The 144,179-nt window shown below is 39.2% G+C and overlaps 6 protein-coding genes and 1 non-coding gene across 9 annotated transcripts in view; 4 read left to right on the top strand and 3 right to left on the bottom strand.

The window, feature by feature from the left end:
• LOC144061645 (uncharacterized) overlaps positions 1–3,257 on the bottom strand; it is a 6,840-nt gene extending 3,583 nt beyond the window's left edge. The window contains exons 1-5 of the mRNA XM_077582261.1: positions 3,120–3,257; positions 1,913–2,091; positions 974–1,166; positions 772–891; positions 579–698 (exon numbers count right to left, since the gene is read on the bottom strand). Coding sequence (XP_077438387.1) covers positions 579–698; positions 772–891; positions 974–1,166; positions 1,913–2,071 — 592 coding nt within the window. The 5' untranslated portion in view covers positions 2,072–2,091; positions 3,120–3,257. The remainder of the gene's footprint in view (positions 1–578; positions 699–771; positions 892–973; positions 1,167–1,912; positions 2,092–3,119) is intronic.
• Positions 3,258–3,340: 83 nt separating this feature from the next.
• On the bottom strand, positions 3,341–7,783 carry LOC144061729 (mucin-4-like). The gene is made up of 9 exons (XM_077582456.1): positions 7,747–7,783; positions 7,422–7,589; positions 7,167–7,346; positions 6,174–6,765; positions 5,786–5,935; positions 5,372–5,589; positions 4,097–4,172; positions 3,706–3,996; positions 3,341–3,606 (listed from the first exon to the last, which is right to left on the bottom strand). The coding sequence occupies exons 1-9, from the start codon at positions 7,771–7,773 to the stop codon at positions 3,341–3,343; spliced, it is 1,968 nt and encodes a 655-aa protein (XP_077438582.1). The 5' UTR covers positions 7,774–7,783.
• A 10,866-nt stretch (positions 7,784–18,649) lies between these two features.
• On the top strand, positions 18,650–21,368 carry epcam (epithelial cell adhesion molecule). The gene is made up of 9 exons (XM_077582901.1): positions 18,650–18,974; positions 19,596–19,697; positions 19,783–20,041; positions 20,130–20,195; positions 20,303–20,369; positions 20,453–20,551; positions 20,622–20,819; positions 20,905–20,949; positions 21,037–21,368. Exons 1-9 carry the CDS (start codon positions 18,920–18,922, stop codon positions 21,058–21,060), a joined length of 915 nt encoding a protein of 304 aa, XP_077439027.1. The 5' UTR covers positions 18,650–18,919; the 3' UTR covers positions 21,061–21,368.
• Positions 21,369–24,988: 3,620 nt separating this feature from the next.
• Positions 24,989–53,739, bottom strand: plekhh2 (pleckstrin homology domain containing, family H (with MyTH4 domain) member 2). The gene is made up of 30 exons (XM_077581801.1): positions 53,595–53,739; positions 52,207–52,341; positions 43,710–43,772; positions 43,488–43,637; positions 43,284–43,367; positions 43,074–43,155; positions 42,812–42,997; positions 41,096–41,967; positions 39,596–39,671; positions 39,425–39,519; positions 39,179–39,338; positions 38,762–38,898; positions 38,107–38,220; positions 36,990–37,076; positions 36,677–36,835; positions 36,432–36,512; positions 35,663–35,842; positions 35,475–35,583; positions 34,725–34,837; positions 34,398–34,577; positions 32,540–32,637; positions 31,639–31,816; positions 30,885–31,043; positions 30,711–30,808; positions 29,601–29,742; positions 29,386–29,522; positions 28,771–28,900; positions 27,860–27,946; positions 27,452–27,601; positions 24,989–26,066 (listed from the first exon to the last, which is right to left on the bottom strand). The coding sequence occupies exons 2-30, from the start codon at positions 52,327–52,329 to the stop codon at positions 25,881–25,883; spliced, it is 4,416 nt and encodes a 1,471-aa protein (XP_077437927.1). The 5' UTR covers positions 52,330–52,341; positions 53,595–53,739; the 3' UTR covers positions 24,989–25,880.
• On the top strand, positions 32,806–32,899 carry trnai-uau (transfer RNA isoleucine (anticodon UAU)). Its single transcript has 2 exons — positions 32,806–32,843; positions 32,864–32,899. It is a non-coding gene; the product is annotated as a tRNA-Ile (tRNA).
• A 699-nt stretch (positions 53,740–54,438) lies between the features above and the next one.
• Positions 54,439–124,584, top strand: thada (THADA armadillo repeat containing). Of its 2 annotated transcripts, XM_077582212.1 has the most exons (38): positions 54,439–54,496; positions 54,620–54,784; positions 54,902–55,011; positions 55,105–55,232; positions 55,627–55,775; positions 55,875–55,907; positions 55,983–56,031; positions 56,133–56,317; positions 56,580–56,674; positions 56,960–57,183; positions 58,006–58,727; positions 59,141–59,295; positions 59,404–59,559; positions 59,689–59,796; positions 59,887–60,010; positions 60,547–60,692; positions 60,951–61,173; positions 61,265–61,400; positions 61,506–61,642; positions 62,080–62,232; positions 63,562–63,722; positions 69,188–69,297; positions 71,276–71,408; positions 73,194–73,316; positions 73,527–73,649; positions 73,856–73,947; positions 78,319–78,408; positions 80,256–80,387; positions 88,399–88,567; positions 92,776–92,879; positions 95,765–95,847; positions 104,794–105,167; positions 107,448–107,572; positions 109,510–109,582; positions 110,991–111,141; positions 111,244–111,366; positions 122,008–122,177; positions 122,441–124,584. In XM_077582212.1, the coding sequence occupies exons 2-38, from the start codon at positions 54,712–54,714 to the stop codon at positions 122,768–122,770; spliced, it is 5,772 nt and encodes a 1,923-aa protein (XP_077438338.1). In that variant the 5' UTR covers positions 54,439–54,496; positions 54,620–54,711; the 3' UTR covers positions 122,771–124,584. The 2 variants fall into 2 exon arrangements, with proteins under 2 accessions (XP_077438338.1, XP_077438337.1); XM_077582211.1 differs by having other exon boundaries at positions 54,456–54,784.
• Positions 124,585–126,017: 1,433 nt separating this feature from the next.
• On the top strand, positions 126,018–128,868 carry zfp36l2 (zinc finger protein 36, C3H type-like 2). Of its 2 annotated transcripts, none has more exons than XM_077581896.1 (2): positions 126,018–126,403; positions 126,511–128,868. In XM_077581896.1, exons 1-2 carry the CDS (start codon positions 126,311–126,313, stop codon positions 127,681–127,683), a joined length of 1,266 nt encoding a protein of 421 aa, XP_077438022.1. In that variant the 5' UTR covers positions 126,018–126,310; the 3' UTR covers positions 127,684–128,868. The 2 variants fall into 2 exon arrangements, with proteins under 2 accessions (XP_077438022.1, XP_077438021.1); XM_077581895.1 differs by having other exon boundaries at positions 126,020–126,403; positions 126,508–128,868.
• The last annotated feature ends 15,311 nt before the right edge of the window (positions 128,869–144,179 follow it).

Below are 144,179 nucleotides of genomic sequence, written 5' to 3'. Positions count from 1 at the left end.
TCCTCCCTCCCTTCCTTGCTCCCTCTCTCACCTCCCATTTTCCCTTCCTTCCACCCTTCCTTCCTGCCTCCCTCCCTATCTTCTTTCCTTCCTTCCTCCCTATCTTCCTCCCTCCCTTCCTTCCTTGCTCCCTCTCTCACCTCCCATTTTCCCTTCCTTTCCTTCCTTCCTCCCTCCCTATCTTCCTCCCTCCCTTCCTTTATTCCTTCCTTCCTTCCTTCCTTCCTTCCTTCCTTCCTTCCTTCCTCCCTCCCTCCCTATCTTCCTCCCTCCCTTCCTTCCTTCTTTCCTCCCGATCTTCCTCCCTCCCTCCCTTCCTTCCTTTCTCCCTCTCTCACCTCCCATTTTCTCTTCCTTTCCTTCCTTCCTTCCTTCCTTCCAAAACAGATTTTCTTCAGACATTATACATAATTTAATTAGCATTGCTTCTCTTAAATGTCAACAGTATACCAGTAGGGTGAGAGGATTTATTTGGAACATTAAAAAAGGGATTAAAATAACAACTCTAAAAAAATACATTTATAAGATGACAGTATTGTGATAATCACGGTAATATATTGTTTTGTATGATGACATACCGCATCCGTCAGAGTCCTCAGCATTCTTGTATCTGCAGAAGCAGGCGACAGATCCTGGTTCGTTCTTACACTCAAACTTGGCATTGGGGCACGTTGACATCTCAGCACACTCGTCAATATCTTCAATACATACATAAGACAGTGGATTCGTTTTCGTGAAGGCGTGATTATTTCTCTCCGAGGCGTACCATACCTGTACAATTGAACCCATTTCCGAAAAAGCCAGGTTTACATGCGCAGGTGTAGTTGTGTTTAGTGCTGGTGCAAGTCGCATCTTCGTGGCAAGGGAAGGTGAAAGGAGGCATGCACATGTCTGCGAAAGCATGCCATGAAACAAGATGGATGAGTGAAAGTGCTTGTTAGAAACTCAAGAGAAGCATTTATTTGTGACTGACCATGCTCAAAGCACTTGTATCCCTGTTTTCCATTGGACACGGTACTATTAGGACACTGTCCACAGTTGAAGTTGCCGCTCTGTAAATCCGATTGACAACGTAGTCCTCGGAAACATGGCTTACCTTTACATGGATCTGCAATAGTTCCACAAAACTTCCCACTAAATCCTTTTGGGCATAGGCACCCTAAAGCCTGGGATATACGAGATAAAGTACATATTAAGAACTGGTTGTTAGAAGTTTATAATAGACATGAGGACAGGACACTAGGTTTTCCTAGACCGTTGGTCAGCAACCTTTCCTGTCAAAAGAGCCATTTTAGGCCAAATAAATAACAAAATAAATATGGAAATCAAAAAGTCTGGATATGCAAAACATTTGAAGATTGTGATGAAGGAAACGGTGTGTTCGTGTTTAAGAGATAATTACAGCTGCACCACAACACAAAAATACACAGCATCCAATACTTTGTTTGACTATTTTCTTCTACCTTTCAGTTTTTGGAATTTTTTGGGGTAATTTTCTATACTTTGTTTTTCATACATTTTTAGACCTTTTTGTAAAATTTCTGACATTTGCGGCAATTTTATGGACATATCATGGTTATTTTCTGTCTCTCTACTGTCTTTTTTGGACATTTAATGGCTATTTCTTGACATTTTTTTTTCAGCTTTTTTACCAGCAAATTTTTTACATTTTTTGGCAATTTTGTGGATATTTCATGGTAATTTTTGTGATTTCTTCTTTTTTTTTTCGCTTTTTTCTTTTTTCTTTTATTATTACTTTTTAAATGTTTTTTTTTTCTGGCTTTTTTCTTTTTTTTTCTGGCAATTCCAAAAATATTTAATGATGATTGTCTGCCTTTCTTTAGTTTTTGGACATTTTAGGTTACTTTTTGAACATTTTCTTTACTTTTCTTAGCTTCTCTCAAAAGTTTACCTGGAACTTTCCGTGTAGGTGGTTTTCAATGATGCTGTCAGACACACAGGTCCCTCCATTAAGGCAGTTGCAGACACGCAGAACAGGGGTAAACAAGGAGCTGGAGAGCTTGTCTGTGACCTTAATAGTAAGCTTGATGGGTTTGATGCTCAGGGGCATCCAGGTTAAGAAACCATCACCTGGATTGGAGAAAGAAGACCTTAATTTATATACTAACTGGACAGTGACACATCATACTACAATGAATAAGGCGTGTAGGTGACAAAGAGCCTCTGACTCAACAACTACTCTGCTTAAAGGCTGAATGCATTTGATGCAAATTTTCTCACAGGTTCAAAGTGCTGAGTTAGTCAGTATAGTGCTCAGAAGTGATTTGTAAACATACATCCACACAAGTCAATAATGTTTTACTTAGGGGTGTCAAAATTTTTGTGTTAATTTTGAGTTAATTTAAAGTTAATTGAGTTGAGTTTTAGGTGAGTTAAATTAAAACGCCACAAAAAAATTTAATGTGCGATTAATGACCGCCCCTTACTTGGAAAGCATGTACTGGGGAAATTCCAATAATTTATTTTTCATTTATTAATAATGCATATATTTGTGGAGACTGGGGTCAAGTTGTAGTTTACAATTTAAAAAAATGTGCAGAATTTCACAATAAAGATTAGATAGCTCTTAATATGAAAAGAACAATGCACTGAACTGTCACCAAAGTCTTACAAAATGCAATTATGCCATCTAGTGGCAGAAAAATGACCTCAACACAAATCAATATGACACTCGTTTTTTTGCAGTACAGTACATCTTTTTAATTTTAACTTAATTTTATGAATAATTATGAAATTACTGTATCAATGACTAAAAGATGAAGCCATAGTTCTATTAGTTCAACATTTTTCCCACTTTTATGTTAACAAGACTACGAAAACTTTTATTGTACATTTCATTGTACATTTGGGACAGATATAAAATTTGTGATTAATCGTGATTTAACCATTGAAGTCATGCGATTAATTACATTAAAAAAAAATTTCCCCCGACATCCCTAGTTTTACTACTTCAATGTGTTTGTTCTTAAAAAACAAACTGTCATTAACCCAGCCACCAGCTGTAACTAGATCCGCAACCATCTTCCGGCCATTTGGGGTTATCCCTCATCAAGGGTATGAAACATCTGTATGTGTGTGTATTTGTGTGTCTCACTCACTGCCAATGGAGGCCTGTGGGGGTCTTGGGAAGAGTATTGAATAAATGATAGGATCCCCATTAGGATCCTGGGCAATAATCTGTATGTTGACAGTAGAGTTGACCTGAGCATGGATTAGTGTAGGTTCTGTCACTATGGGTGGTGTATTACCTACCACAACAGACAGACACAGCCCATCAAATATAGTCAAAAGGTACACCTCACGAGGTAGAATAAAATTCTCAAAATATGATATTAACAGATGTCTTGCCATATATTTGCGCCAAATGTTGGTATTGTTTCTCTGCATTCAGGGTTTGAAGCCCCAGCTCTGAACTGCTGGATGCAAGACCGTCATGGACACACTGCATGCTGCCTTGGCAGGTTCTCCTCAGATCCTCCACCACGTCAGGACTGAAACCCCCCAGCAATTGGTTGAGTGAGACTGGTTGAAATGGATCCAGTGGAGGGGGAGATAACAGCAGGCTCTCTGGTTGTGGGACTGCCCCTACACACACAGTTTGTACCATGATTAGTATGTGCAGTTTGAAATACAAAATGCTCCGAGGACAAGTAAATAATATAAATGTGTCCTCAATTCACTCACAGGACAACCCAAAAAGATGCAGCCTGTCTTCTGAGGGCGGGTTATGGTCTACTGAGGACAGCAGCCGGCCATCAGACATGACAAAGTCATCTGAGCGGTTAGTACTCCAGAGGCCCATGAGACCTAATGTTCGGTTGTAAAAGGTCTGGGGAACTTCCACCATGGCGGCCAGCTGCTTGTGGCCTTCCACACGCCACACCAGCACATGCAGACCACCAGCGTACAAAGCCGCACAGCGAGCCACGGAAATGCAGCGCACGGCAAAGTCTCTCTCGCCCATGTGCAATACACCTGGTAAACATGATTGATCACACAAAAAAGGTTCTCAGCTTCAATTTGGTACAGCAGAATAGTGTTTAATGAGGTGTCTTGTGTGTTCAGTAGCTGTTACCAACAGTGACAAAAATCTCTGCATTATCTATGAACAACTGCAGTCCTTCGCCTTTCTCTGCACATCTCCATTCAATCTGTAAGAACCAAACAAACATTACATTTTTCTTTGTCATCATATTGTTATTTTGAGAAAGCAACTTAAATTGATCAGGATTATTTTCAACCCTATAAGGCCAAATGTACCATATTAAATACAAGAGCCCTCTATTTCACGAGTATCACATTTCCCCCCTATTAAAACCCTGATGTATACGATCTGACACATGCATTGCACGGATAATCCATTAGAGGGCAGTATCACCCAGCTGATGGCTTTTCCAGCGATCCTGCAAGATCACCCCAATTGAGAAAGGAGAGACATCTATACTTATTAATAGCTGGAAATGTTCTTTCTGATTTTTAGAAATACTAACATGTTTGATATGTCTGTTTATTATGATATTTTTGACAGTTATAAATGTAAAAATTTGAAGCATTGCGACCGGATGTATCAAATTTGACACACACCAAAAGTCATATGTGGAAGATGATTTTCTTTTTTTTTCTTTTTTTTGTTCAAACGAATCAATAAATACTCTATGTATAAAGAATCTGAATTTTTATTTTTTTTTCTTCTAATTCTGGTTACTTAATTCTGTCTGTTAGCGAGAGCCACTACATCGTGATAACTTACATTGATGTTTCTGCATTTGGCAATTTATTATTATATTATATTATTAGTATGGGATTTTTTTTAATGGGCTTTAGGTGAACTGATGAATACACACACGCTCGTACGCACGCACGCACACACACACGCACATACACACACTCACCCACATACAAAAAAAAAAAATATATATATATATATATACTGTATATATATGTGTGTATATGTATATATATGTATATATGTATATATATGTATATATATTTAAAAAAAAAACATTTATTAATTTTTTTTAATTTATTTGTTTTTTAAAAAAAAGGAGAGCAATGATGATGTCAAATCGAATGAACAATACTGAGCTCTCCTGAAAAAAGAAGAAGAAGTCAGAAATCAGAATTTTCTCTCTCATATATTTCATGGTTCAGGCTTTATTATTTTCTTTGCATACTATACTATATTAGTGACCCTGTCAAATGCAGATCAATAGTATTGAAAATCTTAAAACAAAAATCTTCATAAGAAAGAAGAAACTCAAAAGTTCTTCCACTAAACTCATGAGTACACAGTCTGACAGTCACACTCACTTTTGGTGTCATTTTTCCACACACATACAAGGACGCTGACCTTGCCGATGCCCTGGTGGAAAGCAGCCATGCGTACCACCGCTGGGAAGTTAATGCTCCCTTTTTCGAGTGTGTGCAGTCTCTCAGTCTGTCCTTGCAAGGTGAAGATATTAGATCCAGTGTTGGAAGACAGCCGCACGATCACAAACTCTCCTAACGCCTTAAAAGAGTACTTTGTGCCATCAAAGGTGATGAAATGAAGGCTGCCATACACTAATGCTGTGTTGGGAAAATACAGAAGATTATTTAAAGATATTTAATATTTAAATTTTATTATAACAAAGTTATATGTGTGATGTGGCTGCTGATTCAGTTGCTTGTGCATGAATATTATTCATAAAAATAATTTTTACCGCGTGAGGCGTTGACAGTTTTCTTTTTTATTGTTTTACTTACAACGACGAGAGGCCCTTACCGACACCCCGTGTTGCACTGTCTCCTAGTTTGGAACCATCCAGACTGGCCCAACTATAGCCTTTGCAGCGATCAATTGGCCGCTTTTTCAGGTACAGGTGGCAAAGAGGAGATTTAATGCAACACCACTGGAAAGGCAGGAGATCTTCATCTGGAGAGATTAAAAAAATAGAAGGTGCCAGAAAATTACAGGTTAGATTATAAGAGAGTCTGGTGTCATATACAGTAGCAAAATATTATATAATGTGCCTATTTACATAATTACATTTGATGGTCAATTTTGGATTGGGAGCCAATCAATGCTTTCTTATATAAAAATAAAATAAATACATAAAAAATATAAAAATCTAGCGCTGAATGTAGTCATTGGCTGAAATGTAAGGATTTACCAATATGTTTCTGGATACTTTGTCCTGAGAAGTAGCGCTCGTTGTAACCTGCCAGCAGAGGCCCCTGGAGATCATATACACATCTTTTTCCTGACCCATACTTGTTGGCCAAAACTGACCGGAAAGTTTGGCCCTCATCACCACCCCACCTCTGACCTCTCAAAGTCTTCAACTGTGATCCTTGGTCAGTATTATCTTGCAAAAATGACAAATCTTCCAGAGCTTGTGTGCGTGTACAGTGACACGAGGGTAAGCCACCGGTCCAGTCAGCAGGATCAGGCTCCTTCATTGCCCATGCCTGACACATCAGTCCTGGGTTGGCCTCAGCCTCATTAGGTCCACTTAAATCATACACAATATGGCCCATCTTCCCTGAGGACCCTTTCACTTGTTGTGGCCTGTATCTGCCCTCTGGGCCAAAAATGTTTTCTGGGGGAGTAGTGGGCTCCTCGTGGGCGCCTTTCCCATCCATATAGCCGATAAGGGCATCGTGATGTACTCTCTGGCCCGGACCCCATTTCATCTCCCCATATTGCAGGAGGGCAAAGGACTGTACTCCATCCGTGGTAAGAACACACTGGAAAGTGTTTGTCTGTAATGAACACACATGGTGTAAGTTAAGGACCCTCTTTCATTAGTTTATACATTGATCTATGATTAATTTCCCATTATTAATATTTTCTCAATAAATATCATATGATTATTATATATTTATTAATGATTTTTATTTTAGGGGTAGAGTTGAATTGACATTATCGATTGTATGTATGGAACCAGAAAATAAGTTGCAGGGCTTTTGTTGAAGCTGCCACAAGGGGGCGCTTAAGTTCAACTTATTGAAGCAGACATTAAAAGTGAACGGCTAACTAAAGCTTGTGATATTACTTTTAGTATGTATGTTAGTTATATGTCCACTTTCAAGCAAACCTGAAAATCTTTCTATTTTCATACAGAAGTTATCTTTCTGGTTTGGAGTGTGATTAATCATGTTACCTCCGACTGATTGATCTTCTGGTAAGACACAGCCATGACATGGTCCCAAGTGATTTTGAGTATCCAAAAGGGAGTGAATGCAGGCTTCCCTCTCTGCCCCTCAAATTTTGAAACGTCACTGGCTGTACGATTGAACACGATGTGGGAATACACATCTGTCAAATCAGACTCATGGTATTCCTGAAATGAGAAATGAATGAAAAAGGAGGGGGAAAAAAATGACACGATCTTTTTCAACCTCTTATGACGTCTAACCTTATAGAACAAACGTCCATCGCCCTCGGTGAGGTCAGCATCATCCCAGAACACAGCCAAAAGAGACACGTTCATATCAGTAGGAAACCCAGCGGCTAACGGAGCTGGGAACAGATACTGCTCATTCTCAGCAGCAGACTGAAACTGGACAAGGCCATTATCAGAGAACTGTAACAGAAAAGAAAAACATACATCAATCTCGGAAACTCAAACTATACTGACTGTTTAATAAATAGTGAGAAGACATTTCATCATCTTTATTTTTAACTATACAGTATTCTGAAAGCTTATAGTTCTTCAGATCAGCAAACTGAGACATACTTACATAAATTCTGTCATATAATTTCCCCATGAATGGGAAACCAATTGGTGGTTTGATGTATGGAGAATTTCCATCTTGCGTGTCCATGCGAATTCTTCTATCGCCAACTTCTGCTCCAAATGGGTACAGGTTGCTCTCTGTTGGGGCAGTTGAAAGTGTTGATCAGTGCAACATACTTGTCTTAACTTTATATTAGGCCATGCTTTTGAAATAAAATCAGAACCTGTCCTACCTGAAACCTCATCACTAACAGTTCATATTAACATGTACTGAATATACAGTATTGCAGGTCAGGAGAAAATGCTTAATTTGCCCTGAATACCATGTCATACTTTTCACTGAGATTAAAGAATAAATGCAAATGACGCACTAGCTTACATATTGTATTGTTTCTTGCCTTGCATGCATTGAATTCATCCCCCTCTTCTCTTGAAAATGGACAGACACTTAAAAGGGGGGTAATGTGAGCAATAAGAAATAAAAAATAATCTCAAAAGAAACTTGCTCAGACATACAAATCAACGCATAAAGTTATGTGGACGCATACAGGAGATTAACTCATTCAGTGCCATTGACGGCTATAGACATCAAAAATCCATTTTAACCGGGGCTGGCCGTGAATAAATAAGTAAATAAATAAATGTATAGCTAACCATTTTGAATCATGTTGCAGACTATATCTTCTGGACAGGAACAGGTGTAAGAACCTGGCAGATTTGTACAAGAAGTTTTCCAGGGACATGTCACGGGTGACACACATTCATCAAAGTCTACACATCCTCCTCCTCCATGTCCACTATCTTTGGTTGCATTCCAGCCCTGACTGCAGGTACATTTAAAACCTCCGACATGATTGGAGCAGGTGGCAGCAGAGTGACACTGCCCATTGGCCTGTTGGCATTCATCGAAGTCTACGCACATCGGCCCGATACTCACAAAGCCACGCATGCATAAACAAGCAAATGACCCTGGGGTGTTGTGGCAGCGAGCTACAGGATGGCACGGATTGGCGAATGCCACACACTCGTCCACATCTTCGCACCATGAACCATTTCCTGCGAAGCCCAAAGGGCAATGGCATGAAAAGGAACCCGGGCTATTCCAGCACCGTGCCACGGAATGGCAAGGTAAATCCTCACATTCGTTGGTGTCGACACACGTGCTCCCATCCTCATGGAAACCCAAAGGACAAGTGCAGTTGTGTGTTCCTGGAAGATTAGTGCACACCTGATCAAGGCGGCAGGAGGTGTTGTCTTTGCATTCATTTATATCTTCACAACCCAACAGAAAGGAAGCGAACCCAGGATCGCACTCGCAAATGAAGGATCCTGCTGTGTTATTACAGAATGAGTGCTTGGGGCACAGGTTAACACTTGGGTGTTGACATTCGTCTATATCCTGACACTTGGTGCCATTGAGAATAAAACCCTGATTGCAAGGACAACGGTACGAACCAGGCGTGTTGACACATGTCGACTGAAGCGGACACACTGTTGAGTTGCGAGAGTCTGAGCATTCATTTACATCCACACACTTGGTTCCATTACTCCAAAATCCACCAATACATTCACAATAATATGATCCAAGTGTATTAATGCATGTCCCGTTGCTGCAAATGTTCTCAAGATCAGTTGCATTGCACTCATTGACGTCTATGCATATGTCCTCGACATGGGAAAATCCAGCATCACATATACAATGGAAGCTGCCATTGGTGTTGATGCATGTGCTATATTCAGGGCAGGTGGAGTTGTCCTGGCACTCATTAATATCCTCACAGTTACTACCGCTGTTTTGGTAACCTTCCCAACACTCGCAGAAGAAAGATCCCACTGAATTCAGGCAGCTGGAGGAATTAGGGCACTGAATTAAGCCGAGCGAGCATTCATCTACATCCAAACAAATGGATCCATTGCCAGAGAAGCCGGAGTCACAAATACACGTGTAGCCGCCGTTGACGTTGCTACAAGTGCTGTTGTGTGGGCAGGTGACGTTCCCCGTTGCGCATTCGTCAATGTCCTCACAGTGTGTCCCATTGTCCAGAAAACCGTCCCAACATTCACAGATAAAGGAGCCATTAGTGTTGAAACATGAGGAGAAGGTAGGGCATATTGGAACTTGGAATTGGTCGCATTCATCCACATCGGAGCATTCAGAGCCATTGCCTTGATAGCCATCTTTGCATTGACAGTAGAAGGAACCCTGATATTGGTGGCACTCGGCGAGGGGGTGGCAGATGGAACCGGCGTCCCGGCAGGTGTCTTCATTCACACATGTCCCCTTGTCATACACCAGGCCAACAATGCACAGACAGGCGTAGGAACCAATGGTGTTGCTGCACGTCATACTTGTGCTACAAGTTTTGTTCTTCTGGCATTCATCAATATCCTCACAATCAAAGCCATCCCCCTGGTATCCATCCTGGCACTGGCAGTTGTAGGCGCCGTATGTGTTGTGGCACAAAGCCTGGGCACTGCAGTTGTGTGGCAGGGTGGAATTCTGCTCGCATTCGTTTACATCAAGGCACTGAAAGCCGTTGCCCTCCATGCCGACGGGGCAGTCACAGGTGAAAGATCCGGGTGTGTTTATGCAGCTGGCAACGTTATGGCATCCTCCGTTTTGGACTTGGCATTCATCAAAGTCTATAATTCATCCAAAATGGGACATTGTCAGGGAAGCAGCCCCAAATGGAGATGAAGAAATCTCTCAAGAGAGTTACTTTAATGGAGCAAAATATCAATATTGTGAATATGTATACTGTATATGGGGAGTTGATACTTACCAGAGCAATTCTTCCCATCACCGGTGAAGCCACTGAGACAGAAGCAGACGTGACTTCCCACTGTATTGACACACTGTGAAAAGTCACTGCACTCATGTTGTCCCGTTTCACACTCATTTACATCTGACAGAAAAGAGGCAGCAAGAGGGAGAAGGACAGAATGAAAAAGGTTAGTTACATATGAAAACTGTAGGGGAATAAGACAACACAAATGTTATTAAAATAAATGTTATGCAAGTCTGGATGTTTAAATCATACTAAATGATCTGACTGAAATGTGAAGTTTGCAGGTTTTGTAACTCAGAAGATGGAAGCTTTCCTGCTATTTAAAATGTACATCGCAGATTTAAGGGCCATCTAAGATGATGATGACCATTCACAACAAAAACAAACATTTTTGGGTATGAAGCGAGCTCCATCCAGGCAGCTGCCAAGACTTACCAATACAGTAAGTGAATACATACCGCCATGTCAGCTATGTGTTTTGACAAAACCAGTCTCATTTCTCAAAAAAAGAAAAAAAACCTGATATCTCTATATTCTGTTTCTTCCTTCAAAATCATAAATGGAAGTACAGACGCTCCCCTACTTACGAACATTCGAGTTACGAACAACGGTACATACGAACATGTCTGCGCGCATGCGCGCATGTCAAAAAATGTTCGGAAAGAGATGCTGTAAGTTAGATTTTTTATTGCGCACCTTTTTCCGAGTACTGTAGTGCTTCTTTCCGCCGCTAATAGCGACGCTTGGCGCTGTGAGAGCTCACCCAGCATTGGAGGCTCAGCAACGTGTCGAGGAGGAGGAAGAAGAAGAAACGCCTGTCGCTCATAGATAAAGCCATCGCACTCTTCGAGCAGCAAGACCCAAATATTGAACGTTGCACAAAGGTTGCAAATCAATTGAATGATGCCATACAGTGCTACCGCATCATTTATGATGAAAAAAGAAGAAAACTGTGCAATCGTAGTTAGATCGCTTCTTTCGGACAGTTTCTAGTAAATCCTCCAAGGAAGATACTCATCAACCCTCATCTTCTTCTCCGCGACCCTCAACTTCTTCCTACATTGAAGTTACGGAGGAGGAAGTAACTTTTGAAGCCCATTCCAGCGACGATGAAGAACCTCTCATGATATAAAATCCTCCTCCTCCTCCTCCATCAAATCCTTAAGCATCGAGTACATCTTCCAAAAGTAAGTTAAACTTCATTTTATTTATCTTATTACGTACATGTACATACTGTGTGTGTCTCTCGCTCTCTCTCTCTAACATACGTAGTACAGTACTGTACGTATTCTCTTTAAACATAAATTATAATACAAAATATAGCACTGAAGCAACTTACGAACAAATTCACCTTACGAACGATCGCTCGGAACGTAACTCGTTCGTAAGTTGGGGAGCGTCTGTAACTCAAATTGTCAATTGTAATTTTTTTTGTTGGGGGGGGGGGGGTGATTGGCCATTTCAGTTGTACGGTCACACCATTCTGTATGAGTATTGTTCTGTCCATTGAATTTGTGTTCTATCTTTAAAAGGCTTGAGAAAAATAAAATACAACAAAACAAGAAGAAATAGAAAATATTTCAAATATTGTCTTACCAGTGCACTGAGTTCCACTGAGAATGTAGCCTTGCTTGCAAACACAGGAATATGAACCAGGTACATTTACACATTCTGTGTCATTTTCAGGACAAATGTTTTCCCTTTGGCACTCATCTATATCAAAGCAAGCCAGCCCATCGCCAATGTAACCCATGTCACACACACATTGGTATCCGGCAGGTGAGTGGTGGCACAGGGCATTAATATGGCACCCTGGGTCGCAGAGTGGACTGGGTGGCACACAAGTGTCATTCAGGGCGACAGTACCATTCAAACATGAGCAAACATGTGCTCCAGGGGAGTTGATGCATTTTGAGAAACCTGGACAAATAGTATCCAAGAGGATGCACTCGTCCACATCCTGGCAGGAGAAGCCATCGCCTTTGAACCCCCGTTGACAGGAGCAGAAGAAGTCCCCAATGTAGTTGGTGCAGAGTGCCCGTGGGTGGCACGTGTCCACTACAGAGCACTCATCAATGTCATCACACTGTGTGCCATTGACGGCAAAGCCTCGCTTACAAGTGCAGCTGTGGGAGCCCATTGTGTTGAGGCACGTCGCATTGACGTGGCAAGGATTCTCTTTACACTCGTCAACGTCAACGCAGTCCATTCTGGCGGCAGGGCGGTAATATCCAGTCAGGCAGGGGCATTCAAACGAGCCATCAATGTTCTTGCATTCTTCATTAACGCCGCATGGAGTTTCCTCTTTCTCACACTCGTTTATATCCTGGCAAAGAGTCTGGTTAACCAGGACAAATCCCTGCAGGCACAGGCAGGTGAAAGAGCCGAGGTTGTTCACACATGTGGCCTTATTTCTACAGCCTCCGTTATCCACCAAACACTCGTTCACATCACCGCACTGGGTCACACCATCTCCAGAGTAACCCACTTGGCAGGTGCAGTTATAGATACCAGGCAGGTTAGTGCAAAGGGCTTTGGAGTGGCATTGAGTAGAAATGGAACATTCGTCTACATCCGCACATGTGAAGCCGTCTCCTCTGTAACCTGCTGCACACCGGCATGTGAAGGAACCGGGTGAATTAGTGCAGACAGAGTAAGGGCTGCAACGGCCCGCTGCGCATTCGTCCAGGTCAGCGCACGCAGAGTTATTAAAGATGAAGCCACTGCCACAGTCACAGAAATATGAGCCATCGGTGTTGACGCAGGTAGTGGTAGGCGGGCAGATGTTTGGTGCCGCACACTCATTGATGTCATCACAAAATCTGCCGTCTCCTTCAAACCCCCCCAGACAGGAGCATTCGTAACTTCCGAGTCTGTTGATGCACACAGAATTGGGATCGCAGTCGTTGTCCTCGTTGCATTCGTTGATATCAACACATGTCACGCCGTTTCCGACAAAACCGCTGTTGCAGTTGCATTGGTACGTCCCGATTGTGTTCAAGCAGTCTGCATAGAGACTACAGATGTTGCTTGCGCATTCATCGATGTCCACGCAGCTCTGGCCGTTACTTTGAAAGCCGTTGTGGCATGTGCAACGATATGTACCCGGCAGATTTTTACAGCCTTTGTAACCAAATAATGACGAGCACACCTGCGGCGTCTCTGAACATTCGTCGATATCGAGACACAGGTAGTTTCCGTTGCCCTTATAGCCAGGGTTACACGTGCACACATAAGATCCAGGGTTATTGGTGCATGTCGCATTCCAGTGGCAAATTTTTGGGTTGGAGCATTCATTTTGATCCTCGCACTCGAAGCCGTTTCCCTCAAAACCGACTTGACATCGGCAACGTCGTCCACCCTCAAAGTTGCTGCAAAGTGCGTTGGCGTCACAGCCCCCGTTTTCTTTCTGACACTCGTCAATATCCTGGCAGTTTGTACCATCTCCGATGAATCCGCTGAGACAAAAGCAACTGTAGCTGCCAAGCGTGTTGTTGCAGCGGGCTTTCGGATGACAACTGTGCAGGCCGCTAAGGCATTCATCAATGTCTGTGCACAGAAGACCGTCACCCTGGAAGCCCATGCCGCACACGCAGGTGAAATTGTTTTGGACTTTTAGACACTCTCCCCTTTGATGGCACTTGATGCCTGCTGCCTCACAATCCCTCAGGTCAGCAACTGGTAGGAAAAAGATAAAGAGAGAAGGTGAAATTATTATTTTGGAAAATATTGTGTTAGTATGACTAGTATGAGGTGATTGAGTTTGTTCACCTGTAGAGGAGAACTTTAGCATTGCCGAGAGGCTGATCAGCCACAAGAGTGAGAACCTGTAAGGGAAAAGAAAAGATTTAGTAATAAATACCAAAATATTAAAATGCCATTTTGTTCCGCTTAACCGGGGTCGGGTCGCAAGATCTGCTATTCTAAGCGGTCAATCACAGGAGTTATATGAATAATAGTGGTTCTGATTGAGTTACCATCTATTTGACATGGTTCCCTTTAGGGCACGTCAGACAATTGTCTGTGTTGGAGTACTAGGCCATGGTTGGAGAACGATAGTACTGTAGCAAACTCCCATTACATAAATGCACTCAACTCAAGATTCACATAGGACTTTACAGCTAAATTAAACATTACGCTTTCTTTTTTTTTTTTTTATTCACATCAAACAAAAACAAATGATGAGTGTTTATTATATACATTTGACCTACAAGTGTGGAAGGTCATACTCATACTCAAGTTACTGTACACATTTTGAAAGATGATTGCATTTTCAATACATAAAAAAAAGCATGTTTTCCTACTCTTATCTCTTGGTATCGATTTAGCAAATATGATTACAGCACAGATGTCAGGTGAACATTAACACCATATGTACAGTTTTACAGTCATACTAGCCCATTACTAGGTTACCTGTACTTTATTGTTACTATGTTACTAACCTCTATCTATACCGTGTTCATATATATATATATATAGACAAAAAATGCCATTTTAACTCAGAAACATTCAATTTTTTGGGTTTGCTAGTGAAAAGTGGTGGTTGGAAATGCAAGAATTCTGTCCGACACCAGCGATATGTAAAATGAATAGCCGACAATCACTTTAAAATAAGCAGCCGAAATGAGAACTGATTTCCACTCACCCCATTCCCCCTTCTTCTTGGGGTCTTGCTCGTGAATTCCCCTCGTTTGGATCACACTCCGTCAACCCGTACTCCTCAAAAACTTGACTTTAGTCTTCAAGTGGCTCCTTCCGTTTTCTCCTCCTCCTTCTCCTTTGTCTTGATTCATCCACCCACAGGGAATCAGGACAATGCCCTGACATCTTAAACCTCTGGGAAGGGGAACACCCATATTCCCCTGGTTGTGCGTAAAGCTTTCACACAATACGTGCAACAGTTTTCTCTTGGGCCTTTGTTTGTCCTCTTCATTACAGTTAAGCATGCATTCAGTTGCTCATCACGGGGGACTTGTATGGCCTTTAAATAGACAACCTATTGTTAGATTCTACTGTTTGAAGCACTGCTTTACCTATTTGATCACGTGATTAAAACATGTTGAGTAAACCTAAGTAAAAGTAAAAGTAGCAGAAAGTGTTTTCGTGCCATGCCAGAACATTGTTTCAGTCCCTTGTGCTTTGTCATCTGTTATTTCTTCTGGCCTGTGTGTGTTTTCAAAATCATGTCTAATTATTTTTGGGGTGGATTCCAATAAATTTGCACAAACATCTAAATTTTTTAAATTGGGTGCTGTTTAGAACATCAGATGCACTGACGAGTCAATAATTAGCAATTGAGGTCTGTGACATAATAGGGATAGGATAAATTCAATCTTATGTACAGTACAGTAAAGCCCCCTCCATCACAGGCTCATGTTTTGCAGTCCTGCTATTTCGCAGATTTTTTGTTACACTTAGTAACTCTATTCTAATCTAATTTGATGTGTAACTACACTACTGACCACGAGAATAAGGCACACATATTAATTTGAGATGTAAATGAGGAAGAAGAATAGAAACATTATTAGCACAGTCTAGTTTCTGTTGAAAAGTATTTACTGTAATGTCATCCACTGTAATCCTGCTTTTTAAAGCTAAGGAAGTGACGACTGAAGATTTATTTTAAAACGTACATCTTTGGGCATGATTATAGACCGAGGGCTGTGGAGTAAAAAGAGCTTCTGTTTTTAAGTTTTGTCTTTTGTGACCACCATTAGAACCTTCTAAAGAACTAACTTTTTGTTTCATATCCGCAAATGTTGCACAGAGCAGGCTACCGGTCCGCTAAAGAATCCAGACTGCACCTAAATGTTGGCATTTTGACTTTAAAATTTAAGACACTGCAACTAAGTCTTTTTTTTTTTTTTTTTTTTTTAAATATAATGGTACATGTGTGACCTGCAGTATTATTATTTTTTTAATTGTAGAATATTTTTTGATGGTCCTAAATACTGAACACAGGTTCTTAAGAATTCTCATTTCTTTGTATAAAAAAAAAAGAAGAAAAAAAACATATCATGGAATTAGGGGTAAATAAGGTATTATAAAAACTAAGTATTGTTACATATTTACATACTTAACACTTTGCAGTGCAGACTATACAGTATGTCCCTAACAGGATATAACCATCTTACAGTCCATGTCTGATATCCACCCACCCATAATTAAAATTACATAAATGCTTAAGCTCACCAGCTTGAGGTTGCTTTTGTGATACGGAAAACACAACTATCGTTTTTCCTTTTTCCCAATACTACATAGAATACCTGTACTTAGTAGTATTGCAAATCCAGCTGCCTCTTAAGGATATTGTCCAGAATAGTGAATACAATGGTATTTTATACTGCATATAAAATATACACAAACAGTATAGTGCAACATAATCTTTAAAACAAAACAACAATATGTACTGTTGGTATGTCAAGTGAAGAGGAAAAAGAGAATTTTGTCCTCTTTGCGTGTTCCAAGAAATGAAGATAGATTTAATGTAAGAAAAATACACCTTTGCAAAAATGATTTTTAATCAATCAGAGATCTCTGGACAGATAAATGCCTCTATCATCACTTAAACATCGAACGGCTTTTATAATTTTAGGACCTCCTCTCTTTTATTTGTAGACAAAACATATTTCTGAGTACTTTTCCAGAGCAGATGGCATAAACAAGGTCAGATTTGGGTGTGTGTTCGGGACTGAATATGTTATATAGTTGAAGGTTCTATTTTTCCCCATAACAAAATCTCACAAACAAGTTGAACCAAATTTACGGTGGCCGTGACTGATGAAGAAAGTAAAGAGTGTGTGTGTGTGTGTTATTTCAAAGCAAATTTTGTTTTCAAGTCCGAAATGTGCGTGTACAAAATAAAACAAGGAATTTTGGACCAATCAATGTGTACCCGCCTAAGGTCAGACCATACGAGATCAACATCATCTGCTCTGCTCAGGACACAAAACATTTCGACAAGGTTAATATGAAGAATTAAAATGTTCATAATGTGTAACAATAGTTGATATATGAAATTAGGTATTAAAAATGTTATAATATCTTTCACAAGTCCTTTTGCTCCATCATTACATCTTCAATATCATTTGATGAAGTTTAACTAATGTTATTTTGTTGATGTGGTAGAAGCCGATTGCTCTCATAATTACCATAACAACTGGCAGATTATGATTTTTGTGGAAATGTTTAATTTGTACGTGATGTTTACCATCCATCCATTTATTATAGAGTTTGTTCTCATTAAGATCATGTGTGAGTTGGAGCGTATACCAGCAGGATATACCCTTGGACTGGTCATCATATCACTGTGTCACTGAAAAGGCAAGTGAACAAGATAGATAGATACTATTTACCGTCAATGGCTATGCTATAATTTGAATGGCACTCATCATGGAGACAATGAGTGCATGTTGTGAAGAATATTTCTAAGGTAAATAATCATTGAAACTTAGGTGTGACTCATCTGCGGCTGTCCATGATTCACAACAGAAATGGTTTCTTAAAACTGGTATCAGTCTTAAAACATACGGTCTTAGGTCATCTATTACGTCATCGTGTGACAGTGTTGAATTTCAAAGGCTTTTAAATGTGTTTAATATTCAACATAAATTAGTCAATTAGCCTTTGTATCTTAGATATTAACAACATATGTGAAGTTAAGTGTTTGTATACTGATACAATAGTCTCCTATTAAGAGAAGCTCTACTAAAACAAGATCTGTAGGACTCAAAATGAAACTTCAGAAAAGTATGATTATTTCACTTTTATTCCCAATTCAAATATTGACATTTAAGTATTCAAGTTAAAATGCTGTGAAAAATTATATTCTCCACATATAAGTACATACCCTCTTTGCCTATAGTGTAGCATCCATTTAGAAGAACATTACATGAAAACAGAATATTAAAAACATTTTAAGAACTGTTTTAAACCAAAAGTCACACACGAAAAAGAAGAAGCTTTCAAATAGCTGAGAACCACATTACCAAATATGGCCATACCGGAAAAGGTGCGCGTGAATTCCCTCAAACTCCGCCTCTTTCACCCCCCCATGCAAATTAACGTGACGTATTGCGACTACCTGTGTTATAAATTCTCTTAATGCCTGCTTGACTTATCAGTTAGTAGACTAGACAACTACAGGTGATTGAGTCAACTCGCCTCAGTTCACTTGAGAGACACGCCTGCTGCTTTGAGTGAGCCTTTACCTTATTTTGCTCGCGCCCTTCTGTTCAAACAGGTTTGACGAGGACACACCTGTAGGAAGAACAGGAAGCTTTTTGTCTCGACTCCATTTTTGACCTCTGTGGACGACGGACGGATCGAAAGAAAGAGAAGGAGGACTTTCAATTATCTTGTTTTTCCGCCATTAATTCAACTATAAAGATGTGGATTGTTCTTGTGCTTGCCGCCCTCGCGGTAGGAGCCTCAGCCCAAAGCTGTAAGTAATTAATTAATTCAACGTTTGTTGTGCTTTCAGCGGACGTTCGTTTTGACAAAAATAATACTGTTTCAAGTTGCTCAAACACTTTAAAAACACGAATATTCGACGTTTAAATTACTTTGAAGTGGTTGGTACCATGTTTAAAATATATCGCCTACCTGTTTGTATTTAAATAAGCATGACTCGTGTTGGTCATTTGAAGGTATGTTACATTCTTATATGCTGGGAAAGTCAGTCATTTTTAAAACTTAATGCGGAAATCAAGCGCATTCAGTTTCGTTGCTGAGTGGGGGGTGGGGAATTTGCTAGTCCCGCTCCTCCGGGACTTCTCTGTTTGGAGAAACCAACGCCCATGACTTAATTAGGGTTTGCAGCACGGCGTCTTGTTTGCTTTTGTTGCACTGGCGTCATATAAATAAAATACGGTAAAGCGCAACCTTCCTGACCTTCGCCCTTTTAATTAATAATGTCAAATCATGAACAATTTCATTTATAAATGTTTGAGCTCTCTATTTAGAAGTAACCGTATTAATAATTGATCACACAATTGGAATGCATGTTGTAGCACTAATCCTCTTGTTTCCATCATGATGTTAATTCTGTTGTTTTGCTCTCCAGGTTCATGTAACTCTATGAAATGGGCCACCTGTGATGGAAATCCTTGTGAGTGTTACCTCATGATTGGTGATCAGATGAAACAGACGCTGAATTGCGACGATTGTAAGTAAATAATCCAACTTTTGCTGAAGGAACATGGGTTGAGTGGTCAACTTAACACATGCTTTTCACCACCATGTATCTCCAGTGATCCCCAAGTGCTTCTTGATGAAGGCTGAGATGTACAGAGCCAAAAAAGGCTTGGACACTCGTACAGGAGGAAAGCCCGTGGAGAGCGCTTTTGTGGACAACGACGGCATCTACGACCCAGAGTGCGAGAATGATGGCAAATTCAAGGCCAAGCAGTGCAACAACACAGAGGAGTGCTGGTGCGTCAACAGCGCCGGTGTTCGTCGAACAGACAAGGGGGACAAGAGCCTGAAGTGTGAGACGCTGGTGGAGACCTAGTAAGTTGTTTCATCCTCAGCTTGTGTTGCGGAGCAGAAGGGAAACTTATAATTTGTTCGTACAACCCTAAAATATTTTGTCTTGTAGCTGGGTCCGTCTTCAGCTGAAGCACAAACCGATGACGGGTAATGTTGATGCTGATAAACTGAAAGTGTAAGTACATGCAATGGTGTTACTTTTGGACAGCTCATACTAGAGTGAGAATTATTAAGCATTGTATATGAGTGTTTGCAGTAAAAAAAGTGTTCTTTCCCTAACAGGGCTATTGCTGATGCTATCCATAAGCGTTATGACAACTTTAACAAAGACATGGTCGACGAGATTCAGGTAAGTGGACTCTTGAGCGTTTGTTTACCGTGAATTTACACCTGATGTAACACTTGGAAAACTTTTTTTTCTTTTTCGGGCAGTATGACCCTGATGCCCGCTTGATTGTGGTGGATGTAAAGAAGCCCAAGGGAGAGCGCAAGAGCGATCTGACCAAATTGGCCTACTACATGGAGAAAGATGTAATGTACCACTATATAACGCCGGTTTTGTTTTTGTAATTGACATACTGACCGTCTCCTCCTCTTTCAGGTGAAAGTGCTGCCACTGTTCAAGGACCAGGAAAAATTTGAGCCCGTTGTCGGGTCCCAGAGAATGGAAATGGAGGACATCGTGGTGTACTATGTGGATGAGGTTCCACCAACATTCACCATGAAGAATCTTACCGGTGGAATCATTGCTGTCATCGTGGTGGTCGTGCTGGCTGTGGTGGCCGGCCTGATACTCCTGGTGAGTTGATGAAAATCCAAATCTATGTAGATCATCTTGAGCATTAGTTACTAACAATTTTTTTTTGTTTTCTGTCCGTGTGTAGTTCTACCTGAGACGGCGTCAAAGTCAGAAGTACAACAAGGCTCAGGTGAGAAGAACACAATGTTTCTGAGATTTTTCATATTAGAACCTTCTCATATTTCATATTAATGATGACCTTTTTATTTTTGTGCAGCAAAGAGAGATGGATCCCATGTAAATTCTTCATCGCTGCCGGAGGCCAGAGTCATCGTTGGACGCACTTACTTGCAGTGTGCCATACACAGTTCTACAAGGAAGACAAATTTTTGTAAAGGAACAATCAACATGCTCATTTTTATTGGCACTATTCATACTGCCTTCTATTTATAAGTTGTGTAAAGTTTTTGGCACTCCTCCACTTCTATTCCATGCTTAAAATGTGGCTTTTAAATTTTAGACACTGAATGGTTTAAATTGTGTTAGATTGTACAGTTTCATACAAGTGTGTGTTTTGTTGGATTGTTTTTAATAAAATCATTTAAAGACTGTGGTTGAAGCTTATTGATGTTTGTTTAAAGGTGCGTTATAGTGCAATGACTCATGCTGGGCTAATAAGCCACTTGTGCCTCCATTCTTTACAGTGCATATGTTAGTTTATGCCAAATGTATTTGACTTCTTTTGTAGTTTCCATTAATGGATTATTACAAGTGTTTGCATAAATAATGCCTTAACTTATTTCTCTAGAATTTAGATTCTCTACGTTCATGTTGACATGAAGGTAAAGTATACTAAATGGACTGCATTACACTTATGAATTGTGTTTAAAATGGTGTTGGAGCTTCACGTGCAAACCTTTGAGATGATGTATACCTGCCCCATGATTAATTTTTTTCTTGAATTAATGGCCACTGATTACAAAAGTGAAGCTGCCCCTCAAAAAGGGTTCAAGGTTGACTCAAGGTGACCTTGTGCCTATTTCACTGTCTAGGGTTTAATGGTGATAGAAACCGAACTGTCACTTCAATGTTAGTGACATCTCAACATATTACTCCGGATTTGTTGTTCTGTTCTAGCTGAGAGTGTGCAGTATGAGTACGCTATATGTACTGGCAATACTGTTTTGACTATAAAACCAGTTGGGTGACACCACTGTGTCGGGAGGTGTGTTCGATGCATGTGTTGTCTCTGAAGCCGTTCAGGATTGCGCTCAACCTGCCAGTCAGGTTTTGCCTTGTTTGTAGAAATCTACCTTATTCATGCAACCAGTGACACAACAAGAAAAGCTCTTGCTTAAAAGGATTTCACACTGCGGGTGAAATGTGAAAAGTCAAAATGGCGGAAGTGGCAAAGGAAATAGCCAGTCATTAACTAAAATAGAGACAGGTGTTTTGATGCCCGCCGTAATTTGTTCATAGGGTTGTTTATGAGCAAATTAATCCTTGTGTAATTCTGTCAAGTCATTTACAGTTGCAGACAGAAATTTGACATAATGATAGTAACAAGCAGTAGGAAGCACTGCAGTAGTTACAGGTGTAAACGTGAATCATTGTTTGTCCTTGTGCCCTGTGATTGGCTGATGCCGAGTCAGGTGGACCCCACTCTCACCTGCCTCGGCTCCAGCTCACCCCTTACCCAAATGGGAACAACGGTGAAAGAAAATGGATGGATAATCATAATAATAACACAAGTTTTTAAAATAAAGCATACAAGAAAAAAAAAAGACTTTTTGTAGTATTTCTTTTTCATACTGGGGTTGGTTTCTTATTTTCAGCCCGTCTTATGAAGCCAAATAAACAAAATGAACCTATTTTATATGCAATACAATTCTACAGCAATCAAAACACTGTGTTGTGTGTTTTGAGGCATATGGCAGTAATAGAGGTGATTGGTTTTATTTATTTATTTGTACTAGTCACACGATAAGCAAACAGGGGAATAGTGTCATTATTTGTATTTACTTGTAATTTACCGTTTCATTCCTTGCCTCACCCACTTTTCCACTTCTCTCTTCGCCCTCCCTTCTTTTTTTTTTTTTTTAAGTCACCACAGCAACCTGGAACAAAAGCACATCTCAAAACTAGTTCGGACAGGTCGGGTATCGTATGTCCTCCCCCTGCCTTGTGTGAAAGAGTGCTGGAATGAGGGAGTGTCATTTGCTGTCAGGTGGCGGTTGACGGTATCAACACGTCACACCGAGTCACTCCAATTAGACAGCAGGGGAAATTTTGCGGGGAGGAGCAGGTTGAGGCTGCGTGTTCTGGGAGTGGGAGGTGTCTCTGAACAATGACTAGGGTTTGAGCAGTCATTCTATATTTTGATATCCAGCTGAAGCGTGCTCTTTATCTTCACTAGGACAACTTTGGCATCCTAGTCGAAGAAGATACATCATGTGACTAGTGAGGCAAGATTAGTTGACAACTAACTGTGAGCTACGAGTGTTACTAGTGCCTCTCTCATAGTATTGGTAGCATGCAGTTGTCAACTAGTGCCTCACTATTCACTAGTAATGTTTTTTTTTTCTTCAGGAGAGCTCAGCATTGTTCATTCGATTTGACATCATCATTGCTCTCCTTTTTTTTAAAAAAACAAATAAATTAAAATTTTTTAATAAATGTTTTCTTTTTTAAATATATATACATATATATACATATACACACATATATATATATATATATATATATATATATATATATATTTTTTGTATGTGGGTGAGTATGTGTATGTGCGTGTGTGTGTGTGTGCGTGCGTGCGAGCGTGTGTGTATTCATCAGTTCACCTAAAGCCCATTAAAAAAAATCCCATACTAATAATATAATATAATAATAAATTGTCAAATGCAGAAACATCAATGTAAGTTATCACGATGTAGTGGCTCTCGCTAACAGACAGAATTAAGTAACCAGAATTAGGTTAAAAAATTCTATATACGTAGACCATGTTTCTATAAATTTTGATATTTGGTTTTTATTTGAGGCAGATATTTTTTCCATTAAAATGTGATTTATGAGGAGGTTAGACCATTGGTCGATATTCAGAGTTTGTTTATTTTTCCAGTTAACAAGAATTGTTTTTTTTAGCGATAGTAAGGGATAAAAGTGTAGATTGAAATTGTTTATGTGGTAAGTCAGTTGTTGTTAGGTCACCTAGCAAACACAAGTTTGGAGATAAAGGTATCCTACAGTCCAAAATAGCGGAAAGTTTTTCTAAGACTTTAGTCCAGAAATACATAACCGGAGTACATAACCATAAAGCATGAACATAAGTGTCTGTAGTGTTTATTATTACTATTCACTAGTAATGTGAAGCTGTCCTACTAGTGAAGACAAAGACCATACTAGTACATGGACCTTAACCCATTCACTGCCACAAATTTATTTTAACTATTTCTATTAGATTAGCATTTTTTTCCACTTTTGTTAACAAGAGTATGAGAACCTAGATTTTTTTATTTATTGTACATTTAGAACAGATATAAAATTTGTGATTAATCGGGAGTTAACTAGTGAAGTCATGCGATGAATTACATTTACAAATTTTAATCGTCTTTAACGCCCCAAATTTTTAATAATCTTTATTTAATCATGTCAGGCGATTACAATTTTTAATTGTAATGAATCGCATGACTTCACTAGTTAACTCATAATTAATCACAAATTGTATATCTGTTCTAAATGTACAATAAAAAAATTCTAGGTTTTCATACTCTTGTTAACAAAAGTGGAAAAAATGTTAAACTAATAAAAATAGTTCAAATGAATTTTTGACGTCTATAGCCGTCAATGGCAGTGAATGAGTTAAAGGGGAAGACAAGTCAAATTTTTTTTTCCTGTGTAAACATGGTATTGTGATTAATATTGCACTCGTAGAATGTGAATTAAGTAGCCAAATACAAGTTTTTATCCATCACAGGGGGGGGGGGGGGGACCATTTTGCTATTTGTCGTCGACTGAAAATGACGTTATGTGTTATGATTTTCTGTTACCTGAGCCATGTCATTTTCAGTCGACAGCAAGTGGCAAAATGGCCGCCCCTTGAAATGGATAAAAGCAGGCGAATTTTTGACTTGACTTCCACTTTAAGATGGAATCGAACCCAATACGTGCTCAAAGGGCTTGTCATGCTGAAGGCATGGATTAATGAGATGAACTGAACATGACAGACAAAGTTGGAATTTCACACATTTGTAGTTTTAGTTATCATTGTTTCTTCACTTATGCATGCTAAAAAATGATTTAAATAAAATGCATTCTGACATTAATGGAAGATCATATAAAAGTACCTTTACATTAAATGATTTTTTTCCCCCCAGCAATTATATCATGAAGCGTGTGGTAAATGTCGCACATAACATCCTTCTGCAGCTTGAAGAAAATTTTCACTATTCGTATGGGTGTCACTTTCCTTTCACTTCTGGTTATTCAGTAACCACGAAGCACATTGCTGGCAGGATTGTTACTCTTTTATAACTCGTCCTTCTTCCTCACCAGCTTCACTTCCCTTATTGCACTGCAAATACTTCAGCCAGAATATTAGGTACACCTGCACAAACTATCTGATCATATAAGTTTTAGGAGGGAGGGAAAATACGAGAAGCATGTCTCAGTAGTGTCAACCAAACAGTATTATGATTTTTTTTTTTCAAACACATTTTTTGTCCTTAGATTCTGCGGATGTAGCTATTACTTTCCATCACTTCAAACTTGTCATGACCTTTTATCACTTCTTACATAACATAACCTTCATTACAGAACAGCGTGTGTATATATATATATAAATATATATAATCCTCTTCCTCCAGACCACAGTGTTTATACATAAAGAGAAACCACGCAGCAGAGATGAATGATATTGAGAACGTTAGCTTAGTCAATCAGTAAACAGTGTTGACTCAACAAGAAATGCTTCAGATTGGTTTGCACCTTTGTACCTAGAAAACGAGCGGAATCCTTTTCAAGTGGTACGTCAACTCCCAAATATTGTGTGCGGGGAAATTCTGGCCTCTAAGACTTGACCTTTTTTTTTTTTTTTTTTAATAAACCAAGATCAGAACTGTGCTGTCACAACAATGTAGGGGTCTTACTGGGACGACCCAGCGCTGGCGGAGACTTGCTCCTCAGCTCCTTGCACTTCAGGCTGACTGGCTGGGCCACCATGAGAGCAGGGGCGGAGAGGTGATGCGCTGCGGCCTTCTGCTGATGCGCACTGTTGATGTAGCTGGAGATGAGGAGGGTGATCTCTCTGATCTGTTTGTGAAACACAACAGTCAGTACATCCAACCGCTGAATCACGTTTCTATACAAACGTACACCTGTGGGTAAATCTCTGGGCGAAGTTTAACATAAGGGGAAGTTGAGGTGAAGTGAATCAAGTCTCCCTCAAGCGGTAGTCATTTTAATGAGAAAGGTCCTAAATGCGTTTCTGACATTTTTTTTTTTTTTACTATGTCTGCTTGTCCTTTCTCTGCTGTTGGAGCAACAGAGAAAGAATAATTATTCTACCTAGCAACAAGTGACCATACAAAAGTGTAATGTGCTATTATTCTCTGTTGATCCTTATCAAAGGGGACAAATTATGGGTGTACTGTAACTGTCTTTTTCCTTTGTGCATTTTGACAGAAGAATTTAAAGCTAGTGGTGAACTAATCGAATGCAATACACTCTTTTACTATGGTACCTGTGAACTGTTTTAAATTTTCGGGGAAAAAAATGATGTCTCCTTTAAAATAAATCTCTGTGTAATTATTGACTGTACAATGGTTAGCCCAAGTTCAGTTCAGTTGTATTTAACTTTTTAGTAGTACATTTAATCTTTAATGTTTTGTTTTAAAGGTTTTTATTTAAATACAATTTCTATTTCAATTTAATTTAATTTGATTATTATTTGTGTAGAGTTAAAAATGACAACTTCCAATATTTAAGGACAGTGTTAAAGTTCATAATTGTGCATGTTATGGTGGCTTACTAAAATATTAAACATACAGTACTAAGCTACTGTATTTTAACTTGTTTAATTTGTATTTAAATTCCTGATGGAAAAGAAACCGGAACTTAAATAACAAGAGCACATCAGACAGCAGTGCAGTTTTCAAGTATTTGATGCCAACAATATTTCATTATAAAAACACCACTAGTGATAGAAGTTCTAGGCTGCTGCAAAAATTTTGCAATGCAACTTTTTTTTTTAAATCAGTATCAGATCTTTCTTATTTAACAAAACCTAAAGCCACATTTTATGTTTGTGTTTACGTGCGTGCTTACTTTAAAGTGACGGGACTCAGCGGGGTCTCTACAGCGTGAGGTATGTTAATTTCAAGACTTTTAAATAATTTTCAAACTCCATTTAAAAGAAAATGTAACTTCATAATGTTCCCCTTGTCTCATGTTGTCCAAAGTTGCCACAGTACATAAATGACGTGCATCCGCTCTTAAGAGTCCTGATTAAAACCACATCAATGTTTTGTTGGTTCTGCTATCGTGATTGCGCGATGTGACCATGAGTAATTCAGAAAATATTTTTTTAAGAATGTAAATTTATTTTGAGAATAGATTCATGGATTCTGTGCGTTTTAAAGATCTGTGGGAATCCTGGTCACATTAAAGGAGAATTTGATGCAAATTTTTTCACTAACCTTTGACACGTCCATAGCAAATGTGTGGTTCTCCGAGGGTTTATCTTTGGTCGTGTTGTTACTGCTGTTCTGTACCACCACCAGCATAAAATCCTGTTTGCAGCCCCCAAATGTCATCATATTTTTGTAGGGGTGGGACACCAGCGGTTTCTGAAAAAAAGAAAGGAAAAGAGGTTATGTGCTTTTGTGCTAGCCAAGTGACACTTTTGATGACAACTTCGGTTACACAGTAAATAATTTAACAGCCGGCTCGACAATAACTCAATTACTCTTTGTGACCACTCTCACGTTCTGTCACAAAAACTTTCAAAATTTATTTTTTAAATATATATTTTTTTTACTTTAAATTTGATTAACACAGAAGTTTAGCAGAGTGAGTAATGTGCGGGTGACCAGAATGAAGCTCACAATAGAGTTGTGCTCCAGAACACTGATACCATCTTCGTGAACGGCCAGCCAAACACGTGTTGATGGGTCTGGAGAGGGAGTGATGGACTGAAAACACAAATTAAATTCATTCATCACACATCTTTATCTTTATTTCAATTTCAGTGAATTGTTGTTTAATACACTAACAAAAAAAAATGCTAATATGATATGACCCTATGAATGTACAGATGTAGTGTAAAATGTCAGTAATAATCAACTGTCAGTAGTATTTAGATTTTTCTCCACTGCAATTTGCTTTTCAGTTGAATTGCAACTATTGTTTTAAAAGAATGCAGACAAAGATGTGAAATTCTTTACCCGGTAAATGGTTAAAAAAAAAGTCCTTTGTCTTAAACATATTAACATTTAATAACAACTGTTTATATTGCAGCATTTATGATTTTGACTGATGATCGAACCTAAGATTGCTGCGATCAAATGACATACAGTAATAGCAACACATATTCCATTTTTAACTCTCTACCAGTCCAAATTTGCAACTAAACTTTCCTAAAACTGTCTAGGTGTATTTACCCTTAGTTTGTCATGCGTCCCAATTTAAGGCTCAGAATTAATTAATGAATTAATTAATTAATCAAGGAATTGAATATCCTCAGATCAAAATCAGGCGTCTTCCAAATGTTGATAAAAACCTGATACTTGGATATCTGACGATGCAAGTGAAGTGTAAACAACACAAAATAACAACAACAAAAAAACACCTGTTGTATAACTAAACTTCAACAAAAGCAGAAACCATCAAATATGGTTTAAATCAAGTCATAATCGAGGTCTGTCGATTATAAAATAAATAACTGCAGACCGTGACCTGCTTGAGTAACGCTGAGGTATTTTTTTGAGTACTTTATATTTGAGTTACAAACACTCACCTCGGCTTCAAACAGTTTGGCGCCAAAGAAAGGCCACTTCTTAGCAACAGTCAGGTAAATCCTGACACACTCAGATGAACTTCGACCCCTGAGTGAGGACCAGCGTGCAGAGAGACGCTGGAGTAATTGTCTTGAGAAAAACAAATAGAAGAAAATAAACAAAATGAATAAATAAATTCATAGTCTTCTTGAAGCCTCCCAAAAAGTTGTGTTGCACAACTTAATGTCTAATGAAAACGTAGGGTCCGAGCACCAGGAGGCTCTTTCTGTTCCAGAAATAATCTTCCAACAAATGAGTCGCTTGGCCACGATATCAGTTTCATAGATCAAAACAAAAATCAGTGGTCTATTAAAACGGGACGCACAAAATCATCTTGAAAACTCATGCCCGAAACAGGAACAGGAAGTCGGCCATTTTGGTTTGAAGCAGCCATTTTGGGTTTATTCCTGGACTCCAATTTAGCTGCAAAAATTTTAGCCAATTATTTCAAGGGTTCGGCATTAAAAAAAAAAAAAAGCAGGTGTAAGGGCTCATTAATTGCTGCTTGCAGCTTCAGAATGATTACTATTGTTATATAAAATTAAAATATTACTTTTGTGAGCTTATTCTGCTACCTAAATTGCTCCTCAGATGTGGTCCGACGATAGTGTTTAGGGTAGAATCTCTCCAGGACCTGTTTCAAGGTTTGGTTGGACTTAGCTTGAACTGGTCCGGGACTTGAGAAGGGACGTTCAAAATCCCCAAACTCAACCTGATAGGTAAATAAAAACAGACAATAAAAATACAATTAAAAAAGTAATATATAGATGCGAAACTTGAACTTTCAGACCTGGGCCAGTAAGGCAGCCATTTCCATTGCCAGCTCCTTGTTGATGGGGAAGTGTCCTGCTATAATGGCCTCATTGATCTGATAGGCCAACAACAACCTTTCCCTTTCTGACTCCCCCCTCACCTGGCTGGAGAAGTACAGCCTGCAAAGATGAAGATGATTGTAAATGTATAAATGCATTCTGATTTGACTGGTACTTGTTAAGCTCCACTACATTACAAGGAAAGCATTGGGAGACCGGGACATGACACCTGCAGCCCACCCACTGATTGATTAGATTAAGAGTTTGGCTACAATGTATCCCAAAACTTTTGTCCCAATAGCATACTTGTCTTATAATTTACAGAATGTCTAGCTCAACCAAATTTTTCCACAATGTTTAATCCATGTAATGTTTATACTAGCGGTGTCAAAATTAGTGCATTAATTTCGAGTTAAAGTTCCTTTAACGCCACAAATCCAAGGAAAAAATCCAATTGCAATGCAGCAGATTTATTTAATTTAGCAGTAATACATTTAATAATAATGCATACAATATATTTGTGGAGACTGGGGTCAAGTTGTATTTTACAATTTGAAAAATGTGCAGAATTTCACAAGTTACTTCATGTTAAAGATAAAATAGCTCTTAATATGAAAAGAAAAATACAGAGCTGTCACCAATGTCTTACAAATGCAATCATGCCATCTAGTGGCAGAAAATGACCTAATCACAAATCAATATCACACTCGTTTTTCTACAGTACAGTACATCTTTTTTAATTTTAACTCAATTTTATGAATTATTATGACACTACTGTATCAATGACTAAAAGATGCAGCCATATTTCTATTAGTTTAACATTTTTCGCTCATTTTTATATTAACAGTATGCAAACTTTGTATTGTATATTTAGAACAAATATAAAATTTGTGATTAATCGTGAGTTAACTATTGAAGTCAGGTGATTAATTCCATTAAAAAAATTTAAACCCTTGGCACCCCGAGTTTTTACTGTACGTCAATTGTTACAAAGCATCAAACAACATGTGCCACATGAACAAAATATTAAACACTCATGCAATCATATAATAATGCTTTACCGTGAACACCTTTAGTTGTTGGCATACCTGTTCTTGTAAGTAAGGCGGACTGTTCTGGTGTTTTCGGACTTGCCAGTGTGCTGATCTTTGGATGCTTGTTCCCATTTCGATATAATATCACAAATCTGCCATAGACATGCAATAGACGTGAATTTACAGAATAGTTAAGAAATCAGAAGCTGTAGATGAATAGAAGATCACCTTGATGCTCCCCTGATGCAAGCAATGCTCCAGCTCTCGTCCAGTCGGGTCATCGGTGTACAAACTGAAACCGGACAGCCCTGTTTTCCTCATGCCGGTGTCCTGGTTGAGACGGCACTGGAACTCATCCACTGTGGTCGACGCGTCAAAACTTACCACCTGTGAAAAGGTCATTACTTTTAGCGAGATTAGCAATTATGCTAAGTGATTTGAAAAGTATTTTCCCAAATGTGTCCCTAAATTTTAATCCTCTGATGGTGCATTCATTGCAATTTGCAACACACAAATATCATTCAGGTGGACAAGAATTGATTGATTGATTTTATCCTTGATACGTGAAGGCTATAAATGTTCCAATCTGTTGCTAAGACCCACAAACTAAAACTCAAGTTCATTAAGTTTTAGATGTACCAAAATCTTGTGTGACCCATTAATGTCAGTGAATATATTGTAATCCTATAAATTTGCTAACTTGGTCATTTGAACAAATAAGAACCAGACAACCGCAGGTCAATATGACTACATTGGTTACTTTGAATGTATTTTTTAATGGTACACCCAACTACTGACTACTGAGCTACTAAAATATACCTTAAATCAGAACACACCATTTGAGTTTGATATGTGTCAACTACATGTAACTCGAGGGAATATTGAGAGTGTTTGCATGAATTTACTGCAATCGTTACAGCCACTCACACCATTGTGGTGTTACAACAAGCTTTAGTCCTAATCCCTCTGTCATTACTATTACCTGGTAGGTGTTATTGAGGAAGTGAACAGGCACACTAAATGGCAGGGAGTGGTGATAGGGATTCCTTAACAGAATAGAAAGGATCTCCATGCGGGACGGTCTGGCCTGCCTCTCACCCTTCTGCTGGGTGCGCTCCATTGAACGTTGGCAGTAGATGGCATATTTACCCACCTCAGTCCTGGGGACAGAATTAGAAACATTTATAATTCAAAAGGTAGTCTCAATCCAAATTTTGCATTATTGTCTTTGTAGGCAGTATTTTTATTTATCTATTTATTTGCAGCTCTTGAATTGGATCTCATTACAGTGCCAGCCTATTATAGTGGATGTATTAATATTAAATCCACATTACAAGCAACAGACATTAAGAAATAATATTATAATCATACACTGATGATTAAAAAAAACAACTAACTAATCATTTTGTGAGCAATTGTAGGAACTGGGCTGAAATGATCATCTGTTTAGTACTGGAACAAAAGCAGCGATCAAATTATATTAAAATACATTCAGAGAAACCAGCATGACAAGTACTTCATTTTGAATGATATTTGTATGAGGTCGACACACATTGGAACAAGGTGACATTTAAGCAAATGTTGTTTTTTTCCCCTGAAAAGGCTGCAAAGTGGTACAAACAAGAATAATGTTCATGCAGTACTACAAATGACTGCGTGAAATTTGATTAAATTGGTTTAAGTTACATGGGCAATAATGACCACGACGTCACCAAGTGCACCTGCACTCATCTACCATTAAGCCACGCCTACTGTAACAGTGAATTATTGTTATGACATTTAGACAAAATCAGGAAATGCTTTGTTAGAATATAAATAGGAGATATAATTGCAAATACAGTACAGCCAGGTCAAGCTGAACCATCTCAATGCTGTTCTGTCACCTGGAATCCCCGTGTCTTTTGAGATGAACTTGAAGCAGCCACAAGAAAGGATGCTGAGGCAGAAACAGTCCAACACACAAGGCTAAAAACTGCCAGCCCTGAAGAGTGACAAATTATATTACCAAACACATAATGCATCAGGGTAGCGCCACAAGTTCGCAACGCTCCATTCCATGGTGGCCACCTCTACATTACACATAAAAACATTTAGCATTTACAAAAAAAACTAAAGGCATACTTTGAAAAGTGAGTGCCCATGTTTTCAGGCTCCAGTGGCGCAATCGGTTAGCGCACGGTACTTATATGACAGTACACTGTAGAGCAATGCCGAGGTTGTGAGTTCAAACCTCACCTGGAGCACTATTTTTGCGGCATCTGGTTAAGATCAATTTTGGCTATCAACCAGTTGGTGCCCAAAAACTTCACCTAGACCAGGGGTGCTCAAGCTCGGTCCTCGAGAGCCCCTATCCAGCCTGTTTTCGATGTTTCCCTCCAGCAGCACAGCTGAATTTAATGATCAGCTAATCAGCAAGCTTTGCAGAAGCCTGATAACGATCCTGATCATGAATCAGGTGTGTTAATGGAGGGAAACATGGAAGACAGGCTGGATAGGGGCTCTCGAGGACCGAAATTGAGCACCCCTGACCTAGACCCACAAATGAGCTCCAGTGTATGCACTTGACTGTTTGCGTTTACGGTCTTCACATTGGGTTAAAGGGATATATATATATATATATATTTCAATTTATTTAGCCATTTTCAACAGTAAAAAAGTTAATATTTTATATATAATTAATTTGATATTTTCTAGTCTTTACACCAATCTGATTGATGGATTGGGATCAGATTATTGTTTTGCATTTTGCGCAAAGTTGGTGTTCGGCTCTAGTGTCTTAAATTGCTCGATCGATAAATGACATCATTGATCGGCTCTGCGAAATAAAATATTACATGTTATATTCAATTTTTATCTAGTTATCTGGTTTTTCAAACTCGTTGACCATTTTTTAAAATTATTTTTCATGTACAATTAATACCTTTAACAACATTTTATTAATTTTTTTTTTTTGCACTCACTCACACAAACATGGTATCCCAGGTAGGGAAGCAAACCCATCCCAACCTGCATCATAGGCAAGTGACGGTACCACTCCGCCACCTGGAGCCTCCTTTGACAGCACATTTTGCTACTTGCCGTCGACTGAAAATGACATATGAGCTTGGAGATAACGACCAATCACGGCTCACCTGTTTTCTGGTTTTGGTCATGTGATTTTTGCAAGCTGAGCTGTCATTAGATGACTAGATGTGATGTCATTTCCAGTTGACAGCAAGTGTCAAAATGCATTTTTTTATTGTATTAATTGTACATGAAAATGAATGAATTAATTATAAACAAAATATTAACTTTTTACTTCTGCAATAATAAGTAGAGTATCTCTTTAAAAACAGAGATCACATTTGGTGAATTTGCATAAATGCAGAATCTTCTGCTTCTCTACTATTTAAAAAATGAATTTCTGACAATTTAGGTTCATTGAAAGTTAATGTTAAAGTACCACCGATTGTCGCACCCAAGACTCTATCGATACTGTGTTGTCACTTGTCAAGGTGTGAACGTGAGTGTGAGTGGTTGTTTGCTTATATGTGCCCTGCAATTGCCTAGTGACTCAAGGTCAGGTGGGAGTTACTCCAGTGTACAGGTAGAAATGGATGGATGGTTGCCAACAGTGCTCTCTTGTGGTCACTTGACGTGAAACTCATAGAAGTCTGCAACGCATCATGATCACTTGACTCCAGGCAGCTGAAGAGCTTAATGAACAGGCTACTGTTGCCACCAGGTGGTGAGCATGCGCACCTGCAGGGGTCCCGGGTGCCCGTGCGGCTGCCTCTTCCGGGTTTGCTTGATGAGCTGGCAGAAGAACTCATTTTGAAGCTCAGGGTGGGTGAGGCACACCTGCAGGGCGCTCTGAGCCAGCGAGACGTGATAGTCGATGGCCGGGGCATCGATGGCCACATTGATGAACAGCTGACAAGTCTGAGAAGAAAAGTAATAAGCACTTAAGATAGGAATGGAAAAACAGCGCAAAAGCACTGGATTTTGAGGGTCAGGGGTTCAAAAAGTGCTCAAGATTCTGTAAAAGCGATGCAGTCAAGTAAGGAAAGCGCATGCATACTTGCGCACCTTAAAGAGTTTGACAGCCTCAGTTTGCAGGGCCTGTGAAGGTAGCGTGGTGAGTGGAGACAATAATGCCTCCTTACTGAAACACAATGTTGGGTGTCTCCAGATATGGGAGTCTGTAAATAAAACTGTAGTAAAGCTAAAAGTGCAAGTCAACCTTAAACATTTCTTGACAGTAATATGTCATATGTGACCTCACTAGTCTAAACATGACATTCTGATTAATATTACATTTGTGGAATATGAGTTATGAAGCAAAATCCAGGGGGCGGCCATTTTGCTCCTTGCTGTCAATTAAAGATGACATCAATGTTGCTCAGGTCTCAAGTACCGACCAATCACAGCGCAGCTTCAGAAAACAGGTGAACATATTTGATATTTTTCACTAATGCACAGAATAACATATTTAGACTAGTGGGGCTGCATAGAACATATTACTGTCAAAAAAAAATCTGGGTTGAGTTCCCCTTTGAAGAAAACACGTCAAACAAATATAAGATTATGACATTATGATACTCTGTTGTGCACATACACAGATCTAATCATCAAATTACATCTTCAAGATCCACTATCCACAATGTCAAAATCAACCATGCTAGTGGTTTGGGATCTGATTTGCTTAAATGGGATTTTATGTGATGGTTGTAGTTGAGCCTTCATAAAATCAGAATGGATGTATGGACACACGATGATACCAAAAAAATGACAGATTTCTGTCTGTCTGTCTGTCTGAACAATGCCTCACACACTTACTTGGATCTCCATCCACTTGAAAGAGTTTTCCCACCAGTTTTTCAAACTCAGTGCCAACTTTCCCCACCATGGTTCCAGCTGCGACACACAGGTGGTACAGCCACGAATCCTAAACAACAGCACCATTTTCATAACATATTTGTATTCCAAATGCACAAATTTGTCTCTCTTGGAATAAACAGACTAACCTTCTCGTGGTGAGATTCGATGAGCAGGTAAGTGGGTTCTTGATCCTGTGGATGGATGGCGATGGTATAGGACACTACCTGTAATCCACCCCCACATGCTTTCAAGCCATCGTCCGAGTCCTGAGACTTGTCCACTTCCTCCACCTGGGCGTCCCAAAGCTTTATCTGACCAAGTGGAAACTGAGAACATACACAAAAATGAAACAGTCAAATCAATAAGGGTTCATTTTTTATTTTTCACTCTATCACTCTATGAGCATTTGTGGACGAAATCTGCTTTTAAAGGGGTGGTCAAGTAAAAAAAAGTTCCTTAACATAATGTGTTTTATGCATCTTCACTAATCCAAAGACATTGTGATTAATATTGTGTTTGTGGAATATGAATTGATGAGTGATGAATCTACCCGTTTTTAGCCATTTCAGGAGGTGGTTATTTTGCTTTGTATAGCCATTTGCTTTAGATCGCAAATGACATCACAGTATTTAAGGGATCACGTTATGATTGTCATGGCACACCTGTTTTCTAGGGTTGCTCATGTGATGTTCGCAAGCTGAACCCACAGTCACTGTGATGTCATTTTCAGTCACCAGCATGTGTCAGTACAAGGCAAAATGGCTGCTCTCTGAGATGGAGAGAAACGGGTGGATTTTTCTGCTTAATTGGTGTAAATGACTTTTCTGAATAAACTATGCAACAACATCCATTGTACCCCCCCCCCCCCCCCCAAAAAAAAAGCAAATAAGGAGCAATGCATTTTGTAAGTTGTACCTTGTCTTCTTGGCTGCGAAAGTAGTACAGAGTTTTTCCAATCAGAGCACACCAAACCCGCTTCGAGTAGCCATGCTTTACCTGTCATTAACAAAATGATTTTCATAATTTCAGAAATTGCTGTGACTTCAATGAAAATAAGTAAATGAGAATAGTGCAGTGTGCATAATGAAGCAGCATGGGGGTCAAAATGTAGTCATTGCAAATGTCTTAATATGGTAAAAGTTATACTGTAATGATGTAACCTTGACAAGATGTCCCTTCATGCTGGGCCGAATATCCGGCTGAGTAAAGAGGGGACTTGCAGCTTTGACTCTTAGCACACTCTGCAGCACCATGAGCCATTCCTCTAGCAGATTAGGGGAGTCCGCTTTCAGGAAGTACACTCGCTTCCCCGTCACAATCTACACAAAACAATAATAAAAGTGACGGAAGGGAAAAGGAAGCAAGGGTGTTATAGTTTCCATGGTTTCTGACTGAGCAAAGGTATTTGAAATAAATTTAAATGTAAAATTCCAGATTTGAGTTTTGGAACACAAAGCATGCACGCCTGAATACCTGGAGCACTTGTTTTCCTTCTCCTCGTGTGATGTTGCTGGTGGCGTTGACCTCAATCTGACCTTGAGGTTTTCGGATCACATCGCTCTGTGTGTAAACATGACTTTATGTAAGAGCTCACAGCAGTATTAACTATATTAGCATTTTCCAAAATCAGCTCGTCATTTAAAAAAAAAAAAGCTGAACCAAACTGTAATCGTCAGTCCGTTATTTTATTTTACCGACGCGTCCGTTGTCACTTTGACACCGCTGTTTTAGGACCGACTAACAGAGGTGGGCATTCCGTCAGTATTGCCCGTGAGTCCGTCACTCAACATTGTACAGCAAAACGGGCGTCCGTCAGTGAGGGATTGACGATTACACTGACGGACGAAAAAACACTTCCAACAGTGCTTAGTCCGTCATTTTCTTTTTTTAAAGGTTCTCGTTATTTTCCAGAAAAACGGGTGTTGGAATGCCCACCTTTTCCACCTTGACCATCCAAACAGTATGATATTCATCAATGAATAAGAGTTTGAAAATTTGTTTAGTTCATGAATTTGTGAATCCATTGCAAGCATTGTTTAGGAGTACCTGATATGCAGTTTTATATATGACCTAAACTGTTGGAGAGTGAATCCTGCATTAAGAGGTTCAACACCTGATTTCTGCTCATCAGTGGCTTTTTGACAGCTTCTCTTTTAAAATCATGCATTTTCCTCAGAAACGTTCATTAATCAGATTTTATCGGTTCTTGGAATCCAACACCTTTTTTTAAACAATGCTGCTCTTTTATTAAGGATTACCTTGGAAACTAATCAAAACTATCTGAGATCCATATTAGTGAGCTAAACAGAAATCAATAATAAAATATTCAAACACAACAAAAAGCTCAAATTTTCATTTTGCTTAATTTCTATATGAATTTGGAGCAGAAGAAGTGTTCTTGTGTTCTTTATAAAATCACCATCCCGTGTCTTTGAATAATACAATTTTAGGTTGAGGAGACTGGAACGGCTGTTGATGGAATGAAAAAAAAAAACGACAAACGACAAACAATCCAGAAAGTTATTAAAATACTATTGTTACTAGGACTGCTATTAGCAGACGTGGAACTGAAGTGTTGCGACAAACTCACCGGGGATTTGTAATAAAGAAGCTCTCCATCTTTCAAGACAAACCAGCGTCTCTTCCATGTTTTCTTCCATGTCTTCACCATTTTCAGCAGGTAGCCTGATTTCTCCATCGACTCCTAAAACATGCAATGTTTACAATGAGAATTACACTAAACTTTAGGGCCCAACACCCAATGATTTTGTTTTGGATTTAAAAAAAAAAACTATACATAACAAACTACACATTCTTCATTTTGTTTATAATAGAACTTGGTAGATGTAGAGTCGCTGTACACTGTAAGGTCATCAATAAAATATGACATATTTCCCTTTTTAATGCTGGTCCAGACAACTCTTAACAGAAATAGTTCAGAAAAATAAACAAGTCATACATTCCTAAAAAGCAAATGATCAGCGCTCAAAGATGCTCTCTTATACAGTCACATAAAGAAAAGGGTAAGGAGCAGAGCCACTTCACTTCAGTTGTATTTTGATTCTAAATCATAAACAGACATGACATTATGATCGTCCCAGAAAAGTCAACATTTTGACTTTTGCATGGGAAACCACTCACATGAAGTCAATGTACATAAATATATGCCACATAAGATTCTACATTTGACCGTGGTTTTCAAAATGAATGTTTACTGTTGTTTGTAGTACAAACAAATAACCTACACTTTTGCTGTTGCCACCAGCAGGGGAGCAAGTTTTGGGCAGTTTCTGCTCTGGTTCAGAGCACTCAGTATCGGTGGAATAGGCATCAGGTGGGATGGCGTAGTCGCTCTCTGATGTCATTGAAGACATGGAAACAGCTGCAAGTGAAGCAAAAGTGGTTTAGCTTTACTCTTATCTTCACAATATACACCTAAGACACATTTTTGTAAAACTAAAATAACCACCCCCCAAAAAGACCATTTTTAATCCACCATCCATTTTTTTTATGTGCACAGTTTCTACACTGGATGGCAAAAGGCATGAGAAGAAAAGGAGGAAATAGCATTTTAGGACTGCATTTCCCAATGTTTTAATTTTGATTAGTTTTGTTCAGTTGCTGCTGCCGAGGTAATTTCTTCCAGTCTAAGTGACGTGCACCTCTTTTGAGAGAGCGTGGGCTCCCTGTGTTGCTGTCTTTGTGGGAGCTGGAGGACGTGTGGGAACTGCATAAGGAACCATCTTCCTCTCCAGAACTGGATGACTCCTCAGAACTGGATGACTCATCTAAGTATGGATTGTTACTCAGCAGAGTGGCTTTCTGCACAGACAAGGGGTTTAGTTTTGGTGGTCATAAATCACACACATACTTGCACAAAATGGAGTGTTGCACATGGTTGTACTTACCCCCTTCAGAGTAGTGTAAACCGGTGTGGTCATATTTTTATAAATGAGGGATGTGTATATTACAAAGGCAGGATCGGAGGATTGCAGTGAGGGGTCTACAAAACAGAGTATAGGAGGTAAATATATCAGAACTTCACTTTGTCTTAATGATTGTCAAACTTACTGCCTTACCTTTGCTAGTTGAATCCGTGCATGATGTCTCAGACAGCCTGATTCCTGATTTAGCCACTGCGTAGATGCGACTCTCCTTTTGGAGACATACATAAACACGTTAATATACTAGCCACAACATACTGTAGTTGAGTTTTTTGTCAAATAGAGGGTTGGGGCCTCATGTGTAATTGCACATCTACTACAGTAGGTGGCAGTGGCGCTCTGATTGTCAGTGCGGAAGGAGTATCAGCCCATCTGCATAGGTGTACTTACAACAATTTTATAGATAATATAAGGAATAGACCGATTATTGGCTGGGCCGCTTATTGGTGCCGATATTTGTCATCGGCATAGGCCTTTTTAAGAATCTCAAGACCGAAAAGGCTGGAATCTCACTGAGCGGTAATTACTTGCAAACGTAGCAAATTTTTGGATGTTCACAGGCAGTTTTTACTTGACATTTCGAACATATTCAGACAATTTATCACTGTCCGTGAAGATCTTTTGAAACCTTTTACGAACCTTCACGAAAACCCCAAATTAGCTACATTTGCATGCATTTGTCGCTCAGTGAGATAGAGAGAACTTTTCATTCATGGATTTATTTAAATTTTCATTTTATAAAAAATGATGCCGAGACTGAGAACTCACAACACTTTTTGATTGTAGATATATTTTTTTTGGGGGGGGGGGAAACTGAATTTACAGTAGAATACTTCAGTGAGCTATTTACTTGCTTATTTTTTAAAATTTAGCTTGACACATGCTGATGACCCTGGAAGCTCCCTACAATTTCTGCTACAATTTTTAAACAAAGCTGTCCATTCTTTATATGTTTTTAATGAAAAGAAAAAAATAAATAATAATAATTATTTTTATTTATTTATTTTACAAATGTTGACGCTCATATATATATATTTTTTTTTCTGGAGAGCTCAGTATTGTTCATTCGGTAATTTTACCGATTTGACATGTCATCATCATTGCTCTCCGACATTTAATTTTTTAATTTTTTTTATCATAAAAAAATATATTTTTATATATATTAAAAATAAAAATATATTCAAATATGCTCATATTTTCTTTTACTGCAAATGAGTACCCGCTTGAAATATCAGCCTTCTTGAATACTATAATTGGCCCTGAAAAAAAAACGGTAATCTAAATATATTTATATTATATTACTACAAATGATGAGGTGCGGGGGGGGGGGGGGGGGGGGTTCGTCATGAACACACCTGAACCATCATAGTAAATCCAATAAGAGCTTTATAGTAATCTAATAGTATAATCCCACAACTAACTGTGATTTTCTTTGGGTACCATTGATAATAATGAATAAAATGAGAGTGCACACTGTTCACCTTTTGAGTTGTACCAAGCCTCGATATGGAGACATTTGAATGATATATTAAAATATTATAGAGCAAAAATTCATAAACTACAATGTGACTATATAAATAAATAAAGATACAGTAAATACAGTCTTTTTTGTGTGTGTAGAAATCACACTCTTACCCAAGAGGGGAGTCTGTGTAAGGGGGGTGTAGGAGGTGAGCTGTGACTGTCTGAGTTTATTTCTGGACACCCACCAGTCAGGACGGGTGTGGCCTGTATGGAAAGCATTGTGGGTTTTCCACGAGAGCCTGAGCGGATCTGCGGAGACGAACCCTTGCCTGTTTCCATATCGACCTCCTGCACTTGGTCAAGGTCAGTTTCCTGCGGCCGGGAGGAGCGCAGCATGCTGAGAGCGTTACGTGTTTGTCCGTGTGCTGCCTCAGTGCTGATTGGTGGTTGGCTCAAGTGTTTCTTGGCCATAGCTGTGTGAGTCAACCCCAATCCCGCTGGGGTCCGCAGTCTGGGTTGTTTGGGTGAAGCAGGGGTATCCCTCGGGTCTTGGGGTGGGTTGGGTCGTTTGGGAGTGAGAGCTGGTGTGACGACGGGGCTGGGGGTGTTCAGTTCGCTGGATGAGGATGACGAGTCCAGTCTCTGTGACTGGAATCGCTTGTTGAGGTCCTCAGATGTGCAGTCCTCCTTCATTTTACACTCGCCGGGTACCCCATCAGATGCCCCAAGAATGCTGAAGCTGGGCCGCACCGCTCGCTGCATGTCGTCGTCGAACAGAGAACTGCTGTCATCCGAGGCCGTCAGGTAGGCCTCGCTGCCAGAGCGACCGAACTCCAGACCTCCTTCTCTGACTTCAAACCCGCCTCCAACTTCAGCACTCGAGAGCACTGAGGAAACGCTACAAGACTCAGGTCGGCTCACTCCAAAGTCCAACGAATTCATGTTCTCATGTTCCTCCAGACGAGGACCCAGCAGTCCGGTTTGATCTGGTCTCTGGACTTCAGCACCTGTGGTTGAGGCGGCTGACTGCTTACTTTGATTGTCTGTTGAGAGTAAACAAGAGGATACAGTATGTCTTACTTAGTTTATATACAATCACAGGATACTTTTTCTCATGAGATTTGGTACCTAGTAAAATAAATGATACCAAGTACTAATATCACTAGTACTTTTGACACATATAATTAAAAAAAAAATACTAGGGCAGGGCAATATATCGAAATAAAGTATCAATATCGCAATATTGGCCCATGCAATATGCATATCGCAAAGACATGCAATAAGTTTCATATGGAATTGTTAGCTTTTATCTGAATTTGACCAGTCAGACGCAAACTTAAATGTGCATCAATAGTTGAACATTATCTAGAGTAATTATTGTACAATTAAGAATATAATGAGCTTGCTTATTTTGCCACATGAATTATTTTTTTATTCTTTCACTTGATACTTGATTATAAAAACATTATTTATTAGGTACATGTTAAATATCGCAATAATATCAATATTGCAATATTCAACAGGCCTACAGTATGTATATATATATATATATACACACACACACACACACACACACACACACACACACACGCAACGGTATTGACTTCCATCGCGACTAGTACCGATACCTTGAAATTAAATAAGGCTGGGTATCAGTCCGATACGCACTCGCCCATCCCTAGTGATGACAATCAGCAAATGTTGACCTACCAATCTTGTGGCAACAAAGGATAGTACTGTAATGTCAAAATTCTGGAGAGGGAGGACCACCAAGAATCACAAATATGTAAAAGAAGATTAACCTTGCCAGCAAGCTGAATTCTCGCGGTATTTGTTCACAAATTCCGCCTTATTCATATGCAGTTTCTTTATAGAAAGCATTCTTACCAATGTCGACCCTAACTTCACTTTCTTCCTCTGTGCTGAGACTCCTCTGCGAGGGAAGAGGCCCAGTCAGAACCTGTGCACTCTTCCCTCTCACCTGGAAGCATCCAAATGTCAGGCTGCTAACCCGGTGGGCTTCACCCGGCTTGCACAGAACTGCTCGTCTACCGGAACATTTCTGCTCAAATTCTGGAAAAATGATCAATACATGATGTATGAAACATATTTGAACAGATAAATTGATAGCCTTAGATCTCATACTGACCATCCATTTTCTTCTTGAGCTCACCAATCTGAGCTTCCTGTTGTTTGTTGGTTTCTCTTAGTGCAGCGTTCTCTACCTCAAACTGAGGAAGAAACATTCTTTAGTGGAGGTAGTTGTACTCAAGCAACTCACAACATGATTATGCCGAAAAATGCACATGAATGGTTTTAAATCAATTTTATTTGTGTGTGTGATCCGTTTTTTTGCTACCTCTGACAACTTCAGGGTCACCCATTCCTTGATCTTCGCTGCTTTCTCCTCCACGGTCTTGGCATCTTGAAGCCTTAACTGTTTCTGATATAAAGATACACACACAACACACAGGTCACAGAAGCACACATATATAGTATATAGTGGCTGTATAGACATAGACATTAAATCACACCAACATCTAACTGTGTGTGTGTATTTTACCTGCTCTTCTAACTGCTGCTCCAGCTTGGTGATGATATCGTCCTTCTCCTGCACTAAGGCCTGTAGCTCTTGGCAGCGCTCAAACCAAAGTTTCTCAGAGTTTTCAGGCTGACCGTCTGGCGCTTTCAGCTTCTCCTCCATCCACTGCGCCTGAAGTTATACACAGGTAAACTACCAAGAGAACATTTCATACAGTCAACATTACGCTGCTTGCTGACTTACCTGCTGCTGAGCGGTGAAAGCTCGTTTTTCCGCATCAATCACTTGCGTCTCCAGTTGTTGAATCTGTGAAATAACAGAAAATTGACTGGTGTGACGTGTGCTGTAAAACGCTTTGGTCATGACGAAAAGGTGAATGTATAATGTTTTGTACTACTCTTAACAATAATAATAATAATAATGACATAATAATAATAACGGTACCAGAATGAGATGTAAAGTATGTTTATTACAGTCCAGCAAAAAGCTCCATAGGATAACTATAACCCATCATTTGGTAACGGTATCATTTAAAAAGGACTACAATCAATCAATCAATACATTTTTATTTAAAAAAGATTTAATTTACAAAAATAAACTCCGATTTTACATGTCAAATGTAAAATAACATGACATCACTGTAACTGTAAAAACACACAATATTTCTATTCATTTACACAAAAAAAACTCATTAGAAATACATACTGTATATTGATTGTTAGAATAAGTTCGCAAATGTATTGTAATTTCACAAATATTTGTCTGTTATTTAATGGAATAAAATGTAAAATTCAACTTTAAAACCCTAAAAAAAAAAATGGAAAAAACATTTATATTTACTGAGAAATTAACAGTAAAAATGTGTAGTTTTATTATAATTTCTTTGTGAATTGACAATTTCTTTAAAAGTGAAAATAACAAAAATTTCTGTAATCATTCAATCAATCAACCAATCAACCAATTAATCTTACAGCTCCCTAGCTGACATGGAAAAGCAGATACACAAGTACTTAAATAAATAATGTGGTTTACTTAAAATCGGATAAACACATTGAACAAGATCATATAATTGAACCATTATTTTCCCAAATAGCATACAAGCACAGGGAGAATATGACATCTCCACACAAGAAGCCCCCAGACGAAATTCTAAACCAGAACTCAGAACTCTGAGGAGGACTTGCTAACCATGTTTTGTATGAAACCCAAAGTGAAATTAATTTGGCTGAGATGAAGTTAAAAAAAAAACCCACACACACATGCTCAATTTTGTTACCAGTGTTGCATGCTGCGCCTTCAAGCAGTTAGATAATAACAATAGGTCTAACATCTATAAAGGTGCAAATGGGGCTTTACGTATTTTCAGGACAGAGCATGCAAACCCGCACCGTGTGTAAATGCAACAAACTAAGAAGACATAAAATTCACACAGAATCTACAGCACGGTGTATACTTAAGTGCACACACCCTGCGCAGTGAGAAAAGGGATGACTTTCAGAACTTCACTCTGACATTAAGCCTCTGGGAAAGCTTCTTCAACTCAAACTCTAGGGTTTCAGGGAGGATTAAATGACAATGGAAAATCATAATGTATTCATTGACAATAATCCTCAAACATTTTGCTTCATGTACTCATAAGAAGTACAAAAAAGACAAGAGATTATCTAAATTTCCAGCGCTCCCGATGAAGCCAAAATAATCTTTCTGCAAGCACTCCATTAAAAAAAGAATTTGGACTCTTACTGAAATAAAGGTCAGCATGGTCGCATCATATTGAAAGTAAAATGATCCAAGAGAGACTAGATAAAGAAAATACAGTACGGTTGAGGAAGATATACTTTCGAATTATAAAGTCATTTTTGCATGTTTGCATTAGCGTGAAGAAAGTTCCATTTACTTTTTGGTTGCTCTGAAGTTATTGTTATCAGGTGAATAGGGTGAATTATAACAAATCAGTTACACGCATCACTTATTCAAATGTATGACCCGTGGTCGTGTGCGTTTTCTCCATTTACTCTGACTTCCTCTTACACTCAAATATCATACATGCTAGATTAGTTGAAGGCTCCAGATTTTCCATATTTACTGTGAATGTGTGAATGGTTGTTAGTGTAGCCTTTAAATGATTGGGCATGTGTTCAGGGTATACAGCCTAAGTGGTAGTAAAAGGATAGTTGTTGATTGCATGGATGGATTTTTATGGTTTGTCCCCATTTCCCTGATGTTTTAGGCAATAATGGTGTGCGTTTCCAGTGGAACTTTTATAAAACACAGATTGTCAAAAGGTGTAAATCAGTGGTGTCCAAACTAGGAACTGGGGGACATTTGCGGTCACCCATTCATTTTTAAGTGGCCTGCAGCATACTGGGTATACTAAAAATGATATTGGGTACGACCCACAAGGATAGTTAAAAAAAGAAAAAGGATGGAGGTGGGATGTTGACTAAAGTAACCACACAATTTCTCTTCAAAACACTCATGAATAAATATAGTTCAATTTTCGAATTTTGTTCCACTTTTTCCTGTGTCAAGGTTTGATTTATGAACATATCTATAACATATTTAATCCCCAAATAACTGTTTTAAAAATGTTTGGGCTTGTTTTGGTTCTGAATGTGGAGATGGGATTTGGCTGCTGTTCAATGCAGGGGTGGATCTAGTCTAGAGGGAAACAAGGCTGTTGGCCACCCCAAAACCTTGATAAACTATTTACCTTACCACATATAACAGAAAGCCGCAGTTTTTCCAAAATTAACTACTGTAGAAAATATAAACAATACAATATGGAATTGCTTGCTTAATTGACTTAAGCGTGTTTAATAAGTTCAAGTCCCTTGCATCATTCTATTTCATATTTTCAAACAAAATAGTTTGGACACCCCTGTTCTAAATTCTATAATTACAAGAATATTTCATACAGATACATTTGTACTGCAGAGAGTCACATTCAGATGCATTGCGGACAGGCCATGGCGGTGCTTTCACTTTCAACCTCCTTCTGCTCAGACCAACAAACTGAACTCCCTGTTCTGAAAAGCAGCCACACCCTGCCAAAGCCATTCATAGTTTCCACAAACCAGGCTTTCTCTGGACACATGGCCTTTTCTGCTACTTGACCTCCATTTCGTGCCAGTATATAAAGCTACAGAAACCGTTTCTTACAACACGGATTTATGAGATTATGTCACCGGAAGTGTCCACAAATGGTGTTGGAAGTGGCTGTTAAGAATGTACTTTGAAAATATTCTTATTATTTATTCGGTAGATTAAACATCAAATATAAACCAAATCATTTTGTTAGCTGTGAACAAACGCAACACACACTCTTTCTTTCGTCACCGTACCACAAGCCTCACGCCTCACTCTAAGCAGCAGATATAGCATCTGGCAGAGAAAAGCATGCTAATTACAAGGCATCATTGCTACACACTATAACACATACACACCGAAACACACACCATAAAATATACAACCGCACACAGACACTAGACTAAACATATGCTTTTCATTCTCAAGGCTATATTTGAACATTAAATTAGCTCAAGTGTGCATGTGCCATATCCTAACAGAGAACTTTGGGCTTTTCATGGTGGTTCGATTAAACATTCTAAACAATATCTATTCATATGGTTAGTGTCGTCCACGCGCAAATATGACCCGGCTGTCACGTCACCTCTCCCACAGCCCCATAACCTCTCGTTAGTGCTTTGCCATGCACCTCTGCAGACGACTCCCTGTTCAGATCCAAATGGACTTCCATTCCTGGAATTCCACAACTGGCGCTCTGTGTCCAACCTCTCCTGAACTTCAGCCGTCCCCCCCCCCCCCCGTGCACAGCCAGCTCACAAAGACTCTTTCTATGCCGCTATGACACACATCCCCTGCAATATTATACCTACGGGTGGAGGACTAAAATGATGCAGCACCAGCTGGGAGTTATTGATATTGAATTCTTACAAAACACCATAACATGTACGGTAGTTGGAATATTTTTTACACACATCATATTCAATTACTGGCCACAACAGTAGGTAAATCTGCACAATCAATTATGTTTGTAATCATTCTGGCTGTAATAATTGGAACCTCTAAAAGGTAGAACGGTATGGTGGTTAGCAATTTAGCACACCTGCCTCACAGTTCCTTTGCTTGCCTAGGTTTTTTCTTTTTTCAGTTTGAATGTGGGTGAGAAAGGTTGTTTACCTACATATACTGTGATTATTCCAGTCCATGGTGTAACCATAAATTAGAACAAAAATGGATGGAGGGTGGGAACCTTCAAAGTCAAATGATCCAGACGTTGTACGATTACAATTTCAAAATGGTGTGTGTGTGTGTGTGTTTTTTTTTTTTGCAGCAGCAGTCATTCCAAATGAAGTCCCCGCCTCATTAAGAAAAATATAAGAAGAAAAGAAGACTGTCATTTCTGGTATAGACATTACGTGAAGGTGGAAGACTCAAACTCAAAGCATGAAAACATCAGCATCACCATACAAAACATAATTTACCGTCAGTCAAATTGTATTGTTATTAGATTTTAAGATTTTAAGGGTTTCACTGAGATGAAACCCTTGATGAAAATGTTTTTATAATTAAAATGACCAAAAATGTTTATATGAATGCTATCAGTATTAGCATAGCTTCACACTCACAGACACCGAGAGCATCGGAAGTATACAATTAGCAACCCTAAATATATATTTTATTTGCACATTATAAATTGTAAACTAAATAAATGACATATCATGCATATCTGACTCCATGAAATATATTTAACACAGTGTTTCCCACAGATTTGAAATCTACTTGGGTGGGTGGACTCCAATGGGGGGGGGTTGGGGGGGGTGCAAGATGTTCTCAGTCCTGCTACATGCGTCTCCTCGAACCTCATGATCCACAAGTGAGTGATGGTGAACTAATGTTATATGCGGAATATCTGATATCTACGCGCGACACTTTAAAACAAAACAACAACATATTTTTATTACAATTTCTTTAAATCTACTTGGGTGGTGGCCAATTTACTTGGGTGGCCCGCCCAAGTATTAACATGGTGTGGGAAACAATATGCAGTGTTTATAATTACAATTTCTGGTGGAGGTGATCATGGAAATTAGTCAAAATTTTGACTGTTGCCACTTCCCTTCACGCTGACCTTTTACTTCTTAATTATTTTGAATTAAATTTCCATCTGCAGTCTTAAAAAGAAAAGAAAAAACATTGTTGTGATTAAAAAACAACAACATTTCTATCGTCTGGCTAATACTAACTCTCGGAAATGCAATCAAGGTTTTTGGTAAACTTTTTCCTAAACTCGTCTCATGTGCCAGGTCGTTCCACATGTGTCTCTGCGCTCCAGTTGTTTTCCAGTTTATCGTTTCCATTGTAGTGAGTTTTTTCCCCTTCTGGTGATTTTCTGTTTTTGCTTTTCTTTGTAAAGAGTTATTTTCCTAAAAGGTGAACTTTTGTTTTGTGCTCAATTAAACTTTTATTGATTCTGCAACTGGGTCCTTGCCTCCTGATCACATCCTAACATGTGACACGTCTATCAAAAAGTGAACTGCAACATGAATCATGTTACTGCCACATAAAAGTTGTATTTAGCTTTTTTTCTTTAACATTTTATGATTGACAACAGTTTGACAGATTATGCTTAATTTGTTAGAAATTACAATGAGATTTGGGGAGAAAAAAAACTAAATCTGAACAAATTGGAAACCTGACCAGTGTTCCTGGAAAGACTGAGTTCTCCTTTAGAGGTTCCACACTATTTTTGGTTTTAGGCTGTGTTAGTGCCATCTGAGAATGTTCAAATGCAAACTTACGAAAGCATTTGAAAACTTGAAAGCTTGAATGTCAGTTGTGGTGTAGAAAGAAATTCTATATTTCTGATTAGAGCAGGAAAAGTCAGTTAAACTTTTGCTGCCAGCAGTTATATGGCAGTGGTTATGATGCTAGTTAATTACAAGAGGATGTTGTGTTGCCGCACATATGGAGAAATACTGTACTCTTTTTGGATTTAATGACTCTGCAACTCGCGGCCTATTTCATATAGATCGCGTTTTATATCTTGGCCGGAGTTATATCGAGGTGCTAAACACGTTCTTTGATTAACCTAACATGCAAGATTTTGTCATGTGGGAGCAGATCAAGAAAAATTAAGAGACCACTCAAGAAATAAACATTCAAAGTCCACAAAGGAAGGCCGGAGCATCTACAGGTTTTTGGCAAACATTTTTTTACCGGGAATTCCCCCCTTCCCCAGAGGAAAACAACAAATGTGTTAGGTAGTAGAGAGAAGGTTAGAAGATTCTAAGAAGCAAAAATTGACTGGACCGAAAACACAGACACGTGCAACGAACTTCAAATGACCTTGTTTTTAAACACACACATGAACACACAAACACAGTTAACTAAACTAGCTATTTCCTCCCTTGGGGAGCTCAATCTTTACACCAGGCGCCTCCCCTCCTCTTTCTACTTTATTTTCATGCCCTCATTCTCAATGTATCATTTCTCAGAGGCTTTCTAGGATTTCATTATATTGCCAAGTCTGCTAGGAGACAGTAAACGAGTGTAACTGCCAGTAGAGAATTTGCGCACAAGAGAAAGAAAGTTTCAGAAATGTTTTTCGACTGATGACGACAACATTTTTACAAGCCCGTCACCATAGATACAGATGGGGGTTGCAAAGGTGTTCATGCATCGCCACACCGTTTTAAAATAACAAGCTTTGTTCACAGTGTAGGCAGTTCAGCAGCAGAGACCAAACAAAGCAGGGGACTGGATGTTAAACATGATGACCTCATGGCATCAGCGGTTTGGCCTGGGCAGTGAAGAGACTGACTATGTAAGAATTGAAAAAAAATTCTGAGAAGGCCTTCAGATGGAACATTTTTTACTTGATTTTTTTTATTTCATTTTATTTTAATTTTTTTTTATAAATCCTTGAATTTTCTTACAGAATCAAAGATTTCTATACAAGAAACTTCTCCCACAAATGTGGGGCATCGATTGCGAATTAGATTTATCAACGTGCACACACAGCATGCCATTCTTTTAATTAAAAAAAACAACTTTTTTTGTTTCAGTTTCAATAAAAGGTTTGTCTAAGAATATTAAAAATCCAACTGTTCTTCTCATCGAGAAATGCATGAAAAGTTTTCCAAGGGGATGTACTCATTTTGATTGTAGGCTATGTTAAAAGTGTATCATGTTTACAATGTTAAATCTTCTCCTTATGCTTGATAGTAGATGGTGAGAGGGACGGGGGTTTTAATATTGTGTTACGCATTTCTATAAGTGGTTTGGAAAATTGATTGATGGATGGATGATTGCTAGATCTATTTTGGGTGTGAGACAGCCTGCTTAAGTACACTTAACCTATCCATGTTTAATCCTCAGTGAGTCTTGAATCCCTGACCTTGCAGCCCAAAGTCAAGCCCTTACACGAAAGAACAATTTCAGCCCTAAAGATCGATTAGCCTACATGACAAGAATCTTACGCTGACTAGGGATAGCCGTAAAAATCGATTTAATGACAAATGATCATTAACACTGGTCCAAATAAAACTGAGCCATATTGTACAAAGCAAAAGTCTCTGCACCCTCCTCGGGATACAAGTACTTTACTAAATTTCCAAATACATTGTAGGAGGCTAAAGTTATTCTGTTGAGACAAATATAAATCCTTACCAGTTCCAAATGTTTACCTGCGTCTCACTTTTGCTGTATACAGTTCCTAGTTTGTATGGAGTTTAATCAATCCCATTAATTAAACCATGTGGTGAGACTGCTGTTTATACTAAAGCTCCCTGGAGAACAGCTTCAGATCTAGGCCACTGAGCAGCATGGGCCAGCCCAGTGATGCTGGTCAGTTTGGAGGGGTGGTCGAAACTGCCTTTTTTCCTGTGATTCATGTCACATGACTAAGGCCATTTTTTACAGCCTACATAACTACAGTACATATAATTTACTATCGTACACAGCTATTATACCTTTAAGTCGGCTCATATCATAATTTTTGTTACTTTTCAGCTCATCTATAGCAGCACTTACGTATCAATTCTAAATATTTAACGTTTTCTTCAAAAAAAATTATCAGAAAAATTGAAAACTGTTCAAAATTGGTGCAGAACTGAAGATTTTGTGACATTCGCTTCAATCAAATCACAATCAAAAGCCAATCAACTGAGTAATCCCAATAAATACTGTTCAAATATTAGCATGGCATATGGGGACTGCTATTAATGACGTGCGGTGATGAGCCTCCAACAACCAGCATCCTCAACTCATTTAACTAGCAGTTTACTTTTTATTCTCTATTTCCATTTTGTTGCCCGTTTATTTCAAACAGTGTATTAATATGATATACTTTAACACAGAATAAGCAGCGTGGCAGCAGATAGATATCACAAAATTGATATTTTAATTTTTAAACACTGAGCAGCAGACTATGGAGAGTGTCATATAAAATTGGTAAACACCATTTTCTAACTACAGTGACCAGAACAAAAAAAAATCTTTGTAGATGAACTCATTTGTTCCTGGTTTCTTCTTGTGCTTTTTCATTCGGTTTAAAGGGGGCTATTCATTCATCCTCCTTATGCGAGAAGTGGGCAGTCCTAAACGAACTATATATACAGTACTTGTACAGTACTACTCCCTACCGATAAATAATTATAAACTATACCGACAACTGCAGTATTCATGTACTTAAAAGAAATGTGCTCCAACCAACCTTGTCAGCAGTAAGATCTCGGATTTTGATGATTTGAACCCTGAACTTCATGAGCAGAGCTTCGAGGACCATACACTTGTCCTTCCAGTCCTCCTGACTCATGGTCTCCTCGCCGTCTGCCATACTGCCTACTTTCTGAAACACACACATGCAGTACACACTGATATCACACTGAAAATGAATTGAATGTACAATAGCATTTTTTTATTCAGCATTTAGGCCTATAACAGAGAGAGTTTGGAATGTCAGTACAAACAAAGAGGGTGTGTTGTCGCCTCAATGTTTTGCCACTAACCAGCACCTGAAATATTCCAAAACTGAGCCCAGCTGGAACACTGTGGGCAATGGGCGTATCGCTTTGCTCGGCCAAATAGAAAAACACACATACAACCCAAGTTTTCCAGTACTGTCGTTGGAAAACAGATAAAAGAGAATGACGGATGATAATCTTTAATAGTAGACGAACGCGACAGAAAGCCTGGCTTTATGCTCCATGTAATAACCTCTCATTACCCAGCTGGCGTCTATGCAAAGAAACTGCAAACATGCTGAGGACGACTATAAACTGGCTTCCACAGACTTATTTTTGTTACTTTCGGCTGTGGTAAACACTCGGGATTTCAAAATAAGCAGACAAAGACACATGAATACTCACTCTGTTAAATATAGCTGGTTCCTAAAGTTTGAAAAACATTTTTATATGCAAGCATATACTATTCCATATAGTAGTATAGTATCTTAACCACATCAACATGTACAGTATATTATGAAAGAAGTATTGTAAATTCCCCTCTGCATACTTGCCTCTTTTTCCCCCCAAATAAGTTTTAAAAATATAAAGCTGACATTTGCAAATTATAAGTGGTTGGTGAAAGTGAAGCCTTTGTCACCCCTGTTAAACCCTTCTTTTTTTGTCTGCTTGGTGGCCCTTGTTGAAAAGATCAATCAATAATGATATCAATTGTTTATAATAATTAATTACTTATCATAACAAACACCGAGCATTATGTCTCAAGTTCCTCAATATAAATATTTGAATGAAACTAAACTCAGTTTAATGAAAAATTATTATTGAAACTATACATATTGATATTTAAACATTTTCCTAAGTGGCTTTTCAGGCATGTGAAAGAATACAACACTTGCAGCGTACTAATGGAACAATGACTTATAGTCACTGTACAACACCGGCTGGTACCATCAACCCATTGATGGCAACGGTCTATTACGAAGTCATTGTACACTACAACAGTCACGCGAAAACTAGCGGCCATCAAAACGTGATGTGAATAATTTAAATAAACCTAAATAACAGTTATATTTTGTTCAGACATGGTTTACCTAGTGTTTCTCACTATGAGATTTCATGAGGTTCCCCATGCACTTACCCGTGAAAAGAAGTGATGGAAAACCGCTACACGCGTTATTTTACGCCATGTCCATGCCGACTGCCATATAGTTTACCATTTCCGTGGACGGTTTTGATCAGGTAACCAACAACGACTTTCTGTTTCCCTAAAGAGTTTCAGGGGGGAAAGTTGGGTTTGTCATCAGCTCCAATCACATATTTGGTAGGCGTTTCACTACGTGAGAGAAAAACGACGTCTGTTTGATTGACGTATGAATTCCACCATTCAGAACGTTGAGCGCTAATTCGAAACAGGACGACCCCCCCCCCCCCCCCCCCCACCACCACCACCACCACACACACACTTTTTTTTTTAATGGGTAAGGCTTTTGGTCTCAGGGAAACAATTAAATATCTTTAGAGAAGCCTCTAACGAGCAGATGTTGGAGAAAGTCATAGACTTAATATGGGATCTTAACCGGAAATAGCACGTCCTGATGCATGACATTTTTATTAAGAATCAGCGGGTTGTCACGCCCAGCTACAATATGATTGGCTGCTGCTATGTAGGAAGTGCCCTCCTGCCTCCAGGCAACCTTCTTGAAAAGAAAAAACAGAATGCAACAATGCTAGTTATTGTAAATCCCACTGATCACAACCCTAAACGTGCCCCTAAGCAAATTGATTGTTTTTATTTTGTACAAATGTATATGGAAAAGTCAAAGTCGGCCAATCATTTTGCAGCGGGGCGTGTGCTGTCTTGAACTCAAATTGATTAAAATGCCGCGGGCGACCCCTAACGTGAAAAATAAAAAAAGCATTTTGACTGATGCTCTTGAGTTTAATTCTGAAACGCAAACTACCGGAAGCTGTCGCGTTATGGAAAGTGACGCAGGTCGGAAGCTTGCAATTGAAACCAGTATCACGTCACATGGCACTCCGGTGAGTGCCGATTTCATTTATGCACGTCTTATTTTACAGTATTTTGTATCTTGACTCGATTCAAGCCTTTTTCTTTGTGTCAAAAATTAATAGTTTTTTTGTATCTCTGACTTGTTAATATAGTTCACGGACATTTACCGCTGAATAGATAGCCGAACTTGCTAGCAGCAGCAGCAGCCAGTTTTAAATGCTGCTGAGTTGAATGCTGTTGTGAGATGGTGGTAAAAAAGAAGACACCCAAAGTCGAGGCTTTGGTTTTGGACGAAGAGAAACTGCACATGCTGTTAGGTAAAGTTGTTCAAAACCATACTAACGCATTGGTTGTTAATGACGGACAATATTAATCCCAAAGGTTCTTCACGTTTGTTACATCATTAATACTGAACAGTGTACATTTGCCTCCAGCATCTCTGACAGTAGATGGAGGGCACGATGGAGTCAAGCAGGTCGCCAAGACTTTGCAATCCTGTATAGAGCTCAAAGAGCCCGTGCAACAGATCCAGCTGGTCAAAAAGGTGAATGCGAATAAGGCAATGCAGTACTGTCTTTGTATGATTGTTGACAGAAAATAATTTGAACTCGTCACATTTGTGATAATTCTACATCAGGCTGGTTTGCTGCTGGAGACACTCGAAGAGCCAACTGATGGAGAAATCTTAGGAGCTTGTCTGCAGACATTGGCCTTGGGCTACATTTCCCTGCAGGCTAAGAACCCCCTGCGACGTGCCATTTCCAGGTGCATGATAACATTCATATATTCTTGAATGAGTTTCTTAAAAAAAAAAAAAAAGGAGTTAATATAGGAAGTCACATGCATGGTTATTTCCCACATACTCTTGAGCTCTGTCAATGCTTGCTGATTATTTTATTTTTTTGTACCCACATCCTTTGGCGATCTTATAACCACGTGGCCATTGCTGGCTGTTCATTGATTACATTAATAAACCTGTGAATGTCCGATTTGCTTCCATGTAATTCGATTTTTGTTATATTTCCTTTTGAACTGTTAACTCAAAGAGCTTTAGGATTTATTTCCAACGTACCATCTTGACAGTATTATTTTTTTTCTTTTGCCTTATGTTTTGTTTTGAACCTTTATGTAACATTTTTGTCTGTGTGCACCTGCTTAGTGCCTTGAGTTCCGTACCAACTTGGCTTCAGGAACGAACTACAGCTTGTCTATCCAAGTGCCTGTCAGACTGTTTGTCTGATCCTACTCCAGATCAATATTCACATGTTGTGAACGCCATTGCTGGCTGCATGGATGGATTCCCTCTGGGTAAGTGCACAAGGCCTTTGACTGCCTGTTATTTCAAGTCATATACAATATTTTTTTTTATTATAACTGAAATTTACACTGCAATAACACTATTTTCAGGTGAGGGATGCGTCATTGAACTTCTTCCAGAAGGTTTGTTTTTGTAGTTATGTTGAAAACATTTCTTTTCAGAACAATCCACCGTTGACTCTTTTGTCTTTTATCTAGTTTTGCAGTTTCTTCACAAGGGATTACGCGAATATCTTACACAAAACAGGTATGCATATACAGTACTGTAGTCTGCATGTGCAACTTTCAGTGTGTTACTTTATTATGTATTCAATAAATTGTGTATGTCGCCCTCTGCTGTTTATAAAGGGGTGTTGCAGGCCGTCACATAGCTCAAGCCCAGTTAATGCATTCCTGTCTGGCAGCAGTGAAAACATCAATGCTGGTCATCCAGAGATGCCAAAGTTCTATAAATTCTGCCATGATGAGCCACCAGACACTGAAAGACACACTTCATAATCTGCTGGATTGCTACATAAGTATCATTACTGATGGTAAGCCATACAATATACATTTGCCAGTAATACTCTGTTTGGGAAATTAGAAATGATTCACAGACATTTTTATTACTTTGCTGTATGTGCTGTATATATCCGTGTGGGGGAAGCCATGATACTTAAATGTGATCCTGATATTTTACAAACAAAACCACAACTGAAATTAAAGCATGCACATATGAAACGATAAATGCAGAAATGTTTATCTTTACTGACGTCACACATTTTTCTCTGTCTGTTCGTCCTGTATTGAACCCAGACGATTTCGTGCAAGCGGTTCAGAGTACATCTGGCATGGCCATAGTCTTATTAATTAGGACTGTAATGGGCTCTGGAGATGATGTTGCATCTGTGGTAAGTTTAAATGACTAATTAACAATCTTAACTTATCTGATCATCAAAGTTAACACACACATTCAACTTATTTAAAATTTCCATTGGGCAAACTCTTTGAATTTAAATAAATGAGTGGAACAGCACAAAAATAATACACGATTGAATGTATTTTTTGTTCTTCAGTGATCCTTGTGTATGTAAACGAGCGATATAAGAACTGATTGATTGTGTTGTCGTGTTATGACAATTCTAAATTATTCCTCAGTTAAACACATCGTGCACTTCCGTCCTGTGCCGTTTCAGGTGTGCAATTTGCTCCATAGCTCCGTGAATGGCTTGGACTCTGCGCCTGTGTGGATTAAGCAGCGGTGTGAGAGCTTGTGCACAAGTGCTCGTCCGCCAGGTGTTGCTTTGTATCTCTGTCACGGGGCGCTGGCCATGCTGAGCTGGAAAGGCTCTCCCGCTGGCCCGCACTGGGAAACACTGCTCTTGTTGGTCCCAAACACTCTTCTGGATCTAGATGTCAGGTAGTTTTTTTAAGAATAAAAAAAATCAACACTTTTGTTACTATCACAGAAGAATAAAAGGCTGTGAACAAATGTTTGTGTAGTGTACTTATAGATGGGAGTACATTCTGATTAAAATGTGATATTTTGTCAACAAATCTGAAATATGGTGATCTTACGCATAATACAACAAAATGTTCATGTAGTGAGTGATGGTGAATATTTTTGGGCAAACCCCTACATTAAGCGGGCATTTACATTTGTACAATTCGTATATATATTTTTTTTTTGCAGGGGTGACAATGATTTTACAACACAATCCAAAACAAAGTTAATTCACAGGCATCACTTATGTTGTAACTACATGCAAGTTAATGTTTTGAAACGTTTTAATTTTGCGGCCGTTTCAGAACACAGTCACAGAGGAACATCTGGGGAAACCATTTATGTTTCTATCAGCTTTTAATGACGGATAGGAAAATAAAATTATGTTACACTACTACTACTATGCTTTTGATCTGAAATCATTTACATTTTATGACATGAGTTCAAGTAGCAAACCAGCCAAATGTTAAAAATATGGTTTAAAAAAATCGTATTGTTTTGTTATGATGTTGTTAACATTATATGAAGAAGCATACCAAGATCATATAAAATAATACATATTTAAAACCCAATTGCACATTGGATATTTTGCCGTTAAGTGTCAAAATAATTATCCTGTACAATTTGTCTGATCCCTATTTATATTTTTCCTTTTTATTAACATTTTCTAGATCTGTGCTTAGCTTCCTAGCGGTTACTAATGTTTATGTTTTTTTCCGTGTATTCTTCTATCTGCAGTATAAAAGAGTCTAGTACTGTTTTGCTGGTGGTTCGGGTCCTTATGCTGTGGAGCAGCGCTGCCCTGGACTGCCTGCAGGGAAAGAGGCATCTCTGTTCCCCCAGCCTCCAGCAGTCACTCAGTGGAGGGTCTGATTTACACCGACGCCTCCTGGAGCATATCTACTCCCACTGGGAGCATCCCTTAGATGGAGTCCGCCACCAAACATGCTCCCTGTTTCGCAACCTCCTCCTCCTCCATCAACATTCCAGTTCCTCTACCTATGAGGCAAATCCGGACAGCTATGTCACAGAGCTTACCCAAAAACTCTTCCAGCTCGATTGGCACATGCGGGGAAAATACGGGGCTTTGGGCTGCCTTGTGGATCTTTACGGTGCTGGATACCTGCTTGAGATCCAGCCACAGCTTCCTTCATATCTCCTGGGTCTGATGAGTGACCAGACTTTGGCTCCATATGCCAGCGACCTTCTGGAGAAGCTTTTCATCAGCCATAAAGAAGAACTTTCTGCAGCCACGGCCCAAAAACTGAAAACTGCCGAAGACTGGATGGAGCTTTGGCACCGGATGTGGGTTACGCCCCTACTACAGGTGCTGTGTAGTGCAAAAGTGGACGAGACCACATACATCTTGGATTATTTCCTTCCCAAATTGCTGCGCTGCAGCCCATCCAGTCTGACACACATGGTGCAGGCATTGCAAGACAGACTGCCTTACTGCAAAGGTAAAAACACAAAAACGTAATAAAAATACATTCATTTTCTATACAGCTTGTCTTCATTAGGGTCGTGTGTGGGCTGGAGACTATACCAGTTGACTTTGGGTGAGAGGCGGGGTCCACCCAGGACTAGTCGCCAGTCAATTGCAGGACACATGTATACCATTCATATTTGTATTGGTAACATAGACAATTTAGAATCTTTTTGGCATGTGAAAGGAAGCTAGAGTACCAAAAGAAACCCCATGCAAGCTCAGGGAGATCATTAAAACTCGCAAGAGGGTCTACGTTAACCACTACTTCACCATCCATCCATCCATATAAATAAATTAACTATATATTTGTAATGCTCTGCTACATGTCTCCTTTATGAGTCTTCATGGTCATTTCGGATGTTTTTTTTTTAATATGCTCAATAGATTCAACTAGCTGCAGGGGTGCACTTGGGGCCCTAATGACATGCTTGCGAGCAGCCAGGTCTCAAGGTGTGATGCAGACCCCAGCGGAAGGTCTGTTTGGGCAACTGGTGCCCTTCAGCCTGCTTCGGCAAGCGCTAATACATAAGCATGATCAAGTGAGTACATTTGCTTTGTGTCATTATATCCCTCTTATCCGTTTTACAATTAGTTACCTGTAGTTTTTTCAACATATTATCACTCTATGTATGGGACATATCTTCCAGGTGAGGATGGATGCTTTAGGCTTGGTGTGTGAAAGCCACCGCAGTACTGAGGTTTTGACCTCCCAGGAAATGGACCTCATTCACCACTTCTTGCTTCCCAACCTCAACAGCCAGTCACCAAGTGTCAGACAGCAGGTGGTCAGTCTTTTCAAGAAGGTCAGATATATTGTCATGCTATTTTTTTCCCCCACACTGAGCATACCGCTTATTTTGTCACATTTTGAAATCTTGGCATCGGTAATTGTGCTCAGCCTTTATTGAACTTTGTCAACCTATGTTGCAAAGATGCTTTGCAGATTAAAGGACAGTATGCAGCTGTTGCAAAAGAGACAGAGCCAAGAGAGAGAGCAGGAGCAAAGAGCCAAAGACCAACATACCATATGTCTTTATAAGGTACATGATTACACACAAAACATAGTTAACTCTACATCGTCTAGAGTAAATAATAATATGTGTACGAATGTTTGTGTGTGTGTGTGATAGGAATTCCTGCACAAATTATGTTCGAAGTTGCTTGATGTTTTGCTTCCCGGAGCTTCTTTCTCTAAATGTCTCATGTCCCTCCACTTGCTCGGTTTACTGGCTGAACTCTTCACTTTTGGTGCAGGTATGTGCATACTCCTCAGCAACACCAACAGTGACGTTTTAGATTCTTTAGCTGTGAAATTATGGAGGACCAAAATTGCCCCCCCAAAATATAATAATAATAATAATAATAATAATAATAATATTATTCGCCGTTGCGATGGTGGAGTGTTCTCTCACACTAAGCAGGCGCCATTTAATTATATTGATTTATTTATTTTTGTATTTATTTTCACATTCATTTATATTTATTTTTTAATCATGGTTTTTTTTAAATGTTTTTTTACATTTATATATTTATATTTTTTGTTTTATTTTTATTTATATATTTTTTATTTTTTTTAATTAAAATTTTTGAATTAGATTTTTTCTATCAGTTTTTATTTTGCCTTTTTATTTATGTTTTTTTAATTTATTATAATTTTGGCAATTTTGGTCCTCGATACGAAAAGAAGTAAAACATCATGCTATAAATAAAAAAATAAACTCTTGAAAACTTTGTTGGTATGGAAACAGGATGAGTGTTCTGAAAGTTTTCTGCTGATGTTCTGTCTTTAGGGCCTGATGGGTTTGCCCTTGGTAAAGTTGTGACTCCTACTTATGCTCAGAACGTCCTCTACTGTGTAGCAAGCAACTTTATGGAAGTCAAACTACTGGCTACAACATTGTTATGGAAACTTCCTTTGTCAGCACTGGGACTAGAGGTTGGTATGGGGGTTAATGCCTTGTGTAGTACTGTATTTAATACTTACGCCTATATTATGTTTTCTCTTTCATGTTAGGATATGTAGTGTCTATAACTACAGTATCTACAAGACCGTACAATATGGAGAAATGCATTTAAAAAAAAAAGTGATGATTCAAATGCTTATCGTTACACACATTTGCATTTTTTGTTAGGTAGTAATGCAGTATCTGAAGGAAAACACATTCTGATGTTTCATTGATTTCTGTGGGATTAGGAACCAGACGTGATGCGGGGGCTACTTCAGGCTGCGCTAGATCTGAGCACCAGCACCAAGCCCTTTGATAGTGTAACAGCCGCCCACCTGCTCAACCTGCTACTCCACCAGCCCAATTTGAGCCAGGCACTACTACACTGTGCCCAGCAGCAGGGACTTGACTTCCAGCCTCCCTCCTCATTGCCACAGGCAAATGATGTTCAGGAGCGTAACACTTTATCTGGTAAGATGGTGTTCCAGAGCCCAAGAATATCAAAGTTTAATCTGAAAAAGGCAGTGATCATAATATTATCCATTATGTTGTCTTTCCGCAGTGATTCAGTTCTTGCTGTGCTGTCTGCAGTCAGAGGTCTCCAAAGCGGAGCGTTGCCTTTTGCAGGCGGCTGCTTCCTATCCTCTCTACGGTCGAGCCCATTGCATCACTGCGGTCCTTCGGAATCTCAACACGGAGTGAGAGCAATCGCCTCATTTGCATCCTTAAATCTGTCTTTTTTTTTTTACACATCAAATCATGTATTGACTTTATTGTGCTCACATTTGTGTGCGCGCGTGTAGGTGTTTGTGTCACACAGAGGAGTGGAGGCGACTGGTGTCAGAGCTCATCGCCACATGTTACAGATTGTCGGATGTGGTTTCTCCTATTGTCCAGAGCTCTTCCCCTGAGGGTCTTATACCAATGGATGTTGGCACAGGTATTTTCTCTTTGCATTCTGACCGATTACAACTTAGCTGAAAGATGTACCCATTTTTTCTGACAGTGTGCCCTATGAGACATACATCGGAATGTAATGTCTCCCATTTGCTGCAATGCATTCATTTCTTACTAAGAAAAAAAAAAACAATCACCATAAATTAAAACAGTTGAAAATGTAAAAATGTGGCCTTCATTCAAAAAAGAAGTTCACAATTTTGAAACTGCTAAAAAGATTTTAATGTGGCCTCACTTCATGAATAAAGATTGGGTTGCATGGCACTGTCTTAGTCTACAGTACTTCCGCGTTATTGGCCACTCTTTGACTTTGTAGTAGAAGTATGTGTCGATGAAAGATATCATCATCAGGTTTAGTAATGCCATTTATTTGTAGCGCCATTACTCTCATCGCTGCTTGTGTGTATGTCTATATTACAGTAACAGACACATCAGCAGGACTGCAAAGGATCCTGCATGAAATTCAGCCAAGGGACACCAATGATTTCTTCACCTGCACCAGAGAGCTGGATACACAAGATGAAGAAGATCAGGAGGAAAATCAGACCACACGCATAACGCCACCTGACACCAGTGAGTTTCACGCATCTGGAGAACACCCTCACTTCTTTTAACTCTTTGACTGCCAAAAACGTTAAATAACGTTTAGTAAAATCCTATGGAGGAGTGCCAAAGACGTTAAAAGACGTTTGTTTCAAAACAGAGGTGAAACTAAGCATTTTCTATTGTTGATTACTGAAAAACGGAATAAGGTAGAAACAAACTTTTTTTTTCTGATGAAAGATGAGAGTCCAATCTTTCATTTGGTAGTATGTGTGTTTCCATAGTCCAAACACATCATTTTCTGTGGACCTTGAAAGATCAGTCAAAATGCTTAAATCGGCTGGCACCCACAGCATCCCTTTTCTGAAAACGTCTGGCAGTCAAAGAGTTAACATCACATCAAAATGCACAGTTGTCACCTTAGATCATGGGTCACAAATTCTGGTCCTCGAGGGCATCTATCCAGCATGGTTTGGGTGTTTTCCTCCTCCAATGCACCTGATTCAAATGATCAGGATTGCCGATGAGCTGAAAGCTGCCGCACGCACACAGTATTGCAAAAGAAAAAATATATAAAATAGATTAATTACCTCATAACTCACACAGCCACTGCAAACAGAAATGCATTTTTTTGCCATCCAACTTGAGGATACTGGGAGATGACACAAAAAAAGATGGTGGAAAAAAAACAATGTTGTGTTCTACGGGCTAACTGGTGTATGAAAAGCCCAATTAACTTGTCAGCTATAACTGAACAATATATGCCAATCAGATATGTTGAGGTCCAATACAAGAGCTGTATCAAATTATGCCTTCACTAATACAACATTGTCTTTTACTTCCTACTATCAGAGGTGTTAATGTAAAAACAAAAAACAAAAAACATACAGTATTCATTATTGCAGTTGAAGTGTGTAAAGTGTAGTCATGCACTGCATGACACTGAGAGAAGTTCCTAAAATTTGGACTTATTGTTGGAGCTGGATAAGGTAACCAAAATGTTAGAAATATTGTAGCTAGTTACTACTTGTGTATATATATTCACCTAATATTATGTAAGTTGCTGTTGCTGAGGTAATGTGGGCGTCTATTTGTTCTGTGGCTTTTGCGATGAGGTGGTGCACTTTATGCTCAGTCAAGTTGGCCTGACTAAACTACCACAATTTTATATTTTTGAGCGTCATATGACTCATATCATGATTGTTGCTTCTAGCTGCTATGTTAGGAATGTCCTGACGGGGGCAGTGTTTATCCTTTTTGGTTGTAGCCTCACTTTCTGTATCTCAGAAAAGTGATGAAACTTCTCTTTTCTTTGTGTGTGTGTGTCTGTGCACGTGCATGTGTGTGGGCATGCTCCAGGTGGTGAAGGCTACAGGGTGACAGCCCAGATGGTGCTGGTGTGTTGTTGGCGGAGCATGAAGGAAGTGGCCATGCTGCTGGGGCAGCTGTGTCAGTGTCTGCCACTGCACTACACCAATGACAACACACAACCACATCCTGGGCTCATCGCAGAGGATCAGGTAAGATCTGGAATGTACACTTTCACACATGGCCTACAGGTAATTTTTCATCTGTCATTACCCCATGTTTCATTTAACTAGAAATTAGTACAGGTATAAAAGGCCATCGAGTGTGAGTATTGCATATTAATTATGAGAATCAAATAGTAAATGACCAAATAAATCAGGCTGTGACAATACCCCCCACTCCCCAAATAGGCAGATATTTAACTTCCCGTAAATGACTTTGTATTAATTGTGCTTGTAACTCTCTTCACAACAACACAGTGCTTGTAAACTTTACGTACTGTATCTTGAGGCTTAAGATTCAGGTAACATCTAAGGTTGTTTTTTTAATTTTGCAAAGAGTTGTGCCTTGATAACAAAAATACAGTATGCGACTCTGACTGGCCTTGACTGCTATTGTGGACGTGTAATAACAAGTCTAGTCTTTGATTGTGCTTTCCCCAAAACCACTGCGATACCCCCCGGGGGATGGTGGGTTGTGTATCTGTTCTGCTCCGTTTTAAATACACACTGTCTATTTTTGACAGTAGCCGTGTCATCATCCACAGAAAAAAATTAAGTGAGACAGGAAATCCCACAAGAAATTTACAAAGAATACATTGAAGCAGTTATAGGATGGATCATCTGACTCCTGTATGAGTTGGACCTCTGTAAAATGAATGTGGGTTTTGCAATTACTGAACAGATACAGATGTCATCACTTAAAAATAATAACGATCTTGTAAGTGCTGTATGCTTCAAGTGGCTGTCTTGATTACAGGCTGTATTAAAAAAGAGATATTGCTTCTATCAGTTTAAAATATTTTCTTAGACTTTTTCACCTCAAGGCCCACATCAGACCCCAAATTACTGAAATACACTCTGTAGTGCCATATCAAAGCTATAAAATACTTTTACTTTTACCCATGTATATTTGAAACCCACGTAATGTTATATATGTTATATGGCGTCATTGTGTTGTAATCAGTAGAGCCTTAACACAAGATATTCTGACTTGGACCTTCCTATGTGGAATTTGCAGCTTTGTCCTGCGGTTGCACGGGTTTTCGAGTTACTTGTCTCCATGAATGAATGTGTAAAGAATGAGTCTTTATATGAACCCCATTGCAATTTAAAATTCATTTTACACCATTTACAACAAATTGGAGCATTGGAGAGGATTTGTGCTTAGCATCTTTCCATGTTAGCATCAGGCTTTCGTTTAAGGTACGACCCTGCTGCTTTAACAACCGCAATGCTCCTCCCTTTCTACTGCATTCTTTCTAAATCACTTCCACAGCCAGCATGAAAACATTGGGCACTACAAACGTCCACACACATAGACAGCACAGGAATAGTTGTCTGAGTGGTTCAGCATGTTAACAAGCGAAACCAGACAAAGACTGCGTTTGCCTTTGTAGGGGGTAAAGGCTGCGTTTGCCTGCGTGTGTCTGGTTGTTTTTACCTGTTGACTGTGCATTTAAACTCTGTGAGTAAGTGGGAAGTGGTGTATGTGCTGAATGTGTGTCTTTGTGCCAGGTGTTTGAACACAGTTACTTCCACTGCATATATTATGCTTTTGGGTAGGAAGAGACAAACTGAGAAATTAAAATAGTAATAATATTCTGTGACCCTTATAGTTTTCTTATTAATTTAAGTTAAATCCATCATGTTATTGAACAGGCTTAGCATTTGAGGCAGAACAATAATCACAATCGGCAAATGTGAATATTTTTCATATCATAGCAACCATAATACGTATGAGTTGAAAATATGACATTAGAACACTAAACGGAACATGGAGAGTTTGGCTTTAGTGGTGCGTATTATTGCGTAAGAGGAAAATCTGACCCTCTCTTTCGGCGTCGTTCTCTTCTTTCTTTTTTTGTCAGCTATTTTTCAAGTCAACACCATGTGAGCGAGTAATTTGTACGTGGCGTTGGCGGCCTTTGGTGTAACTCTTGCTGTGCTAGGAAAGTTGGGTGCAGGCAAAGTCATTCGGCCCTACCGCAGTGATGACATGCATGAGCACATGCATGTAACGTGTGAGTGCTTATTTGGAACGAAAACATGTCTCTGTCAGCCAGCATTGTGTGTTCATCGCCGTTGGCCTGGTAACAGTGCAGATGTTTCTGTCCTTGGGTGGCACCATGGCAACAGCAGCTGTTATTGATGCGGCGTGATCAACATAGATTGAGATCAATTTCTTTTCTTCTTCTTTTTCTTCTGAGTGCACAATTTACTTAAAGCTGTTGTATGTTTTTTTTTTTTTGTTAAGTCAAAATTCATTTTTACACAAGCAACTACTAGAGGAGAAGACAATGATGATTGAGTGTATCGTTTTTCAGTAGTTTATCTTTTATATTTTAGTATTTTATCTTTTAGATTTTGACTGGCGACATTCCCGCCCCAGCTCACTTAATGGCACGCAAAAAATTATGTAGTGGAAATAATGTAAAACAATAACTAAACATAGTTTGAGATCCTGTCGCAGGGAAAAAAAATCATACAAAAATGATTACAGTAATTTCCGGACTACAAGGTGCACCTGACTATAAGCCGCGCTAGCTAAATTTGGAGAATACTCAAGTTTGTTACACTTATAAGCCGCACCTGACTGTAAGCCGCAGGTGTTTTAATGTTACCGCACCGGGTTCTCGCTACTTTCTTTTCCATAATGAGGCCAGAGCCAGCTCACTACTTGCTCCACATTGCATATCACGTGACCACTGTACCTGTCATGACGTACCGGCGCATAATTCTCCGACTATTTATTGTGAATGAAAATGTTTTAAAACTGTACTTTATTTCCTTTGTTGTACATATTTTCAACTAAAAAAATCAGTTATTAGTATATATTTAATGCATCGCTTTGATTCTCGCGCTTGTTTTTTCATACTCGCATAATGCATTGTGGTCTATATCAACCGGGTTGAGTTAGCGTCAATGTTTACTACTTTTCAGAGTGCATTGTGGGTAATTTTGAGTGCCCTACATTTTCGCTCCTTGGACATTCGGACACCCCTACAAAATGGCGTGACGCCGCAACCCCTCAGTAGGGCGCTATACAGGGACTGCTCATTCGGACACATTTGTCTTTCCAAGGACCCCTCAGCTGCCCAACAAGATGCCTGATGTAAAATACATGAAGCACAAATGCAGACAGGCGTCGATGTAAAAAGAAAACAATAACTGTAGCAAGCAAAGCGCAATGACTGTTTCGAACCAGAGCACATTGCAGCACTTATGTGCACCCCATTATATGTAGCGGCCCAACAAGGTGCCTGACGTAAAATATTTAAAGTTTAGCACCCAAACAGAACACAAATCTGTGTGTTCTTGGTGAGCAGTAGTGACCACATGAGATTACTAGTGTAGTTTTATGGCTTAGTAATATTTGTGATTTTTTTCTTTTTTCTTTTTAAACTTCACGATTCCTCCAGTAGATTGCAGTTCAAGTTAGAAAAAACAACAAACATGGCCAGAGTGCTGTCTAACCCATTTGGGCCAGTGTCACGGGTTGATCCACACATGTAATTAGACTTGGGAAAGTTCCTTCTCCCCACAGGGAAGTTTTTCAGGGAAACAGGCACGCTTGCAAACAGGAAGTTGATGTCTAAATAAATCCCTTCCCCCGCCCTTGCTTGCTTGCTCGGCCTTTTTAAACAGTTACACAGACGGGAACCTTCAGGAAAAAAGCTTTAAATACGCGGAACAACGGCCCGGCGTGGCCTCGCTCAGCACCGCAGTGGTCTGGGCCCGGCAGCCTTGGGCATCTAACAGTGACTGCTGTTTTTACTCTGGTGAGGTCAGGCCTGTCCTGGGTGTCCATTCTCAAACCTATGTGATAAGTCATTGTGCTTGGTGCAGTTGCGGTTTATCCATTCTGTGCTTGGGTGTTTTAGTGGGTCTGCTTTATGTCTGCAGGGTTAGGCAAGTTTACTAAACTGTGATTTGGCTAAATAAACGGGCTGCCTCAGCTCTTCATTTTTGTTTCACATGTTCCAAATATTTTATATCCACCCGTCTATTCATCATCTTTAAAAGGTCATAGGGTTGTTCATATGTAGATTATGTCGTAAAACACATGTGGCAAGAAGTAGCAATCACCCCCCAACAAAAGTGATATTGAAATTTTGAAAAGAAATAGTATATTTTATTTTCATTTACCTGTGTTCTTGCATTGGTAAGCCCTATTTTAAATAAAGGGTTTGATGGTAGAAGCTCAGTCACTCGTCATTGTCCCCCGAATGTGTGGTTTCCATCTGTTTTTGTTGAGATGCTGTGTCAAACCCACATCCCACAAAGGGTCGTTTCGGATTGTCTCTTGTTTGTTTGTTTGTTTTTGCACCAGAACCTTGTCACTCCTCCCTGTGCCCTCTGTGCCACCCCAGACTAAGCCGAGGGTTGACTGCCTTAGTGGTAGCGGTGACACCACAGCCTTAATGACAGGGCACTGGAGCTCCGCGTCCGCCTCGCCCTGCCGCCTCACCTGCTACACACTCACCAGTTTACATACTGCCACAGAAATGGCACTAGTGTGTGTATGTGTGTGTATAGTTAGAATAATGTTGCTAGCACTATTACTAACTGGATGGTTTTACTTAGACTGGCTATTATGCGGATGTCTCAGCATCCTTATTTGAGCGCACTTGTCACGCTACTGCCATGCTGCTCTCATGCTGGACATGCTCGCTGCTCATTGGCCGAAAAGTAAGTGGTGTCTCTAAAACAAGCCTCCTGCTGGTGTTAGAGCTTCAGTTTGAATGCCAACTAGAGAAAAGGCGAAAGTGTAGCTACAGTTCTTCAGTGGAATAACAACTTTTTCTGCCCCTTTCTCATCCCACTTTAAAGTTGATAGACTGCTAAAAAGCCATGTCAGCATTTTATTGATATTTGTGGAATTCACAGTTGTGGAGTTATATCGACAATAGTTTTGGTATTAATTTGTTTTGTTGGAAAATGACTCACACAGACATGAAGTAGAAAGTTTATAGGGGTGGTTTCATAAAGAATTTAAAGACTTCCTTTTTGTTTTAAGTGTGCATCTGGAGAAAATCTGGCCATCTTACTCACAATTTAAGTTGATATAACTCATTGTGTAATAGTTGTGGCAAAGTTCACTTTTTCTAGAGGCCAAACAAATCAGTCATTTTATTTCAGTTTTGTTGTTGATAGTACGGAGCAAACTAACATAATGTTCCAATTCTGTATGATATAGTAAATCTCAGCGACACATGGTGTGTTTAAGACGTATATTATTATCACAGAAGCTTTACAAAAGCATGCTTCTATGAATGTGACCATCATAACAACTGTTAGTGTTTGGACCTAATAGTTACAAAACACTAGGCAGGGAATGCTTAAAGACTGTATTTGTTACTCAAATTTATATGTAACTTTAAGTTGTATGATTGCATCTACCCACGGCCTGTGTTACAAAATGTTATATTTCATCACATATTCCCTCTCTCTTATAGGTGGCTTGTATAGGCTTGTATTTCCGTCAGCAGCTCCTGCAGTCCCGTCATCGTGGCGCCTTTGAACTGGCTTATGTGGGCTTTGTTCGCCTCACTGACATGCTATGCAGGTATGTGTTAACGTACAGTGTCGAGGGCTAAAAGGTAATACTGCTCCATGGCTGTGGACATCACTGCACATTACAAGGATAACTTTTGTTCGGCCATGTAATTAGCCAGTAGGCACATCCTTGCGCTGTCACTCTTCATGATACTTTGTTAGGCATTCCTCCTGTGGCACTAATTATTTTGCTGACAATTACTTTACCTACGGTCTTCTTTCATAGTTTGGCTTTTTCTGGCTGTCTTAGTGTGGATGTAAAAATGAAAAAGCCCATTTCTTGGGATGTTTGATACCATACTTTTTTTTTTCATACCGATACTCAATTCTTACTGATACCAGTTACCGATACCACTAGTACATACAATTTCCCCCAAAAATGACAGATAATTTTAAAGAAAGACATATAAATCCCAATATAGTATGTTTCCTTAAAACTGCATGAAATAATGGAAAATTGATATTTGTAATTTCTAGTTCTTGATTGTAAACTGGCCACTAGAGGGCGCTACCTGGTATCGGTGGTACTCGTCCATCCCTGCCCATTTCAATTCAGTTATGTTCCAATTGGAGTTGTATCTAAATAAGCAAAATCTGCTCATAGCGGAATTTTATTTTAAGGCTCAGATTAAAATACTCTGTGGGTTCTGTTTGTGAGGTCGGGAGGCCATTGTGAAAAACAACCAACAGATTACAATTAGCATAGCTCCATAATGTGCTACTACACCAGCACCCAAATGATGCAAAGTAATGGAAAGTGTCATAGCTTAAATTCAGATTCATTATTTTGTGACCAGATACATTGGAAATGTAGTTAAGTACCAATCAGAAAATCACCACAAAAATAACTATATGAATAATGACAACAACAACATAGCAATACGTTACAATGGAGGAACTGTAACTAAAATGACATCTTGTTTAATGGGTCGGCTTCAACATCAACAATACGATTGTTTCCTTCCTTGAAATGCATTGAATGTTCCAAATAAAGTTCTATCTTAGATATTCTTTTAGTAGGTTCCCATCCGCATGTCATGTTCCAATATTTCTGGACGTGACTATATTTCTTACTTCATCTTAAGCCTCCCCCCCTGAATGGCACGTGGAAGGCACGTGAAATGAGACAAAATACTGGTGAAGCAGTGTTCCAAACCATCCTACTGGTCAAAATCTCTGCTTTTGTTATTGTAGAAGTACATCAGAGAGGGCCAGTGTCTTGTAAAATAATGGTTAAGTTCTAGTGGTTGTGTGATGTGTGTGTGTTCTGCTCTGGGCTTGTGTGTATGCATTTCTGTATTTCAGGAAGGGAAGAGCAGTGCGGGGATGGTATGCAGGCTGTGTGCCGGGTTATGGGGTGTTGATTGCAGGGTGCTTAACCACAGCCTTTTGATGCTGTGTCTTGGGATCTGGCACTGGTGCGCTCCATCGTGTTTGCACTCTCAGACGCTGTCTCCTTTGTGTTGGTTCCTTTTTCCTTCCCTGCCACCATCATTTCTCAGTTTTTGTCTCTCCTTTGGTCATTTTTATATGTACAATATGTGTCAGAAATGTTGCCACAAAGCATATACTGTAATTAAAATTTAAACTATGAGTTTTCCTATCCACATAATTTTTTTTTGTAGTTTGTTGCATTCAGTGGATAAGAAGAGGCAAGACCACCCCACCTTCTTTTCAAAGTACTTGGAAAGAAGTGTTAAGCTATGTATTAGAACAGAGGTGGGCAACCTCGGTCCTCGAGGGCCGGAGTCCTGCAGGTTTTGGAGGTTTCTCACTTCCAACACAAGCTGATTCCAATCAACAGCATCGTTATCAGGCTCATGGAGAGCTTGCTGATGAGCTGATCATATATCAGCTGTGTTGGAGAAGGGCAGCATGCAAAACCTGCAGGACTCCGGCCCTCGATGCCTACCTCTGTAATTAGAACCTGCAAAGACGACGGAGGCCCATGGTCATACTGTGTGTGTGTGTGTGTGTGTGTGTGTAAGGAGTGGCAGTAAAGTCCTGCAACAGCTTCCAGCCAGCTGGCTGTCCGAGGTTCTGGAAGAGGTCAAATCCAGTGACCCGTCATCCAAACTGTGCGCCACACGACGCAGCGCAGGAATACCCTTCTATATTCAGGTGATGATGCTTCATTTAGTCATACTAACATACTAAGGTCATTTTAGATGGTCATCATACCCCAGTGTTTTTTGTTGTTGTTGTAAATGAAAATCCTAAAATAATATTTTTTCTATACATATATAACTATTTGGAGGAACTGAATTGAGCCACAATAAATTTAACATATTCCCTATTAAGATATCAATTAATTGACTGTCAAAATAAGTCAGAACACACCATGTAAACTAACAAAAAAGATCCAGCCATCCAGGAATGAAATGACATTCCATCCTTATGCTCCCGAGTTTCATTATCCCTCATTTGTTTCTTATCTGTCGACATTGTTTCATAGAAATGTGTTTTTATAATCCCGTTAACAACAAAAAGTGGCAGAGGGTGGAATATTTCTGGGGAAAACATCATAATCCTATTCTTGTTCTCGTTTACCCGTAAATGAAGTTGCAATCAGCAGTTCTCGGCATGCAGCTGTAGCACCCATGCTGGAAGAACATGAGGATTCCAATCCTCATTTCTCTTTCACCTAAATAACACACACCATCGTTGTCCTTTGGGTAACCCCACTTATTAGTCACCACTCCCACACACCTACTGTATAATTTGTCCTGACTAAAGCTTCTTTGACACATGAATTACTCTCTCACGCTTTTTTGAACCATTGTCCTCTCATATTTTTTTCTGAATGCTGATGTTAAGACTTGACTTGAGACAGCTGTTTTATTGCAGTAATTCTGTAAAGTAAAAGGTATTTTGTGTCACCTCAACTCCAAATTGATGTCTTGCAAGCTGATATGTGCTGTACAGTATGCCCATTTACATGTAGAAGTAGATTATCATATCTATAAAAGGTTGTATTTAGATTATTCCCAGTTTTTTGTTAATGCTGCTCAATTTATTATTTTTTTAAATCTTATCTTTAAACTAGCAGCAACAAATTGTGTAACCAGGGATGTGATTTTTCCGCTAATTCGCGGAATTCCGCTTTTTTTTTATCTCCCCCCCCCCCAAAAAAAAAAATTCAGATTTTTTTATTTATTTATTTATTTAGTAGTTCATTGTGTATGCACATGACTCCGACAGATAACATCTTCTGCTATAACAAAGACATTTGTGGTATGCTCTAATATGAGTTACTTTTCATTTGGTCATGATACAATTATTTGTTCATGAAATTTGAACTCTTCAACATTATTTATGTGTTAACTTAGTAATCACATTAGTTAGATATGATGATATTCTCAGTGATAGTTTTTAAAAGCAAAGGCAGTCCAATGTTTTTGAATGTGACTGATTTTGAGTTGACTAAAACTGCCATTTTATATGGGATAGTTCAATATACATTGAAAATTTATGCTGTTGTTTTGTCTATTTCTTTGTCATGTGAGTGCATTGAAAGTACTTAAAAACACGGAACCTAGCCTGGACCTAGCTGGGTGCCAGCGGCCCCCAGACCCCCGGCTAAATTTTCAGATAATTTCACTTTGGTCAAATCACATCCCTGTGTAACTTATATACTATAGAAAGCAAGTGTGGCTGTTAAAATGCAACTTTCTCATCTGATAAAATGGCCAACTCTACCATTACAACTAAAGAAAAATGTTCAAAAATATGGATATACTACACCAAAAGTATTTTTAAACTAATTTCTGAAGAGCCCTAAATTACAATTTTGTACAGTACTGCAAAAATAATGAGGCAATATTCCCAGCATGATTATGTGGAGCTATTTTCTTGTTTCTGTTTTGAAACTTTTGTGTCTGCCGTGTTGGTATTTGTTCTCTGCAGGCTCTTCTTTCTTCTGAGCCAAAGTCGTCCAGTTGCAGTCTGTTAAAAATGACCATGAGAGAGCTGATTACCCTCGCGATGCCAAGTGCTGACAGAAATACAGATGCTTCCACTGTCCCTCAGGTTTGTAAGCTCTTTGTATCTTGTCATTGTCTGTATTGACAGCTTTTTTTTGCTGTGACATTGCGATGGCAATATATTTGAAATGTTTGCGCCTAGCAGACTTTTAATGAATGTGATTTAGCTCGTCCACCTTTAAGAGCACCTGTGCCATTAGTAGCATTCGTTTTGCTTGCTATATTAACAACAGTGTGACTTGTTGTATCTTTACAGGTCCATGCTTTGAACATCCTGAGAGCTCTTTACAGGGACACTCGTTTGGGAGAAAACATCATTTGTTTTGTGTCGGATGGAATGCAGGCTGCTGTACTTGGCTTCACCTCTCCTATCTGGGCAGTGAGTCTCCTATCTGGGCATGAAGTCTCAAATATAACACGGCTACTTTATTTTTCAGTAAAAAGAGTTTTACATGCGTTTGGTTTTGTCAAGCTAACATACTAGTCTCAACTCTCCCATGAGAGATATGCAATTTATAGCTGTAAAACTGCATGGAGATGCTGAAGCGTGTGTCAATATATTTTCATACTCTGTTTTTATTTCAGGTCAGGAATTCTTCAACTCTTCTCTTCAGCACTCTGATCACAAGGATCTTTGGAGTGAAGAAAGGGAGGGATGAGCACTCGAAAAAAAACAGGTCTGCCTCTTTTCCCTTCTTGGGGTAGAATGAAATGTTTACATTGGCATGCAGTTTGTATAGATCTGTTGTCATTCACATGCAAATTGTGTAAATAGCATCACAAGGTCACAATTACTAGTTTCAAAATAGTTAGCATTTACTGTACTCAGCAATCTGTATTTTGGAATTTCAACTTTGGGCCAATTTAGAGTCAGAATAAACATTTCGAGTAGACAATGTAAACATTTTTACTGTGCAATTGATATCAAACACCACCAGGGGACACTATTGTAATACTACAGTGGGTCCTTTTTTTCCCAACCCCTCTTCCTAACCTCATCATCTTTAAATTCGGCATTATTTGCATTGCATGCAACTCAAAACAAGGACTAATGCATCCACAAATGTTGAATGTTGTACTCTAAGGACCCAATTTACTAAAAGTTTGCTAGTGCTAAAAACTGGCTGATCAACTAACCAATCACAACCAGGATTAAGTCTAACCTACCTTGTTGCGTAGTTCATTTTGCATACTGTGCAAAAAGCATATGCAAATTGATTTATATACCAAGCACAACATGATTTATCAAACCTGAGACAATTTGTTTGGCTTTGTCTTTAGATAGTGTATCGTAATGGCAGGTTTAAACCAGGATGCAAACCATTGACAAAGTGTGGCGCAAACAAAATGAAAAGCAGAGTAATTTTACGCTTTTGTAAAATTATTTTTGAAATGCTAAGCAAAATTTATTGTAACATTTTGTCAATTGAGCAATGTCATTGTGGAGCTTCTGAATTGTCTAAGGGTTGACTTGTTGGAGCCAGTCACAAGAAGGAGTCATGCCATCTCACCCATGTCAAAACCCCTTTCAACTCCGGATTTACGTGTGCCTGGGTCATTTGAGTGTGCAATTAGTGCTGGTCTCTGCTACAGCAGTTTTCCGGGTGTGCTGTTCCAAATTTTGAACTCAATATCAGACCAGATGTGCTCATACCTGTACATCCCAGTTTGCCGCACACTTAGGGCGAGCTAACGCAAATAGAGCATTTTCATGAGGTTACTGACTTCCTCCAAACACTTGTTGCCAACAACACACACAATCTGTTAGAAGTGAGTGAACATGCAATTTAGCGCCTGCTATTTGGGACCTTCATAAATCAGGCCTCGTATGTCTCATTACAAGGACGATGACATTCCAAATGACTGTTGGTTACATACAGTAGTGACAATTAAAAGATCAGTTAAACCTTGCAGGGAGCTTCTTATCAAACAACAAATGTGAACACTCATTTGTCAAGTGCTGTTTCCACATATGGTATATTTGCTGTGTTTTATCTAACTTGATGCAAAGATTGAGAAACTTTGCTTTGTGTAACTGTTTCTGATAATGATTGATTATTGTATAATTGAATGATTACATTCAGCAGGCATTGACAATGAAAAGGTCTGATTGGTTGTAGAACACTATGGCTTTCTTTATTAGACCAAGTTGGTATTGTAGAGTTTCACAAGCATTTCACTGTGTTTCTGTTGGCTCACTTTCTAAAGGCCTCTGACTAGCCAGGCCAAGGCTGCTTCTGTTTATCTAGTCTTTCATTCACTTTCTCTTTTTCTTCCGCGCCACTTTAAGGTATTCCTCCTCATGACTGCTGGATCCGTCTTTGTTATTACTGTCTGCCTGGGTTTATTTCTTGCATGTGGCAGAGTTTAATAGTTTAAAACATAAGTAGAAGATGTTTGCTAATAAAAAAAAAAGGCATAATTATGTTTTGTCATACTTTTAAATCAGTTTTTGTTATTAAAAAAAAATGAAGCTAATTGTAGTTCAGTTAGGACTCTGTCAATATACTCTGAATGGGCGTTTGCCGATGGAAAATATTAACCATAAATTAATTGTTGTTATTTTTACGATTTGGTGAATTTGTCTCAATGCTCTGAACTGTTTGAGTGCCAATGTTAAACTGAGCAAATTAATTGGCCCTTTGGAGTTGCCACAAAGAAGGTCAGCGAAGGTCAGGCCTTAGATGACGTCATGTTGTTGTTCAGACCACAAAGTCTTGAATCAACAGTGCCTTTGGTGGTTGCAGTCAAATTGTGCACTCAATTTTTGTTTGATTGCTTCAGGATAGAATTATTGATCAGTCAGTTCTACACAGTTGACCAAATGCTGCATGATAGGCAGTTTTTCCTCGTTTGTCTGTGTAGGCTTTTGTGGGGTCTTTTAAAACTGAAAGAAAGCTACATTATTTACCACCTTGTTTTTTTTAAAAATAAGACTTTGTTTCTTTCCTTTTGCATAAATTTCCACCCGTGTATTTTACTTGAATCCAGATGTAACTGCTCCATTAACTGAGCCCAGACTAAGGCCTCTCCGCTTCGTGACCTTGCATTGATGTCTGTCTGATATCATCTTTAACATAAATACAACCAGCTGACACAGAAAGATTGCGTAGCTTACCAAGTTCCATCGGAATCATCCAGCCTTATCACGCCTAGAGAAACTGCCCATTTATCCTGCATAAAATGTAATTTGTAATACTATCAGTGGATAGAGAAAGTTTACACACCCTTTTCAAATGACAGATTTTTGTGATAGCGGCTCTCATTGTTCAAAGGTATTATTCGGGAGAAGGGTGCAGAAGAATGTCTAAGGCAATCAATATATACACAGTGAAGACAGTCATTAAGTGTTGAAAATTTTGCACGACAGTGACATTATCGTGAACTGGGCATCCCTCCAAAATTTGTGCAAACGCAAGAAGAAAACATGGTCATGAAGGCTGCCAAGAGAGTGGCAACAACATTGAAGGACGTGGAGAAAAAAAAGTACTAGCTGTACATCCCCCCTCTTCTTCATATGTCTGGGCTGTAAACCCAGCAAATTTTGACAAAAAAACACTCTTGAACCCTTCCAGATATATTTGGTAAAATATTTTACATTCTGATAAAACCAAGCTTGAACTTTTTGGTCGGTCATAATTCCAAGAGGTGTTTTTGGCGCAAACACAACACCGCTCATCACCCCAAAATAAAAAAACTTGGTGGCAGAGTCATGTTTTGCGGCTATTTTGGCAGCGGTTCCAAATACCAACAGTTTCCAATAACTGTCATTTATAGGAACAATCATTGCTTTAAAGCAAAACATGTCATGAAAAGCATACGAGAAATGTTTATTTGGGGTTAATCAGAGATACTTCAAATCGTGGCAGGTGTGTTCTGACACCACGAGCTGGACTGTGATTTGCTAATTCCAAGCATAACCACATCAGTTATAAGAGGCTGTGCACACTTGTGAATTACATTATCTCAATTGTGTATTTTTACTTCCCCTCCTTAGAAGATTTCATGTTTTTTCACTCGAGCTGTACAGGTTATAGGTCGTACAAAGCTCTTTAAAGAATAACTGATCTATGAGTTGTCTAACTTATTTCAATCTGAAATACACTCTACCAACTCTTAACCGTTGTTTTTACGTAGACCTCCAAATGTCTTCTTTCTCCTCCTGCATGACCTCTTACCCCCATATACCTCATCTATTCTACACTGACATAACCCTTGACCTTTGACTTGGAAGCAGCACACTCTTGTCTGAAAAAGCTCTCATTAGTGAGGAGAGTAAAGAACATGCCTATGTGCACATTTTATTTTGAAACTCGTGTTCTTGCATGTGTAAATAGTGATTGGTTTTAGCTCTCACCTTGAACAGCTTAAGCAAAACAGGCTCAAATTTGTTTCTGATTTGAAAAAAATTGTGAAGGTGAAAGCAATCAATGTTGTGTTGTCATATGATTGTTTTCTCTTTCAAATTGTACTAATTTTGTCCTTCCGCCAAAACACTTAAAGTATAACTGGTTTTATCCGGCAGTTCTAACTAAAAAGGTGGAATAATCATTAATAAACGCACAGTGTTGGAATTGTTGTTACTTTTCACGTGTGTTTGTTTGTGTATTTAGTTATGTACCAGCATCATTTAAACCTATTGGTGAGCTTTGTGGAGTTTTTGCATGATAAAGGTGGATGAAAGACTTATTTCTATTTATTTATTTATTTAGAGAACACCGCTGGCCTGAAGAAATATTCACAAGAAATCATTCATCCCTACACCAATGTCTTTTTTAAATGGCACTAAGTAGCACTGTTTTTTTTTTCAAAAAATGTATTAGGTATCAAATCTTTTTTTTTTTCCTCTTTATAATATTGGTAAGGAGACAGTATTGGATGCTGATCTGAAAGCTGTGTTTAAAAAATAATTTCTGTTTATATGGAAACAGACAAATAAAATTCTATTAAATTTTTAATTTTTATTTTATTTTTTTATTTATGAATTATTTATTTAGCATTTGTAGCCCAATAAATGTGTTCCTTTCTGCTTCTGTGTCTTGCCTTAGAATGACTGGTCGAGAGTTTTTCACTCGATTTCCCGCCCTGTATCCATTTCTTCTTAACCAGCTGAAGGAGGCAGCTGTCTCAGTGGAAAGGTGAGGGGTTGACTTTCTCATGCATATTTTTGTTCAGTTAATGCACCAGTTCAATAAAGGATACAATTACCGCTAGTTTTGAAATTATCTTCTTCAAAACAAACATTTTATGTGTGGAACAAGGTCAAGACCTTTGAACTCAGCATTTCATGAAAAGAACGCCGTGTCGTGCTCAGTTCACTAATTCGATTAGCCGATTTCAGGAAAATTACAAAACACAGCAAATTTGTCACCAACTTTAGGTTAGTGTTTCTGCAGTGAAGGGTTGGGTCCTCTGAGACTCTTCTGCCTTATCTTTCCCCGCTTGGACAAAACTCCCCCTTTTAAAAGCATTTGAATCATCCAACAGCTCTCCAGGCAGCTTTATCTTACTTTAGATCCAATTAATTGAGGACTCTTTCACAATCCCCCTAACTCCCTTAGCTGGTTGTTTAAACATTCATGGATTTCCCACGGAACCTAATCTCAACGTTATGACTTGGCCGACATCATCTTCAGTATATCAAGCGACCTAAACCTCACTAAGAATTGTAGAAACAAACAACAGGAATTAAGAGAGAGTAATCGCTGTTAGTGACACTTAAATATGGTGTAAAAGTTCAAACATTTCACTCTATAACTGTCTGCCTGTGTGTTTCTTGTCCAAATATCGATGTAAGGTTAGTCTTACCTACTAACATTGTCTTCCAAATTTAGCCATTGCGTTTGTTCTACTTTTATGTACCGGTAGCTAGCTGCTGTATGTTTTTTTGTAGCACTAGCTACCGTCATCTTAAGCACAGTCATCAGTTTGCAGCTGTGTGATTTATCATGCCCTCACTCTAAAATCAGAATAATTAATAAAAAAGAATAAATTGTGATTTCATTTTTTGTCATACCCCCTTTATTTGTGGTTATATTAACCTTAAGACTATTGAATTGAAATCCATTACATATATATTAGCAAGTAAAATGCGGTTTGATTTAGTGTCTTTATTTATTGAGCAAATGTAAAATCCTTTAGCCGAGCCGTTGCATTCTAGTATGCTGTGTAAAGTGTGGCAAATCCTCTTCTCTTGATGTATAATCAGTAGAATATTTCATCCTTGAGCTGAACTTTAAACAAGCTCAGAAGAAATTAAAATATTGCCCAATTCCAAGGTCTGAATCTGATTTCCTAATTTCCTATTGATTTCTGTTTTTATACAGTTCAGGCCAAAAGTTTGGACACGCCTTCTCATGCAATTAATTTTCTATATTTTCATAACTACTTACATTGCTGATTCTCACTGAAGGCATCAAAACGATGAATGAACACATGTGGTGTTATGTACTTTAAAAAAAAAAAGGAAAAAAAGTGAAATAATCAAACAAATGTTTTATGTTCTAGTTTTTTCAAAATAGACACTCTTTTCTCTGATGATTTTTTGCACTCTTGGCATTCCATGAGCTTCAAGAGTAGTCACCTGAAATGGTTTTCTAACAATATTGAATGAGTTCCTAGAGGTGAGAATGCAAAGAGTGGCTATTTTGAAGAAACTCGAATCTAAAACATGTTTTCAGTTATTTCATTTAAGTACATAACTCCACATGTTCATTTTTTGGTTTCGATGCCTTCAGTGAGCATCTACAATGTAAATAGTAATGAGAATAAAGCAAACACACTGAATGAGATGTTTGTGTGTGTGTGTGTGTGTCCAAACTTTTGGCCTGTACTGTATAAGTTTTTAGTGACAAATAAAATATCAATGTGTTTGAAAACCAGAAAGAACTCGCAGATTCCTAAACCGCAATAGATATTACAAAAATAATAAAAAGGGCGGTATATAACTGTAACTGTAACTATAACTGTATCCCTATATGTTTAGTGACAGTGGTCAAGTGAAGCTGCATCCCAGTCTCTTCCTGCTGCTGCTGGTGCTCAGCCGACTCTACCCATCTCCAATGGATGGCTCCTCTTCACCTTTGGGACTTGCCCCGTTCATGCCATTCATCATCAGGTAAGGAGGAGGCAGGCACACACTAAAATCCAGGTGGTGGTTCTCCCGGACATGCTGATAAAACAGAGTGCATAATCACAGATGGCAAGGAATCAACATCAACAGCAATAAATTAGAAGTAGTAACATGTTCTCTAACAATAGCTCAAGACCTCTCCATTTATTTCCTGTTGAAGATTTACAGTATTTTTACCACATGATGGTGATGATGCCTGTTGATGACAGTGACTTAGTTGAGTGACTGCCTTCATTTTTTTTTTTCTTCTTTGGACAGCATGTCATCTAAATCTTTCTGAAAATTCCAGCAAAAAACACAGATGCTTTTTAAAGCCGAAATTATTGTTTGCCTCGTTGCCACAGCGTCTTGAACGTGTTCCAGCTCAAGCGTCAAGCGTGGCACTTTGGTTTGCAGGCAACAAGTGAATGACACATTTAAGCACGCTTTGGATGCCAGAGTTGATTTCTAATGAGCACATGAGAAGAAAATGGAGGAAATAAAACACATTTGCAAAATAATTTGGAATCCCTTCCAAATGACATCAATGTATATAAATAAATACTACGTGCATATTTGTGTGTGTTTTTTAGAACAAATCTAATTTGGATGAACTGTTGGTGATTTCAAATCTAAATGTGTGTATATCTGCGCAAACGCTCGCAATGTAGCCTGACAGACCAACTCAATGTTTGTTTGTTTTTCGCTATAAGATTTGAAGTGCCCTTGAGCAAGTATGAGATCTGTGTGGGCTGCCTTAGCGGCCAACTTTATGTTCCATCTGCAGCTCCTCCCTCTTGTCATCACTATCAATGAGAATGTGGTTTGCAGGCAACTGGAATGCCCTATCGCATCAAGAGGGTCACGCACCTGCTCACTCAACCACGATAAACTTCTCAAACAGAGTTTTACTGAGCTGTACTGCCTTTCTAAGTATGGAAACATACAATCATCAAGACAAAACACATGTAGTCTAAACGTTGTATGTCGGATTATTTATTTTCTTTTGCTTTTGCACTGGTTCCTCTGCAAATTATACACAAAGTTGTATTCCCACAAGATATCTTTTGTTATTATTTCATCTATCTGGTTTAAACTCAGGACACCAATGATGCTATAAATTAAACATGTATGTTGTTGTTTTTTTTCCTTTCATTTTAACAGTAATATTGTTACAGTCTATGGCTGTGTTCACATGGTCAGCTTGAAGATTTTCCAAATTTCAGTCTTTGTGGTCTGTTACAGCTTTTTGGTATGTCATTTGAAATGTGTGCACTGGTTTCACGAGTGTGACACAACATGTACGGGGGGGGGGATTCAATTTAATATATTAATGCTGACTCTTGGGCTCTACACTGTAGATGAGTGCTGATTTAAAAAATAATGTACAATGTAGGATGAAGGCATCAGAATGCCTGACCAAGTCAACTGGTGTTACTTTGACAGGCTTCGGATTGTGTGTTGGATGTGCACCCCTTCCCTTGGGCGTCGGACTGAATGGGAAGACTTTCAAGGAGCCCCAATCATGTTGGGGCCCCATTATTTCTTAAAAAAATAAATAATAATAAATTGGTTGTCATAGCGCAAACATTGGCCTTAACTAGTACAAGCGTTTGGAATGTCCTGAAAAAGAAATAAACTACTGTCGTACTCGGCACACAGACATCAAATGGGCACATAAGGGAAACAACAGCAGTTGATGCCTTTTGAGAGCTGTAAAGACCCTCCTAAAACAACTAACTGTTAGTAACATTAGCAACAACCCCCAGTGGCCAGGAGTAAATATATCACGTTACTGTTAAAAGTATAGAGGCTACACGAAATATGAGTCTATATTTGCTGCATGGATATTCATAACAATTTTATTTCTTAATGTTTACTTGTAATGTCCTCGTGAGTGGCTCAGAAGAGAGGACATGGAAATAAATGGGAAATAAATACACACTTGTAAATTATATTCATTTATTCAAACATACTATTCTGATTAATATTGTGTTTGTGGAATAATAATTAAGCAGAATAATCGACCTGTTTTTAGTCATCTCGGGGGGGGGGGGCTGCCGTTGTGTCCTGCACTGAAATTGGCCCGCACGGGTTCAACTTGCCGCGGCTCACTTTTTGGGCTTGGTCACATGACGTTGGCAAGGTCATCCCTTGAGCACTTAAACATCAGTTTCAATCAAAAGCAGGTGGCAGTATAGGACAAAGTAGCAGCCCCCGGAGTTGGCTAAAAACAGGTGAAATATTTTTGCTTAAAGGGGAAGTCAAATACAAAAAAATCTATAAATGAAGCAGAAAAATACACCCATTTTTATCTTATGCTGCTGCAATTTTGCTGCTGTCTGTCAACTGTAAATTGCATCACAGTGCCTAAGGGCTCAGGTAATGATCATACGGCTCACCTGTTTTCTGGGTTTGGTCATGTGACATTTGCTAACTGAGCCCTTAGGGACTGTAATCGACGGCAAAATGGCCACCCTCTTTGAGATGGATAAACACGAGTGAAGTTTTCTGCTTAATTCTTATTCCACAAATGCAATATTAATCAAAATACTGTGTTTAGACTAATGGTGGCACATATAGCAAAGACAATTTTTGACTTGACTTCTGCTTTAAAGAGAGTTTGTAACCTCCTAAAACAAACAGAAAGAGGCAAGGTGACAAGCTGAAAAAGAATCGCAGGCTTGAATCAGTTATTGTAAATGATTTGCAGTTCGTCTTATCATTTATGAAATCTCACTTGAACCGTTGTATTGTTTTGTTGAACTGTTCCATGACTATTTACTTATACACAAACTGGTCTTTCATAATAAACAGCAATGATATCCTCTAAGTTGTATATCAGATCCAAATACGTAGTACCTCAAATGAAAAACTTTTGATTTATCTTATTTTGATGTCAAACCCAAATATTTTTAGTCTACAAAAAACAAATAAAGTAACACGCCGTTTCAATTCCTTGGGAGAAGAGTGTAAGATCCTTTTACCTTGTGCTAGGAAAATGCTGTTTATGTTTTGAAAATATCCATGTATGTGTGGACATGGCCTTAGTTGGAAGTTTTTGTTTTTAAAAAGTTTTGTTGTTTGTGCTGTCTAATGTCAGACTTAGTGATTAGATTGTGACTGGTTTTATCTGAACTGCGCTCTGTTTACTGGGGAGTAAAGCTTTCAGGCGAATGGGAAACTGTGGTGCTAACCTTCATTTTTGACATTCCTGAGATGGAGAAGTCTGCAAATATTATTCAGACATGTTCATCTACTGCACCTGCAAATCAGACCTGACCTGGAAATCAAACCCCCCTCGTGCATTTAGCAATAGAGGCACTGAACCTAATTTCTTAGCGTTTGACAGGTATTCCCATCAGTATGTCATGAATTGAATGCCTTACTTTTCTTTCACCCTGTACACAATAAAAAAAAAAACTCACATTATACTATATAAAGAAGTATGAATGAATAAAAAAAGGCATACTCTCAACAATACTCATACCATAAAATCCATAAAACACACCTGTTATACAATAAGCCCCGTGTATAATACTTGTGTACAATATGGTCCCCCGATTTGCTGGCATCCTTTATTGTCAGAGTAAATAATAGGAATGAATAAAGATTAAAAACATACCACTAAAGTGTAAATGGTTTTAAAGGTATAATCCAACAAATTTGTTTTGGCCTGTCCGGAACGTTTCTGGACGGAGACTCAATGTTTCAAGCCACGGAGGCAAGCGACTAACGGTGGCATATTCAAATATCACTGTGCCAACCCCCGCTCCTGATTGGTGGACTGGTTCCGCGAATGTCTTAGGAGTTTGATTCCTGTGTCTTTTCTGCATATGCAAATTTGGCTGGTTTCACGCTCGTTCCTGGTTGGCTGCTGTACTCGGCTTCCTCGTGCGTTAGTTTTGAATGGTGTGTTTACAAACAACTGAAATCCGTCGGACCATACCTTTTTTTAAACCCAGGTTAAAAACTATTCTCTTTACCCAACTCTGTGATTAATGTATTTGTAAGTATTGTTAAAATAATGTTTTCAAAAATGTTGTTCTTGTACTGTATGCTCTATTAGTCATTTTAATTAGCTATTCTTTTTAACTAACTGGTTTTAAATATACTTTTAATTACAATATGTGGCAAATAATGAGTTGCATTGTGTATAAAATTCGCTATGAATCAGTGAATCTATTTATTTATTTTTTTATCATGGGGTCTTAAATTGAGATCATGATGACTTCCAAAACCCATGCATCCACATAAAAAAAAAAAGTAATTTTAATTAGCTATTCTTTTTAACTAACTGGTTTTAAATATACTTTTAATTACAATATGTGGCAAATAATGAGTTGCATTGTGTATAAAATTCGCTATGAATCAGTGAATCTATTTTTTTTTATTCATGGGGTCTTAAATTGAGATCAAGAAGAACAAAACCCATGCATCCACATAAAAAAAAAAATAAATAAAAAAATAAACTATCCAGTCAAGCCATACACAATACGTGTATAAGTTAGAAGAAACAATTATTGCAGTTTACTATATTCATCTTAGTTTGGCATCCCACTATTTCTTACTTTTATTGTAAACTAGCAATTCTGTTCTCATAAATAAATGGCCATTTCAAAAATACCTTTTTTTGCTAAATTTATCACATCTGTGGTTGTCTTTTCACTAACATCTGGATCCTGCCTTGCTGCGTCACTATCAGAGAAGTTATGTGGTGAATGTTTCCACCCAAATGAAGACCACATGTTGAAGATGTGAAAATAGTTGGTAGTTGTCTCTTCCACCGTCCCTTCGCCCAACGTATCTTCATCTGGCATGTGCAAACATGTTTGATGAATGCGAATAAGTGTTTCTCCTTGCACATCATCTTGATCCACCAACTGCAGAAGTTTTTCCCAGAACCTGTTTACATTTTGCAAGTTATGCTTACATGTAGAATGATGTCCACATCAAAAAAGAATAACATGCAGATGAATGTGTTCTTTAGAATTGATGTGCTCTCATTCTGAGCAACTGCTAACACGTATCTTATCTCCAACAATGTCTGTATTTTTCCTCTCCCGCATTCTCGTTTAATGGCAAAGCCTTAGAGTTCCATGATTTATGAAGCCAGTCCAGACAGCTCTCCTCCCTTCTTGCTTTTACTATACTCCCATCACATTTCTCATTTATGTTCATAGGGCTCAGCAATGTGCATTCACTGTATTGTTTCCAAAGGTGAAACTTTCTTTCCTTTTCCTTTTTATTTTGCCTTATCTTTTATATCACCCACATTTTAACGAAATACTGGCTCATGTCAAAATTGACGGTACACAGTGGCACATGCATCACAAGTGTTTGAACTCAAAATACAGTGAAACCTTGAAGCTAAAACACCCTAAAAATCAAGTAATACGAAAGCACTAAATAAGCTTAAAAATTTTGGGGAGCGTGAACTGTTTTATGTCACACGAACTTCATCTACGTACATTGAGATTTTAGCCTATCTCTCAGATTAAAATCTTGGTTTGTCAATGTCAAAAGATGTAACTGGTTTTATTCTGGTATGTTCCTACTTTGTTCCCATTGGGGCGAGCTCGATTGGAGTGTCTCAGGCAGAGCTGGGATTTAACAACTTTTTGTGAACAAAGGATTTGACTTGGACTTAAGGTTTTTTTCTTCTTCCAGTTTGAAGTTCATTTTTGTTTAATATGAGATGGGTAGTGAAGGGCTCCAAATAAAAAAAAAAATTAGGGCCCCAATTTGGCCAGGGTCTGTCTTTGACTGACACACAATTAAAAAAAAAAACAAGTGAAGATACTTGTACAACAATTAAATTAATAATCCATAGTGTTACTTTAAAAAAAAAACTGTACAATTAGTAGGTTTTATGTTGGCAGCTATTTGACGTCTAGAACGAATTATTCCAAATATAATTGATGTTAACGGCAAATCATATTTTGACAGTCAACCCATCAACGATTTGCAATGGATGTTAGTTGAAGTTCCACTTTCTACTACTATAGAAGAAGTAGAAGAAATTTGTATCGAAATATGAAACTCACACTTTTGTCTTCCGAAGTATTAACTAACGAAAGTAATAAAATATGAATGTAAATTGATTGATTTACATGGCTTCATATACTATACATATTGGATTGTAAACACTGTGAATGATGTTCTGTTTTACTTTTCTTTTCTGTGCAAGTAAATAGAGGCTGAGAGGTTGTTTTTGTTTTTGTGCAATAGTATTACTTTCAGGGATCTACATTTTGTGTGAATGGCCAAATGGAGCCCTCTCATTTGAAATGAGTCACCACTCCACTTCCTAACTTGTGTTCATTCCCTAGTGACACACTTGGGTTCTTGAGCTTGTTTATCCAACAACATGCTGCAGTCTTGTGTGCAGGAAACCATTTGACCCGTTTTTCTTTCAAATGAAGCCCAGATGAGACTCACCCATGCCAGTCAACAACCTTCATACTGACCCCAATGGGCACAGCTCTGTTGCTAAAATTACACAGTTCCAAACTGTCATTTCCTTTCACAAGAGTTTCATTGGGACAAATTACAAAAGATAGTTAACATATGCGCCTTAACCGGCAAGCGGTCGGGGGCACAATAAGGAGCGTGAAAGTTTGGCTAGCTCTGCATTTAAATAAATAGTCATATAAAGCAAACAGTTTGTGTTTGAAACCTGCATGTGTTGTGATTTCATTATTTACGTGATTGTTGTTTATTCGGTCCTCAAGCTTTCTATCTCTTTCCATTTTTTGATGCAGAATGTGATTTGTTAGAAATTGAAAATGTATCTGTGCTTACCTTTTGCCAAAACCAAAATAGTTAGCTTTCCTTTTCATCTCTGCATGCCTTTTGTAATGATTTATTGCCACTTCACATAGCTTCCAGGCTTCCACTGATGTTTGCCTAGCTAAACCAGCCTTTTTTTTGGGTGCAAATTTTAATACCATTCCAGACTGTAGAAACGCATAAACACCCCTTAAAGTTTGTCCCTCGCTAACATTGGCTCTTAAGGTAGTAAGGTAGTATTGTGCGCAGGTGTCTAATAAGGTTGAAGCACTATTTATTTGTATCACATAACGCACCATGTAGAACACAGCAGGTCCGTCAATCCGTTAATGACGGACGGCCATTTTGTTGACGATTGACGAGAAACTTGCCGAAAATTGTCAAACTAAGCCTTGACGGAAGAGGGATTTTTGTCCGTCAATGTCATCGTCAATCTGTCAATATATTTGGCAATCCGTCAATGACGGACATCGCATTTTGCTGACAGATTGACAAATGATGATTGACGGACGCTCATTTTGCTGAACAATCGACGAATGACAGATTGATGTTTCGGCTTGAAATATTGACGGATTGACGATGACGGAAGGGTGTCCTGACTGTTGACGATTGCCGAATGACGGACGGGCAAAATTCATTGACTCGACCCACCTCTGGAACACATCAGCTGCGGAGCGGTAGTCTTTTGTGTCATCTGGTCTTCTTTGGATGGAATTATTTTACACCGTTAAATATTTAATCTGGATCTGAAACTAAATGAAACTTTTGTTTTGCATAGCAAACACAAACATTGTAAACGGCTTAGCACTATAGCTAGCATAGCAATTCTGCAATCTGGTATACTAGACCAGTGGTCCCCAACCTTTTTTCTGCCACGGACCAGTTTATACAAGTCCATAACTTTGGATGATTAAAAATATGCTACAACAACAAACACAAATCCACTATGTATTTTGTATGAATCTTTACTAACAGCACAAGCGCCATACAAAGGGTAACATCAATGTCCAGTTGTCCACTATGGTAACACTTATCATGAATGATATGAGCAAAACACATTAATTGCAAAAACACAGTGTGAAGCAAACCTAACTTTGCAAACGTAGAATACTAAATAACATTAAACAAGAAACTATGTGGTCATCATAACAATGCTTCTGGTCATGTGCAGACAATTTAGTAACCGTGACTGTTGTTTCGGTGTGTGTGATTGTTTGTCTTGCAGATGTGGCCGTTCAGCTGTTTATCGTACAAGAGAAATGGCAGCACGAGCCCTAGTTCCTTTTGTACTTATCACCCAGGTCTCATCAACTGTACTCTCTTTGCTTCAAGAGCTTCCTCAAGACCCAGGACCGCAAATCCAGCACAATTACATTCATGGGACCCTACTACAGGTTTGTTTATTTTTTAGCAAATGCTTTTAACTCATTCACTCCCAGCCATTTTCACTGAAGCAATTCCCTTTGCTCCCAGCTGTTTTACTGGATTTTGACAGATTTTTCAAGGACCACAGAATATTACGGTATATTAATATAAAAACATAGAACCTGCCAAAAGACCAGACCTGTAAATGACTTAAAGGTAAATAGAACCTGTCTGACAAAGCCAAAGATCTCAGAAAGCTACCAATACAAAAACATGTTTTTAAAAATGCCATGATCCAAAAATATATACATGTATTACACACATTCATACATATACCGTACCCCTAAATTGTTTGAAGTGCATGAAAACAGCCGGTATGTGTATTTATTTTAAACAAGAATACAGAGAACTCTCAAGGCTTTTTATATATATTTTTACTGCTTTATTGGTTTGTTTGTCTTTGCCTAATTGGCTGCAGCCCACATTTCATAGGTAGGCCAATTTATGTGCCTTTATGTTTTACTGGACCAAGCCATGAATTGACATAACATTTTTCGCTCTAGCAAAAAGTGTGTTTGTGTGCGCATGTGCATGCATGCTCACTGCATCATGTGGTCAGTCTGTGGTTGCGGCAGGAGGAGGGACAGCGGGGCAGGCTGATAACAGAGTCTGAATGGAGCTCACATCCACCACCACTATTTTTACCAAGCCAAAATACGGATTAAGGTTCTTTGCAACACAGATTCACATACGGAAATACACACATACAAGTTGTAAACCTACTGGAGAATAGTGTGCATTATGTTGCACTGGTCGTTTTTTTTTTTTTTTAAATACACATTGTTGACTTCAATAAATGAAACATACACACAACAAATAATGTATATTAGATGACCTCATTTGCATCAACTGACCTTTTGAGCACTTAGTAGACTATTTTTTTTTTCTGATCAAAATAATAGAATTGCCAATACATGCTTTTATGGACATTGGTGTGCGCAGTGTAATTACATTAAATATCCTGCCTGCCTCTGTACTTCATTTTGTAAGGAGGAACAAGGGGGCTGCATTTTCTATAAATATTCCACTTTCTCCTTTCTTTTCTGGACTGAGCCGGTAAAACTCCTCCCATGCAGGGACTTTCCAGCCCAGTCAATGAATTGAACTGGGAAGTTTGAATGTAATGAAGAGCAACACGTGGCTTCCCGTCAAACGGCTTCTTATGAGTTGCGGTAGTCACATTTGCTACTGTTTTCAAGGATGTAAACAGAATTACTAATGACTATAATACGCCTCAACAGGGGGAAAGTCTGATGATCCTGCCCTGAAGAGATTGATTTTGTCAATCAATCGCAGCACCACATAGTCGTGGTGAAGTTGCGTTCTGGGTCAAAGCTATTTTGTACGACTTAATTTATCGCTTGCGATGATCCACACGTCAATTTTTCTTAATTAATCAGCGTCACCTGGTGATGACAGGAAGCATCTAAAAAAAATTCCAGCGTCTTACATTAAGTCACCCCTAATCTGATTATTTTTACATTTGGATCAAGCATGGTAGAAAATATTTGACTCAATATATTATGCTAATGCTAGCATTGGTCCGGAATCCTTTACCTCCAAAATCATCAATTTTTCAGGAGACCCCCCAAAAAAAGCCACGTGTGTTCAATCATTAACATTGCATCGCCAAAAAGTGCAAGCTATTTTCAATGCTTTAGAATGGTGAAATATTAAATGTATCAAATTGTGACATAGGTAGTTTCGGCCTGATGTCAGCAATATTAAAAACTTGATAGGACATCTCACCTGTTTTGTTAGAGGTAGCTAAAGTCAACGCTTAGATTATTAGCTGCATGTTCTGCATTCATTCATTAATGAATAAATAATTATTATGATCTTGTTGCTGAGTTGAAACAATTGAGGTTTATTTTTAGTTACAACAAATGCAGTAGTGTCAAAACTGAGACCTTGCTGGTTTGCATTGCACTGAAAGTCCATTTGGAAATCAGTGTCATTGCTGATTTTTATTTTTTATGATAACTTTGCTCTCAAAAATTAAATACAATTAACAATTGCCAACTTTTACCAACAGAAAAACAGTCCAATGATTGGATATTATAATGGATATAAAAAGTCATCACATCCCTGTTCAAATGCCAGTTTTTTTTTTGTGATATAAAGCATTTCAAAACGTTTTCCACCGTTAATGTGACCTATAACATAATTGGAAAAATAAATCGAGAGGGAAGTAAAAGTGAACAACTGAGATAATCGGTTTGTTGTGTGTGTATAACCTTTTAAAACTTGGAATGCGGCTGTGTTCACAATTAATCAATCACACTCAAACTAATGTTACAGAGGGGTCAACACACACACACCTGCTACCATTTAAAGTGCCTATAAAAGTTCAATTGTTCTAGTAGGCTTTTCCTGACATTTTTGTAATCACAATCCATGATCGGCAGAGAGCTTCCACTGCATGGGATCTTATGTTTCAAAGGTATCAGTTGGGAGAAGAGTACCGGTAGATAAAAAAATACCCAAGGGATTAAATATACCATTTAAGACAGTCATCATCAAGTGGATAAAATATGGCACAACATTACTGACAACTGAAAAGACAAAAAGAAAACTGGTCAGGAAAGCTGATAGCAAGATTTAGAAATTAGTGTCAAGTCATTTATTTTTACTTTCCCTATCCAATACATTTTTTGTTTCAGTTAGATAGGTTATAGGTCAAATTCATGGTGAAAACGGGTTTGAAATGATTTTTATTGGAATATTTTTTTTTACATTACAAAAACCTTGCAGAATTGTGCTCAGTTTTTATATCCACCATAAGACGTTAGCCATCCCCGAGTAGCACATTTTCAACATTGAAAAGCATTTGAATGGTTCCATATTTGGTTTGGGATTCCGTTTGACACTGGCTCTTGTAATGGAAAAGCCCTTTATAAAATGACAGCATAAGAAAGAGGGTCCGACTCCAACGCTCTGCATGGTGTTTTTGTGAGCCAGTGGGTGTTGCCTTGGAGTGGAGACTGCAGGAGAGCAGAAGGGGCAGGCCAGGCTCAGTGCTACGTGGTCAGCCTGGTTTTTCCCCACGTTGCCTTCCCTGCATAGTGTAATGAATGGCTTCCTATTGGTCTGTGGCCATGGCCCAGACCTAAAGAGTATACTTACCAAGGCCCAGAATACACACCCCAGCCAGCCAGCCAGTCAGCCACCCAGCCAGTCAGCTAGTTAGCCAGTGTTCTGGCCTTTGAACATTCTCCACCACCAGGGCATCATACACACTTCACGTCACCGTAACTTGAGCATTCTATTTTATGGATGAAATGTATTCACACATTCAAGCAAGTCACAATGATAGCTAAAAAACGCGTCACCATATTTATTAGGGATGTGCCCAAAAATTGATTCTCATAAGAATCTCAATTCTCATTTAGTACGATTCAGAATCGATTTTAAATGCCCCAAAATCAATTTTATTTAAATTATTTTATACGGTCTTGCCCTTGTTTGTGTGTGCCTTTATTCGGAGCGCTGTTATACACGATTTGGCCACTTAGGGGTAGTGTGGTTCCGTGCGTTCTGATGCACTGTTAAGTTGTAGTAGCCACATTAGAGTAGAAGGAAAAAAGTCACAATCAAGTTATGCCAATAAAAGTTTTTTATTTATTTTTATTTATTTTTTTGTAGCGTATCAAGAGCATATGCATGTGAGTAATGTTAAGATGCTTCTCTGTATACATTCCTGAAGCTTTTTGTATGAATACCTGTTGTTTTGAGTGATAAAAGTGCAGCGAGTAGCGCACTAATTAGCGTTAGCAAGTCAATGGCACTTTCCGTTGTGCCTTGAGCTCGCTACGTTCAGGAAACGAGCTAAACAACGTGCGTTTGTGTTTAAGTGTGCACTGTGTGGAATTTTCTTCGTTTTGTTTCTTTAGTACATTTTAATGTCTCCATTTGTCATTCTGTTCTGCAAACCAGACTGGAGTAGCTCATGACAATTCTACAAATTGAAGCAGAAATCATTGTCAATCAAATAAATTTGAATAAAATATCGTTCTGAATCGAAAATCAATTCTGAATCGAATCGCAAACCCAAAAATCGGAATTGAATTGAATCGCACACCATTAATAGCCAATAACCATCACCCGAAGAAAATGAGCAAATTCTGACCGTTACATAATGAAGTATGTTTACATGTGTACTTGAATGTTTTTGCAGGTGCTCTTTCTGCTTCAATCTTACCAGAGTGAGTCACACAGACCCCTGCCAGCAGGAAATGGAATCGCTGGAGCTGTCCTTCAGCGCATGTGGCTCGCCTCTCGGTAATCTTAGACACATGCACGTACAGATAAGCATCCCTCAGTCCCTCCCAACTCCCCCAGCAGAAGAATAGTTCCTTGTCCTTCCAGTCGTCCCCTCCCTGACCATGCCCCCTTCATGTCCTGCCGAGGCTTCAATTTCAAAGGGACTGCTTTCCGTCCTACCTGGACACCCCCATCCTATCCTCTACCTTTGGACCTCTTACCCCAAAATTAAGGTCTTGAGATGGAGCACAGATTAGTGCGCGGCTGCACCCCTCCCCCCTCTTTTTATTTCCTAGCAGGGGTCAGTGCAGGGTCTCTGTTCTCATCTGTTCACCAGAGAACACAGGGTCACTGGGTTAGCAACAGTAGCCCTGCTAGCTTCGCATGGTTACACTGATGAGTCTTAATTAGGATGAAAGGTGAATTCTTGCTTAGCAAAGCAGACAGCTTCTTTTTATGTCTTCATGGTGCCAGACACAGTACTGCACTAAATTAAACGCACACAAAAAAAGAAGTGCACCCCAGGCTGTGTAAGGAACCCCCTGCTACATGTCAGATCATATTGAAGCATGTTCACTACGTAATGGGTTAAATGCAGAGGGCAAATGTTGGAATGCATGTAAAAGTTTGACAATAGTGCTCGAGTGCATCCTTGTTGTGGTGTATGTCACCGTATTTTGATCTCCCTCCATCACCACCACCAAGTGTGTTAGATCATGTTTGGATTGCTTTTTGTAAATTGGTGCGCGATTACTTTAAATTATTTAGGGGTTTATCAGGATAAAACAAAAGCTACAAGCGATAAAGCATAGTGCGGGGACACATGGGCAACATTGCATTTTGACTTGATTAAACGTGCCGTTGAAAAAAATTCCTTTTCTTTTCTTTGGTCCTTCCTCGGGTCCCCTGATGGCCTCACGGCTCCAGCTGGGTTCTGAAGTGTTCGGTTTAGGTGAACGGTATGGGATTTTTTAATAGGTTTTAGGTGAACTAATGAATACACACTCGCATGCACGCGCACATACACATTCTCACCCACATACAAAATAAAAATGAATTAAAAAAAATATATATAGAAAATTCCTTGTGAACCTTTTTTTGCAAGGTTACCTTGCTCACACGCGCACTCCGCCCATGCTCCCATCACTGTTATGGTGTCTGTGCATGTGTGCGTGCATGTGCGTTTAATATCTGCTTGATGAAAAGATGACATCGCTCTCACACAAGTCTCCCTTGTTCTCACACAATTGTGAGCTTTCATAGCATAGTCTTAATTGAGGCTGCACATAAACTGAGCATACATTGCCCACACAAGTTGCTAAACTTAAACACTGATATGAGGTAGCTGTAGTATTTTTTTATTAACCCCTGGGCGTTATTTGTCCATTTTCTGGCTTTTTTTTTCTGTTTTTCATCAAGAAAAAGCATTTGAAAAAAATACACTAGGGACCTGACATTTTACCAGGATTGTTTAAAAAGGTAGAAGTTCAAAATGGCGCCATGCTGTAATTTATAATTATTACCAAACAGGAGGGAGAGATTCACACAAAGTTGTAATAATGCCCGATTTTGGCTCATTGACTCCCATTATAAATCACAGTTTTTGATATGCTGTAAACCTGATGTGTTATAATGCCTTTTCCGTGAATTACTGATGCAATCGCTTCTTTGACTAGTCATAAACATGAAAATAGAGGAATTTGTGTGTTTAGAGTGTTAACACAAAAATACCACTAGGTGGCGCCAAAGGCTAACAAATGTATACAAAATGCATGCGTAAAAAAATTCTATTGTTATGACTTATGGACTTGTTTGAGCCTCTAACTATGTCATATGAAATATATAAATTATTATTTTATTTTATTTATACATACACCATAGTTAGTCTTGCTATTAGCATAATACTGCTATTGTTGTCCATAGGGGGCATTATTATAAAAATATATGTAAATTAAAAACTATATATGAGTAGATAGGTCTGATGCCACTGAACATTTTGAGTGGTTGAAAGTGAAAAAATATTCATAAATGACTAAGTTATCACACTTCAAAGGAAATGCCAGATTTTGGCAAAAATTACAAGAATTTAATCAAACTATAATAACGCCCAGGGGTTAAGTGTCTCTGCTCGAGGGAGGGCATCTATACTTTTTATTTTTTTCGTTTTACTGAAAGGTTTGAGGTTTGGGTCTCATGTGACTAACAAGCTACAATTTGCTACAGTCCTATGACCCAACAGCAGCAATACTTTGTCTCGGTTTAGTTCTAGTTGAAAGCAACACTCAGGAACTTTTGGTTTGCGTTGATTATGACGGCGCTATATGGGCAAAAGTGGTATTGTTATGCTATTATGTTAAGTTATGAACACATTTCCCATGAGGACAAGCGCATTGCGTTGTTTTGTTTTTTTTTATCTCACGCCAGCGCATGAAAGCCAGGCCAATGTTGATCCTTGACTGTCTTTTTATCTGGGTAGCTCTTTTTCTTTTTAGTCTCCACAGACAAAGCTTTTTAGTTGTTTTGCAGCTTTTGCCAGGAAAGCAGTAATCGTGTGTCGACATTCAAATTGACTTCCGTCTTTGTAACGAATGGGGGAAGGAGGAAGTGACGTATTCAATAAAGCAGTGAGCACATTTGTAGTTTTTTTGTGTGGCAATGTTTCTACCATCCTCCTCAAAGTTGCTGAGTGCCAGTAAAAAACATAGACTTGAAAAGTTTCGTAGTGCTACTTTAAGCGCTTATGCTTTGCATTTTAATAAATGGTGTTCAATTGATCTCAATTCAAATCAACATCTAACCTTAAAAAATGTGTTTCAACAATGTTTTATGATATTCACAGTAGTCAAACTAATTGCAAGAATGAAACCAGAAATAATTATTTTTTTCCTCTCATCTCATTTAAGAGAGAATAGCTGTGTGGTCACCAGAGGAGCCTTTCTGGATGTGTTGGTCTGTTTGTGTGGGCCGAAGATTAGTCTTCTGTGTGGTGAGTAAATCTGGACGGGAGAAATATTTTCATATTCAGCTACAGTGCCATAAGAAAGTGTTTGCCCTCTTACCAATGGATAGTGTAATTATACCACAGTAATATCGGTACAATTTTTTGAAAGTGCTATAATATTATCAGTAATATTGCTCGACTAGCGTAGTTTTGCCGATGTCATCGTGTTGAAGGGATATATATGGGCTCAATAAGCAACAACTGTGTTCCCATCCATTTGCTGTGAATCAAAACAGATGACCCCGCAACGTTTGCTGGCAAGGCTGTGCGCGGCACTCTCCCTCTAGACCGACTGTTAACAGAAGTCATGCCTAAAACCATTCAGAGAAGCGCCCTGCAATGTGTCTTTGTGGATTCGTAATTGCGTGTGTGCATGTGCGCAGACCCATCTCAGTGGGGGTCTCCTCAGGAGGAATGTGAAACCAAAGGCGCGCAATCTCAGACAGATGGCGGGTTTGTGCCTTTGACCCACTTTATTGAGTGCTATGGAAAGGAGAAGGAGAGCAGAGGGTGAGGAACTTGTGTTTTCTGCTGGCCATGTGCTGAGCACATGTTTGCATTTGACAGTGGAAATACCGAGGATTTCTCAAAACAAGCCAGTAGATTCAGGACCAGGCTTAGCCCGATGTGGCCCCTTACATAACAAAATAAGCACCTTCCCTCTTACTTACACACCTTTTAATGCCTCTATCATTAGTCTGTTTTTGCTTCATTTCTCCTTGTATTCCCCTTTCTCTGCTAGAGGTGGAGTCCTGCTCTGTTTTTATAATTCACTCATTTAAAAATGTCCTCATGCTCTCCTTGTCGTTCAGTACAGCGTATGTTCCACCTAAAAAGAAAAAAACCTTAGTTTTAAACTTAAAGTGATTTTTTTTTTTAATGCATTTTTCTTTTTCTGTTGCTGAATTATGGTTAGCCGTCACCTCATGAAGTTTTCAAGTATCTTGTGGTTTTATTCCTCACCACTTTACTAACGTCAACATTGTGTTATAACAACCTTTCTCCTTCTCAAATGAACACACTTGCTTCGCCTGCATGTCCTGAAACAATCTTTATCTGTTTAAAAAAATTCTGAAATGTTCCAACACACTTGCATTAAGAAGAAAATCTTTTGTTTGCGGTTCTTCTTGTCTTTGAAAGTTCCAGGAGTGACTTTCTGATACCGCATCCCCCTTACGTACTACCACAATTGCAGTTAAAAATGACACCCAACTCTGCTTTGCTATGCTGGGCAAATAATAACAGATTCCATGATGTCAGTGGTTTTACAGCAGGAGGCAGCCCAAAATAAGGCAGAGGCGGCCATCTGCAGTTTTATATACAGGAAACCTTAGTGAGGTCTGACTGCTGTCTGAAGAAAAGTGTAGAACAAAACCCTTTAAAAAAATCCTTGATTTTTGGATTTAAACCAGGCTGACAACCTTCATTTTGGGGGGCTTAAAATATTTAAAAAAAAACTTTTGGCCCACTGGCATTCAGCAGGATGTTGGTAATAAACAATGGTGTGGAAACATAATTATAGTGCCATTGACATCAGGTGTTTCCGTAAGCCACCGAGCACAGCGATCCAAATAGCTCCGTATCATCACCGTCAGCAACAGTCATACAAGTACAGATTCCCAACAATACAACAAATGAATTTTAAACATTAGCAAAGTACCACTGCCAACATGTGAACAAATGTGCACAATATTTACCGTATCTAGAGTAAATTATAAGAGTTTTAGTCTACAGCCGCGTGAATCAGTTAACAGGTATACAATGATAAGTAGGTCTCATCCATTCAAACAAATCCTGATTTACTAAGATCACAATATTATATAGTCACTGCCTTACAGAAAAATCATATGTCTAAATTTGTTCAGTTTCATATCTCCCCCCCCCCCCCCACACACACACACACACAAATTCATACTATTGGTCAGTCCCCATGGGAGTGTGTTATTTATTTTATTTTTTTACAAGTTATTGACAAATCTAAAGTGTTGAAAATGACTTGCTCTCTTGGATGATGCAATGGTATCGGTTCAACAAACATTCTGCCCTTTTGGTTTCCTGAAAAGTGATGGCTATAGACACGCAAGGATTCTGTCCGACGCCAGTTATATAAATAGTTTGAAGACATCAAAGGGACTTCCTTTAAATTACTCTACGAAAATGTATGTTAATGTAGCACAAATTGCTTTCATTGAGTACTTCTTAGAAAGTAGTCGAACTTCAATATGTTTCTGGGCTGAGAAGGAGTAAATAAAACTGTGTAATGGAATTTTTAGAGAATTTATTTGTAGATGTGCTTATACTGGACACTTGTTTGACAGTAGCAAAACACCCATAAAACATGTTCCCATAATTAGACCTTTATCAACCACAGTAGATGTGATTGATACCCATCGCTGACAGCTTGCTAAACCTTGTTTTCTCCCATAATTGGCTACTTTCACTCATCGTCGAACTTCAAAATGTACTTTTATTGCCCCCAATCTGCGCCAGCCATTCCAAATCACAACTCTGCCTCAAAATATATGTCCAACCTCTGAAATGGGTCGCATGTTTCTTTAGTGCAAAGCTTGTGACTCAAGAACTATATTGCATTGCAATGCATTGGTGCTCATGGAATGTACAAAATAAAAGTATACAGTACGTAGCTCCGACGACAACACCAATTTAGAGAGAGTTCAATGACAAGCTATTTCATCTACGCTGAATAGTTCTCCCGGCAGACTTCAGGTCTTGCGAAAAGAGGGCTACACAGCACGGGGAGCCACGGGCAACAAGAAGCGTTACTTGCATAAACAAAAGTGAGAAAAACGTGTTGGATGGCTAGCCCAGCTAAAGGCTAGCAAGTCACCATGGGGAATTGTTCATTACTTTGTTTGATGGCGAAGGACTAACTACAACATGCCCAACTCGGCCTTCGAGATGGATGGACTACAGACGCTCCCCACCTTACGAACGAGTTACGTTCCGGACGATCGTTCGTAAGGTGAATTTGTTCGTAAGTTGCTTCAGTGCTATATTTTGTATTATAATTTATGTTTAAAGCCTATATAAGTATATTGAAGGTTTATATAAGTATGTTTAAGGCTTGTACAAGTAACCTGCATTGGTTTGTACTGAAAAAACTTTTAATAAAATGGAGAGAATACGTACAGTACTGTACTGTACTACGTATGTTAGAGAGAGAGAGCGAAAGACACACACACAGTATGTACATGTACGTAATAAGATAAATAAAATGAAGTTTAACTTACTTTTGGAAGATGTACTCGATGCTTAAGGAGATGATGGAGGAGGAGGAAGAGGAGGATTTTATATCATGAGAGATTCTTCGTCGTCGCTGGAATCGACTTCAAAAGTTATTTCCTGCTTCATGGGGACCGGCGTTTCTTCCTCCTCCTCCTCGCCACGTTGCTCAGCCTCCAATGAGCTCTCACAGCGCCAATCGTTGGTATTAGCGGCGGAAAGAAGCACTACGCGCAATACAAAATCTAACTTACAGCATTTCTTTCCAAACATTTTTCGACATACTGTACGCGCAGAAATGTTCGTATGTACCGTTGTTCGTAACTCGAATGTTCGTAAGTAGGGGAGCGTCTGTACTGCTTTTTCGTGCCGACTATGACTCCCGGGAAAGAAGCACTGATGTCGTCCACAAAGATCTCACCCACCTGTAAAGCAAGAACTCCTACATCTGCCTGTGCTTCTCCTTCACCTTCAACGCAATCCTTCCACAGAACCTGGAGCGAAAGATGAATGTTCTTGGGCTGAGACCACCACTGAGGAATAGATTGCGAGGATCCGCAAAACCGTCTTCTCTATCACCCTTGAGCACTGGCTTCCACCAGGGCTATGTGCCGAGCCCCTTTCTGTTCACACTACTGGCCTATGAACTGCTCTGCGAAATTCCCTGAGCTGTCATTTAGTGAAGTTCACGGACGACACAACAATGAGTTACAGTATAGAAGTAGAACATGTTGTGGACTTATGCAAAGTTAACAATCTTTGCATCAATGTGAAGAAGTCCAAGTAGATGGTGGTGGACTTCTAGATGAACAGACGCCCCCCCCGGAACTTTGGAGGAGCAGCAGTGGAAGCGGTCTCCAGCTACAAGTACCTTGGGGTCCGCTTGAGGACTTCACCTGCTGAAGAACCTCACCAACGTCTTTACCTCCTACGGAAGCTGCGGTGTGCTGGATTTGGAGAGCTGTGTCTTAGGGAGCTTATGCAGATGTGTATTGTCGAGCCCACTTAGCAGCAGCATCACGATCTGGCAGAGCAGCTGCTCGGCTGCAAAAAAAAGGCTCTTCAAAAACACTGTAAAGGCTGCTCAAAAGATTGTGCGGTACAGCCTTCCCACAACCACAGACATCTTCACCAGCAGATGCAGAAGAAGGGCACTCTTAATCATCAAGGACCCAACCCATTCTGCACATCCCCTCTTCAGTCCTCTACCCCCAGGCAGGAGGGCTACGGACCATCCAGAGCAGGACCACCAGGCTGACGAACAGCTTCTCTCTTCTAGACTGTTAAACTCAAGCAGTGCTCTGTAGCCCTGACAAATACCAATTCATTCCTCCTGCATGTTGAACACTCTTATTCTTTTTTTTCCAAGTGTACAGTCCTTGTGAATATGCAATTCAAGCCACCTTCTTCAGTTGCATCCGTCCACACATTCAGAACGTGAATGAGCCATCTCACTTTCATTTTTATTGAATGTATCTTATTTTGTTTTTCTGTTGTTATTTTTACAAGTCTTAAGACGTATTGGGCTAACCTGGGATCTCAGGTATCACATTTCATGCCATATGATGTGGAAATATGTGTTAGTTTGACAATAAAATGCCTTGATTCCTTTTCAACACTGCTTTCCAATTACAGTAAAATGTCTAAAGTCGAACACAATCTCTTCCGTTCCGTTACATTTGTAACATTTTTGAGAAATTGTACTTGTGGGTAGTAAATTTAGTGCAACATAATTTTTGCTTTTACTTGAGTATTTTTGTGAAGAGGAACCCCGCAACTTTTACTCAGTTACATTGAGCTACATTATGCTTGCTACTTTTATTTGTATCTATCTATTGTTGCTTGTGCAATCTTGTTTTGGTTCATCAGCAAGGCTTGTGCTCTGGGCGCCGTCACATGACTGTTTTACCAGTCAGACATAACCACTTGTGACGTTTGACTCCATTTCACAAATCAGAGTAAGTCACTCCACTGCACACAAGCTCTCTGTGGCCACACACAGAAGCAACATCTTCAAACTGACCAACATTTTTTAAACTGACTGAAATGTACGTGAAACATGGAGAAACAACACCCTTGCTCAATCTATGTTTATTTACCCTTCAGATTATGAAAAACAACAACTATGTAATTTGCTGTCCTCTATGTCTGCCTGAAGTAAACGTCTGGATGTTGATTCCAGTCTACAAGAAGTCCTATTTAGAAAACACGTTTAACTTTTCTATGATATCTGCTTGGGGGGGGGCGCCTATTGTGCTGTTTCACAAGTGTAAACAAAAAAGTAAATTTACGACAATTTATTGAATTTGCCTTAATTTGTTTTATTTGATAAAGAATAAAACAGAGATTATAAAGTTAAATAAATTAAGTTAATTAATGATTGCTTTAGTTAAGTGGTATTGTATGGCACTATTTTTTGTCTATTTGACATTCATACTAAATAAATCTGAAATTGTTGAACAGTTATGCAGAACTTTAAAAGATTTTTATTATTATTATTACATTATTGATTACTTACTGCTACTCCAGTAATACTTTTGAGTACTACTTTTTAACTTTTATTTGAGTCATGTTATTCTAAAGTAATAATACACTTACCTGAATATAATGCGACTCTTCCCACCTCTGCAGGAAATAAAGGAACTTCAATGAATCCATGCTAGGGTGAAATTGTCATCATAGATACAAGTTTATGTTTTGTTTTTAACAGTAGGGGAAATGTATTAAGTTACATTTTAACAGTCTTCAATATCATGCATTTGTAAAAAGAAGTTAACAGGGGGATTACTTTTTTCCCCCCCAAAGCGATTCCTTAATTGTAGTAACTTGTAGTGTGGTAAACGAAATGACTATATAGCGGACTGTTATTTATTTCTCTTGTCAGGAAGTACATGAAAACACGCACACGCATAGTGTCTGGGGTTTGTTTTTCACAGTTTGGCTAATGATGGTGGAAGTTGATGTGAACTCCAGCTGTGTGCTGGCGTGTACGAGCATGTGCACATGTCTAGCCAAGGTTCTAGCTTGACACAGCAAAGCCCCTTTACTGCCAGTTTTACGGGGCTGTGGACTGTACTGAAGAGAGCCACTAAATTTACTGACATACAATTGCGCACATGTACAACTTCATACAACTTTACACATTTTCCTTATGTTTTTAATGACCCTCTGACAAACCAAGCTTTTAATCTTTATGTGCATCACACGTATATGGCCACACCCATGCCGGACACAGTTGGCATTCATGCTGATGCACTGTAACATGTTCAAAGACCACTCGTGATTTGAATGCATTTGCACCAGCTGTAATAAGAGTTCAATACGGTGTCAGGTTGCCCATCCGTCCAGCCTATTCATGTGAACAGGATATCTCAGGAATGCCATGAAGGAATTTCATTACATCTGGCGCAAGTATCCACTTGCACACAACGATGACGTGAATACAAGTTATTGCGCACAGGTCAATGACCTTTTATTGACCATTGTTCAAGAATGTATTCACTGATAGTATTTTCACGCAAATGACTCTAGAATAAGATGAGGAAGTAAGCAGCTACATAACACAAAAAAATCCTGTGAGATTATTTTATTTTTTAGAACCGGGTATGCAGTCGAAAATGTTTGGATGGATGCTTTCTACGAATTCAATATAGTGTATTGTGGGGGCTGTTGTACATTAAGACCAGATGTCTTCTAAAGGTTCATAATAGAGTCTTCCTGAAGAAATGGATGGCGAAAGTGTGATAAGGTGGAAGCATACATTGTTTGGGTTTGCGGTGCATGTGAGTCTGTAATGTGCAACTTAGCCATTGACTGTGGTGTCAGCCTGACATAATGGGAGTCACAATAGTGTCAGTCAGATAACTCACATGGACTTATAGACTTCACAGACTTTAAAGATTGAAGGTACAGTACACTCTAAAAAGAGAATTGTTGAACCAATTTAAGATTACAAAATGAATTGTTGACCAATTTAAGAAAACCAGCATCAGCGGCTATGACTAGTGTTCTTTTTTCTCTCTATTTAGTGACTCCACCGTTTTTTTTTCATGACAGTTGATTTGTATTTAAGAGAATTATATGAGATGTGCTTTCACACAACATGACAGCCGGCAATATTTACATATGACATGTCTACCTCAGTCATGCTCACCTCCCTTCATCATTGGTGTCATTACTGTGTTCCTGCCCGCCATTATATCCATTAGACTATGCCTGTTTGGCCCTGGACCCCCTTTTGAGGATCAGGTTCCATAGTAACCTGGCCCGTCTCCACACAGTAAACCCAGCCAATATTTGCAGGAATGCTGCATTTCCCGCTCTTTTGTCAGGTCACATTTTGACTTGTGCTGCAGGGCCGGATTGAGTTGCATGGGGTTCACTGTGTGTGCATACATGAGATAGACTTGGCTGTCAAAGCAGGATCTGTGTGGAGTCTGGAGAATTACTGTAGGCGGGAGTGCAGCTTTTGAATAGTGTCAAGTTACTATAATGCTGCTGTGTCTCTAAATTTGAATTGCATTTTAGAGGAAATAGTTAGCTTTACGCGGGCCAATGTGTGTTTATTTGTGCTTCCATCAACCCTCAAAGTGTGTACATTGACAGGTGGCTGTGTTGGCACAGACATGTCCATTTCCAAACAGACGCTGACGCAACCTTTCCTATAAATGTGGAAATAGAAAGGCACAGAAAATACTGTCTTGTTCAGGCTGGCTTGTTGTCTACATCTGGTGGCTTCATAAAGTGATTGGTATGTTTATTTAGCCTTTAAAGTTTTTGTGAATTCAAAGCGTATTTTTGTCATTTAAATGTCTTGATAAACTCCTATCCTTTTGGTTTGAAAGAAGATACGTGATTTGGCTGGAGAATAGCTCTCGGAAAGTGGTGGTATCAATTGCATCACTTCATGGTAACGATATATAACATACTGTACTATAAAATTAAGGGTAAAAATATTTTTAATGCGTAATAATTTGATAAATGAAGCATCTCTGAATAAGTTAATTATACTCAACAAAAATATAAACGCAAAACTTTTGTTTTTGCTCCCATTTTTTATGAGATGAACTCAAAAATCTAAAATGTGTCCCCAGTCCCCCCCAATAAAACAAAACTGCTCCTTTCAGAGTGGCCTTTTATTGTGAGCAGTCTAAGGCACACCTGTGCACTAGTCATGGTGTCTAATCAGCATTTTGATCTGGCACACCTTTAAGGTGAGATGGATTATCTCAGCAAAGGAGAAGTGTTCACTCTCACAGGTTTATACTCGGTGGTTTGTGAACAATATTTGAGAGAATTGGTGATCTTTGAGTTCATCTCATTAAAAAAATGGAGCAAAAACAAAAGTGTTGCGTTTATATTTTTCTTGTGTGTATATACAGCATTACTATTACATAAAATAAATTGATTAAATCATGATTACGCATGAAGCAGGTTAACATTTATTTTTCTAATCTCGTCAAAATTAAACTTCCTAGTGCAAAATAGTGCAAACAAAAAATAATACCGCTGATATTTTTATTGAAAACACTGAACGACAGGCTTTCATTGTAGTTTTTGTACACACTTGTTAATTTTTGTAGTTTTTTGCATGACCTTGCAAATGCAATAAATAACCATCAAACAGCAATGATAAACTTTAAGTTGATTATCTGAACTAACAAAAATGCCATTTTCAATGTGTATCAGATTCAGAGGTCCACCAGCTCCGTCAAGAGACGTTGCCCCTCCTGTTGACCTCAACCCTGGTTTCCAACAAGAGCCCCACATCCAACCTGGAGCCCGGCAGAATCCAGTACATGCTCAGCTTGACCAGGGTAGCCCTCAGTGCCAGCGTGGAGATCCCTGAGCTGTGGGGGAAGCATCCGCTCACAGCTCAGCTCCTGGAGTGTCTTCTAAAGTGCCCACAGTATGAGGTTAGGGAGTTGGTTCTGGAGAGGGTCCTGATGAAACTGAAAGAGGACGAAGACCAGAAGAGGACACCTGCATGGCTAAATGAGACCAGTCTGTTGAACCTGACAAGCCTAGCCCTTCATGAAAGACACCCCCAGTGTCTGGCCAAGGTGAGGCCACATACATACACAAACAGTAACAACGTTTGCTTAGAGTCTAGCCCATTTTATAGAAGTGTGCTTGTGTGTGTTATCTACTGTTCATTTCTGACCATGAAGCTCTAAATTACAAATTTGGGTGGAGAATTCTGCAATTCTTACATTTTAACTCCCACTGACATTAAGTGTAAATTGATTGAATTCCCAAATCCATCCAACAGAGGCTTGCTTGAGACACTAATCGGCCACAGGAGAATACATCAAGCACACTAGCAGAGAGTTGACTCATTTGGTCTTTGCCTCACCGTCACACTCAAGGATTTTGGGCTTTCACTCTATAACAGCTTTTGGAGGAGAAAATGTAGCCTGTCCCGTTTCAAGACGAGGTCATATTACAGTGTGTTCTTAAACTTGGGACAGCTCCCCATCAAATCTGCTGTGTCCTGCAAGGTGGCTTCTGTCTGTCAACGACACAGTTCAACGCTGCCTAGGTTGGTTTTCAATCACGCTTCTTTATTTGTTGAAGCATTTTCGTTTTGTGTATTTTTTCATTGCTTAGTAGCCCAACAAATAATTGCTTAAGTGTCAGCCCTGTTTAGTGGAACCTTACTTGTGCCTAAGACATGACACACCATTGGGCCACTTGCCATTTCTTCGACTGATGTGACTGCAACACTTGAAGAGACAACAAGACTCACCCAAATCTATTAAATGCTCGTTTTAAGGAAACCGTTATATGTTTATTTATGGTAGCTCTCAATGAAGAGTAGCAGCAGGTTTACTGTTGAGCCCCTCCAGGATGACCAAGCGTCTCACCTTATTCTAAAGGAGAACCCAAAAATCCTCAACTCAGTTAGGCTCATCATATCTGTGATTTTGTTCTTTCTGTCACGGCCCATAGCTTGTGAGCATAGGTAAGGGTGGGAAAATGGCTCACCTCTCTAATGACTGAATCCCACGGTCTCAGACATCCAGAGGACAGACAGTCCCACAAAATTCAGAGCCATAAGGAACGCTACATGGGTCTCATCTACCCCTAGGGCCTCAATCACAGCGGTAGAAGAGACCCCAGGCTCTGCGTCCTCATTGGTGGGCATGTCTTCGAAGTATACACCCTACATCAAAGTCTGCCAGCTCCCCATCCCCACTGGATGGACCAGAATTTTCCTGAGGCAGTCGGGAAGTTGTTCTTCATTGTCTCTCCGAATTCCTACCACGCCAGAGTTTTTGCTTCAACTACCAGCAAAGTCATGTTCCACTTGACCTGCTGGCACACATCTGATGTCTCCAGAGACCCACTGGACCAAAACAGGCCAATGGGACTTGTTCTTCAGATGAATGGCATCCCTCAATGGCAGAGGTGGTAAATCCAGGTCCAAAAAGTAAAAATAAAAACCCTGCCACGGTTGGGCTTTAGCTGTGGCCACCTTTGATTGACGGTGTCCGCAACACATTCGGGGATTACCGCAGCGATGAGCATCAACCTTCTCAGGGCCACAGCTCCGGTCGGCTGCCCCAGCAATGGTTGCACGGAACATAGCCCACACAGATTTAGTGTCCCCCTTTCTCCCTGGGATGTGGTCAAAGTTTTGCCAGCATTGGGAGTTGAAATTCTTTCTGACGGTCTTGCTACAAAGCTACTGGTTTTTTTTGTTTTGTTTTTTTTACTGTTCCTTTTCAAGTATGCACAAATATACAAGAGCATACTCGAGCTCACAGAAACGTTTACATGCATTGCTGTCACCCTCTCATCCATGCTCCACCCACTCAATTTCTACAAGATAATATTTATTTTAAAGACCAAATAACACATAGGGGCCTCCAAGAAAAAATAATCGAGGAGATATGCTGGAGAAACGTCAACAACAGTTCTCTGCGGGATTTGTGTTTTGTAATGGGGGATTTGCTTGGCGGAAAACAACGTCTTTCCTCCTCTGGCAAAGAAAACAGTGCATGAAAAAATAGGGGCTGGGGGTCGGAAGAAGGGGGAAAATACACACAAAAAAAATACTGAATAGATGCTACGGTTTTGCAGTGGTATGAATGAATATAGAATATTTCTGGGCAGGTGCTTAGACGGGAGTGGATGGTAAAGTTAGCGTGTGTAAAACACGACTTACAAGCCACACTTAGTGAAAAGACACCAAAAGCTGTTATGATAAATTGCCCAGAGCAACATCATTCTCCCGTGGCTCCGAGTGTGTTTGTTTGAGAAAACCATGAAAACGAGGAACTACATCAATATCTCCTTTTTCTTTCACCCGCATCTTACGTCTCCTTTCTTCTCCTCAGGTGCTCCAGGTGTTGAGCGTGTTGAGCTGTAGTAGTGAGCTCCGCTGGATGGATAGTGTGCAGCATTTGTCTCAGGACAGTTTTCTGCTGCACCTGCTTGCTCTGGCTCAGAGGACTGCTCACAGGTCAGAAGATGGTTACATTAAGGCATATCAGAACCTTGATACAGAATACTTGGCTTTTTTTTTTTTATAGTGATGAAAACCAGTCAAGTCGCATCTTATTCATATGGGGTCATATTTTTTCACATGCTCAAAAGGTCAATTCTCCCATCCACTTCTTAAGCGTGTCATTTATGCACATTTATGCCAGATTGGCACGCTGGGTTGAGCAATCCTAAAACGTGGGTGTTCTCCCAACGACTTCAGAGGCTGTAATAAGCCTAGCGCCCCAGGAAGGTGAAACATCACATTGCACTTGGAAGTTTTACAATGTTGGAAGACACTTCCAGGAAGCTGTCAAATCTGTGTGGAGAGACTGAGCAAATTAATGAATATTGAGCAGATCAAAGAGGAGGGACTGTGAGTCAACTATTTCAGCCTTTGTGATGTTTATTGGCGAAGAATATCTGCGCTAGCTGACTTTTTTTCCACCTACAAGTAATTACTGATTCCGCTTCAAAAATGGTGCCAGCACACGCCAATAAAAGTTTTATGAAAGTGCAGTCATTGCAGCAACTACAGTCATCGTAATGTGCAATGGGTTCAAGAGCGGCAATGTATTTGTTGTAGACTTTACACCACTCAAATTGTCTAAATCGGGATTGAACGATATTAGGCATTTAACGCAAAATCAACCTTAAACATTTCTTGACAATAATATATGTGACCTCACCAGACATGACCTAATAATTAATATTACATTTGTGGAATATGAGTTATGCAGCAAAATCCAGACGTTTTTATCCATCTCAGCGGGCGGCCATTTTTCCACCTGCTGTCGACTGAAGATGACATCACAGTTGCTCAGGGCTCACGCAACAACCAATCACAGCTGGCCTGTTTTCTGAAGCTGAGCTGTGATTGTTTTCTACCTGAGACCTGAGAAACTGTGATGTCATTTTCACTCGACAGCAAGCAGATTTTGCTGCTTAACTCGTATTCCACTAACGCAATACTGACTTCCTCTTTAATTTGCCGAGCGATGATTGATTGGCTTCACGAAACAATCTAAGGTTCCACTAGCAAACTTGCAACTCATGGTCTTGCTAGGGATAATAGTATCATACATGCTTTATTGCGGCATGATTTTTTTTTTTGCAAGTTCTTGAGTCAGAGAGGCTATTCTTACAGCCAGAAATAGCAAGAAATATTCTTGTATTTGTGTGTCTACAGGGACTGTAATCCCTTTGACATCATTTGACAGACACACACCTCACACCACCCTTGACAAACCACTGCTGCACTTTTCTCACCATTTCATGAAAGTACAGGCCTGAACACAGATCAGGTTACAAAGAGTATTAGACCTATAAAGCCTTTTTCTGGCCACCATCTCAGAACCCGGGATCCACTTTCCCTTCTAGTGGCCTCAAGGTTATGATTAGAGGCAAGGCAGGACCAGATTGGGTTGCTGTTTGTCCTCATCTTCCCTGAAATTGAATGGGAGTCTGGCTTTTGTGCTTATAACATGTTGGTGAGTACCAGCACACTTCTTTTGTGCCAGGTAAGCTAATACTGGCTTGTTGTTTGCCAAGTTGATGTCATTGGAGGTCTTTCCACATAAAGTCACATGCTCATTTTAAAAAATCTTCCAAAATTGAATTAAATGGTAGGTTCACATGATGTGCTAGAAAGTATTTCATCTCTCTAGTTTTAACATCCATTACAAAAAAGGGTGAAAGTCCTTAAAAGTCAATAATTCAATCAATACTGAGATCTCCCAGAGAAAAAAAAAAAAAAAGTCAATAATTCCCTCTGTAATGAAGATACTGAAGGGAAGGATTCAGGAGAGTGGCAGAAAACAGACACGTTATCTACAATATGGGACAAAATTTTGATGTATGCTAGCCAAGATCATGTAAATGGAAGTTAACTGACTGTAAAGTGTTTGTGTGTTTTAGTGTGGAGCTGTATTGTGCAGCCATGACACTGCTGTCTCAGCTGGTATTCCAGGTTGTAAACTCATATCCAAAGGTAAAATCTATTATCCTAAATAATGAATGCATTGAGTAATAACTTATTACCGTAATTACCGGACTATAAGGCGCACCTGACTATAAGCCGCACTAGCTAAATTTGGGGAATCCTTCAGACTTTTCCATGTATAAACCGCACCCGACTGTAAGCCGCAGGTGTTTTAATGTTACCGCATCGATATATATATACAGTATAAAGGTTCCCGCTACCACAGAGTAGATTTTCGGGACAGGGATGACTGTTTGGGAACACAGAGCATCCCATTTCTTACCATCTGAGCAGCATTCGCAAGGTGCACAAATAATACAGCGCATCTCCTGCAGTCACAGTATAACAACAGAACAAAACAGCGCTTGAGGCAACAACGTCAAATGGCTAATTGGAATTTGTTTTTTAACTCATTTGCTCCCCAAAATTTATAAATACATTCTATTTAAAATATTACCATACTCCCAAAGACGTATTTATATGGTTTGTTTTTTTTATGCTAGAGCATACAGAAGGCTTTTGATGCAGTCTGAAGAGAATGCTTGAAGCAATGCAAGTAAACGGCCAGTAGGTGGCAGTCAAGTATAAGAGATCAACCAGGGCCATATTGCAAAAAGCTCTTTCCCCCACTCTTTTAAACAGATTTGTGAATAATGATGAAACTTAGCTATATTCTAATGCTAATTAATGCAAAACAGAAGCAGATAGAAATATATATATTTTTTCCTGATGAAAGAAGAGACTCTAATCTTTCATTTGGTAGGTTCTAAGTTTTTATAGCAATTAAACACAATATTCTGTGGGCCTTGCAGGAAAACAGCCGAGAGCGAGGAGGTTACTTCAGTAAAAATGGCTGGCAGTCAATGAGTTAAAAGTGCTTGCCAGTAACACAGCAGTAAAGGTGCATTAATAACACGGCTGTACAAAAATACTAACATGGCAATAGCCATATTGATAATTGTGATTCACTCGAGAGTTCTCTACAATATCAATCTGGGACTGCTCCATGGTGATTTGCTTGGGAAAGGCGGGACATTCTGCACAGTACTTCGAGCTGATTGGACGATGCGTCATCTTGTTCACGTTTGTTTTGACCAATCACGACAACGGATAAAAAACGTCGTCTTCGATCTCGTTTTAGGAAAAGAAGAAAAAAACACAAACATCCTTACCAGTTAAAAATGCACGTATAGTATACATCCATCGTTTTTGTTTCCATTAGTTAGTTGTTTTGTTTTTTTACAAAAATATATCATAGGCTACACAGATTTTAGTAGTTAATTTTCTGTTTATTGTTTCACATTATTGTGATATTTTTCTGTCTTTAATGGAATGGTATCAACATCTTTTTTCAACTGTATGTGTGACAGTAAATTTTTATATGCATTTTAATTTTCTTGGTCTACCTGTCATGCAGAGTGCAAGTATAATGACTTGCTTATCACAGTGGGGGGCACTAGTGTGCTCATCCTGCAGCGAGGAGCAGCATGTGGAAGTAAAGCTGATGGTTGCCAAGGTGTTGGTGGACTCAACAGGCACGCTACTGACCAGCTCTGAGCTGCCACTTGGTGAGTCCTCAAACATAAACCAACTTGAAGATATTCATTTGAGATGGATACTGAAAGTGGTAAAACTTCTTGTTGTGTTCCTGTGCCCGTGTTTGTGTTCAGGTCTGCTCAGCACAGTGTCTCTGTGGAGGAGTCTGTTTATGCTGTTGCAGGATGAAGACCAGGAGGTTCGCAGTTCTGCCTCTGACTTCATTGCTTATACGCCAGCTCATGTGATTAGTGAAGGTACACACTCAATGTGGTTACACCTTGTGAGAAACTTGTTTTTAAATGTTATATTGTATAGAGGGTTTATGTGTCACAGCCACAACTTTAACACCAGGTTAATATAGCGTGTTAAAGGTACTCTAGTTTGTTGTTGCAGAAGTGAACATATCATTTTACAAGTTCATTTGTGCCCCTAGACTTGGCTTGGAAACACACATTGAGAATTCCCACCAACTCCTACCTTATCAAATTTGAATGTTGGAATCCAGCTTAGATTGTTGTTCACAGAAGGGTTTCGTCATGCCCTTCTTACCGTAAAAGTGTGACTCATAAAAACTCAAGACAACCATAACCCTTTTATAAGAGTTGTACTTCATGATTTTCTTTCTGCCAGATGAGTACACACGCGAACACACACCCACACAAAGTGAGCCATGACAGCTGCAAAATACCATTCAGAAACAGCCACTGTGACTATGTTTTTATGCACAAATGAATCAAGCTTACTGACATAAAGTAGTTTTTCCTTTCACACTTCTTTGTGAAATCCCAGTTTACATGCACAGGGGTTAAATTCTATCGTTGGCAGAACTGTGTCTGCCTCCACTACTCTACGTGGTGATAATGCTGCATTCAGTTCAGTCATATCCCCCACCTGGCTTCCTTTTTATGAAAGGAATGTTGTTTGCATTCATATTGTCTGGGTTTTTTTAAATGAACAGGGTCAGTTAGTGTTAAAATTGTAGTTTCAATTGACTGAAAGCAGTCATTTGTTTTTTCTTTGGTGCATTTATATCTACTAACTTATTATTTATATCCTCATGATATTTGGCCTTTCCTTTATTTTCGCTGCTTTCCCCCAGGATACACTTTCTGACCATCCTTTTTTCACTTGCAGTGTGTGAGTCAGACAATGTCAGATATGCTGTTAGCTAAAAATTAGATAGAATCTCAAAAAAAAAAAAAAAGACAGCAAGTTTCTTTGAAAGAAAGAAACAAATGCACATAATTAGTTGGTCTGAGATATTCTGAGATATTCTCCCATTGTATTCTATATTTAGTTGCTGTTCTGTCCTCCAATCTTTTATGATCATGAAAATGTTAAAATCTGATTCCAAACACGTGTGATGCAAACAAAAAGAATGTAACACTGTAATGTGGTCATCTTAATTGAATGTATGGCCAGGCCAGGAAAGTCACATTCCTCAAGTAAATGAGAAAGCACCCAAAAACCCAAAATAAATCACATTGCGCTGTCTGTAAAATGAAAAACCCACAGAAACCGTGAATTGGAACAAATAATATAAATTGTCACTCCACTTTTGAAGTCTAAACTTGTCAGACGTTCTCAAATAGATGTGTACAAGTCAGTTGGAAGTTGTTTTGTCTTAAACAAAAGCTGCGACACATATAAAAAGTCTACACACCCCTGTTCAAATACCAGGGTTTCAAGTTTGACATCATCTGCAAGCATGACCGTGATTGGATGGTATACGACCAAATCTCTACCATAGGCCATATTTACATACAAAATGTTGGCTTTATCACTTGTAACCAGCGGTTATAAAAAAAATAAAAAATATTATTTAAAAAAATAAAAATAAAATATGCTAAATTAGCTATATTACATTATGCCTTGATTAAATGATTTTAGCGTTTAGGGGCCCTAACATCCTTTGATTTTTCTGTATGTCAAAAGTTTGGACACCCGTGACCTACATTGTGTTCTATGTTCTATTTAATACCCTGGCATTTTCTTTCCGGCCCTCCTCCTGACTGATACCTTTGAACAATGAGGAGCCCCCTGATGCCATGGAAGCTGTCTGTGAACCATGATTTAGTGCTGTCACACGTGACTACCAAAATGCCAGGAAAAGCCTACCAGAAGAGTTGACTGCCACTTAATGAGAGTTTTTCAATGTGATTGGTTCATTCTAAACAAAGCCGCATTCCCAGATTATGAGGGTGTGCACAATTTTTGCAACCGCATTATTCCAGTTCTTTCTTCTTTCGTGTGTTTTTTAATTCCACAAAAATCTGAATAGCAGTGTGTAGACTTTTTATATCCACTGTAGTGTTACAGACATTGTTTGTAAGGCTGTACTTACTGTGGTCACCCGAACGACATTTATAAGGCTACGTGCGTGCGTGTAGTTGGCGCTGACACTCCTAACACCCATTTTCATTCTCTCATGCGACCAGTGTAATGTTGCGTCAAATAGAAAGACATCCATCAAGCCCTTGGTTGACTCCATCATGCATAAGATGCAAGTACTAATTTGCATTCTTGCTTGGTTATTTCACTAAAACAGCACAAATCAAAATAGCCCACACTGGTTAAGTCTATCTGAAGGGTCATCATGTTTTTTTTTTAATTAAAACTGGAAATAACCATATTGAGGTGACTCAGTCAAGCAATGCCCTGTTCTATTTCTACACTATTTATTAACATGCCTGTATTTTGACCACCCCTTCTGATCATATTCTCAAGCCTGTGCATGTCATTCAAGGAAGAGTTGTTATCAAATGAGAGATAAGAGTCTAGCCATTTTACTGCTTAACTAGAGAACCCTTTTGTCATTGCACCATCTCAGTTGTAAATTGGCTTATTCAATTTATCCAAAGGTTGTATTTGTGCAACCTATCTAACCTATTCCTCAGTCGTGGGGCAGTTTAAGGATCAATATGTGTATCGAGAGCAATCGGTTAATCATGTCTTAATGCGTCAGAATGACCATGTGTGAATTTTTTTTTTTTTTTTGGTCGATGCTGAACTTTTCAAAAGCAGCTAAAACTTTTTACAACTTTATTCTGGTGTAAGCGTGCTCTTTGACTGGTTGCTGGAGAGTCAGCTGTTTAATTTGACCATATTCCATTCAGAAGGTTGTGTCGGGTTGGGACTTGGTATATAAAAATGTTCTTAACTTAATATTGGGTGCAGTGAATAAGCCCAATATACCGTTTGTGTGTTTGCATACAAGTTGGTTACTAGTTGCGAGTGTGTGTGCCGGCTTTCTTGTTTGTTTGCGTGTCTTTCCCGTCCCCTGATGTTCTGGCGGTTTACTGTGAATGTGTGTGCGCGTGCATGTTTTATTACCTCTCATCAAGTGTCTGAGGTGTTTATTGTTTCAGAGGAGACAATGCTTCTACCCCTTTGATATAGAGTACAAAGACATTCACACACGTTTCCCTCCAATTAAAAAAAAAAAATGGAAACATTTCATTTAAAACATTTTTGTTTTGTGTGCAATAGTGCACCGAAGACCTCAGATTTGTTGAAGTGATTCTTTCCCAACGCTTTGAGGCACAAAGGAGCCTATTGTCCATGACTTGAAGATTTATTAATCTTCAATTTGAACCTATTCCCAGCACTGCCCAAATACCTCAAGACTAATTGGGTCTGAAATCAAACTCTGCTCACCCTCACTGGACCTCCAGCAATGACAGTGTAGGATGGGAACAAAGGGTTCACTTCATGGACAGTATATATAGCACAAAGGGGTTTGGAGTGGTCGCTGGCTTATGAGAGGGCATTTAATGTGATTGGAAGCACAAAATGGCAACCTGAATATGGAGTTTATCGTAGATCCTCTTCTCAACTTGCCCTTTATACTTTTGCATTTGTTTTTGTGGCAACAACAGTGAGATATTGTTGTGATGGTATGACAAATGAAAGCACAAAAATAATGATGATGTAATAATAAATAATTGTGCTGGATTGTATGATTTGTGTGGCAATCTTTGACACACTATTTTGAAGACAAACTGCCGCCACGCCCACATTTAGCAGGCCATTCCGACCCAGTGGATTGTTATCAGACAGGTTGTCCAATAGAGCCCACTTTGCTTCCTGTAAAGCAACAACTCAACTTTACGTACAGCTTGCATGCGACGTGCTGTACGTAAAGTAAAAATAAGACATATAAAAACAAAGACATTTAAAACAATAACATAAGACAAGTCATTTTGTGTCATATGACTTTCACATGTCCTTTCTCTTAGTTAATTCATTAACAGCAGATGATGCAGCTGAATGATAGCGAAGGGCCTTTTAAAGCAAGACACTCATTAAACAGACCTTGTCCTATTTCAGGCGGACACTCACCCAACTATTACACCAGCAGCACAAATATAACAGCAATTATAAAGTACACATAGACAAGTCGCTACTCTTGACATTTACTCAACATTTTCACACTTGTCTCTGTGTTGCCATATTTCATGCAAAACACAACATTTAAAAAATTCTGTTTGCATGCCACAGCTCTCAGTCTTAAAGGGGAAGTCAACCCCCGAAATATTTTTTTGACAATATGTTCTACGCAGCCCCACTAGTCTAAATATGTTAGTCTGGTTAACATTGCGTTAGCAAAATCAAGCCATTTTTAGCCATCTCAGGGGGGCGGCCATTTTGCCACTTGCTGTCGACTGAAGATGGCATCACAGTTGCTCAGGTCGCGGGTTACAACCAATCACAGCTCAGGACAGGTGAGCTCTGATTGGTCGTTGCCTGAGCCCAAATTTGAAGAGCACCTGCTATGTGTTAATTCTTTCGACGTTTAATGTTACGAGGCGTCTTCAACATTTCCTGATCCACTGCACGTGCTCATCCTCCTCTTTTTCTAATCAGTTAATTACTTGCATAATTAAAAATGGGGGGAAATTACCCCAATATTTTGACATGAACAAATATTCTGAATGTCTTACGATGCATGCAGTTATGTTTATTGCTCAAACACAACCTGTGCTACCTTTAACGTAGCCATATGCTGTCAAACTAAAGGATAATCTATGGTCAAAATAATCTGCATTAATACATGACAAATGCGATGATTGATTAATAAATTAATGTGTTAACTTTGACAGCACTAAAAGAAATGCAATGCAGAATAACTGCTTGTATTCACAGGTCTTTTCCAGAAATAGATTTTGAATAATTTAACTCCCTCATGGTTTCTTTTATGAAATGCATAAACTGGACACCACTGGGTCCTACTTAACATTTTGCTGTCATTAAAATTGTGCTTCATAGGTGTAGTCTTATCACAGTATGTACCACAACCATATTACATGATGTTTAATTTTTAGTTTACTAATTTCACAAGTGAGTAAATGGTGTGGTTGTCTGACCTCTAATGATACTTTGGGCCATAATGTTGTGTAGTGACAGTGTTGAACATTTTCTGGCAATCCCGAATAAAGCAATGCATGTCTAAATAATAATAATAAAGTGTCTTTAAAAGGGCATAAATAACTCGTGGGCAGTTGTTGGGTCTTAATCAAAGAAACTCAAATTCAAATTCTTGGCATTGGCTTCCCTGGCATGATATCCCTTCCAAAACATTCTTAAGAAAATTATACCAGCAAACTTTTAAGTGTGATTGGATCTGCGCCACAGAGTTAATAAGAAGAAGGAAACAGATGAATGGGTGTACATGCAACCTTTTCAAAAATGCATAGAGCCTTGCCCTCCTGAGTTTCATCTTTAGGCTTCTGTTGGCTTTTTTCCTCTCTCTTTTTGGAGGTGACTTTTGCATTTGCTGCCGTGAGCTCAGACCATTATTGTAACCAGGAGCACTTATTGTCATGGAGGTTTTCACTCCTCTCTGGCTAATGTTTCCTGTCGGTGTCAAGATTGTTGCATTTGGTCTACATCACTGTTCGCCACCAACAACCAGAGGAAGTCAAAGCTGTAAAGACTGTGTTTTGGTTTCACACCTCTTTGCTTCTCACACTTAAGCTTCCTGGTCTCTCGGCTCCAAAGTGGCTTGTGTGAGGATGAGCAAGTTTCTCGTGTGAAGAGTGAAGACCATTGTTGTTGTTGTTATACTGGTGACATCTCCGGCATGCCGCTTCCATTCATGTAGGGCAGTTCGTCTCGGAACCTTAACCAAATATTACCTTTAAAAAAAAATCTTAGCTCTCCAAGCAGTTCAGTTTTGTTTCTAAAAAGTCTTACGCAGTTGGAATATAGCATTGCACTTAAATATAGGAAGAAAATAGCTGTTCAAATGTATTGCAGCAAAATGTTAAATAAAACTGAACTGTACGGGAAAAAAATACACTGTACTACACTGTACTGTATTGCAATAAAATTTTAAGCCATTGTAACATTATGCACAGTTTGAATGTTCCCTCTACCCAACACTCCTCCCACACTTTAAACCACTGTATGTTTACATACAGCAATCGTGGGACTTATTTCTTTGCATTTTTGAAGAAAAGTATCACATTCTACTGTTGTTAAAGCAATTCCAGCTCACAAAGAGCTCCCAAAACACTAAAACACTGTATCACATGAGTAGTAGTATTTGGACCCACAAGCAGAAAAAGAACAATCATTCTATGCAAAAATACAAAGTAACAACAGAGAGCCAGGATGGATTCAGATAACTGTATCACATTAGGAGTAGTTTTTGGACCCGCAAGCAGAAAAAGAAAAAACTTGTATACAAAAATACAAAGTAACAACAGAGAGCAGGGCTGGGTACAGTTAACTATCATATGAGGAGCAGTATTTGGACCCACAAGCAGGAAAAGAAAAATCCTTATATACATAGTAAAAACAGAGAGCAAGGCTGGATTCACATGCATGTATCACATGAGGAATAGTATTTGGACCCACAAGCAGAAAAAGAAAAATCATTATATGCAAAAATACAAAGTAACAACAGAGAGCAGGGATGGATTCAGATAACTGTATCACATTAGGAGTAGTTTTTGGACCCACAAGCAGAAAAAGAAAACAATGTGTATACAAAAATACAAAGTAACAACAGAGAGCAGGGCTGGGTACAGTTAACTATCATACGAGGAACAGTATTTGGACCCACAAGCAGGGGAAAAAAATCCTTATATGCAAAGTAACAACAGAGAGCAGGGATGGATTCAGATAACTGTATCACATTAGGAGTAGTTTTTGGACCCGCAAACAGAAAAAGAAAAAACTTGTATACAAAAATACAAAGTAACAACAGAGACCAGGGCTGGGTACAGTTAACTATCATATGAGGAGCAGTATTTGGACCCACAAGCAGGAAAAGAAAAATCCTTATATACATAGTAACAACAGAGAGCAAGGCTGGAGTCACATACATGTATCACATGAGGAATAGTATTTGGACCCACAAGCAGAAAAAGAAAAATCATTATATGCAAAAATACAAAGTAACAACAGAGAGCAGGGATGGATTCAGATAACTGTATCACATTAGGAGTAGTTTTTGGACCCACAAGCAGAAAAAGAAAAAAAATGTGTATACAAAAATACAAAGTAACAACAGAGAACAGGGCTGGGTACAGTTAACTATCATACGAGGAACAGTATTTGGACCCACAAGCAGGAAAAGAAAATCCTTATATACAAAGTAACAACAGAGAGCAAGGCTGGAGTCACATACATGTATCACATGAGGAATTGTATTCGGACCCACAAGCAGAAAAAAAAAATCTGTATATACAAAAATGCAAAGTAACAAACAGAGAGCAGACTAGACAAAATAACTCCCGTTTGACCGTATTCGTACGCTGATTTTTACATATACATATATGTGTGTTTAGGTTATAAAGTTCACTAGCCAATCAGAGCAATTTCTCTGACCAGCGGTCCCTGCCACCCAGTCAACATTCGCATGCAGCTGAAAAAATTGCTGTCAAGATCTAGCTGGCGTACATACCACCACGATTCTCGCTAACGACCTGACATTTAGTGACACCCGGCCACTGTGTTGGAATGAGTCCATCTGTCTCTCCCTCTACTCTTGTTTTCTGTTGCTACCCACACTTCAGGGCAATGTCTGGGTCCTCACTATTAGCAGTACAATTTGTGTCATTTGATACACTTTAATATGCTGAATATTTTCAATGGTGTGTAAGTTATACTATGCAAACAGATGGAGGCTTACACTGTGAAGGACGGAATGCAGAAAGAAGTCCTTAAGTTACAAAATTTTTAGTACCCTTCCATTAATAAAGGGAAACTTGACTCATTGAGCCATTTTCAGCAGTAAAAAGTTAATATTTTGTCCAGAATGAATTTGATAACGCCATTATTTTTCCTTGTACAATGAATAACTTTAAAAACTAAATTTTCCACTTGCTGTCGACTGAAGATGGCATGACCTGTGCTGAGGAAGTAGGTAACGACCAATCGTGGCGCACCTGTTTCCTGGGTTTGGTCAGCAAACTGAGACATGATTGGTTGTTATCTGTTTCCTCAGCACAGGTGATGTCATCTCCAGTTGACAACAAGTGAAAAAAATTACTGTTTAAAGGTATTAACTGTACATGAAAAATAATTAAGTTACCAAATTTATTTTGGACAAAATATTAACGTTTTGCTGCTGAAAATGGCTCAACGAGTCAAGTATCCCTTTTAAGATCTTTTTTGACAATTCTGACAACAAAAGGGAAGTGTCTTTAGTAGTTATTTTTTTGCTTTTGTCAGTTTCTAGTTATTTCACTGACTATTTTTATTTTATTTTATTTATTTTTGGGGGGAGGGGATATTTTAACAATTTTATTCATGTGTGTTTCCAAGGTACAGTTCAGGTCGTTGGGTATAGTAAAGTAATTAGCTTTCATTAAAAAAAAGCATGGTTTTGTTTATTTGATTAAATTAAGCCAAAAAACGATTTAATAATTTAACTAACAGATGAAAAACGATTTAAATAAGTCAATCTCTTACAAGCAAACCAAGGAAGTTGTTTTTGTTGTTTTTAATTGTCAGAGGCACCGACTGGTTCAGCCATTTGACACTTATGTGAGTCAAAGTTACATTTTCCCCTGAACTCTCAAGTAGACTACACACAGTGCATTGTAGTTGAATGGCAGCAGTACACTGAAGTCTTAGTCAAATCCATTGCCACAACATTGTCTTAAAAAAAAAAAAAAGTTTCAATGCAAGGTAAATATACACTACAGAACAAGCAGCTCATATGCCTAAACACACATGCAAAGTTACAGTCACCCAACACTCATGCTGGTCATGGCATGAAAGACAATCTCCTTGAGAAAAAAAGTATTTCACGCCAAAGCTTAAGGAAGGAAATCACGTTACAAGATGTTGGGGTTAAAAAAATGCATGCAGCCATTCGGACCCTTTTGTTTGGAGCCAGGGTTGGTAAGTGGACTTTTACATCAAGGCTGGGCTGCCCCTGACAAGCGGTGGCTTCTCGGTAAAGAAAAGAATTTGTCACCCAAGCTCTTAAACTGCTAAATCTCCTCTAATACTGTGCAATCAACGGCTTGTAATGTTCAGAGACTGCATCGCTCCCCCTTCAGACTCAGATTTTACGCCTCTTTTCTCAAGAGGAAAATCAATATGGGTTCCCATCACTGTATGGGTTATACTGTATGCGTGCTGATGGGGGGCTGTAAAGTCCCCCCCCTTCACACATGCCCTCCTCTGGTTCCCATAGTGGTAGTGTTTGGACTTGGCAAACCTTTTGATGTCTGTGCCGTTATCCGGGTGTCAGCTACAGGGACGATGGTCAAGGTGGGAAAACAAAAACAAAAAACAAGTACAACCATTTCTACATAAAATGTACCCCCCTAAATATGACATGATATCTATAGGAATGAAATCAACTCATTCACTCCCAGCCATTTTCACTGAAGCAACCCTCTTCGCTCCCTGCTCTTTAACTGGATTTTGACTGATTTTGCCAGGTCCACAGAATAGTGTGTTCTATTTCTATAAAAACATGGAACCTACCAAAAGAAAGATTAGAATCTCTTTTTTCATCAGGGAAAAAAAAAGTATATTTCTATGTTTCCGTTCTGCAGCAGTTAGCATTAGAATATAGCTAAGTTTCATCATTTTTCACAAATCTGTTGAAAACACTGGCAAAAAGAGCTTGTTGTAACATGGCCCTCGTTGATCTCTTGTACTCTTCTGCCACCTGCTGGCAGTTTTTTGTAATAACTACCATTACTTTAAGCGTCCTCTTCAGGTCAGGGGCGGCTGCATCAAAGACTTCTGTATGCTTTAGCATAATTTTTTTTTTTTTAAAAATGTATAAGTAGATTTTTGGGACCATGGCAATATTTAAAATAGAACATTTTAATATGTTTTTAGTGGCAATTTTTGTATTTTCCAGTCCCTGATTGTAACATGGCCACAAGAGGGTGGACGATACATGCATTGGCCATACTAGACTATTGTGCCAATACTAGACAGACTTTACACCGATCTGATTGGATGGATAGGAATCGGCTGATATATTGCATTTTCTGCCAAATGGGAAAAGAAAAATAACTAATTACTAAATAATGCCCTCAAAATTGAATGTAAAGGGTAATATTTATACACCTTTACTGTATGTAACTAAGTGATAGTGCTTTGCTTAATTTTCTTCCTCTCTTTTTTTCTCTAAACCTGTTTACCTGTGCAATATTTGAATACAGAGATCTTCTGGTCATTCCTAAAGATGAAACTCTTAGTACAAAGACTCATCAATTCGCAGGTAAAAGTCACGGTGAGAATAAACACTGGAGCATTGAAAATTAGGCGAGGGTGGAAAAACTTGAGCCGATCACATGCACTCGTTCGCAATTCTTTCCGAGACGGTTACAGATAAGCGCAAAAATAATCTTGTTTCCTGATTCTTGTCGACCAATTGTGACATCTTTCCATGTCCTGAAATTTGGTTTGAACAGATGCGGCGGTGTGTCCTCCCGTAGCCCTGGACGTTGGCGTGGGGCTCTTGTGTCGCCTATTGGAACTGTGGAAGCAGATACCGGCAGGCGTCCTCGCTCTGACAGAGTGGCTGCTGGGAGAGGAAGAAGGCAATGAGGCGGCGGCATGTGCAGATGACGACTCCAGTCTGGTAAAAAAAATAAAATAAATAATGCATACCACTTTTTTGCCACACTCCTAATAAGGTACTAGTGATTGAACTTCCCCCTTCTGATTTTAGTGCCACTTTTGCCCCCTGCTCTGCCTTTTGGCCGATTCTGAACATTTGTACGTGCAACTCGAGGCACAAATGTGTGCGACTATTTGTCCATATGTGCTGGATGTGTTAAAAACGACGGGAGGCTTCTTGCCTAAAAGTGTTAATGGAGCAATTTGGCTGTTTTGATTGAATAGGATGAAGAGGACTTCCTGTTTGAAAAGGGCAACCTTAACCTGTGGGCCGAGCCGGTCCAGTGGGTGACGCTGCTTCACAGACACCTCGTTTCCCTCATCCTTATCTACAAACAGAGCGAACAATTAGGACGTCCCGAGCAGGCTCACCAAGTGGACGCGCTGGCTTCCAACGCCCGAGCCAAACTGTTGAGCTCCAAACAGGCCCTGGAGTCCCTCCCGATCCTGCCGCAGTTCTCCTGCCCCATGGAGCACGCCCGACTGCTACTGCAGCAGCAGAGGGCCACTCTGGCTCTGGATGTGCTGGACACCCTGAGAGGCAAAATTGAGTAATACTGTAGAGTTGGGAAATATGGAGGACCAAAACTGCAAAAATTATAAATAAATACATGAATAAATAAATGACTAAAAGTTCAAATTTTAAAAAAACATTCAAAAATGTAATACAAAAAAATAAATATAAATGGAAATACAAACAACAAAATTTATATGTATGAATAAATAAATAAAAGTGAAAATAAAATTTAAAAAAAATAAAAAACGAGATTTAAAAAATTAAAATAAATATCAAAATAAATGTTGAAATAAATAAAAATATAAATAGAATTAAATATCAGTCAATAAATAAAAACGATCTGCTCTCACATTTATTTATTTCAGGCTGAAATGTTACTCAAATGAGGGGGTTGTCCTGATCGTGTTTTGGGTTGGGCTCCGCTGTTGCAAACTGCCTAGAGTGAGCGGTTTGGCGAACAAGGAAGTCTTGCCGGCTTGCATGGAGAGCTCTAGCAATGGACTACAGTATGTGGATAAGATAGTCGTCCTTTGCTGGCGCTTTCCATGCAAGCCGGCAAGATTTCCTTGTTCGCCAACCCGCTCACTCGACCACTGAAAGAAGTCCAACCAAGACATGCTTAGGACCGCCCCCTCATTTGAATAGCATTTCGTCCTGACAAAGCAATGTGCAGCATGAAATAAATAAATGTGAACGTTTTTATTGATTGATTGCTATTTAATTCAATTTATTTCGACATTTATTTTTATATTTTGGGAATCTATTTTTTTATATTTATATTTTTACTTTTATTTTTTTATTTATGAATATATATTTTTTTTGTTTTTATTTCCATTTATATTATTTTTTTAATTTAAATTTTCAACAATATTTTTTATATCCGTTTTTATTTTCACTTTTAGTCATTTATTTATTTATTTTTTAATTTTGGCAGTTTTGGTCCTCCATACCTGTCACACAAAAATGTTCTTGTGTGATCAGGAAAGTCGTTTTTATCATATTTTTACCGCCTGCTCATATCTTTTTTATTTAAATTTTTATGACTCTTGTTTTTTGATTTCTGGAATTGAATCTTTTTAGAATTGATTTTGGGACTTAAATGTGTTAGTGTTAAAAATGTAGGACAAACCACATCTGGAAATTTCCACAACAAAATGACAAAACACTAACGTGTTCAGATTAATGTCGTTATTGTATTATTAAATCATCCATACACTCTTCTCAAACAGGCATGTTCAATAGTTGATTAACAGGCTTTGGTCAAGTTGCACATTGCGAGTCCACTTTGACTTCCCTTACTTTCATGTTTATTAATCCTTCCAATTGGACTTTGTTTTGTCCTTCCCTCTAGTTATATAATATAGAGGACAGCACAATAGACTACTGTCTGTGTGCCCGTGTGTGTTCACGGTGGCCATATACACATGGACCCTTCCCCTCCCTGGTATCCATGTTCCTTGCTACAGTCAAACTGACGTAATGTTTTGGAACTGTTCAAACTGCTCCCACAAAAAGTGAGCTGTCTGATTAGGAGCCATTCCTGCGGACAAGAACACGTTCAAGGGATTTCTCAAGAATTTGACCGTGTCTGGCCTTCACTTTAAATTGTTTATCTCGGCTGCAGACGGCAAATGGGGCAAATGGTCCCGGAGCAGCTCGGAGCATATTTTTAGGGTAGTAGTAGATTCCAAACTCTTATGTCATTTTTTCCCCCCCTGCCTGTTTCTGTTTCCTTCCCCTCTCTCTCTTCATCAACTCTTGAGAGGATATTAAATCATGTAAAAATAAACGTGATATATTTTTAGATCCTATTTTGCAATTATGATCCTAAATTAAAAGGCTATAATGGTTACTGGTGTTGCAGAAACCGGTAATTTCTGGTAGCGCGCTGCGCATTTTACACCCAATCACATCCATGCAACTTAGTGAGGTTCTTCAATGTTTTGTGAAGCTAACGTTTAATTTGAACATTCAGTCATTCATCTGTAAAGCATTTGACTTTGAAAACAGAGAGTCACAGTTCAAGTGGCAACTACAGACGCTGGAGAGCCAGAGAGGTGTTTGTCGGCTTCCTGTCTGACTACTGTCAAAGGTGCTCTTGAGCAAGGTGCCAAGGCTAACCACTTGTTCACTGTGCAGCCTTTTGGTGAGTATGGTGTATGTTACTAAAATGTTTTTGCCATGGTAGGCAAGGTTACTAAATTAACATTGTTTCTGAACTACTCATGCTGAACAAAAGCCTCTGAGTTAAAAAATAAATAAATAAACTATACATATATAGAGAGAGAGAGACTATTATTTATGTATATATACAGAAAATAGTTTTAATAGTATAAGAAACAAAACAGAAACTAGGACTACGTCTGCAAACATACATGTCATGTGGCAGCATTTGCCGCCGTACAAAACTTTGCTCAGCAGGGGGCGCGTTGGCTTCGTTGATGTCACTTCCGAACACGCTCGCCAGGGGGCAGCGTTACACTGTTGTTCCACATACAAACCACATTCCTTCACTCTTGTGCTCCCAGACTCTTGAAAAACAAGTTCGATGAAGGAAGAGCGCTGATGAAGAAAATAAAAAAAGTTCTTACCACAGTTGGTTTTGTTTTATTTTTCCTGAGCCGTAGGAAGCACAGGTTTCCCGTACTACGGTTAATTATTGATGTTAATTTTGTGGGGAAAATATTAAACGTATATGTCTTGTAGTTTGTTTTGTGTTGTCCATTCATAAACTGAAATAGACTGTTACCCTGTTTTGTGGATTATGCAACGGGGTAAATGCACACGAAAAATTTGCGCTGCACTCTGCCTGGACTACTCTCCGCTCATACTTGTGGTCTCACCCTATCCACAGGGGAGAGAGCGCAAGGGTGAGGCAGTTTCCTTCCATTACAAATACATGCGCATGCTTCCAAGTGAGACAGGGGGAGGAGGGGTGTGGGGTTCTCAGTTGGAGTCGTGCTGGTTAGAGCCCCACAAGTTTGCAGCAAGTCTGTATATGTGAGCGTCCAAGATACATTAAATATTTAAGGAAGACGAATTGATGGTCTCAATGGAAATCCGTTTTTCTGACCAACTGACTAATTTGGATGCGATGTGTGATTAAAAAAAAGGGGGGAGGCGGGCTTTGGGGATGTGTTGATGGACGATGAGGGGAGGGGCTTTAGGGTTGAATTTCAAGGCGTGGTGTCAAAGAATAAGCGACCAACCGGTGAGTGGATGTTTTTTTTTTTTTAAATGAGAAGACTGAAAAGAGGAGGTGGCTCTGACAAAACTTTTCTACGACTTAGTTCATTCGCCCCTCCCCGGCCTCCGGCACGCATTTATAGCCTGCAAAAAGGGGCTTGAGCCCGCAGTGAAGCACTTTTGGCTCAGCGCTTCTTCAGGGGAGGAATCACACCCATCTACTACTCATCAACACAACAAAAAAAAAAAACTATCCCCGCTCTCGTTTTCCTTCGTCGGTTACAAAATCCCCCGGCTGTTTTTGAAACAACTTTCCAGAACATTTTCCCTCAACCAAAAAGCAGTCGTGGCACAAACCAGCGCTCGTCGCAGTGCAGCCTCCTCGTTCCTCCATGAAAGAAGAAGTGCACCAGCAAATTTGGGGAAACGACGACATGTCTGCGACCGTCTTGTCCGCCTTCTACGACATGGACATGCTTTACAAGGTACAGCTGCTTGTTTAATTTGAGTTGAGTGCATCATGTTGCAACAAGTTGCAGCCATGTGACCGGAGTGCAATTGCTAACATGTCGCCCGTTCTCTCCCGCAGCAGGATAAAAGCACGAACATGAACGCCCTCCACATCAACAGCATGCTGGACAAGAAGGCGGTCGGAGCCCCGGTCACCTCCGCGGGCTCCGGTGGCCCCTTCACGCCGGGATTTTTCCGCCGAAACTCCACCAGCAACGTGGAGGCGATGAACAACGGCAACAAGTACGCCATGAGCTCCTCTTACAGCAGCCTGAAGGAGAACACGCCGAGCGGAACGACCACTCTCATGAACAAGGAAAACAAGTTCCGCGACCGCGCGTACAGCGAGAGCGGAGAGCGGGCCGTGCTGCAGCAGAAGGCCGGCTCCCAGATCAACTCCACCCGCTACAAGACCGAGCTGTGTCGGCCCTTCGAGGAGAACGGCTCGTGCAAGTATGGCGAGAAATGTCAGTTCGCCCACGGCTACCACGAGCTCAGGAGCTTGTCCCGCCACCCCAAGTACAAAACGGAGCCGTGTCGCACGTTCCACACCATCGGCTTCTGCCCCTACGGTCCCCGGTGTCACTTTATCCACAACGCCGACGAGCGCCGGCCCGCTCCGGCTGCTAACGCCAACGTGCAGGCGGGGGAGTCCCGCGGCTTCGGCCAAAGGGACATCCTCCCCCCTCAGCAGCACTGCTACGCCCAGAGGGACAGACCAAAGCTTCACCACAGCCTTAGTTTCTCCGGCTTCTCCAGCCACCACGGTTTGGACTCCCCACTGCTCGAAAGCCCCACGTCGCGAACCCCGCCGCCGCCCGCCTCCTCCTGCATGTCCTCCTCCAGCTTCTACGACGACGTGCTGTCGCCCAACTCCATGTCTTGCATCCACAGTGCCTTCAACTTACCCGGGCAAGACTTAAAGACTTTGCTGGCCCCACTGGCCTTGCACACCTCCGGCGGCTACTCCAACAACCACTCGGCCGGCGGCGCCCACTACGGGGGCGTGCAGGGCGGCATGTGCCCCCCGTCGCCTCCCACCTACAACATGAGCCACTTGCAGACGCTGCGCCGTCTCAGCGAGTCGCCGGTGTTCGAGCCTCCCCCCAGCCCGCCAGACTCGCTCTCAGACCGGGAAAGCTACGCCAGCGGGTCCCTCAGCTCCTCCGGGAGCCTCAGCGGCTCCGAGTCCCCCAGTCTGGACGCTGGGAGACGTTTGCCAATCTTCAGCAGGCTGTCGATTTCAGATGACTGAGCGTGTTTATTTTTATTTTATTTTTTTGTAGTGGATTATGTCAGCAGCTTCCACCTTGCTAAAGTGCCTTTGAGCAACAAGACATTGAATCTACCAGCTGAAGGGGTGGTGGCCCTGCTCTGACCTCCCTGGTGGGGGGCAAGTGAGGAAAGTTCCACCCACGGGGATCAATAAGTGTCCTTGACCTGGCATTAGATTACTTTTTTTGTTTCATTCTTTGTAATATAGCTGTATTAAAGGTTTAGATAGAAAACAGAAGGCATTCCATCAGTGCCTTGCCCAAGGGCTCATGCCAGCCCCTCTTCCCTGTTTTTTGTTTTTGCTCTATCGGGCGAGTCACACTTTTCCTGGGATTAGATGACTTGTCAAGACGAAGAGACTAGAAAAGCGAGTCGATTTCCTCCTATCCTGCCAAGAATTTGCCTCGACTCAAAGTAACTTTTTTTTTTCTTTTTCAAAGTGCTTTTTGTTTTTTTCTTCTCTGAAAAGCTTCAACTTCCATTCCATATCTGTTTTCTCACAGTGCCACCCAGTGGTTAGGTTGGTTAGTGTAGCTTGTTGCTTGGTTGAAAAGCACTCTTGAGTTGGGTTTGTTTGGGGAAATCACTGCTGATGGTTGAATATATATTTTTTTAGCTGTTTGAGTGATTTGCATAGCGGTGCATAACTGGCTATGGACTATTTAACTTATTTATTATCTTGTGAAACAAGTATAGGCTACATTGGTAATTTGTGTCCATACTATATTTATCAAGTATGATGAAGCAATAGATCTATATTCTTTTATGTTTAAATTATGATCGCCATTATTAATCTGCATAAAGTGGAGTGTATGTTCTTTTCACAGTAATATATATTGTTTTCTTCTTTTTTTTTGTAACTTCACTTGGTTATTTTTTATTGTAAATGAGTAAAAAAAAAATCTTAATTTAAGAGACCGTATGTGATATTTATTTCATTAATTTTGTTTCCTTGTTTACGTTTATTAAAGTTTGCATAATTGCTGTTTTGCTTCTGAGCTTGTGTGTCAATGCTGTAGAAGGCCTTTTTTTTTCCTTCTCCTGAGAATCCCTATTTAGATGATTCTGTAGAATGTAAACACAATGTGGTTGTATAGACCGTCCAAACCTTGTTTTATTTAGATCAGCGACAAAGAATCCAAGTCAATAAATTAACCAAAAAGTATTCCCCCCCACCCCCACCCTTGTTTTCCTCTGTTTGCACGAGGTCACACTGTGATTCCAGCCACGTGCTCAAGAATGTAGCAATCCCATGTGCCCCAGTATTATTGTGTAGTGCCTATGGGGCTCATCAACATGACATGCCTTTAAAATTAACCAAATAAAGTATTTTTCTTACATGGCATCTTTTATACGCAGGCTAAAATGAATGTAGTTTTGGATTCTATTTTTACTAAAGGTTGTTACCACTCAGATACTCTGACAACAGCCATAACCTCTCTTAGTCCCCATTCCTCTTCATTTGATTTTTGCTCAGCTTTTCTTTCTTTTGATATCAAAATCTAGTCGTGAGTGTCGAGTTTGCTGCAGAGGGAAGTGGTTGAACATGTCTGGTTTGTACATAGTAGGTACAGGGGGATGCACACTATGTACTTTTGACTACTTTATCAGAAGTAAAGCTTTTTGAATGTAACAAAATGGACAAAAAGGCAACATGAGTTGTTTATTTTTCGGGGAGTCAGTTCACTACAAATTGAGTGTGAGACTGTTAACTTTGTACTGTACATTTTTTTGTAGTTCTCCCAATAAAGAAAAAAACTTTTTGAAAAAGTTTGTTTTCGTAGTCATTTGGCAATTGAGGTCGTTTTGACTTGATCTGTTGCAGACATGAACACATAAGGAATATTACCACAATGGCACTTTCAAAGTTTCAAACAAAAGTCTGGAGACAATTGAAAATGAGTCCAAGACACCACAGAGCCTGGCCTAAATCATTTCTAGCCTGAGGTTCTCGTTCTTCTCAGTACACTGACAATTCAACAAGCACACACTTGTCATTGTGAGACACAACTGTGTTTGCAAACCCAAAAAACTTAATCCAGAGGTGATCTGCAAACTCATAAGCATAAGGCATGGGAATATTATCCCATGCACCAAATAGCTGTAGTTTTACAGTGTTGATTTGTTACCATTAGAAGTTTTCATTTCAATTTTTTTTATTTGCACTAGGGTTGTAGTGCACTGCATTATACTGACAGGTGTTGTGGGCATGTCCAGGAATAGGAGGAGCCCCCGAGGTAAACCGAGGACACGTTGGAGGGACTGACTATGATGCACAGATTTGGAATGCTTCCTTATCTCTTGGTTTAATAAGAGGAGTTGGCTGGAGACAGATCGGTGCGGGCATGTGGACTTACACTGCTGCCCCCGCAACCTTGACCCACCTAATTGGAAGAAGAGAAATAGATGACTGGCCAAACTTAGACCTGTATGCTGTATTTTGATTCGCTAATGTAGCTAAATGGAAAAAACAACATATGAAAACCTCTCAGTTTGTGCTGTTTGGTTAACTACACTAATAAATAATAAGCATTATTGAATAGCTATCTACTTAGCATTATTATCTTTTTAAATGCCACATAATTAGTGATAAACTATGACACGTCGCAACTTGCTCATCTCAGCATTTGCCAAGGTTGATATTTTCTACATAAAACCTGTCATACCTGAATACCATATGTGGACAAAGCATTAGCTATATCAGTAACTTAAAATGGTGGCTTTTCATCTCCTTAACAGCCCCAATTGAACTACTCTACTGTCTAGACAACATTCTAAACTTTCATCTCTCATGTTCTGAGTTTAAATTGTTTGTATTGTTTTTAAGGAATATTAATTCAGCAGCAAAATCCATCTGTTTTTATCCATCTCAGAGGGCGGGCGGCCATTTTGCTTCAATTTGCTGAGATGGATAAACACAGGCGGATTTTGCTGCTTAATAAGGAAGTCAACGCCCCCAAAATTCTTGACAATAATATGTTATATTTGACCTCACTAGTCGAAACATGACATTTTGAATAATATTACATTTGTGGAATATGAGTTAAGCAGCAAAATCCAGCTGTTTTATTAATCTCAGTGGGCGGCCATTTTGCCACTTGCTATCGACTGAGGATGACGTCAATGTTGCTCAGGCCTCAGGTAACAACCAATCACAGGTGACCTGTTTTGTGAAGCTGAGCTGTGATTGGTTACTGTACCTGAGATCTGAGCAACATTGATGTCATCTTCAGTCGACAGCAACTGGCAAACATGGCTGTATTTTGCTTAAGAAACTAATATTCCACAAATGTAATATTAATCAGAATGGCATGTTTCGACTAGTGAGGTCACATATTATTGTCAAGAAATGTTTAACTCATTCACTTCCAGCCATTTTCACTGAAGCAATCCCCTTTGCTCCCAGCTGTTTTACTGGATTTCGACTGATATTGCAAGGCCCACAGAATATTGTGTTCCATTGCTATAAAAACATTGAACCTACCAAAAAAAAAAAAAAAAAAAATTAAAGTCTCTTCTTTCATCAGGAAAATATTTATATTTATATCTATATCTGTTTCCGTCTTGCAGCAATTAGCATTAGAACATAGCTAAGTTTAATTAATCATTATTCACAAATCTGCTTTAAAATCCTGGTCCAGGAAGTAAAAACCCTGCCACAGTTTGACTTTAGGCCCTGATCCTAGCTAGCTAACACCATGGGAGCTAGCTAGCTCCTGATATTTGCCTGATTTCCTTTACTGTTACGAATGAATAAAAGTATAATAGTTGGACTCTTCTAGTGTCTAGACAACATTCTAATCTCTGGCCCATATTCTGAGTAGGACCACAGTGGCTGTGCCGATTTTCCCGGAACTTCTAAAAGAATACAGTAAGTGTTTTGTTTTGTTTTTTTCACTCTGTGAAGTTATCAGTGGTCGCATAGGCATTAAGAAAATAAGAGTCCCAGCAGCCATGCAGTGCCTGGAGTTCACGCCAAGATAAGGTGGGCCGATAAAGGCCCAGGCTAATATTTACTGTGTCCTCAGTATTTCATAATGAAGTGTGTTTATCAGAGCAGAGCCAAGGGGCTGCACAATGCTGTGGGCTGTGCCAAGTAGGATACCTGTGGCTAAGTGTGTGTGTGCGAATGTGTCTGTAATAAAATGCAGTTAATGGCTGCGTGTGCCAATCACTAAACCTACATGTTACGCATGATGACGTGTTTCATATATGTCAGCTCTGTAAAAGACAATCTCCCGCTGCACATGTAGCAGTGTTTGTGTGCATGTTGGGGTCTTACTGGTTAATGAGTCTGGAGTTGCCACAATGAAAGGAAATTCTCTGACTTGTGATTAGGGCAGGAAGAAACACGGGTTCCTGGCCACCACCCATTTCCACCTCTTCTCTGTCTTGCTGTTTTTCCTCCTCTGTCAGTTTCCTCTCGCTCCTCTGTAGTGGTGGCCAGCGGCTTGGAGAAGTTACTATTTGTGTTCCACTGCCGCATTGGGAAGCTCAGCTCGTCCTGGTATTGTTTTGGGCATGCTCAGGGCCGACCTGAGGTCAGGCTGTAATTGCTCATACTTTGGAGACGTTGTTTTGGCCTCCAGTGTACGATGGGTGGAAGATAGTGTAAATTTTTTCAGCCATTTTAAAATGTAGTCTCGGTTTTAGTCCAATTTCAATCACACTTTTTAGTTTTTCTCATCAACCTCATCCCATTTTTATTTAGTCACATTTTAGTCGACTCAAGCATTTTAGTCTTTATTTTAGTCCATGAAAACATAACTTTATTCGTCAAATTTTACTCAACAGAAACTGTCAACACTTTTGTCTGGTTGTAGTCAGGACAATCCCCTTTACATTTTTTTGTCAACCAACTAATCTAAAACTACTTCACATACATTTTCTCTCATCTTTTTAATTTAAATCAACTTCATACACAATTACAGTATATCAACAAGTGGCTATTATGTCTCAATGCTATAAGCTGAGTTAGCTAGCATTAGTTAGCGGTCAGATTAACATTAGCCTATAGCTGTTGCATTAATGTTACATTGCGCACGCTAGATGCAGATTTGAAGGGGGGGGGGGGGGGGTCTCTGTGTGTTACTGACAGATTAGCAGAGACAGGATTTTACAAAATTATCTCATCTTTGTTCATGAGCTAAAATGTCCATAGATTTGAGTCCAGTCTTTATCAAGTGAGCTAAATTTTCGTCTCGTCTTTATTAGTCGACGAAAATGCATACTGATTTATTTTCGTCTAGTCTTGTCTAGATTTCATCTGGTGAAAAATGTATGTTGACGAAAATATTTTTATTGAGTTTTTATTAACAAAATTAACACGAGTCATTAATAGATTTCCAACTATAAGTTGAAGAACAAATGCTGTTCACTTAAAGTGTACACCGAGTGCCAGATAAGGCCTGCGTCTGCTGTTTGATCTACATTGCCATCAACTTTATTTTTCTTTACAGTGGTGCAAATCAACTATTATCCATTTTCCGTGTTGAAACGACCTCACTCCACGAATAAATGCCTTAAAGGTGAGTTCAAGGTGAGCTGGCGGTACGCGGATGCTGAGAAAGGTCATCTTGTTTTCCCGCCGCTGATGCTGATCTCGTTCAACCGTTGCTGCTTGGCCCTCTGTGTTGCTCTCCCCTTGACGCCTGCCAGCTTGTAAATATTTGCAAAGCATCTTGTGAGGGGCCTGAGTGTTTACTGCCAACGTTTGTGGCTCCTCAGCAAGTGTCTGTGTGGATGGAAGGAGGGATGCATCTTGCTTGCTGGGCTGTGTAAAGCTTAAAAAAAAGTGTGGGATGAGGTATTTCCCTCGGTCTCTACTGTTTACTAACACTGGGCTTTGGCTGGCTACCTCCTCTGACCCCCTCAAACGACAGAAACATGCAGGAAGTGTTTGTTTAGGTCGCCCCACTCCATTTAAAAGCACTGACATCATCTTTTTGGAAACAGGATATGATCACAGAACAGATTTTCTGTATTCTTGGACAAACAATACAGTGATAGCGCAACACAGCTTGGCCATTTTTGGCATAGCTTTATTAGAAATGTTGTAGATTCTTGGACTTTTAAAATCTGCTGTGAGTGTGTGGGCATTTGGGCAATGGTTTCTCTGTAGTTAATTACTGCTAATACGGCTTGGCTTGTTTTAGTTTGGAGATCATGATATTCTTGACTGCAGTTATAAAGTTCATGAAAAAACTACAGCGCAACTGTTTCCCTTTAAAAACATTTGAGGATGCCTCTGCGTGTATTCAGAGGCATCCTCAAATGTTTTTAGAGGGAAGTCAATTTCAATTTTTTTTTTTTTTTTTTTTTTACAATACAGGGAGTCCTCGAGCTACATCGCACGCGACCTACGTCGTTTCAACTCAGCACCTTCTTTTTCGTTAATTTCCCATAGTAATCACGCCATTTGAAAGTAGTTTAAAGTTGTGTTGTTGTTACCTCCAGTAACGAAAGTCCATCAGCCGGTCGGCTTGCCATCAGGCGCGTCATATATGTTTTGTAAAATTACTTTATTCGAAATCCGACTAAGTCGAAATTCAGATTACATCGCCAGCGTAGAAACGGAACTTTGCCTTAACTTGAGTACTCCTGTATTATGTTCTATGTGGCCCCACTAGTCTAACCACAACATTCTGATTAATATTACATTTGTGGAATATGAATTAAGCGGCTAAATCCACCCGTTTTGATCCGTCTCAGAGTGGCGGCCATTTTGCTACTTGCTGTTGACAGAAAAGGACATCATAGCTGATTAGGTCATGACCAATCACAGCTCACCTGTTGTCTGAGTTTGGTCATGTGACATTCACAAGCTGAGCCGCGATTGGTCGTTATCTGAGCTCTGAGCAACTGTGATCTCATCTTCTGTCAACAGCAAGTGGCAAAATGCCCCCCCACCCCCGGAGACAGATCCAAATGGTTGGATTTAGCTGCTTAGTTCATATTCCACAAACACAATATTAATCAGAATGCCATGTTTAGACTAGTGGGACTGAATTGAACATATTGTTGTGAATAAAAACTTTTACTTGAATTTCCATTTTGTGAAAATAACATTGTAAATGTAAATATAATCAACTTGAAACAAATATAGTCTGCGTTACACAAAAATACACAAATACTTAATTTAAAGTGACGAACCCTCATATTTGCCAGATTTCCTTTATTGTTACAAATTTTGAAAATACATTTGTGATTGGCTCAAGACTAGTCAAATGTGTACACTGCACCTCTGGTCCAAAATCTGTAAATGAGGACAAAGAAAATGGATGGATGGATAATAAAATAAAAACCAGAAACAGGCTATAAAAGTAATTTCTTAGAAAATGTTCAGCAAAACAAGTTATCCCATAATTAGTGATAACATCATATTTAGTTACTGTTGATGGTCGGCCTTTTCATTAATTGAACTGTTTTGCTCTTTTCCAATTTCCACCCTACTGTTATGCATGTAAGCCATCGTTTATGTAACCATACAACATTGAGCAGAACCTACAAGATCAGCATGACTGACCTTAAAAGCAGCACCAGCCTAAAAATTGTCAAGCAGAGTCTCAGAGAGATTGTTTTACTAATGAATCACTTTTTTATTATATGGTTGCTGTAACAAGGCGCTGTTCTTCTTTCTAGACGTGAGTGTCCCAAATGCTTAAAATATGAGTCCGCAACACCTGTTTATGTGCATGATCCACATTGCTGCTAAATGTGGATCGAGCCACTATCTAGTGGCAATTTGTCATTTATTGGGACGAAAATGTCGGTTCCAGGTGGGAGTGTGAACAAACAGGGCGGGCACATGGAAGCCTGCAGCCGCCGGCGCGCCTCGGGCTGTGCTGTTCGAGAGATGCAGCTGTAAAATGTAACATGTCCCATCTAGTTGAGTAAAGGAGCTTTACTTAGTCCAGGCGTGGTCTCCAAACACGTGATTGGCAAGCAAGCTCGGAGGGCGATAAGGAACTATATGTGAGGTGAGGTGAGGAGCGCGTGGACGTTTGTGCGTGGCCTACTTACACTTCCTTGACCATATCTCTCTCAAGTCTTCAATAGTAGATAAATACATGAAAATACGGGATCGTTTTTTGTCGTTTATTTGGAAAAATATCGCCGTTGACTTTTCTCATTTGTCTTTTCATGCGGCATAACAATCCCTGAGTCAGTGTGCAGATTTTCGTGAGAGGATGTCCGAGCACCAGAGAAGCGCAGAGTAATTATATATAATCATCCAAATGTTTATGTTGTACAAACTTCATAACTATTCCGAGTGAGAGGCCGTGTTAGTCGTGAGTTGCTGGAACCTGTGAACGAGGCCAGATGTTGTGTGATTCACCGGGATGACAGCCAGGATTGCATTGTCATGCTCTTCACCGCACCAAGTGCAATCAATCACACAGAAGTGCTGTGTAGCGCCGTCACTGTACGCCAATGCAAAAGTTACGGCGAATAAATATTCAATAATGATGAATTAAGTATATTTCTTTGACCTATCTACCTACAGTGTGATTTTTATTTATTTATTTTCGGGGTGTTTTCAGGTACAGATCAAGTCGTGAGAAGAAGTCACAAGAGTGGTTTCACTGTGTGTGAAATCCAGAGTTTGAACCAGGTGACAGGAGCTAATGATTACTAGTAAGTTAACAATAACGGACTGAAGGTTTATTTTCAACATGTTTAACTAAATCACATGTGGAAGTATGCATCTAAAGGTGTTAAATAAATAGCTAGTATGCATAGGGTGACCAGATTTTCACAATTAAAAACTAGGATATTAAAATTTTGCTGAAAAAGTCACAATAAATTCTCACCAAGAACTATTTATAACAAATTTAATTGCGAGTTCCCCTGGTGGCCATACTTCAGCCAATGCTAAATGCTAGTTTGGCTAGTTCAACAGCACTAAACAATCAAAGCGGTCACCATTATCCAAACTTTTAAACTTGGTCCCAGCAGCTAGCTGTGCCTTTTACCCACTTTCGGTCCCATTTTACATTGCAAAAATGCTGACAGAAAAACTCAACTTGCGTTGAGTCTGACCAGGGACCACACTAGTCGTAGGATTACATTTCCCATGATTTTAAAACAAGAAGCAGAAAGTAGTTCTTGGTGTGTTTTTACCATACTCCGGTATGGCAAAAACACACCTGCTAGCGATTAGATACAGATGATATTAACATGAGTAAACATGAGTAAACGTAAATAGGAAGAAATTTAAGAGATAAATTCAGTTTTGATTGGATTATTGTATGAACTTCTATGTCAACTGTGAAATAGGCGCAAACAATTAGCTTGCCGACTGGATCGACTTATAAAAAACAAACGGGATGCCGGGACAAGAGCTGTGTAAAAGTGAGACAAAACAATTGGTGCTGGCGACTCGAGACCCAAGACTCAAAGCCGTGACTTTCCCGGTTAGCTAGCTAACAGGTTATCTGCGCAAATGGTGGTGCTAACCTGTTGGCTAAATAAAAATGACAAAAAATAAGATCTTCTCAGTTAAGTCAAATCATACGCAGATACTGTACATAGATGCTTCATTGTCTTACATGACTGCCTTACAGGGTTGGTTCATTGCTGTGAGACATCAGCATGTACGCCATATTGGATGTGGCAGATCAGTCCATGATGCCTGTTATAAACGTTTTTTGTTGTTGTGATGTGCCACTACAAAATGACCTCAGCGCTGGCTACCCTACAAATTACTTCATGAATGAGTCTACTCTATCCTCAAAAACAATAAAAGTGAAAATAAAACGTAAACAGTGAAACAGAGAAATTCTTCATTTTTGGAGCAACAACAAGCGAAGCTATGCTATGGAACACAAGAAACGACCAAAAAGGGCATTCAGCATAATTTGCATAGTGAAACATGTGCTTTTATTTGTTTTACTTTTATTTTATTTTTTTATTTTATTTGTTCTGTCAAAACATGTCATCATGTGAAACGGGTCAATTGTGTAAAAAAAAGGTTGGGGACTGCTTCCCAAGTGGGATCAGAAAGAAAAGTGTCAGTATGATCACACCGGTAAATATAAAATAAAGCAAAAGATTTATGGAGCCCCCTCTGGCTCAAAGAGGTAAAGAGTTCAGGTCACCTTTGAGGGTTGACCTGCATCTGGTGGAGGGTTTAAGGTCCTATTCCCGGATGCATTGTATGCATGTGTGTGTGCGTGTGTATGTGTGCACGCTCCAACAGAGGAAAAGGGGTGTTGTTAGTTCTGCTAGGTCTAGTTGCAGTGTTGTAACTCACGTCCATATTTCATATCTGCAGTTTTCAAACAAAAGGCTATGTTGATATAATCTGCCGGCCAGTCAGAGGAAATGAGTGTTTGTATGCTCACAAACCATGTTTCTGTTTCTTTTTTTGGTGTGACCCTGTTTTTCCATTAAGCTCATTAAAGTGTCCTGCTTCATTTCTTAACATCACCACACATCTATTTGTTCAAGACTTCACTGAGTATGTCGTGCCATTCAATGGGAGAGTTCCATTTGTTTCTATTTAACTTGGTCCTCGGGGATCTTAGCAAGAAGAGATCAGGGGCCTCATTTATAAAGCTTGCGTACGATCAAAATGAGGCCAAAACTCTACGTACGAACATTTCTGCGCCAAAGGTGGTAATTATAGAAAACAAACTGTCACAAGCACACAGCGGGACAGCAAGCTATGCGAATGAACTTAGATATTCTCAACGCCCGTCTTTTCTTGAAAAAGCCTCATGCAACAAATCATATTAATGTGGACACATACTGCACGCATTACATCATCGCGCCACGCAGCAATACGCGAAATAGTAATTTCACCCGCTCGCCGCCGCAAATGCCATTAAAGGCTAAATGAAACCAGATAATAAGGTTAAACATTAGCTAGAAAAATACAGTCTGTTACAAGAATCTTTGCTATGGCGCTTGATATAGTTATAGGCTTTTGTCATGCAAATAAAGAAAGAAAGAAAAAAAGAAAGAAAGAAAGGCGATCCACACAACCATGATGCTGGATGAAGGTCCATAAGCAACACATTATAATATTGGAATATTAATAGATACTAATAATAACAACAATTAGGCAATAGGGGGGCCTATTGATCTCTTAATTTTTGGAGACAATTTTCCCAGTGCATTAGTAAAGTCTGAGTAAAGACAATAAATTATTATTATTATTATGGTTTTATTATTATTATTATTTTTTTTGTGTGTGTTTGTGTTTTTGTATTTTTGTTGTTGTTGTATTTATTTTATTTATTTATTTTTTTGCCACTGTGCGCCCTGCGGCGGTATTATCACAACTTGTCCTGCTTGTTTTTATTGGCAATGCTCCCAAACAATCACGGCCTTTTATGACCTCTCCAATTAAGGTTTCAATGTACCTCTTTAAAAAAAAAAAAAAAAAATCATTAAAAAAAATATTATTCACACAAAAATTCTATGTATAGACCTACATCATGGTGAAGTTAGCCTTCTTTCTTGCCCAAATTGTTTTGATTTGGTGTTCGCCATCACGTCCTGATTATAAATAGTTGATTTGCTTTGCCAAATATGGGGTGAAATAGGCGGACTTGGGGCGGGAAACGATGTGGAATCTGCTGTGCACACCGGTTGGGATCGTTTGGCATTTATAAAGGAGAATTGCGTGCAGGTGCGCGTATGTGCGTCTACGCATGGTTATATAAATCTCTTTTTTTTCTACGCACGCGAAGTTTGCGTTTCGTAATTTTGTACGCAGGATCTCACGCACAGTTTCATAAATGAGGCCCCCGGGGTTCCTTCTAAAATGTCAATTCCATTGCTATTTTCATCCATCTCAGGGGGCGGCCATTTTGCCACTTGGTATCGACTGAAAATGACATCAGTCGCTCAGGGCTCAGGTACTGACCAATCATGGCTCAGCTTGCGAGCATCTCATGACCAAAGTCAGAAAGCAGGTGAGCCGTGATTGGTCGTTACTTGAGCCCTGAGCAACTGTGATGTCATTTTCAAAGTGGCAAAATGGCCGCACCCTGAAATGGATAAAAATGTCTGTTTTTGCTGATTAATTCATATTCCACAAATGCAATATTAATCAAAATGCTGTGTTTATATTACTGGGGGTGCATAGAACATATTATTTTAAAGAAAATTCTTGGGTTGACTTCCACTTTAAAAGTAGAATGCTGCTGAAAATATCAAATCCTTCACTGCTTTTTGGTGCGAGATGCTTTTTCTTTTTTGCGATGAGCAAGAGTGGCGGGAAAACGGTGTTGTGAAATATTTGTTGATGTGGCTTTCCGTGAATTCAACGACAAATACAGACTACTGCCATCTGGTGCCAAGGCCTGTTAATTTAATAATCTTATAACATGGTACATATGGACAAGACATTCAGACACTTGGCTAACACAGGAAGGGAAAATTTGGTAAAAATATTTAACTTAAGTTTCACATTTGTCAGATCTAACAGGTTCTCCTCCTTTGGGAAGACTTTCTACAGTTTGAGGTCACTGATGTTGGACAAGAGGCTCACCTCTGTTCTAATTCATCCCCAAAGGTGTTTCATATACTTGAGGTCCGTCCGGTCTCTCAAGTTCTCCCACACCAAACTCTTTCAATCATCATATCTTTCAGCTTTTTCAATACAGACCAAGTCTTGGTCAGGCCTTCACCAGCTTCAGCAGGCCTGGTCATCCATCAATGCCTCCTTTAAGGGAAGGTGGAGTAAAAGAGCAGCACAGACCACCTTTATCCTGCACTCTCAGGACACTCATTCATGCTCTTGGGAAGGAGAGCTACAGTGTGTGTGTGTGTGTGTGTGTGTGTGTGTGTGTGTACACTAATTCAAATACTATTGGGGAGTGAGAAAACACACCTCCTGCACTCATTTGCAGACTCTGTATGTGCATCTGTGTTTTGTGTAAGTTTCGCATCACCGGTGAAAGTATATACACTCACTAATCGCAGCGGCTCTTGTGGATACAGCTCGATTTTAATTTGAAGCGGTAGTGGGGTGGTGGTTACAGTTGAGAGGTCCCAGGGTCGAACGTAGGTTGTCGTGGGAAGACTCTTAATTGTCCATATGTGTGAATGGTTCTATATACGTGCCCCGAGATTGGTTAGCGACCAGCCTAAGTTGTATGCAGCCTGCCTGTCACTTAGTGTCAGATGGGATCGGCTCCATCTCACCCGCAACTCGAATGAGGACACACAAAATTGAAGTTGAACGGAACTTCAGTCGATTTAGTTTACTTTATTTTTTTTAATTTAAATTTTAAATTTTAAATTTTAAATTTTAAATTTTAAATTTTAAATTTTAAATTTTAAATTTTAAATTTTAAATTTTATTTATTTATTTATTTTTCCCTGGAGATTTAGTTTACTTTTAGCTCTTGAATGCATTTTCAACAATGCACTCGTGCAAGAAAATTATTTAGCAACAGACATCAACAAATCCCGCATCTTGAAACACTGATAAGTATCAAGACAAGATGTAAGTCACGAAGCATCAAGCGGTTGGAATGTTAAGGTACAACATTGCCCCTCTTCCTCCTTTGTGTGAGTCACAACAGCTACACATGCTACAACACTTTACTCAGACTTTATGTAACTTTCATTTCCAGGAGAAACCGCTTTTTGTGCGCGCTTTGAACCACATTCAGTTGAAGGGAGGTCTTTCTGAGTCACAAGCATCTCATCAGGGCAACTAGATGAGAGAAGAACAATGTAATGACTGTTTTCCAAATTGTGTGATCAAGACTCACAATATACATAAAGAGATGCATTCAGTTAAGTAGGGCATTATGGCCTCTTCAGCTTCAAAGCGTTTAATCAAACACAGTGTCCTTATAGCATAAACTCTTAGTGGTATTTTTACAAATGATACCTCTGCAGTATACATTAATTGATTTAAAAAAAAAAATATTCCAATAGGAATTAATGGACTTAGAATACATGCATTCTAGAGCAGTGGTGTCAAACGTACAGCCTACGGACCACAACTGGCCTGTCTGGGGTTCCAATCTGGCCCGTGTCAACAGAACACAAACAACTGTTTTTTTTTTAAATACTGATTTTGACTCTTTTCCCCACATAAGAACAACATGGGAAAAAATGGTCTCATGTATTTTATTATTATTATTATTATTATTATTTAATTATTATTATTTTTATTATTTAATTATTATTATTGTTATTATTTAATTATCATGAACTTACTAAGCTTATATGCAACATTTTTAACATTGACATCATGCAAATCAACTTGCAATTGTGATTGTTTAGCAAGGAAGTGTTGACATCATCCAAATTATTCGTTTTTATCGGTTTAGACAAGCACATATGTCATGTCCAATGCAATCATCTACGGGCCCGAAGGGGTTAAATGACATTCTGAAATTTGGCTCAGGATTTGATGCAAAAATGTTGCACTCATTTTTGTCCTCAAATTTCAGATAACTCTATACGAAGACAATAAAAAGTGGGAATATTTTCAGAATGTACTTATAATAACGTATGTGTGAAGGACTCAGCCTATATATTCAAAAAACAAGAAATACATTGACCTGTCGTTATTTATAGCCTGTTAGCTCACAGACATACTGGTCAACTCACTTGAGATCAAAATAGGGTGAAAGTGGCTCCTGAATTAAAATAACTCTCATTCTAGGGTCAAACTGTCACAACAACAAAACCTTTATTAACCATACAAGCATTGAGCCTGATTCACCAAAATGTAACAGTTTTAGTGGAATAGTTAAAAAAAAAAAATATTAAGAAAAATACAAGCAAGATTTACAGCAAGAAAAGTTTTTTTTTTTTTTTGTATGTGCCAATATGAATGTGTAATATGCAAAAACAAATTCATGAATAGTTTGGAGCTGTAATTGAAGAATGGGTTGAGTATGCTCATCTCCGTATGAAGTCAGGATTTGCATGCGGCTCCCTGCTCTATTTCCGCTTGCAACACTGACCTACATTCTCCTTTAAAGATTACCTACACTTGTATTGCATGTATGTAACATGATAAGACGTGCAGGTGGTCACATTGCTTCTCAGGTTCAATAGTGGCTTACTCTGCTGTTCAACCGGGCCTCACAAATGTAAACACAAGATAGTCCGGACTCACTAATACTATAAACTACAAACAGAAACTGTACGCTGCTTGTAATCTAACAAGAGTACTTATGGAACGTATCATAGCTTACGTACCAGCAAAGCAATGCGATTACAAGAATTTAACACACGCAATGCGATTTCTCAAACCTTGAAAAAATCTTCAAATAATACGTCTGAAAGGCAGTCACAAACCAGCTAGCGAAGTACAAGCAAAATGAAAGGCAATGCCAACAAAGATTATTGTGACACGTTAACTATTCAGCAATAGAGTTTTAGCGATTATGATCTAAGGGTTGACTTGGAGTCAGTCATAAGGAGGAGTCACGTGATATCACTTAGGACTAAACTCTATTTCCATGCATCTGAGTCACTTCAGCTAGTCAATTTTCGGGTTGCTGCATAATAATAAGAATAAAAGTGATTGAGAAATGGATGAGTGAAAATTAGTTGAAAGTTATTAAATTAGTGAAAATTTACTAATAATTAGATTCGTAAAAAAATAAATAAAGAAAATTTATAAAAAAAATAAAAATAAAATAGAGAGCAATGATGATGACATGTCAAATCGGTAAAATTACCAAATGAACAACACTGAGCTCTCCAGAAAAAATAAAAAATAAATAAGAGAAATGGATTAGTGAACGTTTCAAGTAAAAGCATGAAGGACTACATTTCCCATGATTCTTACACAAGGAAGCAGGAAGTAGTTGTAGTTCCGGTACGACGAAAACGTGGACCCCTGCTAGCGATTAGAGTATGAGAACATGAATGTAATAGGAAGGAATTTGAATTAATTATGATAAACCGAAAAGCTGAAATCCATCCATACATACGGTGCACCAGGTTAGAAGGCATACTGTCGATTTGGGAGAAAATTAAAGAGTTTTAAGCACACGTTTTGGTCCAAAAATGATGGTATACTAATAATAAAGGAAAAGGAAAGTAATGCAGTATAGGCACATGCCTGTACGCTCAATTGCTCAGGACGAAACAAAACAGGGTTTTTATTTGTTTGGTAGGCTGTCTGTTATATCCATAGTGACCCGGGTTGACATACTTCCCTAGTCTATTATGTTGGTGGACCAGCCAGGACACCTCTCATTGTGTTAACACTAACATCATCGCTAATGTTACTGTTTAAAGTCATACGCGGGCTTGTAAAAACACATCACGGGCTAAATGGATCACGATGTTTACTTCAGCCATCATGTTATACATCAGTCAACATTTGTTAGTATTACCCATAGAACACTCTCAACTTTTGACCCTGTCTTGAAACAAATACTGTACATTTTTCCACCCTTGTTGTCGTTCCATGGTGGCTTAAGCATAATTAAACTTTGCACCTGTTAGGTGAGTCCTGGATGGAACCCGGCTATCTCTTACAAA

Source organism: Vanacampus margaritifer, chromosome 12, assembly GCF_051991255.1.
Source record: "Vanacampus margaritifer isolate UIUO_Vmar chromosome 12, RoL_Vmar_1.0, whole genome shotgun sequence".
Lineage (NCBI taxonomy): Eukaryota > Metazoa > Chordata > Actinopteri > Syngnathiformes > Syngnathidae > Vanacampus > Vanacampus margaritifer.
Note: the sequence above shows the minus strand (reverse complement) of the source record. Positions and strands in the feature narration are given on the sequence as shown.

Coding starts and splice junctions, on each gene's coding strand:
- thada (XM_077582212.1), top strand. CDS start 54,712: ATGGTGGTAAAAAAGAAGACACCCAAAGTCGAGGCTTTGGTTTTGGAC. Junction 61,643..62,079: donor ACCAATGGATGTTGGCACAG/GTATTTTCTCTT, acceptor TCTATATTACAG/TAACAGACACATCAGCAGGA. Junction 73,650..73,855: donor TCACCTCTCCTATCTGGGCA/GTGAGTCTCCTA, acceptor TTTTTATTTCAG/GTCAGGAATTCTTCAACTCT.
- LOC144061729 (XM_077582456.1), bottom strand. CDS start 7,773: ATGGGGAAATTATATGACAGAATTTAT. Junction 7,590..7,746: donor AATTATATGACAGAATTTAT/GTAAGTATGTCT, acceptor TTTCTGTTACAG/TTCTCTGATAATGGCCTTGT. Junction 3,607..3,705: donor GCATCTTTTTGGGTTGTCCT/GTGAGTGAATTG, acceptor CTGTGTGTGTAG/GGGCAGTCCCACAACCAGAG.
- epcam (XM_077582901.1), top strand. CDS start 18,920: ATGTGGATTGTTCTTGTGCTTGCCGCCCTCGCGGTAGGAGCCTCAGCC. Junction 20,196..20,302: donor GATGCTGATAAACTGAAAGT/GTAAGTACATGC, acceptor TTTCCCTAACAG/GGCTATTGCTGATGCTATCC. Junction 20,370..20,452: donor ACATGGTCGACGAGATTCAG/GTAAGTGGACTC, acceptor TTTTTCGGGCAG/TATGACCCTGATGCCCGCTT.
- plekhh2 (XM_077581801.1), bottom strand. CDS start 52,329: ATGGCAGACGGCGAGGAGACCATGAGTCAGGAGGACTGGAAGGACAAG. Junction 43,638..43,709: donor CTTTCACCGCTCAGCAGCAG/GTAAGTCAGCAA, acceptor GTATAACTTCAG/GCGCAGTGGATGGAGGAGAA. Junction 26,067..27,451: donor TTGCTATGGACGTGTCAAAG/GTTAGTGAAAAA, acceptor TTTCACAAACAG/ATCAGAGAGATCACCCTCCT.
- zfp36l2 (XM_077581895.1), top strand. CDS start 126,311: ATGAAAGAAGAAGTGCACCAGCAAATTTGGGGAAACGACGACATGTCT. Junction 126,404..126,507: donor ACATGGACATGCTTTACAAG/GTACAGCTGCTT, acceptor TCTCTCCCGCAG/CAGGATAAAAGCACGAACAT.